Source organism: Rhinolophus sinicus, linkage group LG03 (genome assembly GCF_036562045.2).
Source record: "Rhinolophus sinicus isolate RSC01 linkage group LG03, ASM3656204v1, whole genome shotgun sequence".
Classification (NCBI taxonomy): Eukaryota; Metazoa; Chordata; class Mammalia; order Chiroptera; family Rhinolophidae; genus Rhinolophus; species Rhinolophus sinicus.
Window position 1 is genome coordinate 69,483,385 of NC_133753.1, and position 121,896 is coordinate 69,605,280.

A 121,896-nucleotide genomic window follows, 5' to 3' on the forward strand; every position below is an offset into this window, starting at 1 on the left:
AACAAAATAAGATGTGTTTTTTTTTTGAGGCTACAGTGTGAAGTACAAATAGAATGGACCAATGATCTTACAGTTTCACCCTTGCTTCCAGGATATTTGGAGGGAAAGAGCATCCACTGTGAACCCTTTGAGAAACTGGATCTGGTTTACTGTCATTATCCAGGTGCTTGCGTGTGAACTATGGACCATATGTCCCAGTTTTCACCTGTTGTAGATCAATTATGCCTATTAATTCTTTTTAGTGCCTACGTTGAATTTGAAATGGGTCCTGATTTATATGATAGGTTATACGGTCATCCTTACAGGTAAGGTGGGGTAATGTGCCTCTCTACAGCAAATCTCTTTCAGCTGGGATTAGAAAACCAAGCAAGTTTCACAGCATAATTTGCTGAAGGAGAAAAGGAGCCAAGTGTCAGTGGCCCTGTGGCAAGCTCATACCAAAACACACAAGTAAGCAAACAAAAAAGAGCAAGATTTAATACATTATTATTGGCCTTTGTCCCCCACACATATACACACACCATCATCCTAGAAACCCTCTGCCATCCCCAAGTCTAAGTGCATAGGGTTGCAGCCACGCCTGACCTCTCTTCTTCCATATTTCCTCATAGGGTTTCTAAAGGACCTTAGCTTTTGTGATCTCTCCCATTAAGCCTGCTTTTTACAGGAATTCGTTTTTAATTGGTTCCAACTGCATGAATACATGTGGGACTAGGGAGGAGATCCCACAATGTAGTGGACTTGCTTCCCTCCATTTCCTGCCTCTGCACAGAGAGGAGAAAGCTATTTCCCCCTCTCCCAAGTAAATTTGTTTATAGGCAGAACTGAATGCAAGTAAAAATTTAAAAGAGTAGCTATAAAGAGAGTAGATACTACATTTTCTCACCCCCAAAATAATAATAATAATAATAATAATAACTATTATTATTATTATGTGAGGTGATGGATGTGTTAACCTTAATGCGGTAATGACTTTGCAATATATACATGTAGCAAGTCATCACGCTGTACACCTTAAACTTACACACTATCATATGTCAGTTATAGTTCAGTAAAGCTGGAATCATAAAAGACAGCTAGAATAAGGAAGGTGGCCAGCAAGCAACAGAGGCTCAAGGAAAAAATAAAATCTTTATATGAAATAACAGGAATCTAGGGAAGTAGCCCCCTAGATGCTATTTTTATTTTCAGCATTTCAGGTTAACACAGATTGAGTTAATGATGTTTGCTTATAGCTCCCAGGCAACTCTGAAATGGCAGGGCTCAGACTAGCAGAGATGCACTTCCTGCAGATTTGGAAGGGATGCAGAGCCAGGCCTGGGGGCTGTGCTCAGTCCCCCAGCTGCAGATATAGAGGGAAGGGGTATTATGTCAGAGATTGTCTATTGCACCCTAGGCACGTGGCAATTTTCACAGGTCCTCTCCTTGTCAGTTTCACAGGTTTGCATCAACTGCTCAATTTCAGTGGCTAACAAGCTTTTTTATTGAACTAACCCCAGAGGTTCAATGATGGAAAATGAACTATATTAGAGTAGGAGATCATTTAAGAATCCTGAATTCCATTTCACCCCTGGTGTTTATGTTTTCCATGGGAGAGATGAAAATGTGTAGGTTCAGAAAAAGGAAATTTCTGAAACCCTGATGGGAAAGTTTGAGATATTTCCTGCTGCTTAACGTACTGTTAAAGACCAAAAAATCAGTTCAACCTGAGGTCCACTTTTTGGTTGACTGGTGATTGCTGTTTGGAGATTTTATGACAACCTTTTTAAGTCAATGAAGATAGAGACATTTTAAAGTTCCAGCTTCACTTTCGTCTTTAGAAACATTTTCTCAACATATGTCTTTTATGAAATTATTTAATTATTTTCTCAAAATTATTTAATTATTCAAAAACCTGACTCGTGAATATTTTATGAGCTTCAGTAAATCGTGTGTGTGCGCGCACGCGCGCGCGCATGCTCACGCACACGTGTGGATATTTTCATGTGTGCTCTTTGGATAACTCTCTCTCTGTATATATTATAGATTGTTGTCTGCATTGGGGTCACAGTCTTTGGACTGTAAGCTCCAAGAAGACTACTTTTAAGTCGGTTGATATTGAACTCTATTATTATGTGGTATTTGAAACATAAACATGATGGAGATGGTGAAAAGACAGCGAGCACATTTCCTGAAAAAGGAATTGGAATTTTTTGGTCATTCATATCATATTATAATTCCTATTATTAATTCACATTGTCATATTTTGACACTATATTGAAATATTATGTAATTTGTACTGTGGAATTTTTTACAACGAAAAGCATTCAAGGTAGACGATATAGACATTCAGGCTGATGTGACCCATACAAGCAAAGTCACGAATGTTGAGTCTTCCTGTCAAGTACTTGGCCTGCAGACAGCATCTATTATATATAAAATGCATTATCTATTGTGCTCTTATTGATTTTTTTTATTGTGGCAAAATCAGATAACATAAAATTTGCCAGGTTAAGTATACAGTTTTGTAGTGTTAAGTATATTTACATTATTATGCAATGGATTTCCAGGACTTTTTCATCTCAAAGAACTAACCCTCTGTACCCATAAATAACAACTCCCCTTTCCTCCTCTCCTTGGTCTCTGGAAACCACCACTTTACTCTCTGTTTCCAAGAATTTGACTACTTTAGATATCTTATATAAGTAGAGTCACACAATATTTGTTCTTTTGTGATTGGTTTAAAGTAGCATAATGTCTTCATGTTTCATCCATGTTGTAGCATCTGACTGTATGTATTACCGCATTTTGTTTATCCATTCATGCATCGGTAGACATTTTCGTTGCTTCCACCTCTTGGCTACTGTGAATGTGCTGCTATGAATATAGGCATGCAGATACCTCGTTGAGATCCTGCTTTCAATCTTTTGGATATATACTCAAAAGTGAAATTGCTGAATCAAACTTTATATTTTTTGAAGAAACACCCTACTGTTTTCCATAGTGGTTAAACCTTTTTACAGCCTGAGCAACAGTCTTCAAGGCCTCCAATTTCTCCCCATTCTCACCAATACTTGCTATTTTCTATTTTTCTGGTAGCAGCCATCCTAATGGGTGTAAGTCTTATTGATTTTTGACTAACAAGTTCCACAATTTCTATTAGGGTCTATTTCAGTGCCATATAATCTTTACTACTGAAATAACTTATCCTTGTTCATTCATTCACTCAGCCTTTGTTTAGCATCTACTTTGTGCTAGGAGTAAGGGGATATAAAGGCCCTTTAAAAAGACATCTTGCATGCCATCAGAGAGTTAATAGTCTCATCAGGGACAAACGAAATGACAGAGTTGATGCTAAAATGTAGGCAAGAGACAGATCTAAAGGGCCTTGTGTGTCATACTCTAGAAGAGGATGTCACCTCCATGATCTGGGAAGTGACATGAATGGAAAATGTAATGGGGTTGGGGAGAGGAGGAAAGGACAAGATTGAGGATAAGGAGGACAATTCAGGAATTTCAATTGTCTTTATATGGATTGAATTAAGTAGGGATGTTTGCATGGGGCCAAATTCAAGTGATAGGAGTTGAATATATGGACTCTGATGAGTAGTTTGATGTGGCGCCTAATGGAAGGTGAGGAATCCAGATGCCTCTCAAATTTCTGATTTGAGAAACTGGGTGGATGGTGATGGCATTAACTGAGATGAGAAAATGGCAAGAACAAGCAGGCTGTTGGTGGTGCTTGCTGGGGTGGGGACCACAGGAGGATGACAAGGAGATAGAAGAGGTATGAAGTACCCATCACATATAGAAAGAGAGATGTTTACAGCCGTAGTTGGAAAAATGAGCCTGGTGCCCCAGAATGTGGTCTGAGCCAGAGCAACATGGAGGATTTGGAAGTCACCACTAATAAATTAGCAAAGGCCGTGGGAGGGGGTGACATCACTCAGCAGACCACGCAGAAGAGGAGGAGAAGAATGAGGACAAAACTCCAGGGGAGCCCAGCACTTACAGGGTGAGAGAGGCAGGAAGAGGTTAGAAGAGCCAGGGGAAAAATTTCTCTGGTTGGCCAAAGAAGTGAGATAATGACTGAAAATTGTCCAATAAATTTAGCAACATGTTATTGTCACCTTGGCAAGAGTATTTTTAGTGGATTGATGGCCATAGGACACAGATTGCAGTGACCTTAGGGGTAGTGAAGAACTGAAAACCATACATGTGGCATACTTTTTCAGGGCTTTTGTAAAAAGAGGAGAGGGTAGGAGGTATAGTTGAAGAACTAAAAGGAAGTTATTAAAAATTATTTATTAATTTTTTGGAATAAGTTTTTAGGCTGGGAGAAAGGAACCAGTGGAGAAGAAAAAAATTGAAAATAGGAAACAATGGAAATGGGGGAAAATTGATGAAACAAGATCCTGAGATGAAAAGCTGGATAGGCTGAAAAGAGCAAGTGAAGGTATTGGCATTGGACAAGAGGAAGTAAGAACAGATAGAAGTTCCAGGGCCCATATCTCTCTTCTGTAAGTGAAATCATTCCTTGTTGCACTTTACAGCAAGTCTCGTCAAAGATGGAATATAGATCAACATCTTCTCCATTATTAAAACAACAAGAGAAATACAAATCCTATGGTCTAAATTTTTATTCCTCTCTTAGCCATTTAAACTCCAATGAAATCTTTTCTAAAAATCACCTTTAGTTTGAATGATCAGAAAACAATAGAAGGATTCTCCTTAGAATTTCCCAGCAAAACAGGAATCCCTAGTTCACCGATGGCAGGGTTGCTAAGCAACCATGTCACTATCTAACATTGTCTACCAAAATGGCCTGACATAGGAAATAGCCTTACTTTAAGTGCCAATGTAACTCCATACTTCATTTTGCTGTCTCCCCTAACCCCATAAATTTTGTAGTCTTTATGAAAGGGAATATTTGCCATAAAACACAAAGGATATTTGTTTCCTTAACCCTGAAATTTGTTATGTCACTTAGCAAATGATGCAAAAATAGTACCTATGTCCTTTCCAGAACAGGAAACAGAGAAATTCTTCAGAGTTGTTAGAGAGATTTAATTTAGAAACACCATTATACACTCACATCCATCATACAATTGCATCATGTTTGTTGCTAGAGAAAAACAGAAAAGATTTGCCATAGAGAATTACAGATAGGACTTAAGTATGAACATTTTTTTTTATGAGCTTCGAGGGACTATTTTCTTTCCTTTTTTTTGGTCAAAGTACTTTTTTTTAACATATATATTTAATTATAGTTGTCGTTCAATATTATTCTACTTCAGCTTTAGGTGTACATTGCATTGGTCATGCGAGACTATTTTCTTGACAATAGAGTACAAGAAGGTAATTGAGAAATACAATATTTATTATTCATGCTTATATTTATTTTTAAAAGTCTTGATGACACTGTATTTTGTATAACACTCTGAGATTTGTTAACATTGAATGCTTACCAACTGCCATATGTTTTTGGAGACTAATATTTCTAAGATGGATTATGATGAATGAAAAGAGAGCTAATACTGATTGGTTACCCACTGTAGTACGGAAATCTTGTATACATAATCTCATTTTTCTCCAAACCTGTGAAATAGTTACTTTCTTTGCTATTCAATGCATCTATATTAATTCAGGGAGAGAGAAACCTACTGAAGTGGCTCCCAGGTGTATGTTTTAGATCCAGGACAGTCTCCTCTGTTTTTTACCATGTTTTCTAGTAGGGCATCCCTTAAACTCTGAAAGACTAAGTGATCTTTACTACTTACCCCTCTCATTACTCATCATTCTTTAAATTCTGCAGGTGCTTTCTAGTATGTATACTTGTCAAATAACAAGACTAAAACAATTTAATAATGAACTTGATGTCCTTTATTCAAGGGAAAACAGTCCATGGATTGGAGGGGTACAGTGCCTCACAAGCAGGAATTTGGGGCAGCAGCGACTTTTACAGAGCGGTTGAAGAGGCAATGTGGAAACAGGGCATGATTGATTAGGAGGTCAGGGATTTCCTTACACACTGAGCAGGTCCTGTTTTCTAGGGTGAGGTAAGCAGCTAAACCTGAGTTGGAGGATTGTGATTGGTGTATGTTAGGTTTCCTCGACAGGTGTTTCCTAAAAGTGCAGGCTGACTTAGGTGTAGATTTGTGATGTGGGCCAGGCCACTGGGGCGGCCTCCATTTTGTGGTTTCCAGAGTACAAATTAACTTTATCAAACGCTTTCTCACTAAGCACTGTCTCCTACCTAGACTGCTTTTTACTCCCCTTTCATGCTCTTATTTTCCCCTTATCTTTGAAGCCCTCTACCACTCCTTTTTCTTATCAGGCCCTCCCCAATTGTCTCAGAATTCTTTGATTGCCTAGCCGTGCTGACCTATAAAGCTCTCACTAAGACCAGTAACAAATCCAGCATATCTTATCAACTGACAACACATTCTGGAATCCTCGTGAGTCAAAAGATACAATATCAAGTCCTTCTATCAAGACTTGAAGTTCTGGAACTAGAAAATATTGATATGAATAGAAGACCTTCAAAGCTGCTAAGCCAGGTAAGTCCCAATGTATACAGTACACTCATCAAAGCAAGGAGGATGGTATTATTACTACACCCTGTGGAAAAAGCCAATGACGACGAAATAGATAAGTGAACATTTCATGCAATGAAACCTAAAGCTCACATTTTACTTCTCTGGCCTACCAGATTGGAACTCTCCTATGAAAGTGCAAATCTCTGGTCACCATCGTTAGATTAACTAAGCAAGGAGGCAGTTGGACTGTGGCAGCTCTAATGCCTTGGCAACCTAAGTAAGCAAACCAAAATCTAAGCTTGCAAATGCCCCAAGATTATAAAATCAAACCCTAAGGACAGCCAGTCATAAACAGACAACTGGGCTCTAAGCTACAGTCAGTTACTAATTTCCTTGCTTTGCTTCTGCATTTTCTGTATAAAAATTTCCCAGCTCCTGTCAGTGGAGCGCTCCTAACCACTTCTGGTTTGATGCCGTGCCGTGGGAATCAATTTTTACTCAAATAAACTGAAAATGTGTAACATGCCTCAGTTTATCTTTTAACTCCACTCTGCATTTTAAACAGGCATCAGATTATGTTCCTACATACTCTCTTCAGCTAAATATGGGCGAAAAGGGGGTGTTGTAATAAATTATAAATTCCTAACTGGGCAGGTCATGGTGGGTAGTCATGCTCCAGACATACTTTAGTGAAAGGTTTTTAAGCAAGCCCTATCCGGTGTTTTTGTGCTTTTGGGTTAATACATTTGAGATGCCAGAAGTAATACCCTTCGAAGGCATAACCACCCTTAAGAAAGCACATCATCTTGTTAACTATCTTATTCCTGCCTTGCTTTCTCCCACCCTCATGTAATCTCCCTTAGTCCCCTCCTTAATTTCAAATACATAAAAGAAGGTGTAAAACTTACTCTCTGGAGCATTTGAGATCTTGCTCCCCACCATGTCATCAGTTTGGCTCAAATAAACTCACAAAAAGTCTCTACAGGTTTGGGCGTTTCTTACGTTGACATAAATAAAGACTCTGTATGTTTGGGATACAATTTGTGAAAATCAAATTTCCATCCAAAATGGCAGAGAGCTACCTGCCTTTAAAAATGCGTTTCACTGGAATTTCATTCTAAACACATATTCAAAGATAGCCATACAAAATTAAGAAATTTATTTTAGTATAGTAAAATGGATTTCACTATAGTTTCAACAAACGTGGACAATAAAACTTCACACTTGGCAAACTTGCAGAGGTAGCTCATCTCATCTCCTATAACTTCTGATCAAAAGTCAATGCCTCTGTGACCTACAGATGTATTTGTTTGCCTCAGTTACAGACTGAGCTGTTCATAAAATTTAACGTGCTCACCTGGACCCACTAGCAAAAAAAAAAAAAAAAATGCCCAAAACAAAAAAACAAACAAAAAAACCCCCCATAGATTTGAGGACTTGGCTGCCCTGTTTATTCACGAAAATTATCCTAAACTGAAAAATGTTTTGTGTTCCTTTACTCCCCTCTGCTGGTTAATTCTAAGATAGCGCTTAATTGTTTGTGAAAGTCAAATTGCTAAAAACATCACTTGTTTATAAAACAGTAAGAAACAATAATGTTGAGAATTGTGAAAAAGTATTCAATCTTTTCCTAAAATGCAATTCTTTCAGTTTGAAATATTAGACATTATTTTCTAGAACAAATCCTTGGTCTATATAATTTGTTTCTAATATCCAGTTATTTTCCCCCCACTTACATTTGATGCATGGTCAAGAGAATAGGAAGAGTGTATTTGACCACAAAAACTGAATTCATTTACAAACTGAAATAGTACCACACCACACCTTGTTTTATACCAATCCATTTACATTACAAAGCATTCTCAGGTATGTATGTCTTATTTCTTACAGTAATACCATGGTATAGGTGTGAACATTCTAAAATATAGAACTTATTCTTCCTAAAAAGCACAAAGAATCTCTGTGTTCAGCCTCAGTTAAATTGTGAAATAGGCTCACTAACTTGGCACCTCTGTTCTGTTTTTTGCCATTTTTTTTTCTATAAACCCCTGTTCCCCAGGTGACCAATGGTATAATGCTATCAAAGTCTCCCCATCAAAGTCTGCCTTTCGAAAATAAAGCATCTGCAACAATTATTCACAATGTTTCATCTCTCAGGAGAATTTGCATTTTAAAGGAAAACCAGAACTAAAGCCAAAGCAACCAACTTTTAACAGGAAATTACAGAGATTAGTGAGGGAGACATTTTTTATTTATTTATTTATTTATTTAATTTTTTATTTTTTAAATTTTTATTGGGCAATTTTTATTGGGGAATATTGGGGAACAGTGTGTTTCTCCAGGGCCCATCAGCTCCAAGTCAAGTCGTCCTTCAATCTAGTTGTGGAGGGCACAGCTCAGCTCCAAGTCCAGGCACCATTTTCAATCTTAGTTGCAGGGGGCGCAGCCCACTATCCCATGCGGGAATTGAACCAGCAACCTTGTTGTTAAGAGCTCAAGCTCTAACCAACTGAGCCATTTGGCTGTTCCGAGGGAGACATTTTTAGATAGAAAGGTTTTCAGTTACCACGCAAATCAAAAGGTAGTGGCCTTTCATAAAACTTTGACACACTATTCCCCCTCCTTTTTTATGCTGTAACAGGAATATAGAATAAAAAGTTCCTCCCTAAACTGTATGCTTCTAATTTGTAGCATAGCTTGATTGATTCAATAATAGTATCAAGTATAATAATAAAAGTAAATACTGCCTATCATAAAAAAAAAATAAAAGCAGTGGCTTTGAATCAAGGCTACTTTCAATCAAGTTCACTGGTGTCTCCCTACCGGAAAGATGTCACAATTAGTATTGTGTGTTTTAGATGGAGCATGTATTTTGGAGCCAGGCAGATCCAGCTTTGCCACTTAACAGCTTAGGACCTTGTACGAATTTCCCCATCACATCGAGTTCCTTAGAGACAGAATTCTGTGACACAGAAGATAGTCCAATGAATATAACATTGCTGTCGGGGGTTAAGTGAATCCACCCCTCTTTGAATTTTGGCCATAAAAATGCACTGAGGTAGTTCATTTTTCTCATCTCCTATAAATTCTCATCAATAGTCAAGGCATTAGGATTTTAATGCCTCATATATTCTGTGGATTATAGTGATGTACTTTACAGCCATGACCTTTTCAATATTCTGTAATTTGCTTGACTGAGCCTGGCCCTCTCCTGTTTACAGCATTATTGATGTCTGCAGGAGGCACACAGAATAAATAGATAAACACAGTAAACTCTTCAAGGGAAACAAGCCATGTCATATCTAGCAGGGAAATGGGGATGCTATCCTTTTCTCTTGTATTAAAAGTTTGGAAGTGAAAGTCTGAAGAGCATGCCTTTGTTCTGAGGAGCGGGGAGAAAGGATCTATGTGAAAGAATAGAGTTCTACACACACAGTATGGTACACAGCATAAAGACTTTCTCTCAACTTTCACAATTTCATCCAGCTGTCAGAATTCCCTGAGGACTGAGACTCCTGACTTTGTACCAGTTACAAGTGTCTGTCATAATTATAGTTAACATTTTTGAGATCTTTAAGGTACCAGGCAAAATGCTAAGAATTTCACACGAGTCACGTTATTCTCATAACAACTCTTTGAAGTGTGTATTTTAATAATTTCCATTTTACAGATGAGGAACGAGGGGCTCAGACAAGTTACACAAGTTTCCCATAACTAAGTGGTAGAGCTGGAATTCAAATCCTGGTTATCTGACTTCATTTCCCCGGTGGTCATAAAAATGTGCCATTCATATTTCTGTTGCAAGGAGCATACATAGCTGACTGAAAGCCCCAGTTGTTGGTCCGCTGGATCCACCAAGACATTTGCACCGGGGGCTGCTCCCAGCCAATGACTGAGGATGACTCGCACTGGCCCATTCCTATGGGATACAAGACTCCTCCCACATGTGATTTTAAGTGAGGAACTCTCCATCAGCCTCGCCAAATTTCTTAGAACTGTGCTGTAGTTGAGGTTTTTCCTATTCAGTCCTCCATCCCTCCCCCTCCCCATTCATAGGTGTCAGACCTGCATCCTGATCTAAAGGTTCTCCCTACCCACTCCTGCTCCCTCTGGTTTATCCTTCACAAACACTTCCCCCCCAAAATCTCTTGCACATCTAATCATGTCTTGGCGTCTGCTTGCTGAAGGACGCAAACAATACACTACCCCTGACTTATTCTGGAGAATGGCATAAACCTCCCCATCTTTGTCTGCTTATGTCAAAGGTCAAGCATGAATTGCTGATGACATTTTAGGTTGATGGGACAACAGCCTGTCTTCAAAAGGCCTTTGATGATTTCAAACCACTACTTTCCTCACACCCACTGTGAAAAAAAAACGCATAGGATCTACAACTGTGTCCAAATTCCTTAGATCTGAGGAACCACAGACACGTGCAACTAAACCTTGGAGACGGTGTGAGTGCAATGATAGGAAAGCCGACCAAGTGTGAGAAGAGCAGTCCTGAAGGGTGTTCTCCGTGGGTTTCCGTGAACATGGTGCAGAGCGCACCAAAGCTCATTCCTCAAACACCAACCACCCAAGTGCTCTGAAACAACGAGAAAAAGTAAGTCAGCAGTCAAACACTAGGACGTGCAGCCTAACTCCCGCCTCTTACTGGTAAGTCCCAGTGTACAATGGTGGATTAGAGGCCCTTGGAGATCCTGTGGCAAAGGAACTGGTTTCAATCCCCACATTTATTTGACAAGGGATCTGCTTTTTAACACTCCACAGAACTAGGGATCTGGAGTCTGTGCACATAGCCGTGTTGCTACACAGGTTTCCCTGCTTCCTGTCTTCCCAAATTTAGACCTTTAATTTTCACCCCCAAGGTGTTTTCTTGCTTGTTTGTTTACCCTACTGTATACGAGTGGCAGCTGAATCCGTCATTAATTCATTCAAAAAGCAGTCGATGAGAACTTTATTCAAAGTTCTGGGCTACACTTTGTGGGAAGTAAACATGAACCCGGCTCCTGTCATTCTCAAGGGTCTTAGCCTCAGAGGAGGAAAGATAAGGCGTGCAAACAGACCACTCAGCGGGAATCCTAAAATAATTACATCTCAGAGAACAGACAACACCCTGATGGGGTCACAGATGACTGAGCATGGAACAGCAGCGGGGAACAAGCAGCGTGTATGTGTAGCCCTGTTTGTCAACAAGATGACCGAGGTTTCAGAAACATGTGGGCCCCAAGCTGGGTTCCTCCCCGGTGTCCTAACTCCAAATCCCACCGAATAAAGCTTCTGCAGCTGCTGCCTCCCGCGGACTTCGCATGGCTCACGCACTCTACTCTCTCGACAGGATTTCTTTGTTATATTTAACTACCTATGTGCTAAAATTTGAGCGTCACAATCAGCCCCCAAATATGGACCAGCTCCCATAGCCGAAATTCCCACCAGAAGCCGGGAGTCCGGGTTACTAAAATCAGCGTTTGTGAATCCTGACTCAAGTTGTCGCACCTCGGGATCCGTAGAAGCCGTTTCTCCGTAAAAGGGCCTTCAGCCTCAGTCAAGTTCTGAAAAAATGGGAATGAGGTGTCTATCACATTTCCCCGAATATATTGCTTCAGGCGCAGGCCAGGTGTATTAAAAAACTCTTTATAAAGTATTTTCCTTCAAAAATGTGGCTACGAAAGAACAAGTGGGACTCATTTTTTTTTAATGTTTCTTAGTTTTGCCCGCCACACCCTTCGTTGTCGCCCTTCCGACCACATCTCATTAGACAGGCAGCATCTGGCCACCCTCCGAGGTCCTGATTTTGAAAAGAGGAGCCGGCCAATCAGAGTGCGCAGCGATGTTTGGCGCTGCCATTCGAGCCTGAGCTGTAACTGAGGGTGGGACGGCCGCCGTAGCTCCGGGTGTCTGCCCAGGAGGTGGGGGCGGAGGCATGAGGAGAGCTGCTTGGCTTCAGTGAGCGCACCGGGATGTGCGGGCCGGGGGCCTCGGGCGGGCTGATGGCGGAGGGCAGGAGCAGCCTGTGAAACGGGGTGACGGTGGCAACCAGCCCGGGCGGGGACCGGGACTGGGAGAGGCGCCTGAGCAGCCGGCTGGTCCGGCGGCTGGGCTAAGGCGGGGACGCGGGGGGTCAGAGAGACGAGCCCTCCACTGAGCCTGCCGGGGCAGGAAGGGCGAGAAGAGTCGTCTGAACAGTTCGCAGAGAGACGAGGGCTGAGTCAGGTTTGGAGGACGCGGGATCTCGGGAAGTGGCCGGAAGTGGCGAGAAGCTGGTAACAGGCGTTGGTACGAGGATCCGAAAGGAGCAGGAGGAAAAAGGGAGGTGTGTGTAAGTTGCGGAAAGGATCGGTGACAAGAAAGAAGGTCTGTGTAAGTGAAGGAAAGGTGAGGTGTGGCTAGATCAAAGGACTAAGAAGACGGTGGGTGGAAGTGGATAGAGGAACAAGGAAAACGCCGTGGACGTGTCTGGGGTCCGGGGTCGGAACAGCGCCAGCCTTGGCCGGAAGGCAGCGGAGCAGAGCGCAAACCTGAGCGTTTTCGGAAATTGGAAGACTTGGTGGCGAACGAGATTCCGGACTCAGATCCTGCCTCGGAGAGTCCCGGGCGGCGTGTCCGGGATGTGGGATCAGAGGCTGGTGAGGTTGGCCTTGTTGCAGCAGCTTCGGGCTGCCTATGGCATTAAGGTCAAAGGTAGCCGTGCGCAGTGCGATCGCAGGAGACATGAAACGACAGCCACGGAAGCAGTGGTAAGTTCTGAGGAAGTGGATTGAGGGTTTTGTTTTTAAAAAGCACACCCTGTATCATCACTTATTACCAGGTCATGCTAAAAGGTTCGTTCTGTATGGGTCCAAAAGAGAATGTGGTGGTGCGTCTAATTCAATACAGATGGTCAACTGCTGAAATTTAAAGAATGACGTTTTTTATTCTTTACTGGAAGTTTTGGTCTTTGAGAGAAGGTGGCAGGGTTTTTCAGCCTCCGCAGCGTGACATTTTGAACTATAACATTGAGGGGGAGGAGTGTCGCTGTCCTGCGCTTTGTAGGATGTTTAGCAGCGTCTTTGGCTTCTACCCATCAGATGCCAGTAGCGTCTCATTTGTGACAATTAAAAATATCTCCAGATATTGCCAATTTATTGTATTTTGAACAAGTAGCACATGGGAAGGGAGACGGACACTACCCCATTACCACAGTTATAAGAGTGAGATTTGGAGAGGAACAAGGGGGACCGATACATTTTCTAAATGAATCAGTAGGTGAGGCGGTGTGACAGAACATTAGAAATAGGTTTCGGATAATATCTCTATATTCACCAATTAAAAAAAAAAAAAGCTTGCTGCTTCACTATATCATATCTTGAGACATGAAGTTATTATTTTTTTAATGAGTAAGTGGAGAAGCCAGAGTGGAATGATTAAAAAGCTGTTGCTAATTTTGGGGTGGTCAAAGTAAGGGGATTTTGAAGGAGATTTTTATATCTCTACTGCATCATCCAGAACTTCATTGTGAAAAATAAATTGCATATAATGCATTTTATTTTAAATCTATTTGCCTATTAAATCTATTTGCCTATTACTACTTTCTAGGTGCTTAGAGAGGAAAACTAATAAAATTAAATTGCATAGCTCTTAATTTATAATTTCTGAAAGATAAGTATGTGGAGAAGAAAACTAACAAAAATTTGTATACCTCTTAAATTCTGGAAAAATTGTTTTTGTTGTTTGCAACTTAATGGCAACATATTTGTTTATATTTAAAAGCTACAGTGTTTTTTTTTTCTGGTTGTAAAACTGGCTTTCCAAGATCTCAAACGTAGTTGGTTTTGTAAGTATCTGAAAGAATTTGTATGTGCATTTTTTTTTTCACCGCTTAAGATAAACTGACACCTATCTTTAGAGTCAGATAGACCTGAGTTTGAATCCTGCTTGATCCCTACTAGGTGTGTGATTTTAGCCTGCTTGTTTAATTTTCCTCTGCTTCAGTTTCCTTCTCTGTAATAATGGTATCTCTCCTTGGTTGTTTAAGGGATTTAAAAAACTGTAGATTTAAAATCTGTAGATAGGATTAGCACAATGCCTTTCATGTGCCGCTTAATTAATGATGGTTATTAGGATAATAAAAGTATTGAGAATAATGAAACTTAAGAAAAAGAAACACCCTAAATTCTACTTATGTATAACATTTTTAGACTTACAATCAGCTTCAGCATCTGATTTATTTTAGCATTTTGTTTGGTTGCATAGTATCAAGAAAATTCTGGTTTACCGAACTAAGCGGTTGTCCATACTAACATTTTTTTTAGGTAGCTCACCTTGAAATGATGGTTGTAACAGTAGCAAATATTCTTTGAATGCTTACTCAGTGTCAGACACTGTTATAAATATTTTGCATCTTTTAGTTTATTTAATTCTTTCTACAACCATGACTTAGGACCTATGTGGGTACTGAGACATAAATAATATTAATTTGATCAAGGTCACTTGATAAGTAGAAGAGCCAGGATTTAAAATTTGGCAGTCCTGCCTCTAGGAGCTTGCCCTCTTAGGCACTGTACTGCACTATCTTTTCTATATTTGTCAATTAAATGGAACCAGATGCTTGGAAAAGGACTAGTGAGATTTTGTTACTCTTTTGAATCATTAACAATGCTGGATGATTTCCCATATATGGTAAATATAAGGTTAAATAATATGCTCTTAAAACATAAGTGCTTCAAGAGCGTTCATGGAGAGCGCATGCATCTAAGCTAAATTAACCTTTGTGAGATTAGGTATACCCACTTATTTAACTTTGTATAAAGCTTCAATTTATTTTTAAGTCCAGTGAATAGCTATAACCTTTTAAATCAGTGACACTTTTTAAAGAAGTTTGAATGCATGCACAAAGATGGTGAGGTATGTACAAACATGCAAGTTAACCAACATACAAGTTTACTCTTGGGGTCTTCAAGTATTAAAATTTGAATGTGAGTAATACATTTGAATATGACTTAAACAATGGTAGTTAAATGAAATTTGAATTAAGTAGTTGCAGAATCTCTACCTTGCATACCTCAGAACATAGTTTCAATAAGCACTTTTCCATGGACTGTGGAAAAGATAATCAAGTCTAAAAATAACCACTTCTAGTATAGTTTAGGAAGTACTCAATGAGTGACAGGAAGTACCACTGTAAATTGACTTAGCTTTTTGTTCAAATTAGTATTTAGAGGTGACAGAAGGAAGATATAAGGTCATTATTTATAAGGTTACTGAAGGAACCGGTAGTATTTTGGGGGTGAATGCAAGAGTTTTGGGCCAAATTCTGTTTAAGAGTTTTCTGTTTCAGTGCTAACTAGATTGATTTTCCTTTATGACATTAGAAACTGGTGGAAATTACCACATTGCTTGAGGGCAGTGACTTATCTTTACTATCTTTGTACTCCCAGCACCTAGCATAATGTCTGGTGTATAGTAGTTACTTTTTACCAAATGTACTCAAAATAATTGTTTTCATTGTCTTGACTGTTTATTTCTGCTATCTTTTTTTATCTCCTGATATTTTTAACTTGCCTAATGTTTATGAAAATTTATATTATGCCTAATATTTGTGTTAGAATAACTAAATTTGTCGTTTTAGGGTAAAATATTTGGAGTACCTTTTAATGCATTACCCCATTCTGTTGTACCAGAATATGGACACATTCCAAGGTAAGCAGAGTTTGAAATGAAGAATAAATATTTCAAACTGGTGTTTGAATGTTTAAAAATAGTCGATGGATGCACACATTTGTTTTTGAACTAGCAAATAATTTCATTTCTTAACAGTAATGTAAAAATTTTTTGAAACTTTTACATATTTTAACTTTTTGATTTGTACTCATTCCCAGGATTGAATTTTAAGGTTCAGCAGTGAATAAAAGTTAGAAAGAAAATTATTTTTGTTCTATTAAGTTAGAGTTTTCAGTTCTGTGCCAATTCTTTTGCTGCAATTCTGATTATATTCAGTAATATTTTGAATTACCAATTCAGTTGTAATTTTTGTATTTCTTGTTTTAGAAATGTTGGATAAAAGAATGTTTAAGCTAAGATATTGGAGTATTTGTGAATATAAATTATGTAACACTAACTTTTCTGTTCTGTGTCACTATTTATAAATAACCTATGGACTAACAGCATCAGAAATTACTAGAGAAGGTTACATCTGAAGAAAATATTTAAAAAATATATATAAGGAAACTGTCTTAGCTCTTACTAATTAATTTCCTCTCCGTCCAAAGTAGGGTTCATTCTGGCTACTCTAGTTCAGTAACCTGGGTTTTTAATCAATGCATTGTCCAAAAGCATTTATTGAACACCTTGCTGCTTAGAAAGGTTTTCCTTCAGCATATAGGTGTTGATTCACAATCTTTATAAGGTAACCACTTGCTGTTTTGCTTTTTATATGACCTATAAAAGGATTCTTTATAATGATTTTCAACATTTAGATTGCAAAGTCATATTCCCAGTAATAATGACTACATCTTTGTTGTAATTTCGTTGCCTGCTTTTTTTTTTTTAAAAAAAAACAAACTCTTCTGTCAGTTGCCCTCTGCAACGGTCAGCCACTGTGTACCACTATGATTCTATCAGTTGCTTGCAGCTGACATCCGTTCTAATTTCTTGGTACCAGCTAAGCATTTAAAGCCAACTCTGATTGTTCAGAATTGTTAATGTAAAGAAACTGAGCACATACCTTTAAATACGAGAAGGATTGTAAGGACTGGGATATATCCAACTTCTCTGAGAAGTAATGTTACGGTGAGAAAAAAACCTTGCCTTATTTTTGGGCTAATGTAGTAGATGGTAGATATTTTGATTGAGCTGTGTATGTTGTGTAAGGTCACACACGGAGAGAAAGAAAAGAAGGCTTTAGACAGTCCTGGGTCATCCTAGCATGTAGGTCTGGCAGAAAAAGGGGATCCGGAAAAGGAGTCTGAGAAGAAGCAGTCAGGGAGTCAGCAGAAAAACCAGAATAGTGATGAGGAGTATTTTCAAGATGATCAGGGGATGGTCAGTTGTGTTCAATGATGGTAGGAGAAGATGAAGACAATGAATTGACCGTGGGTTTGGCAAGGCAAAGGCCATTGGTAACCTTGACGAGAGCTGTTTTGTTGGAGTAATGGGGTAAAAGTCGGATTGGAGAGGGTGGAGTAGAGACTGGGCTATGAGGAAGTAGAGGCAATAAAAGTGACAAATCCCGTGCTCTGAGTGGAAGCGGAGAAATGGAGTAGGATGAGAAGGATGTAGGATTAAGCGGGCTCATTGAACTTGTTATGGATAAAAAGATGGGTGTTAGAGAAGAATTTAGGAGCTAGTAACCTTTTATCACAGGGATTAAAGGGATTTGTGGCATCGGAGCTTCTGAAGGGAGTGTAGTGCCTGGTCTGCTGATATACTTTGGCAGAATAATAGGATTTAGAAAGATGTGTATCTGGCCACCTGAAAAGATTTTTCTCTTTCAGTTTTCTTGTTGATGCTTGCACATCTTTAGAAGAACATATTCACACAGAAGGGCTTTTTAGGAAATCAGGATCTGTTGTTCGTCTAAAAGCACTGAAGGTAAGCATATTCTTGAACTGTACTTTTTCTTTTTTTCAACATTTTTAAAATTAGTTTCAGGTGCACAAAACAATGTAATAGTTAAACATTTATCATTTATATCCCTCACACAGTGACAACCCCCTCCCCTATCCACTACCCCTCTGACATCGCACACAGCCATTACATTTCCACTGTCTCTATTTCTTATGCTGTACTCCGCTTCTTGTAAATATATATATATTTATAAAATTGTAGTTAACATTCATTGTTGTTTAGCCTCAGGTGTACAGTGCAGTGATCAGGCATCTACATCATCCCTGAGGTGGTCTCTCTAACGAGACAAGTGTCCATTGGATACCCTACAAAATCTTTACAACATTATTGATTACATTCCCCAAATTGACTTTCATATCCCCGTGGCAATCTTGTGGTTACTGACTGTGCTTTCTAATCCCCTCACCTTCCCCCTTATCTCCACCCCACCCCCCCATCTAGCAACCCTCAGTTTTTCTTCTATGTCTCTGAGACTGTTTCTGATTAGTTCATTCATTTATTCTTTTCTTTAGATTCCACATAAAAGTGAGATCATATGGTATTTGTCTTTCTCTGACTGATTCATTTCACTTAGCAAAATGTTCTCTAGGTCCATCCATATTGTTGCAAATGGTAAGATTTCTTCTTTATGGCTGCGTAATACTCCATTGTATAAATGTACCACAGTTTCTTAATCCAGTCGTCTACCGATGGGCATTTCGGTTGTTTCCATGTCTTGGCTGTTGTGTATAGTGCTGCAATAAACATAGGGGTGCATACATTTTTTTGAATTAGAGTTTTGGATTTCTCCGGTTAGATACCTAGGAGTGGAATTGCTGGATCATAAGGCAGTTCCATTTTCAGATTTTTGAGATACCTCCATACTGTTTTCCATAGTGGCTGCACCAATCTGCAATCCCACCAACAGTGCACAAGGGTTCCCTTTTCTCCACATCCTTGCCAGCACTTGTTGTTTGTTGATTTATTGATGATAGCCATTTTGCCTGGGGTGAGGTGGTATCTCATTGTGGTTTTTATTTTCATTTCTCTGATGGTTAGTGAGGTTGAGCATTTTTTCATATGTCTGTTTGCCATCTGTATGTCCTTTTTAGAAAAATGTCTCTTCATGTTCTCTGCCCATTTTTTTCTTTTTTTAAAGATTTTTTTATTGGGGAAGGGCAGCAGGACTTTATTGGGGAATAGTGTGTACTTTCAGGACTTTTTTCCAAGTCAAGTTGTTGTCCTTTCAATCTTAGTTGTGGAGGGTGCGGTTCAGCTTCAAGTAGTTCTTTCAGTCTTAGTTGTGGAGGGTACGGCTCAGCTCCAGGTCCACTTGCCATTGCTAGTTGCAGGGGGCGCAGCTCACCATCCCTTGCGGGACTCGAGTTGAGCTGGCAACCTTGTGGTTGAAAGCCCAGTGGCCCTTGTGGGAATCGAACCGGCAGCCTTCGGAGTTAGGAGCACAGAGCTCCAATCGCCTGAGCCACTGGGTTGGCCCCTCTGCCTATTTTTTAATTGGATTGTTTGTTTTTTTGGAGTTGAGTTGAGTGCTGTTTTTATAAATTTGGGATATTAACCCCTTATCAGATATATCATTGGCAAATATCTTCTCCCATTCAGTAGGATCCCTTTTTATTTTATTGATGGTTTCCTTTGCTGTGAAAAAACTTTTTAGTTTGATGTAATCCCACATGTTTATTTTTTCTCTTACTTCCCTTGCCCGAGGGGCTATATCAATAAAAATCTTACTCTGGGTAATATCTGTAAAGTTTCTCCCTATATTTTCTTCTAGGAATTTTATGGTTTCAGATCTTACATTTAAGTCTTTCATCCATTTTGAATTCTTGTATATGGTGTAAGGAGGTGGTCCAGCTTCATTTTTTTGCATGTGTCTGTCCAGGTTTTCCAACACCATTTATTGAATAGACTGTCTTTACCCCACCGTAAATTCTTGCTTCCATTGTCGTAGATTAAATGACCATATAGGTATGGATTTGTTTCTGGGCTCTCTACTCTGTTCCAGTGATCTTTGTGTCTGTCTTTATGCCAGTACCATGCTGTTTTGATTACTGTAGCCTTGTAGTATAATTTGATGTCAGGTAGCATAATTCCTCCAACTTTGTTCTTATTTCTCAAGATTGCCGAGGCTATTGGGGTCTTTTATGGTTCCACATAAATTTTAGGATTATATGGTGAACTGTAATTTTTCTTTTGTACCACTTTTTGATTTGATTTTTACGACCGAAATATTTGTAGGTATCACGTGAATCATTGACAGAAATTGAATTTGCAAATAGCTTTTTTTATGACAGGAGAAAAAAAAACTTTTTTCCAAAAGAAAATGTATATCATTTGTGTAATGTTTCTTTTTTTTTTCGGTTTTATTGAAGTATAATTCACAAAACATTTAATAGGTACCACTTGATGTTTTGATTTACGTATATGTTGTGAAGTGGTCACCACAGTTAAGCTATTTATATGTTTTCAAAGTTTACAAAGTACTTTTAAATTCGTTACCCTGTTCCTATAAATGAAAACAAACACTTTTAACATTGATTTTAGTCTTCTGAAAGGGAGTGATATGTCTTAAGGCAAAAGTTAAGAGAAATTCATTAAAGAAAGCTCTTTAGAGTGTAAGAAAGGATACTTTATTTGCATTGTACTCTTAAGCCCATAAATACTCAAGATTATTTTATTTATTTCAGAATAAACTGGATCATGGTGAAAGTGGCCTGTCTTCTGCACCGCCTTGTGATGTTGCAGGGCTTCTTAAGCAGTTTTTTAGGGAACTGCCAGAGCCCATTCTCCCAGCTGATTTGCATGAAGCACTTTTCAAAGCTCAACAGTTAGGAACAGAGGAGAAGAACAAAGCTACACTGTTGCTCTCCTGTCTTATGCCTGACCACACAATTGATATATTAAGATACTTCTTTAACTTCCTCAGGAATGTTTCTCTTAGGTGAGTAGTAAGTCTTGGGAAATAATAGTTTAATTTCTCAACTAGCTAGATTTACCCCTCTAGATAATGAATTTCATTTGGAATGGAAAATTTTCTAAAAAATATTGTACATTTCCTTACTCTAAGATGTGTACACTGTATAATTTAAGAAACAATATACCAAATGATTTAATATTTCTTTGGTGTCTTAGAGTCATCATGAATGTCTTAAAAAATTTTTATTTTATTTTATTGGGGAACAGTATGTTTCTCCAGGGCCCATCAGTTCCAAGTCCTTGTCCTTCAGTCTAGCTGTGGAGGGCGCAGCTCAGCTCCAAGTCCAGTCATTGTTTTCAATCTTTAGTTTCAGGGGGCGCAGCCCACCATCCCATGCAGGAATTGAACAGGCAGCCTTGTTGTTGAGAGCTCACGCAGCCACCCCTCCAGAAGCTCAGCGGCAGCTCGTTGTCTTCAATCTAGTTGTGGAGGGCTCAGCTCACTGGCCCATGTGGAAAACAAACTGGCAACCCTGTGGTTCACAGCTTGCACTCCAACCAACTGAGCCATTCGGCCACCCTATGAATGTCTTAATGGCTTATTGATGCCTATAGGATCCTTTGTCCACTGAATGATTTCAGATTACAGTGTTTTTAAAATATTTGTTTTGCTTTTCAAATTTGTCCCCTCTCCCTGATATCACTGAGCCTGTTTGTTCTAGACATACTTCCTGCCTTCTAATTCAAATTTTCTGTGTGTGGGTTTGAAAATCAAATAAACATGTTCAATTTGTGTGGAAAAACAAAGTTTGCATGATTTTTATGATGTATATCTAAGCACACATAAGCTGTGTACTTCTGGTTCAGTCTTATTTCAAGCCAATCATGTAGATGGATAGATGAAGGGTAACATATTTTCCCTTGTGTTTGGTAAAGTAAGAGCTCTTCAAAATGTGTTTAATATGTTATTTTTACTCCATATTTTTTTATCTTTGGCTACATCTCATAAAACCATTTTTCATTTAAGGTCCAGTGAGAATAAGATGGATAGCAGGAATCTTGCAGTGATATTTGCACCAAACCTTCTACAGACAAGTGAAGGACACGAAAAAATGTCTGCTAACACAGAAAAAAAGCTACGATTGCAGGCTGCAGTAGTACAGACTCTTATTGATTGTGCATCAGATATTGGTAAGATGTAGCTGCATTATTAAATAATGGGATTTGTTTAAATGAGGGAGATCCCAGCTTCTTCCAAGTGAACTATAAAGACAACTGTGAGGAAGTTGGTATAGACTATTTAAATATTTCTAGGGGGAGTAGAGGAAAGATCTTAATTGCGAACATTTTCCTTTAGGGCATGTTCCAGATTTCATCATGGAGAAGATACCAGCTATGTTGGGTGTTGATGGTCTCTGTGCTACTCCATCACTGGAAGGTTTTGAAGAAGGTGAATATGAAACTCCTGGTGACCATAAGAGAAAGCGAAGACAAAGTGTAGGAGGTAAGTGTCAGTGACAGTCCGTTTTATGGGAGTACAACGATTTGCTTTTATCCGAAAGGCATTTGAACATAAAGAAGCAGAAGCTATAGTGTATTGGTGCTTACAGCATAGTTGGAAAGACATGGCATATGCATGTGAAAAGTGAAAATGACAGTACAGTCTAATATTAAGTGCTAGATCTTTAGCACAAATAAAATGTGTTCAAAGGAGAAAAGTTCCCGGGGTTGTAATGTCAGGGACTCTGCAAATAGGAGGTCAAACTGACCCTTCCTGAAGAATGGGTAGAGCTAGGGGAAGTGGGTGGAGGGTAAGAATACTTGCATCCTGTTCTAGATGAGAAGGCTGCTATGGAAAAAGATTTCTGTAAGGAAGAAGTGATTCTGTAAGGAAGAATTGCTGTCTATAAAAAGACGAGCATGACGTGATTGAAGCATTCATCCTAATCCTTAGGATGACACTGGGTTAGCTCAGTGTCAGGCTCAAGACTTAGAATATTAAGCTGGTATTGGAAAACCATTGAAGGTATGAGAAGAGGAATAACATGATTAAACTATTTTAAAAGTTATCTGGTTTGAAGAATTGAGACTTGAAGGAAAATTAGGAAGAAAAGTCAGAAATGTGTGGCATTTCAGATTATAGAGGTAACAGTTTGTCTTTCCATACTCCTGATTTCGCTGTGCTGTTCTAATTGTGTGTTACTGTCTGCTGGGGCTGAATCTGTTGCTCCATTGTCTCTTCTCTCTTCTGCTCTGGCTCTTGTTTCTCTTCTTTTTTCCTTTTTCTCCCGCATATTAACCTTGTTTGTCTGCCTAGGTGCCTTGAAGTTTGGCTTGATTAGCCACTGCCTACCAATTAGATAGAGCATTTCCTGTCTTTGGCTCTTCAGTGAGGCTTTCAGTGAGGTTTGTGCCTATTTCACTTGTGGGTGTGTAGTATATACACATAAGTGAGGTATAGCTGAGCTTAAATAATTATTTTGAGTGATATTTAATGAACATATTTAAAATACCTTTGTGTTTCATTGTGACTGAAAATTAGGAGCATATTTTTGCATGAAACTATTCCTGTTTAAGTCACAATTTCCTAATAGCTAAGTCCAGTACATATTTTTTTGGCCTGTATTATTCAGAATCTGTTTGACCACTTGACTATTTCCTTCCATATATTTTTTTTTCTTGATTTTTTCTTTTTTCTTCTTTTTAAAATTAATACTATGCTTCATTGTTTCCCCACCTCTAGCTATTTGTTCTGGCTCATTTCCTGGATTTTCTTTTTCTGACAATCTCTTAAATGTCCCATTCTTCCATACTTGATTCTTACACTTTTTCCTCTTCTTAAGTGATCTCATTCACTTTCATTTTTAAAAACTACCATTTCTGGGCTGATGACTCCCAAGTCTACTTCTCCAGCCCTGGTCTCACCACAAATGGATTTATATCCAGTTAGTGTCTCATAAACATGTCTAACTCTTTTTTGCATAATTTCCTTTTTCTTTTGGTGGCACCATTGTCTACTCAGTCATCAAAGTTAAAATTCTGTATGTCCTTATTTACTCTTTCCTCATCCCCACATCCCACTGCTCACCAGCGCTTATCCCTTTGATCTAACGACCTTCTTTCCTGCCTCCATTTTCCACTGATGCTTCCTCTGTTCTTCTCTGGCCTGGATAATTGCCACTCTTTCTTCAGGTCTCACCTTAAATATCACTTCCTCAAGGATACCTTTTTTGGCTCCCCAATCTAAATCTGTTACTGTATTTGTACTTCAGACTGTTTATCCCATTTGTCATTACGTATTTAGTATTTCCTTGGTGTATTTAATGTTTGTTTCCTCCAGGAGAATAAGTTCCATGAAGGCAAAGACCGTGTCTGTTTTGGTCACTCTTACATCTCCAGGGCTAGGCACAAAATAAATATTTGTTGAATGACTTAGTAACGTACTTAGAAGAACCTTCAGTTAGTTTGCCTGCCTCCAAGGAGGCTTGCTCCCTTAAGTGTATCTTTCACACCTGCTGCCAAAGTAATTTTTCTAAAATGCAGATCAGTCAATTTTGTTCCCCTTTGTCTTTGGAGAAGTTCAAGTTCTTGAAAATGACACACAGGCCCTGGTCTGCCTGATACACAAGGCTTATCCCTTATCATATCCACTGCTCCCTGTTTGCTCTAGCAATATCAAACTACTGGTTTCTAGTATACATAAATCCTGTTTTAATTACTTACATGCCTCCGCATGTGCTATTCACCTTGCTTCAAATGTTACCTTTCTACCTAATCAACACCTACTAATTCTTTAGAACACAGGCCAGGTTTTACTTCCCATGAAAAGCTTTCTCTCCTGCTGCCATTTCGTTCCTTTCTTTACAAGTAATGCTTTCCTCTTCCATACTCTTTCTGTACATTATACATACTTGTTTTACGTTGTCTTTTGTGTGTGTGTGTGTGTGTGTGTTTTTGAGTGGGAAATATGGGAGTATGGGAGTATAAGTGGAATGGAATAAAAATACATCCTTTAGTTTTTTGTTTTTTTTCTATTTTGAAACAATTCCTTTTAAATACCCTCACTTTAAATACCCTGACTTTAAAAATGTATAATCTGATACAAACTTAGACACTAGACCACAAATATCGATATAAATTATTGGTAAACAAAAGGTAAATGTTAAGTTACAATTGATTGTGTGATTATATATGCCTTGCATTTCAGATTTTGTTAGTGGAGCCCTAAATAAACTTAAATATAACAGAACACCCTCTATTACACCTCAACAGGAGAGAATCGGTAGGTATTATACATATTTATTTAAATGAAAATTTCTGACTTGTTTTGGTTTAATCAAATCCAATATTATTTTTAATGGAGATATTGTAGTATAATACTATGCTGTGACATTGCTAATTACATTGGATGTAATGAATCCAAAATTGTACGTAAGAATTTCTTTTAGGCTACTGTTGTATCTTTAATTTTCTAAATCATGCTTTTCTATTGCTTGTAAGTTGGGTGCTATTGAACATGTGAAAATAACTCAATCTTATTTTGTTTTAGAACCAGAAGTTTATTAGTGTATGTTCCATTTTTTATCTTGGCTGGCTTGTAGCTGAAATTCTGTAGCTCAGAAACAGACAATATAATAATTTGTTTTGTTTTCCAGATTAAATAAATTAACTGGTTAATACTCAGTTATAATGAAGAGCAAAAATAATATTTAGATCAGTTTTTGTTTCAACTCTTTGAAGATAATTTTCTTCCCTATGTTAATATTCTTTAATGTGAATTTTATGAATCTTAGTCTATTTGGTGTCAGTTTCTACTGTTTACTTTCTTTTTTAAGAATCTTGCCTATTTGCAACTTACCTATTTTTATTTTGTGGAATTGCATAGTGTTTATTAGATGTATAACATACATTTGATAATGTAAACATATTACCCTATTCTTTGGTTAGCCCTAAGTAATAACTTTATAAGAATAAATTAATAAAACTTCTGTATTTTATCCTGTGGGAGAAACAACAAATTGTGGTTTTTTTTTCAGCCCAACTATCTGAATCACCAGTGAATCTCACACCAAATGCTAAGCGTAAACTGCCAGTAGATTCTTCTCTTGGTTTCTCAAGTAAGAAAAGGAAGTCGATCAAGCACAATTTTAATGTTGAGCTGTTGCCAAGTAATCTCTTCAGTAGCAGTTCTACACCCGTGTCAGGTAGCAATTATAATTTATGTAATTGGGTTGTAAACATTACCATGAGTGCCTATTCTGGGCAAAGAGCTATTTCATAATAATAACACTTTTATTTTTTATTTTTATAAAAATTTATTTGAGCCAAACAGAGAATAAACCTGGAAGCAAGATCTCAACAGACTGAGAAAAATGTTTCCTGATACCATTCTTTAGGAGCCAGAGCTTTATTCTGTTTTTTTATCAATCTGAATTTTTATGAAGTCCCTAATTTTTAAAACAGACACTGGTCCGTATAACTAATGTATGTGTTTTATGGCTGTGCTCATTGAGCGTTATGATAAATAGCTCGGAGTGAGCGTTTGGGCTTCTGTGCATAGCACTGGTGCTCAGGTGTTATGTGATTGGACATCCTGAATTCTACTTTAGTTATTTCTGGATCTATAGCTATGGCTGTATAGCTGTCTTCTGTTGGGTAGCCAGAAGTTTGATCATCTCTGAATCTAGAGTGGGGTGGGGGTGTTACCATTGGAGTAACCATTATGAGTTGCATTTTCTTTGGGGGGAGGGGTGGTATTTTTAATGTTTTATATTCAGTTTTTATAAAAGCTTTAAAAACTTGGTTTGCACTGTTATAGCATGGTTTCCAGACCCCTTACCAGCCCAGCTATTTTCTTCCAAATGAACTGCACAAGTTACTAATTGTGGCCGACCAGAGCCTCCAGAGGATAATATCATATAATCATGCCAATTTGAAAACCACATTTTTGTTAGTGTGGTCTTAGGTTGAGCTGGCTTCTTGTGCATGTGTAGAATACAAGTTGGCTCATAGTAACTTGTGGTCAACCCAAAATGAAACTAATTAACCCAGGGTCCTCCTCATATTTGTCTCACATTTAGTCAAAAGGTGGGTGATCTCTGATTCTTTTAGATTTGTGTTGGTTTCAGACAGTGGTAAGAGTTCCATTTTGAATTCATTAGCTGGGTTATCAGATCTTCGCAAAAGCCTCTCTTTTGTTTCTAGTATCCAAAAGGTTTATATTTTCCTTGTTTGTTTTATTTAAAAAATTGAACAGAATAGCAACTTGTTCTCTGTGTTCCTTCACAGGTTTTTTTATGGTTCATTAAAGTGTAATAAGAACTCTGAGTCTACGTCTGTAGCTTTTTCAGTATTCAGAATTTGGAGGCTTAAAACTCTTTTAAAGTAACTTCATGTTTTCTTGATATTTAAAAGCTTTTCCACTTTGAAGGACTTTTTCCAAATGGCACATGTGAATTGTAGTTCTGCCTGCCTTATTTGCATTATAGCATCTCCCCCAAGGAAAGAGCTTGTTGATTCCTTCTCTCCAAACTACTCCCAAATAACATTCTTATGTTATTGTAACGTTAGTATGAGCCTGCTTAATCAGTGAAACATTTTTAATAAAAAATTTAACAAGTTCAACAACAGTAATCCTGTTATTTTAACTCACAATTTTTTTTAAACCCTACCTTCTTGGCAGAATTTGATAAATTCCATCTGCAAAATGCTTTTTTAAAAATGTATACAGGCAGCAATATTAATCTAAAATAGCATACCTATTTATAATTGCTTTCATACTACAGTCCTAGAGTAAAGCTACCTGTGTCACATTGGGTATATTATATTGGCCTCCAAAATTTTCTTTCGCCAAATGCATCCTAAAGTCACTATAATGGTTATAATAGTTTCTGTTTTAATTAAAAAACATAGATGTCTCTGGGGACCCGTGTGAATTCTTTATCAATACTGGTGTTGAGTTGAGAGGGTTCATGTTTGTACAGTGTATCCTGGGCATGACTCAAATATAAGTCAAATGTATATGGAGCTTCTGTTCATCACTATTTTATTTTTTTCCTAGTTTCTGTTATAGTCAGCTTCATGATGTAGTGTTAAATAACTTAATCAGAACGAGCTGTAGTAACTGCCAGTTCTTAGCATGGAACATGGCAGTAGTCAAGTGATTAGGGATGTGTTATAGACAATTTATTTGCCAAAAATATTGGACAGGTTGTACTCCAGAGTCAGGTGGACAGCAGTTGGCTAGCAGGTGCATACTGGATACTCAGACTCTAAATTGTTTTTCAATAATTAATATTTTATAATAGCATTAATTAATATTATGTATCAGGTAATGTGCTGGACTTTTAATGTACATTCCAGTAATATTTATATTCAACCATGGAAGTCCATTTTCAGAGCCTAAAGCCATTTAGTAAGTGGTGGGACCAATTCAAGTCGATCTCGAAGGCTTGCTCTTTCTCCAGTATGCAGCTGTGCCCACCCCTCCCTTGTATTTCTAAACAAGTTTAAAGCAAAACTCCAATGTGAAAGCAGTGTTTAATCTGACCTCTAACGGGCATCTAAAAATTAGAAAATTGATACTTTTTTTTTTTAGTTGAGTTGGGTTATTTGGCTCCTGAAATTTTTAACCAGAAATTATGTGATTTTGTTGTAGCTTAGGGGTAGAAATTAAGGTTTTTAATAGTTCATATTTTGAAAATAAGATATGTGGTACATTACATGTGTTTGTTTTTATAGTTCACTTTGATACAAGCCCAGAAGTGTCATCTCAGAGTTCACTCTCTCCTGTAGCCATCAGTGGAAATCATTTGATCGGTACAGATGTTCCAAGGCGAAGTAAAAGGATTGCAAGCAAAAAAGTTTGCAGGTAATTTATTCAGGACATTTTGTTTTCATTGGATAAATATTTTGTATATATAATATAGTTAATAAAATATTTTGTCTTTATACTGAGAATCATAATTTTTAAAAATTCCCTCTGCCTTTATAGTCTTATTAATCAACTGCCCCTTATGTATCCTCTAGAGAAAAATTCCTAATTTGAGGTCAGTTTGCTTGCTTAAAATCCTGCTTCATGTTGATGTGTGTAATTTTTAAATTTCTGATTAATTTAAAAAGCTAGTCTATTCTAATGATTCTGGTTTATAAGTGACTAATGTGTGATGGGCAGGAAAGATCAATTTTATTTGCAAATACAACATGTTCATATATGGTATCATAAAGCTTAATTGATTTTAGAAAATTACTACACTGTTCACTTACTAACAATATGACTTGCTCTGGACGTTCTCTAAAATTTCAGTTTGCAAGCATTTCTCTGGGTTTATGTATGCTACAAACTGACGTTTCTAATTCTGCTCTTTTAAGAGTGGAATCAGGAAAAGCAGGCTGCTTCTCTCCTAAAATCAGTCGTAAAGAAAAGATTCGAAGATCTCTTCGTGTGAAATTTAGTCTGGGGAAAAGTAGCAAAGATGTAGTAAGTATCTTTCACCATTTTTCATTGATGTTCGTGTTAGCATAAAACTGTAGATTCTATGCTAAAAAATCCTCTCGATGCCCCCGCTCCAGTTACTGTCCCATCCACTGCTCCTCGTTAGGCCAACCTCTTCCACGTGAATGTCTCCAGTTCCTCCTTACATCGATTCCAGTGGGGCTTTCCTCCCCAACACTCACTGCAGCTGCTCAAGGCCACCCATGAATAAGGTCATTGTTGCCCCAGCCAGCGGACAAATACCAGCCCTGGTTTGACCTGACCTGCCTGCTTCGTTTGACCTGGCCGATCACTTGCCCCTCTTCAGTGTTCTTTCTTTCCTTGCTTCAGGGACACTGCACTCATGATTTTCTTCCTTCTTCGCTGGTTACTTTTCTAACTCCCATGTATCAGAGGGCCCAAAGCTTTGTCGTTGGATTTATCTTTTCTTTTTCCACTCGTGGTGGTTGGTCATCAGCTTTAAACATCATATGTTTACTTGAGGCTTTCAAGTTTATATCAGAATGCTCTCCTGAACAACTTGGCTGTTTCTTAACATTCGTTTCCTTACCTCCTTACTTGGATGTTGATCCAATAGACATTCGGGTGTAACCTGTCCCAAATAGAGTTCTGATAATGCATTTCTTCACTGCCTCTATTTCCCCACTTCTCCCCCAACCACACTTCTATCTGCAGTCTCCGCCATCTCAGTTAATGGCAACTTGTTCTTCAGTCACTTAAGGCAAAAACCATGCAGGCATTCTCAACTCCACACTTTCTCTCACACGCCTTATCTAAACCCTCAGGGAATCCCATCTAACTTTTGCTTTCAGAGATATCCAGACTGACCAGTTCTCACCAGGACTATATTTCTAACCTTCTCTAAGTCCTGTTTTCTCGAACGTGGATTATTGCAGTAAGCTTCTACTGGTAGGTCTACTGCTTCTACCCTGCTGCACTACTACAGCCAAAATTATCCTTTTAAAACCCAAGTTAAGTCATGTCACTTTGCTCAAAAGCCTCCAGTGATTCCTCATTTCACTCAGGAAGAAAGGCGAAGTTCTTAGGTTGACTGCAGCCCTCCACATGAGCTGTTCCCAGCCAGGGATCCCTTTCCTAGCCTCTTCCTGCCATTGCCCCTTGTACACTCCGCTACATCCGCTCTTGCCTCCTTGCTGTTAGTCAAATGTGCCAGATCTGGCTTCAGCCTTAGAGACTGCACTGGCATTTTCCTCTCCCTGGAATGTTTGTTCTTCATCTAGAGCATAAATTTCAGAAGGTTTTGGTCTTGAGATTTATTTGTTTGTTTGCTTGCTTGCTTTTCTTTTCTTCTTTTCTTTCACTATTGTGAACAGTCCCTGGCACAGAATCCTCAAAAATAAATTTTTTTAGTTAATGAATACATGAGGCTGTTTTTATTTTAGATCATAACATATTAACTAATAGCCAAGTCAAATGAGTACAGTTTTCATCAGCATACATGCAAATATATTTGTGTTGGCTATAAAATTGTTATTCAATTACATATCCCTTTCAATTCACTATAGAGGATTTGGTAACTACAAAAAATTTAATTTGTCTTAATATTTTGAAAATTAACTGGTTCATTTCTTAACCAGAATTTTTTGAATTTTTCTTTTTTGTACAGAATGGGTGTTCTGGTGTCAATAGATTTGAAAATGTTGGTCGACGACTTGCAAATCAACAAAGTTTGAAAAATAGGATTGGATCTGTAAAAACAGGTCTGCTTTTTAGCCCAGATATTGATGAAAGATTAACAAAGAAAGGTAAAGCTACATCTCTATGATATTGTTAGGAGTTTTACCCAAAAAGCCTACTTTAGTTGATTTAAAAAAAATTCCCCCCCCCCAGCTTTATTGAGATATAATTGATGTATAACCTTTAGTTGTATTTTAATGACAAAATATATTAGGTAATTTACTGTTCTAAAAATTTAAAATTCATGTTTGAATAATGAAAATAGTAGAATTGGCAGTGTATTTTTCTGTGAACAACTGGAAGATGCTTATGAATGTAAATGTGAAATGTTTGACATTTAAAAATTACTTTTAATATAATTCTCTAATTTATTGGAATTAAATGCTTAATACTTTTATTTACCATGTATTTGTATAATATTTCAAAACCAGGTAAAATATAAATGACTAAAAACCCTGAACTGCTTTATTTTAGGTTCAAAAAAGATTAGTAAGTCTGAGGAAAACTTATTAACTCCAGAGCGACTAGATGGAACAAGTTACCGGATGTCTTGGACAGGACCTAGTAATTCATGTTTTCGAGGAATCGATACAAATGAAGCTTCTTCAATAGAAGGAAATCTTGAGGTGGAAAACTCTTGTTTGGAGCCTGATATTACGGTGGAAAAGTCATCTATTTATGAGCTCACCCCTTCTAATGTACATAGTAAACATAGTCACAACAAAACTGGAAGCTCTCTTAGTGATAATGAAAATACCTTGAGCACAGAGACTTTGTTGAAAATTCAGGAAGCATTTTCTGAATCTGGAAGTAATCTTTATGCATTGATAAATCACGGGCAGTCATCAGTAACTAATGTGGGGAAAGTAAAATTAAATGAAACATCTTTTTTAGCATGTAGCCCAGAGAAAAATCTATTTGAAACTAATGATTTGAATGTGATAGGATCAGAGGAATACCACACTAGTAAAGGTGAAAATCGTTTTTCAGAAAGAGACTTCTCACTACATCATACTCAAAAATTAGATAGAGAAGCAACTATAAAATGTTACTCAACTGAGATGAGGATGGTACATGAAGAAAGCATTCATTCAAATATACCAAACGATTATTTAAGCAAGCAGGAATTGCCCCTCGATGAACAAATAAAGAATCAACATTCCCCAAGGGATAAGCTAAATACTGAATTAAAGAAGGACAATGTGACTGAAGAAAACGTACCGAAATGCACAGCTACTACGGAGGATGTGGCTAGCACCTCTTCCTCAGAGCAGATTGCATGTAATGTAACCAACTTGTCAAAACCTAGGTCTGTGAGAATGGTTCAACAGCAGTCATTGGTAGAAACATGTGATACAACGGTTTCTGAAAGTTTACAAGTAACAGAGCATGGAAAGGTTTCAGACCACATACAGTGGTTTAATAAGCTTTCTTTAAATGAATCAAATAGGACAAAAGTTAAGTCACCTCTTCATTTTCAGCGTACACCTGTCCGTCAGTCTGTCAGAAGAATTAATTCTTTGTTGGAGTATAACAGACAACCTGTGAGGCATAAATTGGCACATGTTGGTGATACAGCTTCTCCTCTGGTTAAATCACTGAGCTGTGACAGTGCTCTTCCCTCTTGTGTAGAAAGTAGGTCAAAAGATTCCTCAGTTTCATGTACCCAGTCAGGTCCTAAAGAACAGAATTCTACACCATACAAACAGTCAAATGATGCAATTTTAGAATCAAGCATGGAATTAACTTCTAAGTCTTTCTCACGGATGAAGAGGCTCCCAGACTCCATGAATGCTTCTCTTAGGTCTACCAGAGTTTATAAACAGAAAGGGATATCCGATGACCAAATTAAGGTTCCCTTTGATGATCTGACAAATCATGCTATATTAAAATCTGTTGTAAATAATAATATGGGCTTTTCTTCTGAGATAAATAACAGGGTCCTTAGGAAACCATCAGAAAGGGAAAGGATCTGGTATAAAGGTTCTCCCAAAAATCCTATTGGAAAAGCTCAGCTACTACCAACAAGTAAACCTGTAGACTTGTAATTGGTAAATGTTACACTTTGTAGACTTGTAACTGGTAAATGTTATACTTTGTAGACTTGAAATTGGTAAATGTTATACTTATCCTTAATGTAAATAAAATTAGCAGTTGGTGATGTGACTTGAAAGGTAATCTACATGTTAATTTATAGCTCAGGATCATTGTTACATGATGGATTTTAATTTCACTGTACAAGCAACTTGAATTCTTATGCTTATATAAAAGCCTTTGTTTTTCTTAACTATGGCAATATTTAAAACTTTAATTTTATTGTGATCTTTTAAAGCAGAGGTTACACTTTACTTTTTAAAAGAAATTGTTGACTGGGTTTATGAGAAATTTTTGAAAATTGCATGAATTCTATTTTTTAAATGTGATAGGAAGAATGGAATGAGTTGTGTCAATTTCCTGTTATCATTCCTCCTAAGTCAATAAAAGTTTCTATAGGACATTTCTAACATGTAAAGGGAAGAGACAAGTCTTGGAAATCTTATTTCTTGAATTAATGTTTATTGTTTTTACCCAAATACCTAGACATTAGCTTGTTTCAATAGTATCTTAATCCCTTCTTCCTATTTGGGGCAAAGTAATTAGGTTTCTATTGCCTGTAGATGTGTAGAGTGTGTTCCCTTGAATTAAGAATAATAGCTAAAGCATAATAACGACCTGAGTGTCCTCATATAATATGATGCTGCAGGAGTAATTGATGACTTTTAAACCATACTGTTTTTTTAAATTTAATTTGCACAAATACATTTGTGTGTTTTATCTGACATAGAATTTAAAATTAAGGAGGAAGAATTAGCTTGAAAATTTTAATCAAGGTGATTTCTTATGTTGAGATGCTTGACTTTAGAATTTGAAGTAGTTGATGTACCTCCATATTTACCTTGGACTCTTCTTACATGTTAGATTCTTACAGAAGCCTATGATGGTTTTGTCTTGTATGTAAATGTTATTTATTTAGCATGGACATTAAAGATAACTTTCTGAAAATGACGCCTGAGACTAATGAAATTCAAAGTACCTTTTAGAATTTGACCCAAATTGTCAAGCAAATCTATTTAAGTTTATATTTTAAATTATTAGAAATTACAAGTCTTTAAGGAAGGAATAATAACAGTAGAGGTTCTTCTCTAAGTTTTAGAGGAAGGACTATGCAAGGCAGAACCAACCACTGGAGGAAGTCCTGCTGGTCAGTTGTTAGAACTCCACAGGGAGAAGTCCGGGCTGAATAGAGCAGCAGTGCTCCCCTACTCAGAGCAGCCGGATTTACAGTGTGTGTATATATGAGGAATTTAAAGTCATCAGATGTTTGCTTTACCAAGTTGGTAGCAGAGCATCTGTTTTATTTCAGAGCTGTTTTCCTCTCTCTAGGAATCCACCTTTTCTCAGAACTAGTAAGTATTTGACTTAAAGACTGTAAAAAATCTGGAGATACAAGCATCATGTTTATGTGACATCAAAACAGTTTTGTAATGTAGACTGGGTATGTGTTTCAGATGTTTATAGTATTTCTCTACTAGTAGAGATAGAAAATATTCATAAACTCTGAGATATGTGTTGTCCAGTTTGAAGAAATTTTTTGAACTTTTTAACATGCATTAATGTCCTTGTATATCCATGAGGATGGGTGAAAGGGTCAACTGGAACAGTGATGTCAGTAAAAAGGCATAGGAAATTAACTACATATCACCTGAATTAGTGGCTTTTCTGAGAGATGAATCAATAATCAATAATGAGAGATATTTATTTCTAAAAAAATATCACGTCACTCCAATTTTGTTAGCTGAAAGTGAATAGCTTGGAAGCATGGGAAGTGGAGAAAAAAGGAAAATTGATTTTAGACTTGATTTAATCTGTTTCCATTTTTTTTCTTGCACAAAATAGAGAATAATGTTGCTAATCTTGTGGGAATATTTGATCAAGTGATATGCAAATATGATTAACAAAGTTAAAAGTGGACATGTACAGTAACTTCAAAGATTATTTTCACTGTCCTTAAACAAGTAAAGACTTAATTTATGAGCGACAAATAATACAATTACATAGAACTTAAATTAGGCTGCTTAGCAGCACCCTATAGAAATACAGGATTTTGATCATCATTAAGCTCAGGGTATACATGATAGGTGTTTTTAAAATACCAAATTTCATATGAATCATACACAGTTTGGTATATTTCAGTCAAATTTACATTCACCACAAAAGCAGAATATTGCAATGACTTCTCCATTTTTCCCAGCACAAAATAACAGTGAACAATGTTAAAGTAACTTCAGAATTGAAAAATGTAGAAGCTCAGTGTGCATGAATAATAATATTAACCCCCAGCTTGGTCTTTGCGCCCAGAACTAATAGTGTTGATCCAGCACACACCGAAACAAAAAGCAGGAAGCCGAAGAGCATCCATGGAAGGTAAGGTGCTAGGAAGGAGGCTTGGCTTCTACCCAAAAGGCCATGTGTCTCATGGGTGAATTTCCTGTGCCTTCCATTGCATAAAATTGCTATAGGTGATCACGGATTTGCTGTATAGAACTAGGGCAAGAGAGCTGCATTTTAACCTCGGCAAGTTTGTTTACTTATTAGTAATTATTAGTTACTCTCAGGCCCCCAGGTACTTCAGTCTTCCCCAATCTGAAAGAAATTTGCAATACAATGTTTATTGTGTGGTTTTACATTTCATTTTTTGTCTTTGAACAAAATCCAAATGTTCAAGGTTGCTTTATAAATATTGAACAGTATTCTGGGCCCACCTGGATAAATGTCTGCTGTGTGTGGGGAGCATGGTTTCTTTGCAGGCCAAAGGGTTTTTACTTGGCAGTTGGTGTGGATGTTTAGAAATAACACTCAGAATTAATATTCCCAGAGGTTTTCAAGTGTTCTGGGTGTATCACTTTAACAGGAGTTTCTATCATTTTGTATTAAATATCCTCATAATTTCTCTGCTCAGTGAAAGGGCGCCTGAAAGCAGCCTTATGATACACCCTATCGTCGACATCATTAAAAGTTCTTAGGATGTCTTTATCTTTTGTTTCTTCTACCATTGCCCCGTTACCTCTTCGAGACTAAAAAATGCTGGAAGGGGGCAAAATTAAAGATGTGCTAATGGGGGCAAAGTACAAAGTGGCAATCAGGCGCCTTGTTAATTTGCTTGAGAAAAGGTGAGTCACTTCCATGGGGGTCGACAGATAGAGGATCCCTAGGAGATAGATATACCTGGAAAGCGAGGACTGAACGCTGTGCGGCTCGGGCAGGAGGCACCAGCATTGGGTTGTGTTCTGGGGAGCCCTAGCCCCGGTGGCCTCCACCTGCTGGAGGAGGAGCCGGGGCGGAGCTAAGATGCAGAGGGAGGTGACGCACCAGCGACCCAGACAGACTGCGCCGCTCCCGCCCGACCCCCAGCAAGGCCCAGCGCGCAGCAGGCTCCTCCGGCCCCGGGTGAGTCCTGCGCTGATGCCGGCTTGGCCTCCTCATGTCCAGCCGACCTGCGGGTTCTTGGGGATCGGGAGTCGGGGCGGGCGACCTCCTGAAATCCTTGAGTTGGGAGGCTGGGGGCAGACAAAGGATGTGTGTGGGGTTAGGAGGTGCAGCTATAAGCACGAGGGAAGGGGTACGGAGGGAGGTTTCGTAGCTCATCAAATGACAACGGTGTTGCCCAGGGTATAAATGAAACAGAAGGCATCCTGCATCGAGAGCGGACTAAGGGGAAGATGGAGATGTCTGGGGAGGCTGGTGGCTCCTCCGGCCTTTCCCGTCAGAATTGCAGGCTTTGCTCTTTGGAGAGCAAGGTCTTACATCCACGGGTGACTAGAAAAAGCCTTTTCTATGCAGGAAAAAAAGGGAGGTTATGAATATTTCGGTTTCAGGGAAGAAAATGCGTAGAAAAATGGTCGAAAGAAAGGGGTTGTGCTGCCACTGCCAGAAGTGTGGGTCTGCAGCTGCAGAGGGAAGCTGCATGGATGTTTGTCCCCTTGTTCTGCGGGCTTCTGATTCTACAGAAGCTGGCGTTTAGGACGGTGACTCCCCAGACTAGATTTCTCCTTCACCGGTCTGTCTTCCCTCTTATCACTCTGCTTCCCCAAAGTGTAACCCCCAGAACCCTAAGGCAATATTGCCAACATAATAATAGCAACGTAAGGGGCCCTGTGCTTAGCAGGGTTCTAATCTTGCTTACGTGTTTTCCCACACTTCGCAACAACCCTGTAAGACAAATGCTTTGCTCATCCACCTTTTTTGCAGAAGAAGAAGCTGAGGCATTTGCCCAAAATCACCCAGCTGGTATGTGAGTGAGCGCGCGGACCCACCTCCCCTTCAGATTGCAGGGCAGGCCTGAGCTGTGTGTACTTTCATCCCCCTCAGGAACTCAGATGTATTAGATGTCCGCTAAGCTGCAGTGTTCCTTCCACCACTCCTCACGTTTTTGGTTCTTTACCACTTGTGTCTTCCTCACTCCTTCCTGTGAGCCTTTTCTCCCCCAAGACTGGGAAAACTCAAGATGTTGCTTTCCCTCCCCTTTTCTCAAAATTGAAGCAAGAATTTTTGTTTGTTTTAATAAGAGAGGACGAGAATGGTGGGTTAGGGGTAATACAGAACTTCCAGGGAGCTGTAAGGTTAAAAAATGACTGAGAACTGCCGTTCCAGTCTAGTCTTCCCAAGAATTCAAGTACAAAGCGAATTGGCTATCTCAAACTGTTTTGTTTCTTTAACACCTCTTCACAGCCGATGTCCTGGCTAGAGTGGACACTTAAGGCAAAAGCAAACCCCTAGGATTTTCATTGCAGTCCCTTTCTGGGTGGTCCTTGAAATAGTCCCTTGAGTGATTATATCACCACAATTGCCAGTTGTGGCCATTCGCTGTAATTGGTCTTATTTCTGCAGGTTAAAAATGGTCTCCAGGATGGTCACCACCATACTATCTGGCCTAGTGTTTTGGTTGACGTTTGGATGGACTCCCACATCCGCTTATAGCCCGAGGACCCCTGACCGGGTCTCAGAAGCAGACATCCAGAGGCTGCTCCATGGCGTGATGGAGCAATTGGGCATTGCCAGACCACGAGTCGAGTATCCAGCTCACCAGGCCATGAATCTTGTGGGGCCACAGAACATCGAAGGTATGTACTGTGTTCTGCCACTTTGAAGTTTCCATTAGCATTTAACATAATTAATGCATATTGAAGAAACTCCCTCTCTCTGTTTTCCCTTTCTTCTTACCCTACGCAGTACATACGATCCAGAGGAGAATATACGTCCCATGAGAGCAGGGTCCTTATCTATCTAATTCACACCTGTAGCCCTAGCACCCAGCACAAAGTCTGGTCCATTCATATTTATTGAATGAATGAAGGAAGATCTAGTGTTATCACTAAAGAAAGATTAGAACCCAGCTCCCATGTCTTCTCCCAATACTGATCTTTGGGAAATTGTGTCCCACCCCCCACCCCCTAGCTGGCTGCCTCTGTGAGACACTGTTTGTAAAAGATCTTCAAAATGTAGGACCTATAGGATCTAATTTAATTCTTAGGGATGACATCATATAAACCCAAAAGGAGGCAAAAGAGGAGCTAACATTAAGAGTTTATCAGACTCACAGATACAGAGAACAAACTGATGGTTGCCAGATGGGAAAAGGATAGTGGGGCCGGTGGAAAAGGTGAAGGGATTGAGAAGTGTTATACAAATTGGTAGTTACAAAGTAGTCATGGAGATGTAAAGTAAAGCTTAGGGAATATAGTCAATAATGTGGTAATAACTGTGTATAGTATCAGGAGGTAGTAGACTAATCAGCGTATCACTTCGTAAGTTATATAAATGTCTAACCACTATGCTGTACAACTGAAATTAATGTAAAATAATATTGAATGTCAACTGTAATTTTTAAAAAAAGATTCTAAGAAAAAGAATTTGTCAGAAACTTAAAAAAAATAAATTAAATTGTTTTAGTGTGGCAAGACCATTTCCCCACAGAATTTTTCTGACTTCTGGCAATGTGGTTGTAATACTTTTATTAAAAAGCAGCAGTTTGTTGTTTAATGATTTATTTATAGAGAGAATCTGAAGCTAGCTCTTGTGGGCTGGTGAACAACAGCTCTATGAACAAGTGCCTTATTTCCATGCCTTGCTTTGTATCCTCTCTGATTCAGAATGATCTGTTTTTCCACTGAGGCGCAGCCCTAAAGCAGTAGCATGGTTAAAGTAGGTTAACTGCAGGGAGCATTTCAAGTATTTGCCCACAGGAGTGGGTCTTACGGAAAAAGGTGAATTCTTTGTCTGAGTTTTGTCAGAACACACACCCAGCAAATTCTCCTCCCTGTGGACTGATGACGCATAATGTTTCTGAGTTTTAAATTTTCTAAAAACACTTTCTACCTAGGAGTCTTGTGACTGGATATTGTTGATACGTGATTCTCGTATCTGACTTGCTACCCACAGTTTGAAGCCATTGAGTAGAACTAACCCTGTGGGATTATTGTCTATTTAGGCTGACATTTGATTTCAGCCTAAACGGATGCACATGGATGACTTGAATCAGCAAGCCTGCCGACCTCCCATAGGGCTTGAGTCAGAACAAATCACGGGGCTTCACGCCACCCCTTTTGGGGAGAATCTAAATCCTTCCCATTCCCTGCCACCTGTTGCTTCCAGCACACCTGTCCATTTCAAACCAGCTCTTTGGAGACAGTAAATATCTGCCCTTTTAATGCAGGAAGTGCTTGGTGAGTCACCCAGCTGTTGTCATGGAGAAAGCCTTTTGAGTTTCTGTTAATACCTTGATCATCTATGTGGAAAAGCAATAGCTCCCTGGCCTCAGAAGCCTGTGTTTATCCCGAGCCTCATTTTCTTTACTGGATAGCCCACTATTTAGCATCCAGTATGTGCCAGGCACCGTGCAGGAGGCTGGCAGCTCTGCCCTAAAGACTTACTGTCTGGGGGTGGGAGGGGGACAGGGGATCACAGATGTACAGACAAGCTGCTGCCATGGAAGCAGAGAATCGGAGTACTTATTCTGCTTGAGAGTGGATGGGATTGGCTGTAAGGAAACACTTCTTGGAAGAAGCAATATATATATATTTTTTAAATTAAAATTTATTGGGGTGACAATGGTTAGTAGAATTACACAGGTGTCAAGTGTGCAATTACGGGTTTTGAAATTGAACTAGGAATTCAAGGGAAAAGGCATGGAGGTTTGAAAGAGCCTGGACTGGGACAATTCAGAATTAAAAATCCTCTTCCCATTATTATTACCCTTGTAATGTGAGGTCATGACCATATTAGGTGTCCTCTAACAGTGTCTGTACAAACGATGAATATTTGTTTGTTTTTAGTTTTCTGTTACTGTGCAACAAATTGCCACAGATTTTGCAGCTTCACACGATAGCCATTTATTATCTCGGTTTCCATTCGTCAGGAGAAGGGCTGGGTTTGCTGGGCCAGGCTGAAATCAAGGTGTTGGCCAATGATGCCACCTCAGCTGGAGCTCAGGGTCCTCTTCCAAGCTCAATAAGATTGTCAGCAGAATTCAGTGTCGTGCTGTTGTGGGACCTAGGTCCCCTTTTTCTTACTGTTGGCTGGAGTCCCTCAGCTCTTAGGGGCCACCTTCAGGTTGTAAGTCATGTGGCAGCCCTTGCACAACATGGCAGCTTGCTTCCTCAAAGCCAGAGGGAGACTGTCCATCCCTTTAGTCTGCTAATTATAATATAATAGAATTATGGGAGTGACTAGACTCTGCCATTTAACAAGAAAGTGATATCCCATTTTGTTTACAGGTCCCACCCATAATCAAAGGTAGAGGATTATGCAGGACATGTACAGCCGTGGGGGATCTTGGGGGTCATTTTAATATTCGCCTATTACAGCTTGGGTAATAGCTTAACAAAGAGGAAATAGACCAAAAACTTTAAGGGGAAAAAGGAAATAAAATAAGAAGCCTGGATGTTTCCCAGTCTTGAACCTTGGCGCTAATTCGTGAGGTAGTCTAATACTTATTCAAGTGAGTGTAACATTGTTGCAACTCATGCATTTATTTGCTTTGTCTCTACTCAGACAAAGAAACTCTACTTCTTCTCATGCTAATTCCCAGGCTTCTGACGATGTATGGAGTATCTTCCATATCCCTTCCAACATTTATTTTATGATTTTATTATGAAGGACCAAGTTAGAAAAGTGTTTTCCCCTAATTTTTATAGAAAGAATACACATAATACATGTATTCCGGTGTGATTTTTTAACATTCCCAAAGATACTTGGATTTAAACACCAGCTCCATTATTTATTAGTGATGTGACCTTGAGCAAATTATTTAACTTCTCTAAGCTTCCGTTTAGCTTGGGGGTAGGACTTAAATGTACTCATCTGCAAGGTAGTATTCCAGATCAGATAAGCAAAAGTAAAGTCTTAGCATCCATGACTGCCCTACTGTGAAATCACTTCTAAATGAATCATCGTCATCACTTCAGATGACAATTACTGGATTCTGAGTGTCTTGCCGCAGGGTCGTTCATTGTCTAATCCATGGCACATGGAAGACAATTTTCTCGTTTTGACTACTCTGATTAAATTGTATGATCCTTAGATTAATCTCATTACTGAAGATGCATATTAGCTCTCAAACATAGTATTATAAGCTAACCTTTTAGTATAGGATAGTGTGAGCATAGGTTGCCATTAGGTCACTGAGGTTATATACTCCCTTAAAAACAATAATTTCCTCATTTCATCCCATACCCCTTCTAGTTATTGTAACATTTTTCTGCTCCCCGTCACAGCAACCTTTTGACACATACTGATTGTACTTCCTCACTTCCCCTTCTTTCCTAGTTCATTGCAGTCCGGTGTTCCCACCACGCCTTTGTCAAGTCAACAGATATTTCTCGAATGCCAGGCATGGTTTTAGGTACCGAGGAAATAAGCATGAACTGCAAAGATTGGCAGGGCAGGGGACATATAGTCTTTACATAAACAAATAAGTAAAATATATAATAAGTCAAATGGTTATAAGTGCTATAAAAATACAAAGCAGAGGAGGGGGATGGAGGAGACAATAGTAGGTAACTACATAATATCAGGGCAAAATAAGTGTTATGTTGTTGCTCACATATACTATGTAATTAGGCCTATGATGGTTGCGTTTCTACTGAATAGGTACAGACCTTTTTTCTTGTCGTTTGTCACTAAGCAATACAGCATAACAACTATTTATATAGCATTTGCATTGTATTAGGTGTTATAAGTAAACTAGAGATGATTTAAAACATACAGGACGATGTGCACAGGTTATATGCAAATGCTACACTGTTTTTACTTAAGGGACTTGAGCATCCGCAGATTTTTGGTATCCGTGGGGGTCCTGGAACCAATCCCCCACAGATACCCAGGGACTACTATATTGCTTATCACTTTGTGAGGCATGTACATGTCTATTACATTCTTTTATACAACTGAAACTAATTTAAAAATATATCAAAATTCTTTCTTATAAGACTGACTTTGGGGCTTCAGTGATCTCATGTCAAAACAAAGAGAACCAAGATTATTTTCTTAATAAATATCAAGCAGAAAAAGAGTCCTTTGTAAGAGAAAGCCTATTTGAAGGGGCAGATCCTAAGAAGTCTCTCCTTAACCAACCTTTGGCCTCGGTAAGGGGGCTGCTGTGCCTCTGCTTTGCCACCAGGTGGCAACAATTGCCTATTTTAAGGTTGGAGGGAAGTTAGACTTCATTGCAGAACAGGACAGGGCCTCTCTTGTTTCTGGCTAGCCACCCTCTGCAGTTGGAGGAAGAAGTGGGGCTGGCTCTCCATCCAGCTATCCTGACTCAAATCTGTTTCTAGGTTATCCCCATCCTGGGGAACCAACGAGAGCTGTGGGTTTAAGGGATGTCTTTGAGTGGGCCGGGGCCTCCAGTGGTGCGCGTGTCCTTTTGGGGTCCATCGAGCCCACCCTGAACTCAAATCCTTACAAAAGTCCCTGGATGATTTCCAGTTTTCTTTCTTGGGAAATTGCGTGGGTAGTGATGAGAAATTCAAAAGGAATACAGGGAGGTTTTTGGTGGTTTTTTTGAGGGGGAGGGCAGAATAGGGAGACGAAAATGATGACTTATTTTTATGTTGTGTTGAAGGTGCCCTGGGGAATCCAGGTGCAGGTGTCCAGGAAGCACGTAGGTGTACATAACACAGGAGAGGTGTCTGGGTGAAGGAAGCTATTTGGGAGTCAGCCCCGTGGTAGTGGTGGCTGATGCTGTGGGAAGGGATGAGATCACCCTGGGTGAGAATCAAAGAAGAGGAGCAGAGCACCTGATGAAAAGGCTGGGCAGACTCGGTCCATAGGCCAGGTAGCAGACGGAGAATCTGCAAAGGAAACCGAGAAAGACCGGGCATAAAGGGAAACCAGACATGTGAAATGCAAAGAAAACAAGGAAAGAGTGTTTCAGGAAGGAGCAGTGGTCACCACTGTCAAACTGGCAGAGAGCTCACGTGAAATAAGGACCATGGCGTGGAAAGCGTTCACTGGCTGTAGAAACACCAAAGTTATTGGGGGTTTTGGATGGATCCCAAAGCCCAGTGGAGTAGTGGGGGCAGAAACCACACTGCAGGAAAGAGAAGACAGTGTAAAAATCTGTTAACCTGAGTTTTCCAGGTAAGGGGGAAAAGACTGGGTAATGCTTGTGGAAGGATTTGGAGGGAGGGTGATATGGAGGCAAAGAAGGTTTTTGTTTAGGTTGTTGTTTTAAAGATTTAAAGTTGTTTAAGTGCTAATTGGCAAGAGCCAGTGGAGAGGGAGAGTTGAAGATGTGGGATGCAGAGCAGGTGACTGAGTGGTAAAAGTTCCTGAGGCGGGGGGAGGGGATGAGAACTGCAGCACAGGTGGAGGCCTGGGTCTTCCCTCCGATGGGAACAAGGGAAAATACATCAGGATGCAGTCAAGTTCAGAGGTTTTGACCTTAGTGTTGGCAGACACTCTACTCTTTTGAGCCACCTGCTCAGAATTAAGATAAGAATGAAAAACAATCAGCCTCCTACATCTGTTCCTTTTCGTCCATCTCATATACCTCACATCCATGTTTTCTAATATTTTAAAATTTCAGACAAGACTTGTTTTAACTTTTTATATATAATCTAATGGTTTTTTACTAATTATATTATAAACATTTTATATTTGCATTATGAAACTCCTAGATAGCTTCTAAAATGTAATTCAAGATCAAAAGATCTAAAGAGTGTCTTCATTTTCTTTTTTACTTAATAGTAATAAATGTTTTAATGAGGCATAAACCCAGAACAAAAATGGGAAATAATTTTCATAATCTTAGTGTACATTTTAAGTGAGTTTCACTGCATGCACAAAAGATGAAGTAATGTGAATCTTCAAAAAACAACAATTTGTCAAGAATCACAATTTCAAAGTAGTAGGCTTAGTTGGTAATTGTAAACAATGCTTATTGGCTTTTAGCTGATAAGCAGAAATACTCATCATCCTTGATTAGGATTATTTTAAATCCTGTGAATTTTGAATCATGTGAGATCTTCAGTTCATCTTGTAAATAAAATGTGACCATCAAAGAGGTACTTAGAACACCAGCAAAATTACTGGAATTAAGTTTACTGTATAACAACTGCCAATCATTGTGCCAGGTGTCTGACTCTAGGACAATCCTTGTGAAGTGCTCACTTCCATAAAGTTTTGAGCGCAGGTGAGTCTGAGCCTTGGTGTATTTTCATGGGAGTCAGTAGAACCCAAATGTATAACTCAGGGTTCTTCAGAGAAACAGAATAAACTATATATATCTATATTTGTAGATAAATCTCTCTCTCTCTCTCTCTCTCTCTCTCTCTCTCTCTCTCTCTATATATATATATATATATATATATATATATACATCTATATATCTATATATATCTATATGTATGTATGTATGTATGTATCTATCTATCTATATATAATTTGTGTGTATATGATGTCTGACAATTAAGTTCAAGAACTCATTCTAGAAAAAGTGCTACATGCCTCATTGCTGAATATCACTACGGTCACCTCTGAAGTGCTCCCCTTAGGAAGCTACACACTGACACCAGTGCCTAACCCACCCTTCAAAAAAATTTTGGAACTTTTTCTGGAATGGCCATCAGAGCTATTGTCATATTACACTTGATGTCCTGAATGCCATCCAAATGTCTTCGTTTCAATATTTCCTTTATCATCGGGTAAAGAAAGAAGTCACTGGGGGCCCAGATCAGGTGAGTAGGGCAGGTGTTTCAATACAGTTATTTGTTTACTGGCTAAAAACTCCCTCACAGACAGTGCTGTGTGAGCTGGTGCATTGTCATGATACAAGAGCCATGAATTGTTGGTGAAAAGTTCAGGTCGTTTTCGTCTAACTTTTTTACGCAGCATTTTCAGCACTTCCAAATAGTGAACTTGGTTAACTGTTTGCCTAGTTGGTACAAATTCATAATGAATAATGCCTCTGATATCAAAAAAGATTAGCAACATCATTGCAACAAGTTCACGAACTTAATTATCAGACCTAGTGTGTGTGTGTGTGTGTGTGTGTGTGTGTGTGTGTGTGTATGTGTACATACAATGTATAGGCTGACATGTATAAGACTGGATGTGAATATATTTATATATTTATTATGGTATCTAAAAATCATGAAGTCCATCACTTAGCAGGAGCAGAGACACAAACACTGGTAGTGCATTGGAGTTACTTTTCAGTGTATCGTGACATTGCTAAAATGAGGCGATAATGTTACAGGGCTTTCAGGTTTGTAAAAACAACCATAAATCATGCTGATGTCCAATATGAGCTGAGTATCTAGAAAATATCACATATACCTCAAAATACTGGACTGCTGTTTGAGGACTGGCTATTGCTGTGATATTTTCTTCTATTGTCCCATACCTGTTTGGAGAGAGAGATTTAATGGGATTTTAAATGTGCAAGCTGTCTAAATAAGATGCAGTCAAATGAAGTATGGTTAAGGTTTTACAAAAGAGAGACAGACAGACAGAGTTATTTTAAGGAACTGGCTCATGCACTTGGGGGGGCTGGAAAATCTGCCATCTGCAGGGCTGACTAGCTGGCCAAGACCCTTGAAAGGGTTGATGTTATCTTGAGTCTGGAGGCAGCATTCCTTCCTCCTTCAGGGACCTCAGTCTTTTACCTAATGGCCTCCAACTGATTGGATGAGGCTCAGTCACATTCTGGAAGATAATCTGCTTTACTCAAAGTCTACTGGTTTAAATGGTAATCACATCTAAAAAATATCTTCACAGGGGTTGGCCGGTTAGCTCAGCTGGTTAGAGCGTGGTGCTAATAACACCAAAGTTGCCGGTTCAATCCCTGCATGGGCCACTGTGAGCTGTGCCCTGCTTAATAAAATAAATTAAAAAATGAAAATCTTCACGGCAACATCTTGAATGGGGTTTGACCAAGCAACTGGGCACCATAGCCTAGCCAAACTGACAAATAATTAACCATCTCACAGGAGTGGATGACTAACTAACACAGTAGCACAGTTGCCACGTAGCTACACTTTTCTAAGCAAAATGATTCTAACTCACATAAAACTAGCCTAGTGCTTTTGGATGCCTCCTTATCGGTTCTGGATCTCAGGCGGTCATTGTGCCCAGTCGCATGCTTCCCCCTCACAAACACTTCCTTGAGACTGGCAAGGAGGGCAGACATTTCTTGTCACGTTTTGCAGGTGTGGAAAGAGAAGCTCAGAGAAGTGACCTATCTTGGGGTGCAGCTAGTCGCTATGAATGGGCTCAGAGCCCTGGTCATTTCTTCTGTTACGTCCCACACAGCTAGTTGATCACAGGTATAGACATAGATGGACAGGCTTGATCTGAGACCACACTGTGATGCAGGTTTAAAGGATGGTACTTACTCCTGGGCTCATTGTGGATCCTTCTTTGAACTGCTGCTTACAGAGGCGCTGCTTGCCTCCCTCACTGGACACGGTGTCTGCCTGGCTTTCTGTCAGCCATACCTAGACAGGGCCGGGCACGTAATAGACACTTACTAAATATTTGTCAAAATAACCTCTTTGAAACAACATCGATGTCTGAGACACCAGCAAGTGAGACTGGTGTTATTTCAGTCAAGATCATCAGGCCTGTGATACAACCGATAAGTACACCTGGAGCATGTTATGTATTTATTTAGGCTTATTTTTAAAAATTAAAATTCTTTTTTATTTTTCAATTACAGTTGATGTGCAGTATTCTGTGAGTTTCAGGTGTGCAACAGACTGATTAGACATTTATATACCTCACAAAGCGATCACCTCGATAAATCTAGGACCCACCTGACACCATACATAGTTGTTACAGTATTATTGACTATATTCCCTATGTTCTACTTTGCTGGAGCATTTTAACTTTAATAATCCAAAATTCACTGGGACTTCTCACAACTACCCACTCAGGACCTCAGCTCCCTGCAAAGTGCCCTAAATATTCTTGGAGATCCCAGAACATACCCCATGTATGATCCTGAACATAATGAATCGGTCCGCTATCAAGGGGCAGTTCCCCATCCCCCCCTTTTTCTTCTCCTGGTCCCTTTTACCTGGGTATCACCTGGTCCTCCAGCCACTGAGCAGGTGCAGCTGCAGGGAGTTCTGTTGTAAGGTGTTGGTGATGAGGGCAGAGGGAGATCCCTCAGTATACCGTGTGCCCCTAAATCCTGGAGAGCTTTTCGGGAAACAAAACTTGCCATTTTATTTCACAATGTTCCCAACAACCCCTCCATACCCCTGCCCTGTGGTTTCCATAGGATTCACGTGAGTGATTGGACAGGGAGACAAATCAAACTAAGCATCGGGCACCATAGGAGCTAAAACCCCTCCCTCCTCATTGACTGTGATTTGTCCCTGCCTCAGCCTCGGCGAGCCAGACTCCTCTTTCCATTAGTGTGCGTCTTTCCCAAGGAGGCATCTCAGTTCCTCCTGCAAATACGTGTCTGACAGGGGTCCTCCTGGACATGCTATCCTAGCCGAAGCCCAGAGTGGGTTCAAGCTGGGGCCTCGGTCCCCATTACCTGAGACAGGCCATCTGGGAAAAGGGTGAGGCAACAAGAAGCGTGCTGAGTTTCCAGGGGCCCCACAGTGAACACTTCCACAGATAATCGACAAAGTGGATCATGCACATGTAGGAAATGGAATAGTGGTAACTACATTTTATATAATATTTTATGGTTTGCAAAAATACTTTCCTGTACTCTGTCTGATTGGATACAATCTTTATAACAGTGGGGGGGAAAGTTGAAAGTTGCCCCCACGACACAGCTTGAGCTTCACAAGTTAGCTGGCAAGCCAGCTGTGTTAGGTTTGAATGCATCTCTCCAACCAGCTGGCTTCTGTCCCTGTCCCCTTGTAGATCCGTCTAATCCTGTGCAATTAGCTGAGAAGCTATTAGGTCGGTGCAAAAGTAACTGCAGTTTAAACAGTTTAAAAATAATTGCAAAAACCACAATTACTCTTGCACCAACCTAATACGACGCTGGGAGTCGTGGTAAACCACATGCGGACTTGGCCAGATGGTGTTTTGGGGACATGAAGCTTCAGGAAGCAAATTTGCTGACAAACTGCCCTCTCGGAACAAATGGGTGCAATACCTGGGGCACCACAGTTCGTAAAGAAAGCTATTGAAGCAGACCAGAAGGGTTTCACAGGCCACTGCTCGGCACCACCATGAAAACTAGGCGTGCGCTTTTGACCGTGGGGTGCTATGTGACTGGCGTAGCGGTCAGGGCATGTGGTATGGAAGGTGGGGGTGGGTGGGCACTGTATGGCGGCAGGAAGAGCACTGAGGCAGGCAACCAGCCGTGTGGCACGAGCAAGTCCCTTAAACTCTGTGAATTGTATTTTTCCAGTCTGCAAATGGAGGTAAGTTGTCTGGTGCATCCCCAGCATTGGTACCAAAGCGTTTGGGACCATCTGAAATGTCCCGCGCGAGAGAAGCATCCCTCTGTGGTCATTCCTCCTTCCATCCCACCAGGTGTGTTTCCAGGTGTAAATGACTTCAGGGATGGTAGATGGTCGTATCTACGGCCACGTCCTGTGTTCCCCATCCCTGCGTTCTTCTAGGCGTGGCCTCGGAAAACTGCCCTCAGGAGTTGCGTGTTCAGCTTCAGAGGGACCCGTTTCCCCCCCTGGGTCTTAAAACGACGCTCTCTGCTCCCTGTCGGTGTTGACGTCAGGCGTTAGGAAGATGTGACTGTAGTGAGCGCGGCTTCCTCCTGAACATTCTCGTAAATGGCAACTTTTCCATCCTCAACCTTGCTCTGTTCTACTATCTTGTCCTTATGTCTGTGTACGTGTTGTGTTTTGCTGTGAACTCGGTTATAGAGGCGTTTTAAAGTCAAGAAGACTCGTTGGTGAACTGCCAGGCCACGAGGGAAGCACGCGCCTGTGCACACAAGCGATGTCCGCGTCAGACACGTGTGCGGAGGCCCCGGCGACGTGCTGTCGGGGGCCTGACGGCAGACTGTCCCCGGGCTGGCCTGTCTGCGGGCCGTGACCGATATTCTTCCCTGGAACTGGGCGTCCTATCAAAATGCGGTCTACACGCTTTCATTTTTATTTACTCACTTGCAGTTTTTGAGTGTCTACTATACGCCAGGAACTGTGACCTTGATGCATTTTAAAATCAGTAAGCACGCATCTAGTTTATTTATATAGGATCTTAGTAAAATAGGTAAGTGTCAGGTATAACCTTCCTTTAACCCGTTAGTAAAGGTTAAACTCTCACCAGAGGAATTGAGTTGTTTTTATAGCAAATCAGGGATGGAGCAGGATTCGACTGTTTGCCTCCTTGCTTCTCCATTCTCTGGCTGTATTTTCCATTGGTGCTTCAGTCTAGACGCATCCGGAGGTGTGAGAATGACAAAACACAGAAGAGATCAGGGATAATGAACTGTTTTCATCCACCACCTCACTGCAGGGAGGTGGCCAGCTAGATCACTGTGTGTGATACAAACTGATAGCTTAGATTGCTGCACAGCAGAGTAGCAGGGCCCACTTTCCCTTCCTGTGACATGCAGCCCTTGTTTAAGGAACCTGAGCCTAGGGGAGGGGGAGGGCCATAAACATTGAAATGCGTATCTACAACACACTGGGATAGAAGCTGGGAGCCCAGGATGTGGGTCAGACAGTCACCGCTAAAGGAGTTCTGGACGGGGATAAAGTGTTGGCCTCCAGAAAAGGCATCATGGGTCAGTTGAACTTGAGCTGGACTTCCTTAAGGAGGGGTCGGATGTGGACCATGGGGTTCAGGCAGGAAGAAGGATGTTTTAGCAGCCCAGTATGTGCTGAGTGCAGGGTGATTATGGGGACGGACTGTGGCAGCAGGGAAGCCTGGACACTTTTAAGAGTATCACCATATTCTAGACTTAAAGCGTGTGGGGATGGGGGCATAGGGTGTGTGTTACTCAGTTCCCTAAGCTTCCCCAGGGAAGCTCCTGCCTCCCACAACCTGTCACCTTGCCTGCAGTGTCCTGCAACACATCTCTCCTTGCAGATAAAAAGGCTGCCCCAAACCTGGAGACGCCCTTGATGGTGACAGTGGTGGTGGTATTGGGTGGGAGGCTGCATTAGCTATTTGTTTTAGGGTTGGTCAAGTACATGCACATTTTGGCCCTCACACCGCTGGGGTCTCGGGAGATGGAGGTAGGGATTTCTTCAGTTACTCGGCCTGCATGGTTGACAGAGACGGAATGTGGTCGTTCACTTGGACACATTTGATTATAAGCTCCCCGAGGGCCAGACGCTGACCTCTCACAGTGCCGTAGAGTATACCTGGGTGTACAGTGGGTGGTGGCACACCTTGCAGTGGGAAGAGTTGTCCGCTGGCATTTGGCCTGAGCAAGGCAGAGCGACACTTACCCAGAGTCGGACATGCCCATGGTGACGGGCCCTTCCAGCGGAGATTTGTGGCGGGCGTCTGCACTCCTGGTCTGCTCCCCCAGTAACCTGTCAACGTGTTTCTTTGAGACAGAGATTGTGGCTGAGGTGACAGTCCAGTCTGTCCTTCCCTGCAGAGGCCCAGGGGACCTTCCTACTGCCATCTTTCTGGTACGACAGCCCAGCAGGCCTGTGTCAACAAAGCCTGCATAGTTTGGACAAGAGGTGGTGACTAACATTTTCCTCCCCAGCAGCAGGAATGGTTGGGCCTGCTGGGAAGAATTCCTTTGCTGTGAACTTCCAAAGACGCCTGTCTCCTAAGCTTACCAGTGGGTCTCCTCCTCTCCTGCTTTCTTTCCTTTTTTTTTTTTTTAATTCCTTCAGCAGATGATGGGAGGGACCATTTGTTCAGTTTGTTCAAACTGTGAATAGTCCTTGGTCACTGGAGTGTGCAAAAATATGGCAACCAGGCAGGTGCTATTGTCTGAAAGTGTTTTGAAAGGAAGGGGGGGGGAAAGAAGAGTTATTCCGACAGTCAATGATGCATTATACTAATTATCGAAAGGATTTTTTTTTTTTTTTTTTCAAATGTGTGGTCAGTGAAGAGAATTTTTGGCAGTCAGTTCTCATTTTACTAGGTCTGTATAAAGCACACTGGAGCCTCGTAAGCACCTCTAGTTATTTTACAGGCAGGGTTTTGGTGCCTATGGGTCTGGGCCGTGCACAGGCAACATGTACCTGCAGGCAGGGGCCAGTCAGCTCGCTCCCAGCTTGCTGGTTCCCTGGCTGTGACCAGAGTAAGTTATCAGCCCTCAGGCAGCCTTGTCCGTCCTCCCGACCCTGCTTCACTGTGTTCATCCATGCTCCAAGGCACGTCAGGGCACCTCCCTCACCCTCATCAGTTACAGCTCTGATGACAGTGCATGAGCGGCCGTCAGCCTCACCCCAGTTTAGGCAAAGGAGCTGAGCGGCAGCTGGTGGGATGTCCCCCGGCTCCAGATTGTACCAGTACTGTCTTGATGGAGAAGCAGTCAGCAATGAGGGTATCTTGGATGGAGAGTTTTGCTTTCTCCAGACCCTTTTTAATTTCTATGAGCAGATTTATAGGTAGAGCTTGAATCATTGGTGGAGGGAAAAAGTGCAAGAAATGCAAATTGATGAATGAGCCCCAAATCAATCACATGTAGCTTTGGTTGCTAGTGAGAGATGCATGCATGACACCTATGCTTGTGTCCTTTGGTTCCCCGCACCCCTCTCCAGACTCAGCCTTTTAACTGCAGGGTGGACCCAGTTGGGTAATGTCAGGACAGGCGATTAGCGTTTCATCTCTATCAGCTCCATACTCATGGAGACATTTGCCTCCATGAGTTTTTGGTAATCACTGTTATAGACCCAAGAATTCACTATTTCATCTGGGATATTAAAGCTCTAGAATCTGGGAAGAACACGTTAAAGCTTACTTAACTCCAAGACTATGTTTGAAATGAGTGTAATTGAGATGTAATTAAAAGGTTAGAAAGTACTATTTCATAATACCTAACAAACAAACAAAAACACACAAATTTGAATAATACTGTTCTTTCTTTAAACGTGGTTCTAGGGGAAGGGAACTAATATTTACTTTGCAAATACTATGTGCCTGACTCTCTCTGTATGTTGTTATTTTTGTCCTCGGAAACGCTATGTGATCACTCCGTTTTGCAAGGGGAAGTTGTGGTGTACAGTGAGTAATTGGCCCGGCACTGACCAGGTAAAGGGCATAGGATGTGAGTAATTGGCCCGGCACTGACCAGCTAAGGGGGATGGGATGTGGATTCAAATCGTGTATTTGGCTCTAGAGCAGGGTTTTCACTCTCAACACTCTTGACATTGAGCCACAGTCTTCTCCATTGTGGAGGCAGCATCCCTGACCTCTGCCCATCAGATGCCAGGAGAATCCCCCAACTTGTGACAACTAGAAATGTCTTCAGATACTGTCAGATGTCCTCTGTGGGTCAGCCTCACCCCCTTTGGAAAACCACTGCTCGGCAGGCTTTATTTTTCCTACCACTGCACCATCAGAAGGAAATTTGGGATTGCCTATAAAGACTCTAAGCAGTATGGGTTACTTATGACTATAGTAGTTTTTTGTATTATGGAGTAATAAAGCCCATTGTGGATGATTTAGAAAATAAATGGTTTCCAATCTTACCACCTAGAGATACCCATTTTTGACATTTGTCGTGTTTCCTTCCAGTCTCTTTTTTCTATGTATCTATGTAGCTTTTTAAAATCATCCTGTAAATATTTTTATCTGGATTTTTATACTGAATATTATATCAAGAGCCTTTTCATGTATCATGAAAAATCACTGTTGTTTTTAGTAACTACGTTATATCCTATTGTATGTTTATGCCACAGTTCCCTTAAGTAAGCTTGATGTGCTCTCCTCAGATTCCGCAGGTTGGCCATTTACAGCTTTTACAGTTTGTCCCCATCATATACATTGTTTCAGCGACCATATTTGCACCATAAAGCTTTGTGTAGGCTTCTGATAAGTTCTCTAGGGTATATATGTCTATGAAAAGAAAAACTGGGTCAAGCTCCTTGCAGCTCTTTAGGTGACATTTCTAACAGAGTGTCACATTGCTTTCTGTGTGTGTTGGACTAATATGGCTGCTTGCTCTCCATCTGTTCGTGGGAATTTGTCTCTCCTGCTAACTGTGAGTATCGCCTTTTTAAAGATGTCTTTTCACTTAACAGGCAAAAATGGCATCTCATTGTTTTAATTTGATTACCAACAAAACTGACTGTCTTTCCATCTATTATCTAGCTATTTGTTTGTTTTATCCTCTGAATTACTTGTTAGTGAGATGGGCTGCCTTTTTAGTAGCTCTGATTTTGTCTGGCCTTTTATGATTTGCTGCTTTCCCTTTTCACAGTGCAGACTTGTAACTGAAGTTCCTTAAGCTGTTTAGCAGCAATACAGGGAGACTCTGGGCAAGAGTTAGGTGAAGAGGTGGAAAGGAATGCTTGTGTATAGATTGGGGTTTACCTAACCTAGAATTAACTGAACCCTGAAGATGGAGGAAGAAAAGAGGGGAGAATGGCTTGTGCATGAGGTCCCAGGACCGTGAGAGAGGAGGTAGTGCAGAAATAGCTGGTCAGGGATTTCCTGGGATGGCCACCAGGTGGTGCCACCGGCCCATGATGAAGTGGTTTCTCTAGTCGCCAGGGCTGGGGAAGGGTATTAATAAGTGGTTATAAGGTGAGTGACGTGATAAGAATGCTGAGTGCCAGTCACACACACAGGACATTCACAATTTGGACGTTTATAATTGACCTATCAATGATTATGAGTTGGCATGGTGTGTGTGTGTGTGTAAGGGAAGGTTAGGTAGGGTTGGTTTTAAACATATACACAGAGGGTGACAAAAAGATGTATACACATTTTAAGAAACGAAAAAACTATTAAAATTGTGATGCAATGAATGAGGCTAATATTTATTTGATTAACGCCATCTTTTGAACCAAGGTCATACTACATATTGCTACTATAATTCAAGTCAACTTTGAAAAGTAATACACAGATAACATCTCTTAAAATGTGTACATTTTTTTGCATACCTATATATATATATATATACATATATATATACATATATATACACACACATATATATGTCTCCATTATATTGAGATATAATCCACATGCTATACATTTAGAATACACAATTTAATGGTTTTTAGTATATTCAGTTGGCAAATATCTGCCAACAGCAGAAAGAACACTGATTTAGAAGCTTGCCAGAATATTCCACTGAATACTCCCTAGGGTTAGTGTGCGAATCCAGAGAGAGAGGGTGCAAGATGTAGCACACTGTGCAAGTTAGGGTATTGGAATCACAGCCCGGATGGGACTTCAGCACATCTTATCCACCTGCCTCCTTTCATAGTGGAGAACATTGTGGTCCCACAAGGTGAAGTTCTCTGCTGAAGGTTATGTGCCAGCTGTTATAATAGCAGTGTAGCCAGGATGCTTTGCCTCCTGTTTCCCACTGTGCCTTACTTTTCCACATCTCCCGCTTTTGGGACCTGAGGAATCATAGCCAATTGCCTTTCATTTTCAGAAGTGAGGAAACCCGTGCCTAATATGTCCGTGGTTACTGACTTAATTGATTTATATTTGTTTTGGATGAGTAGGAGTCGAAATAATGACATGAAAAGTTCAAGATCGAATTCATGGATGGCTTTTCAGAACAGCCCAGGGCAGATCCAAGTTCTGTGAGGCCTGAAGCTTATGCAGTTTGGAAACCTTTAAGAAGAATATAAAATTGCAAATACAAAATCCGGTGCCGGGCCTTGTAATTGGCCTGCAAATAAATGGCCCTGAATCTTAAGCTTCATTTTCTTCACTGTAAATCCACCTCTAGAAATAGTAGTAGCAAGAACCCTAGTCATGTATGTTCTGTTAATTATTTTATGTATGTAAATAACGTGTTCTGTCTAGAACCATTCAGTCACCTCCAGTCGCACAGAATGGAGGCCGTCCTGTCAACAAATAAGTATGGAATATCTGCTTCATGTAAAGAACACTGGAGCAGGCAGAGAGAAGGAAGGAAGCTCTAGAATAGTAATGAACTGCTGCCAGTCGTGCCTCCCAACTCCAATCTGGAACAGCGATGCCTAAGGGAGCCCGGCCTCCATTTGTGTCTCCAATTCTCAGAGAATCTTCTTCCTCTCATAGTCATTCTTTTTCGTTTATCAAACAGGGAAATGTACGTCAGCATGAGTAAAACCCTTTGGGGTTTCTGGTGTAAAACTTCTCAAGGTTTAAGTATTATTTTTGTAGTTATACCCCCGCCCCCCCTCGCCAAAGTCCTTTAAGTCTCAAATCACTGCCTTGAAATGAATTATAAGTATGTTTATTCAACAGGGCCACTTTTCCCAAGCCTGTGCTTAATACCGCTGAAATAATTAGATTAACATGAGTATCCTGAATGGTCTGTATGTATATTCTTAAGAAATTAATTTTGTTTCTATTTAGGTAAGTCCGCATCTTTACCCAACTCTGTTTGTTTAAACAATCACATTAGTATTAGCTCCTGTATGTAGCAACATCAAAAAAGCAGGGTTTCTGCCACTTTCTGAACGATAACATAGAGATGGAAAGAAATCTAGGGTCAGGAGGGAAACTACTTTAGTGGAGGGTGTTTTGCTATGTTTGTTTTAGTTCCTTTTTTTTTTTTAATTTTATTGGAGAATATTTAGGAACAGTGTGTTTCTCCTGGGCCCATCAGCTCCAAGTCGTTGTCCTTCAGTCCAGTTGTGGAGGGCGCAGCTCAGCTCCAAGTCAAAGTCCAGTCACCGTTTTCAGTCTTAGTTGCAGGGGGCGCCGCCGGGAATCAAACCGGCAACACTGTGGTTCAGAGCTCACGCTCTAACCAACTGAGCCATCCGGCTGCCTCTTAGTGCCTTTTTTTATTGTTACATTTAGTTTTATTGAATTCCTGTGGAGAAGTGAGGAGTCAGAGTTGTGAGATCGTAAGTCCCTTCAGGTAAAACCAAGCACTGTTCAGTGTCTTATCAAAATTTTCCTTAGCACTGGTGGGAGAAATGGCTGAGCCCTCGGTGTCATCCAAATTCACTTTCTTCTTCATGGCAGTTTTACTGTCATTCGAAACGAGCCTTCTGGAACATTATAGCGCAAGGGAGCATTAAAACCTTTGGAGCGTTTACAACATCTCCTTAAAGTGCTCCGTGAAGGGTTCCGAGCTGGTGGTTTGAGGAATGGCCAGTGACGTCTGATGTCATGACCAATCCCATCACTCGGGTGTCCCTCCCTGCTTGAATCTTAGATTTCAAACACCCTCACAAGCTGTTCCCCCAAACGCTTAACAAATCAATCCTAAGAAAAAAATAAACAAATGCGCAGAGGAGCAGAAGGATATTTAGGATATGGTTTTAATTACAAATTTTTGAGTTTTCCTTCTCAACATCTTGTATAAGCCCTTAATGTGAAAACAACCAGTCTCTGAGTAGGAAAGCAGTCAAAGCCATTACCATTAGAGATTTTGAATTGCATAATAAACAAATAGTTTATTTGTTTTTCTTCTCATTAACACTAAGGGAGCTGAGTCATGGCTGTAGCTTTAAAGGACTGAATGGCTGTCTGTTGAATTCGGCATACATAGGGCTATAGCATATAAGGTGCAGATACCTCCTTCATCAGCCTGTGAAACACTGAGCCTGCTTGCTGTTATGTAGTTTCTAGTAAAGGGACTTCCAAAGAAACACACCTAGTGGGCACTCTCACACTTCTTGGGGTAGGTGGGAACCATCTGGATGCTTGCCTGTGGCGTAATTACCTTGGGACCATCCTGCTGGCCAACTACTCTCCAGGCCCCTTTACCTCTGTTCCCGCTCTGCTGGCCCTTGGGCTATTTCTCTGTTTATTGACACCTGAATCCAAGGAGAAAGAAATGAATATTTATTAAGTGCTATGTTTGTACCAGTTAATCTTTTCAATGAAGTATTATTATCACCCTGTTTTACAGAGAAGGAAACGAATATTCAAAGAGGTAAGAAAACTCATCCAGGATCACATAAGTATAGAGCTCGTGCATTGTAAAATAACAACCACTTAATATTTGCCAGAATCCATGCAAAAAGCTTTCCAAGGACGATTTTATTTGATTTTGTCCTTGTACCAACTCCTTAAGATTGGCATTACTTGTATCCTCATTTTTACTGGCAACGTCATACAGCTAGTATGAAGGAGCCAAGGTTAAAACCCCAGCAGTTGGACTGTAGAATCTTGCTCGCCGTGTCAAACCTCTGTTACGTACCTGAGCTGTCCAATATGACTGCCAGCCACATGGGGCTCCTGAACTCTTGAAGAAATATGGCTGGGGTGCTCTAAGTATAAACTACACACCAGGTTGTGTAGGCAGTGTGGAAAAAAGAATGCAAGATAGCTCATCAGTCATTTGTTTTATATTGGTTACATGTTGAAATGAGAATAATTTGGATATTATTGGGATAAATAAAATAAATTATTACATTTAATTTGACCTGTTTCTTTTTGTTTTTTTTGAAATGAGGCTACTAGGCAATTTAAAATGACCTGTGTGGGTTCACATTATCTTTCTTTTTTTGTTTGTTTTTATTTATTTAAAAAAATTTTTTTCAATTCTGGTATTCAGTAATCAATTCTGGTATTCAGTACAAAAATTATGTTAGTGTCAGGTGTGCAGCCTAGTGGTTAGACATTTATGTAACTTACCAAATGATCCCCATGTCTAGTACCCACCTGATATCGTACATCGTTATTACAATATTATTGACTATATTCCCTATGCTGTACTCGCATTACATTTCTGTAGGACAGTGCTGCTGTATGTTAGTTCAAGTAATGAGAGATGGTGAAATTTACTCAGGCCAAACATTGTTTTTCATCAGTAGCTCTTGTTAAAATTTTGGTTGTGAGTAGGTGGGAAGGTTGAAGCCATTTGAAGAAAAGAATTCCAGGCAGAGATTACATGGATATGAAAGGAAGAAGCTGGGAATATTTGTGTGAGATGGAAAAACTATAGGCCAGAAAAAAATATACCAAAAGTTTGCAGAAGATTTAGTCTGAGCCAACTCCCTCTCTCCAGACACGTACCAACTGCCCTTCCCTCCTGAGGCTGGAATTTTAAAAAAATAAAAAATAAAAAAATAAAAAAGGAAAGAAAAGGAAAAGGTAGTAACTGCCAGAAACTCAGAAACAGAAAAGAATGTTCTACAAGGAGATCACTGTTTGTCCAAAACAAATGTTTATGCTAGCTATTTATGAAAGACGTTTACTTATTTACAGCAGCTTTGGATGGAGAAAGAGAAGTAAGGACTCAATAATTAAGGCAGGTATGAATTTGTAAGGCCAAGTCTGAATGTTCCTGGTCATGGCCAAGAAGGCCTTCCCTGACCCAAATTGAGTTCCCCTTGTCTTAAGCTACAGACGAGTGGAGGGGACTGCCATTGGAAATCATCGCATTCCCGAGCCGTGTACCCCCAGTCTGGGCAAGGGTGCTGCTCCCCTGGCCAGTTCAGAACCTCAGAAAGGAGGCTCCTGACACCAAGCCAGTCAATAGAAGAGGGGTCTGGGCTGGTCCAGCACTGCCAGGCCTTCCCACCTCCCTCCTCCATTTTCCATAATGGGCCCATCCTGGCTCTGTTGCCCCTTCGTCACACCTTCTTCTCAGCTGTGTGTTCCCAGTGACCTACTTCCCCTGAAGCGCAGGCTGGCTGGAAAAGTTCAGCCTTAACAGAAACTACCAAAGAACTTTTGAGTCTGGGGCAGAGGACCACCTCCATTACCATGATGTCTTGGTGCCCATGCCATCTGTTGGCTTACCCATTCATTGCATCCCTGTTTCCTAGGTTTCTTCAGGTCTCTTTTATTCTTTTCATTTGTGTTGGAAGCTATCTCCTTGGACCCTTGAATACTAATTCTGAACCTCTTATCCATTTACATGGGTCTGGGTTAGCCTCGGATGTCCTACATATGTTCATTTCTGCCTGCCTGTCAGGGCCGTCCCTACCCCTGCCCCTTCTCCTGACCTGAGAACTTGACATTCCCTGCTTGTCTCTTTCACGGGTATACTAGGGGGCCTGGAATTCCAGTTAGTGAAGTCACTACTTTACGATACAATAATGATCCCAGAAATTCTCTAGAGTGCAAACGCATTATAAGGGAGCAGAGTCCCACATGTGAATTAGGACTCATTGTCATGTTAGTAGAGAAACGTACCCAGAGGAATGATGCATTGGATTTGTCATCATCTTTGAGGACGGAGATGTGGGGCGCAGGCGCTGCACAAAGGACGTCATCCATAAGAGAGGTTTCAGAAAGGAAGATGCAGTGAGAGGATTTAAATAATTGGAGACAGTAGGACGCTCGATGGGACTGGGCGTGAGAGGGCCCAAGTTCATGTCATGACTTTTTCGGTTCGTATTTGAGGTTTGTCCATGCCCTCGCCTAATGCCAATACCCACCACAGTTTTGTTTTATGTCCCATTAATTTTTCAAGAATACTTGGTACCTCAGCTTAAGCTCCACTCTGACTCCCAGTGAGGTCATATAATTTCAGCAAGAATCATAGAATAAATTTTTAAAGGACCCCAAGCGGTCCTTAACCTCAGTACAAAAACAGACTTGGCTTCCATACAAATCGCTGAGTAAAGGCTTCATTTCAGGCAGCAAATAAAGTTATATGAAAGGGCTGAAAGTGCTACTGAAAATTACCTATTGAAATGACTGTTTTTTCCAAAACCTACAAAATTCACAGCTATCCTAAAAAAATGCCTCCTTTTCGAATTAATGTCTTTTATGTTAATTGTAGGTTGTGTGTGTGTGTATGTGTTCAGAAGGGTGGGGCTTGTGGTGGCTGCAGGAAAATTAGTTTAATTCACAGAATAAAATTTGAACTTTTGTAAATGAGTAAACAACCAAAACAAACACCACTTTGGAAAAAAGTACACATTTTCTCCTTTTGAAAAGCAAGCAATGCCTAAGCAAAATACCTTAAAAGTGAACTAAAAAGCTTTTCTAAAATAAACAACTCTGCTTGTGATCCTAAATTGAGACCATATGTAGATGTGAAAGCTAGAAATGCAGTACGCTTGCTCGACTCTGAGTCTCTGCCTCTGCTGTTTGCGTGCCTCCAAGTAGATGATGATAATGCTGCCTCTGGTCCCGAAGGAGCCTGAGTGCTTCAGATCCTAGTATGAGAGGCGCAGCAGAAGAAAGAAAGAAAAGGAATGAAAACAAATGCCTTTCAAGACAAAATATCTGAACAATGAGTTTCACTTTGCTTCTCTGCCAGCAGACGCAATTCAGATCTCCTGCACGTATAGGAAGGAGCCAGCTAAGTGCGGTGTGTTTGCTGCTGATGCAGGCGGGTGTGTGGGGAGGTCCCGGTGCAGGACTCAGAGCGTTAGTTAGCGTTAGGATGGCTCTAGCAAAGTGCCTGGACCAGCCCCCTGTCCTGGGGCAAATCAATGAATAAGCCAATTCAGCATAGATAGAATCATTCCTTTGTTTTTCTCAATTACCAAATGCTCTGTGCTTTGGGGTCACTTGTCATGGGTTTAGAGAATGTGGATATTGCAACATAAGTCCTCACAATTCTAAACAGCTTCAACTAAATTCTGTTACTAGGGAGGAGAAGGGTTGAGGCCATAACATCCATCTCTGATTGTAAGTGACCATATACTCATTTTCTCATTCTAGGACACATATTTCTCTGTCTGTATAGTGCTAATGGTCTCTTCCACTGAACTGGCATGTACATCAGATATGTGTTGAGGTGGATATGTTTTGTACCCTGTAACTGGACAGTAAATCCTTGAGAGAGAGAGATTATGCTGCCTGGGTGGGGATAGGGGTTGCCTGTTCCTAAAACAAATGAGTCCCAGTATTAATTATTTCATTGAGAATAATTGAGGAGAAGTCAGACACCTCATCTGTCCCCTGTTAGTTTCCCCTCCTCTTAGTTTCGGCAGGGGATCTTTTCCATCTTCCCACTTTCTTTCCTTGTTTCCTCAGGTGCTCTCTCCTTTGCCCTTTCAGCTCTCTGTCAGGACTCTGAGGGGAAACACCAAAGGAGGGTAGCGTTCGTTGGAATAACCTATCTGATTACTTCAGTCTCCCAGACCATTAACAAAAGAAAAACTCGTCATTGGTGTATAAATGATGTATCGAGACGTGCTGGAGGAATGAAGGCCGGGACCACAGTGTATTTTTAGCATCTGCTGTTTGTGGTAACATAAGTGAAAACTGCTGGATCCATTCCCTTCAGCTGAATGGCTGGTATTCAGGAGAGTGTGCCCACTCCCTGCCAGACTCTCCTCATGGAACTCCGTTTTTATGAGCTGGGTGACTGGCTCCTTGGCACCAGGCTGCCCCGCCACAATTATCCTTTATTGCCCAGCACCGATGCCCAGTTACGTGGTTCCATGGGCAGCCCCAGCGTGGGGCTGGGCTGGGGGTGGGGGGATGGATGAGACTGCTGGCTGCGAGCTTGTCAGGGTGTTACCAAATTGTAAGGCAGAGACTGCTGGGCAGGGGCTGCGTCTGGATTCTCTAAACCTGGCACGAGGCTGGCACACAGACGCGAGGACCGCAGCTGGCTCCCCATCTCAGCGTCTTTCCCATCCCATGGGTGCCTGGCTAGACTGGGAAGTTGTCACCCTCCCACCCGCCCCAGTCACTGACATTTTGGATCCTCAGAGTGAGTGAGAAAATAGGAGAGGCCCCTATTATTCTGACAGGTCATTCTGCCCATTATGCTCTGGAGCTAGAATTAATCTGATCTTTGGAAGATTGAAATCCACTGTGAAGGATTTGAATAGGCTCCATACGGCCCCATGGGGGGCCCTTCTGGTGCCATCGTGGAGGGGAAGCAGTGCTGGGAGCCCCAGCCTCTAAGTAGCAAAAACTGGCTTTGTGGCTTTAAGCAAGGAACTCTCTCCCAAGACTCACTTTCTCACTTCTAATTGTGAGTAGTAATTCTTGTCCTACTGACCTGTTAAAATGTTTTAATAAGGATGTAAAAGGACATTGAAACCATAATGTTACAAAAGGGTGGCGGAGTGGTGCAGGTCCTCATTTATTTTCTTCATTTCCAACCAATCTTGACGTCTATCCAAACTGTCTCCACCAGCCCCAGCCAGGAGGGGCTCTTGCCTCATTCTAAAGAACATCACTGGTACTGTGAGACCTTACCTTCAAGAGGGAGGTATTTACCGCCGATTCCCACAGAATTCGTTTGAAGGAGAAAGGGTGCTGGGGAGTCCTTTTCTTTTGAAATGTGAGGCAGTGCCTCTTTAGTTAGAGTGAAACCTTAAGTAAAAGGACTTTAACTGTAGCTACAGCGCCCTTATCTGAACCCTCAAGTGACTTTTCAAAAGCCCTCTTAGCAGCCACACTGGATGTCACAAACTCCATGAACCGAGATAGTCACTGAGAGCTCTCTCAGAGCTAATGTAATCTTATTTTCTATATAATTTGAGTAAGTCTGGCTCTCTCATGTTCCAACCCCTTGCTACTGATAGTGTAATTCATGAGCCAACAGCATCAGCATTCCCTGGGAACTCGTTAGGAATGCAGAGTCTCAGGCCCCACCCTTCACCTCTTGACTCAGAATCTGCATTTTGAATCCCCACGTGATTTGTGTGTGTGTGTGTGTGTGAGTGTGTGTGTGTGTGTGTGTGGTAAAGCAAATTGGAAGAGCCTAGGCCCGCTCTCAGTTTATTTATTTATGTGCTATACTTCATTAAGAAAAAGATTTGGGACGACTAGGATTACTAGCTTACAAGGGAGGAGAAGACAAAGAACTGTAAAAGCCATAGCAGCTGGGACCATTTAATATAGTTATAGCTCTGTGAGAACACACTGCTACAACCCTGTCAAGAAGTAAAGTCATTTTTCCAAAGCTGCTGTTTACTTAAAATTCACAGTGAAAAATTTCCTTTAATGTGGTGAAATAAATGAATATTGATGTTTAAGGGGGTGCATCAGTAATCTGGATACTACTGTGTTTCCCCGAAAATAAGACCTAGCCGGACAATCAGCTCTAATGCGTCTTTTGGAGCAAAAATTAATATAAGAACCAGTCTTATTTTACTATAAGACTGGGTCTTATATAAATGTAAGATAATATAAGACTGAGTCTATAATATAATATAATGTAATACAATATAATATGATACTGGTATAATACCGGTATAATATAATATAATATAATATAATATAATATAATATAATATAGTATATAATACCCAGTCTACAATATAATATAATAATATGATATAATATAATATAATATAATATAATATAATATAATATAATATAATATAATATAATATCGGGTCTTATATTAATTTTTTCTCCAAAAGATGCATTAGACCTGATTGTCCAGCTAGGTCCTATTTTCAGAGAAACACAGTATATGGAAAACCACATTCTCCAGTAAAGAAATAAGTGAGATATTTCTATAATTGGAAAGCTCAGTTCACACAGATTTTGTTTTTTATGCAATACACTTAGGAGAGTCAAATGACATTGAGATAAGGTGTGATACCAGAGATTTATTCTACAACTAAACAACTAAAAAACCCAACCAATATAACAAAAGGCCCATGACTATTCAGAGTCAGGTAAAAATTGGGGGTCAGTATGTATTCAATTTTATATTTTCATTCACTGTATACTGGCAACTTATCTTCAAAGTCACCAAGGCAGGAAAATGGATTTGAAATGAAAAGGAGTTTTTAATTAACCAGAAAAGTTAGTGCCCTTTTCTGGATAAATGAGTATTGGACCCCAGCTGTTAATCCTCAGGAGTCTTGCTGGAAGCTGCCATGTTGAGACTAGACAAGTCCATGAGTGGGAAAGCCTGAATCTGAGGTTGACCAGATAGCCAACTGAAACCAAGATCAACTACCCAGCTGAATCGCCATTGAGAGGAGGGCGAATCCAGGCACAAAGCAGGGGATGGGAACATAGAAAAAAAACTGAAAGCTGTTGAAGAAATCCACCCCCCAAATGTGGAAAAGGCCTCAAAAGACTTTTAGGGAGTGTTCCTGTTCATGCCAAGAAGATTTTAGGGCCCTGGCCCAGATCACACCAACCCAGGTCTCCTATTTCTTCCTCACTCCCTGCCCTCTATTGCTTCTGATCATGACAACTTACTGCCAAGCAATGCACAGAAAACCTACAATAATTCCATATCTAGATATCGATATAATATAATATAATACCAGGTCTTATGTTAATTTTTGCTCTAGCTGCTTGGAAATACATAGCTGTAGGGTACCAATCTTATTATATAAAGCAAGTTTATATAAACAAAACTGGGCTTAAAACTTATTTGGCAAGAATTGGATATTATCTATTTATTCTAGAGACATTTGTGGAGTGATGTGGCTGTGATGGAAACAGATAAATAAAGCATCCTCACAGGGTAGCATTAATTAATTGCCTGAAATAATTTTAAAGCTGTAATGAAAGGTCCTGTCTTTACCCCGTGGCATTATTTCCCCAAATCAGTGAGCCTCTCGACGTTGGAAACCTCATGCACGCTTGACTTATTTCGCCCTGATGCATTATTTGAAATCTCTCATTTTTCTGCTCGTGTTCTGGCCAGTCTAAGCCCAATCCTGTCTCTTTACCCTTGAGTTTCAGCGATAGCCTTACAGCAGGGCTTCTTAACTCTCCTTCAATCTACCTTTGTATAGTGGTCTTCAGAAGAACACTTGGATAAGGGGATTTGGAGTAGAGTCATTGGGATTGAAAAAAACAAGCACGAATTCCACAAATGATTCTGCTGTGCACCCCTAGGTGGGAACAAGGACTTTAAACTGTTGCTAAATGAATGTTCTACGCAGCATCCGATTATTACATGGCTCTCCTGCCCAGAAAGATTTGGTTGCTGTTTATCATTATATAAATTCGTACTTTTTCTGCCCGGCATTGTTCTTCCCTCCCATTCAGCTCCTCCCTTCCCCAACAGTGCTCATCAGTGATGCTCAAATATCCCGTGCTCACACCGACCTCTGTACCCTGACTTGTGGTTTTTCCTTGGCCACCAGTAAGGATGGATTCTGTTTTTCATGATTCAATTCAAGTGTTACCTCTTCCAAGGAAGTTTCTCTGGCAAGTTCCTTGTTCCCTAAATTTCTACATCATTTTTGTCTAAACCATAATGACTTTTATTGGGAAATACATCTTATCACATACCACTGGCTTATAGCTTTAGCCTTAAATAACCGATGAGAACGAAGAACCAACTAGAGAGTAAGAACCACATCTTTCACAATTAGATCTTCTAAGCACTCAACATAATCATCAGTATGTTACTTCTTGCAGGAAGTCCTCCCTGTCCTAGATCTGGGTTAGATATATCTCCTCTACATACCAGTGATATCTTGCTGCATTCCCGTTACATTATAAGTGCATCACAACTCCCCGTTTTTATTTTTATTTTTGTATCTCTTATAGACTATAAACTCTATGAGAGCAAGGCTCATATTTATCTGGTCCATCATTGACCCTCTAGCACTTAGTACAGGTCTTGATATATGCACAATACATACTTTTTTTTAACTGACAGAATGATTGATGATTTAAAAATATGTGTTTGGTTGAGACTGGGACAAAAGAACTAAATAACATCCGCAGCATCTTAACATTTTGATTGACTTGGTTTCAGGTATAGATAAGTATAACCTAAACATTATACAGAATCAGATAAGTAGCATTTGGTTGTGTACTCAACTATGTCATGTTCTGATATATAATTGATAATGAAATTATCAATTCATTATAATTATCAAATTATTTTCTATACATGGTGTTTTCCTTGTCTAAAAAATGCAACCTCCTGGAGAGCCAAGGATAGTATTTGTTACTTCTACATGTCTCCCACAGTTCCTACCTCAGTGAGTGTTTCTTGATTTGATGTCATAAAATGTAGTTTTTAAAGAGCCTGTGTTATAATGTATCTGCCTGGTGCTAAACATCTGTTGCTTCCTCACAAGTGCTGCATTCATTTTAATGGCACTGGTGCATAGAGGTAAACAGAGCCTTGGCAGGCCTTCCATAAAGGAAACTGTGTTTGCTTCCTTCATTAATTACTAATGGAGCATTAAGACATGCATTCTCCTTTGAGCCAAGTTGGATAATTCCTGGCACTTAAGACTAGGGTGCTTTCAAAAGTTGAGGCATGTATTGACACACCAGAGAGCGTGCCCTATAGCAAGCACAGGGGTGATTATTTTGCCAAGACTGTACAAAGCTTCAAATATATCAATACCACACGTACTGATCTGTCTCTTTTACCTTTTGCAGGTCTTGGGTTAACGTGGGATAATAAATAGGAATCTCCAGAATGTCTCTGAAGGCAGCCACCACAGTACGAATTGGGCAAACCATCAGAAAGATACAGAAAGGTTAAAAATAAAATGGTGGTCAAAGATTTACCGGAACACAAAACATCAGAATGAGGGTGCAGTGCCAATAGAAGACATCTGGAACAAAATACGATTTATCAGTTTTTACTTAATGCATTAATAACACAATCAAAATGAAGCATTTATACTCTGGGGCATGCCAACTAGCATAGCATCAACATGCTAAAGTGAAAACAGTAAGAAATAAAAGAGATTGACAGACAGTTATTGGTAGATAAATGTATTTTGGTAGATACTTATTGATAGATGTTGGTATACTTTAACTATAGTCATCATATTATGATAATTTAAACAAGATAATATATGAATAAAGACATAAACTAATATAATTAAGAATGTTGAATAATTGGTTATATTTAAACATTTATGGACTATATACAAATGCATCCCGTTTTAAATATTCACTTGGAAAATTTACAAAAATACCTTTTTTTAAATGCAGAAATTTTGCAGGCTACTCACACCCATCACAAAGCAAGGAAGTATAACAATATAAATGTAAACAAAACAACCTAGCCACTTGGTACTGTCTATATTTGGGGGCTAGAAGAAATGGGAATTAAAGTAGGTAAGATTATCCTTTTAAGGATAAACTTCAACCATACATAATAAATTAAGATAGAGTGACACAAAGTCACTTTGAAGAGACAATATGATTCCAAGGACACTAAGATCTAGCCATGATCTTACTGACTATATTAACATGATCTTGCTGAATACATTAAAGGGAGTCTTATCTAGCTGCTGGGCTTGAATAATATGACTGATTGGCAAGACCATCCTTCTCGTGGAGGTGCAAGTATGGAGTTATTGTAGCCTGATTTTACTTCTAATTTCATGCACACCTTTTGATTTTGGTTTGGTCCTTTGTGTATAGTTTCATGTACAGGGTGATTGTGCGTTAAGGGAGCTGAGAGTGTGGAGCCTCTGTGACCCAGTAAAGTTAATGAACAGGAATTCATTCCACGAAATGGTCTGCTCTACTGCTGGAAAAGTAAGCTTCCTGTACCTTGTAGGATATTAAGGATACAAGAAAAGAAAGAGTGCAGAAATTGATGTGCATTTGTATATATAAGTAAAGCAATTACACAGTGTAAGTTGTGCTTACTACTATGCCTTGGTACTCAGAGCAGGTTTTGATATGTATGGGCCACTTAAATATTTGTTGAAGGAATGAAGTGGGGAAATATAGAACTACTTAACAAATTCTGGTGGGATAATTGGTTAACTATTTTTATATGCACTAAAACAGAGCATATGGATTAAAGGGTTAATTTTAAAAATAGAAAAACTAAAAGAAATATCCACATATTTGGTAGTACTTCTGAAGGGACAACAATTTTGTAAGCTTAAAAGGATGAGAAGAAATTACAAAGGCAAATAACAGCAATAAATCTGACTACATAAATATTAAAAACTTATGTTAACAAAATATAATAATATCCAGAAATCAGAGTCAGAAAACATGGGAAAATATTTGCAGGAAATATGACATCCAAAGGCCTGATATCTTTATTATGAAAATGTGCACACAAATTTATAATAGAAACATTAAAATTCCAAGAGCATAAACAGACAACTCACAAAAAAGAAATTAAAACTAGTAAGTAAATACATGGAAAAATATTTGACTGACCTGGTAATCAAGGACATTCAAAATAAAACAGTAATTTTTCTGAAAGCCTTTTAAATTATCAAGGAAAACAAAAATTATTTTTATAAAACCCAGTGCTGGTAAGGATGTTGTAAAAGTGGCATTCTCATCTTTTGTTGATGATACTTTATAAACTGGTAGCTCCTTTCTAGAGAACAATGTGGTGATATAATATAAAGGGCCATAAAAATATTTGTAGCCTTTGACCCAGGAATTTGACTTATGGGAATCTATCTGGAGGAAAATTAAACCAAAACATGGAAAAAATCAAATGCCTAAGAGTAAATTGGGAAACATTAAATGTCCCACATAGGGCAATGATTAATATGCCATGATAGAACCACTGAATAGAAAACTACATAGCCATTTGTAATTAAGGGAATAGAGACCATGCAGCCACATGGTGGCTTATGTTTTAAGTGAAAAATAAATGAACATTTATGTATAAAAAGATATGTAGGGGAGAGAAGATTGAAGTAAATATACCAAATTTTAAGTGATTGCTCTAGAATGGCAGGAAGATAGTGACTTTCACATACCTTTTTTTGGTTATATGTTGTCAGTCAGCCTGTTCTCATACCTGGATGCCAGTTGCCTCCCTTTCTCTTCCCCACCGCTCCCTCTCCCAGCCCCCAAGCTCCATGCCCCGCTTCCAAAGCCCTACCCATTTGTGTCAGTACCACTCAAGTACTCACTGGTCCAAGAAACCCTCCCCATCCTATATCAACCAAATGCAACTCTCCCTTTTCTGTGCTCCCATAATGCTGTATTGACATTTTAATGAGAGCATGTATATAATGTGCTTTGGATGGAAATGATACATGAGTAATTAATTTAAAGAACACAGGGAATTGTTTGATTCTTTTTCTTTCCCACAGCACAGAGCACAGAGCCGGAATAAATATTAGTTGACATGAGATGCACTGACATGAACTGCTTGTGATTCTCTGGCAGGTGGAGCTCATGAAGGGCTGCAGCACTTGGGTCCTTTTGGGAACATCCCCAACATCGTGGCAGAGCTGACTGGTGACAACATTCCCAAGGACTTCAGTGAGGATCAGGGTTACCCAGACCCTCCAAACCCTTGTCCAGTTGGGAAAACAGGTAACGCACTTGCCCTTGGGTTCTTGGGGATGGTAGAGGCTTTGGGAGGAAATTAAACATTTGAACATCAGCTACAAATATTTGGACTAGAAGTAGTATTTCTAGTCCGATGAGCCCCTATGTGTTTGTAGGTAGATTGGCAAGGGTAATTTATTCTAGAACCCTTGGTGAGTTCTGGTGTTCAGATGCACCCACTTCAGACTCCCTTGCCAAGGCTTGACCTTCTGTCTCTCTCCCTCTTTGGGAATTGATGGTCTTTTCTGCACTTGCTATTCTTTATATAAAAAGAGAGGGTTGTTTCGTTTTTGTTTTTTTTGGCCTCTTCTTTGCTACAACTGCTGCCTATTTTTAGAGTCTTTGGTACTGATTATTTGGCTTGTGGATTACCCATGCCCATTTGTTTTCCTTACTTCTCTTGACACTCAACATTTCAACTGTCTTAACCAGTTAACATCTACCTTGAAATATTTGTCTGGAGGCCGGGAGGTGGCATGAGAGTGAGGGTAAGAAGTTGGCTAAAGTAGAAGGTGGAAACTTACCTCGCTCCTTGTGTATGCTTTCCACTTTCCTGCTCCCTAATGCCAAAGAGAATGAATGGTGAGTGGGCTACACTTACGCTGGGCTTTGAGCTGCTTCCCTGGGGGGCTAAGAATAGTGGCCCTTGATTCGGACTACCTGAATTCAAACCAAGTTCAAGGTATGTGACCTTAAACACGTTAATTAACCACTTTGCACCTCAGTTTCCACATTTGCAAAGTGGTAATTGTGGGAAATAAATTAAATTACCCATGTCAAGGACTTAGCACAGTACCTAGCACAGAGTAAGGGTCATTACATGGCATCCTGATTATACTTAGCTTTGCCACCAGCAAATAATGCGTCTCTCTCCTTGGGCTCGTGCTAACTTTTAGCACCAGAGTAGTCTTTCCCCCTAGCATAATAATAATAATAATAATAATAATAATAGCTGGTACTTATGATCCTTACTTTACAGAGATGACAACTGGAGCTTAGACAGTGACATGCCTAAGGTTAGCTGTGTAGCAAGTAGCTGAGCCAAGATTCAAACTCAGGTCCATCTGACGGAGGGCTGCACTCAGCCGCCATGACAAATTGCCTTGCTCTGAAAATTGTGACAGCATTGGCCCCTCAGCTTTTCTTAAACATAGTGCAGGCTCTCTCTGGAAGTCACTGTCTCTGAGAGATACTTCTCATTTCATTTAGGGTGAGGTGTCTGTGTTTCCTGGGGCACAGAGCCTCCATCCTGAGATGGAACAAGCCAATGTGGGGATGCTGGCCCTGGGCTACAGGAAAGCCTAAATCACTGCACGGAGCCGGTCCCTTCAGCCACACTTTACTTGCTCGGAAAGCGTTGGGTGGGTAGGAATAAAGACCAATTCAGAGTCTGAAGACCAACAGCCTGCATGGGAATTTGGTTAAATGGATTAGATATAATATAGTGCAGTGGTTTCGAAAGTGTCATTTCAGGGACCAGCCGCATCAGCATGACCTAGAAACTTGTTGGGAATCGAAATTTGAGGCCCTACCCTAGACCTATTGAATCAGAAACTCTGAGAGTAGGACCCAGCAATCTGTATTTTAATCTGCCTTCCACATGGTTCTGGTGCATACTCACGTCTGAGAAGTAGTCACTTTACTTCCCTGGGACTCTGCCTCTTCATCTTTGAAATGAGGACATAGTCAGTGCCTGTAAAACACGTACAATGTAGCTCTGGGCTATCCCCCAAAAGACAGCTACCAAGCTATGTAATGCAGCACTTAGGAGCGCTGAGACAGGTGGGCTGATAGAGTTGGATAGAAACCCAACTCCCAGACCCTTTCTTGTCACAGAGGATCTGCCATTTCCTTTACTGTCTTTCCATTAAGCTAACATGTTTCTCAGTCTTTGTTAGACCATAATTTGCATTCTAAACAGGAAATCACTTGGTAGATGTGGCCATTATTTGTAAGACATTACTTCAGGTACCCTCACTGAGAATCGTGATACCACAGGGGAACAATCCAATAACAAAATCTTAATTTCCCCTCCTGTGCCGTGTTTTCCTCTGAATCATGGCCCACTCACCCTGGATAGAGCATCGGAACTCAGAGAGTCCCTCCTCGGAGAGAGGATGTGAATTCCAGGGCACGTTTTTCAAACCTAAGATACCTTTGATTCCCGGAGCAGGGCTTTATCTCTACCTCTCATAGAAGCAATTATGAAAAGGTTGTAAAGCTGCCCTATGGAGACTGCCAGAGCTCGCGTGATTTGCTCTCCCTTTCCTACATGTTAATTGCTGTGGGTGAAGAAGTTAGACAAATAGTTCAGTAAAAAGTGGGGAGCCACAGTAGAGCCACATTAGGGACTTGTTCAGAATGCCAGTGACTTCCCCACGAACTTCATGCTGCAAAGAGCCAAGAGGCTGAATGCCTAAGCAGCTGGAAGGCCTCAGAGCAGACCCAAGAGACTAGACTACTTGGCTGATTGTATTAGACCCCTTTTAGCATGGACTTTGATGCTTCCTTATCCCTTTGAAAAGAGATTCTTTCTTCCCCCTAGCCCTGCACAAAATTCTCAATTCCTTCTCTGATCTCCCCCGCCTTTTTTTTTTTTTTTTAATTTTTAATGGGGAATATTGGAGAACAGTGTGTTTTTCTAGGACCCATCAGCTCCAAGTCAAGTTGTTGTCCTTCAATCTAGTTGTGGAGGGTGCAGCTCAGCTCCAAGTCCAGTCACCATTTTCAATCTTTAGTTGCAGGGGGAGCAGCCCACCATCCCATGCGGGAATTGAACTGGCAACCTTGTTGTTAAAAGTTCGCGCTCTACCTGAGCCATCCATCTGCCCCTGACCTCCCCGCGTTTAAAGCTGTTGTCTAAAGCACATTAGAGACAGCAAAAAAATGACTCATTTTCAGAACATCATGTCTAGTAATGGCAGGGCATAGATAACAGCATCTGCCAAGAGGGATAGCCTTCCTTGGCTTTGAATGGAAGACATGCTTGATTTCAAAGAGCAGTAATAGGACAAACTGTCCTTTAAAACAGACAGTGGAAGAGAACTAAAACAAATAGCAAACATATTATGCACCAGATGCTCTGTATACGATCATGTCTGTTCCTCATAGCAGCTCTATAAGGTAGATATGTGATTATTCCCATCTCGTGGAGGAGTAAATGGACTTAGAGAGACTAAGTTAACCTTTGCAAGGCATGAAATGCATCTATCACTTATGAGCCAAGATTTGAACTGTGTGTTCTGGTCTACTTGCCTTCAAAGTTTACCCTGTTATCACTGTAACACACATCACGTATTGTCTAGTGATTGCTGTTGTTCTTGTATAATGTATTTTTTCCAAGAAGCTGAAATTATTTCTAAAGAGCTCACCCAAGAGAAAACAAAGTGAGTCATGTGGAATGTAGGTATATTAGTTAAGGAAATACTTGTTATAACAGATAAAAAATTATAATGTCTTAACACAGTAGGAGTTTCTCACTTGTGTGAAGTCCTGCCAGAGGTAGGTGAGGGTGTGGTGAGGAGGAAAGGTTCAGGAACTCTGGCTGCCATCTTTCATCTTTGCACTTGACATCCACAGTTGCCCTGGTGGCAAGAAGAACAATGAGGCTGGGGTGGTGGGGTGGGTGGGCAGGGAATGAGGATCATATAGGAGGTTTTTATGGGCCAGGCCTGGAAGTGGAATAAATACATCACTTCTGCCCACACCCCATTGGCCCAAACTCAGGCATATAACATCACCTGATTGCAAAGCAAGGCTGGGAAATTGGCTGTGTGCAGAGGGGGAAAGGGAAGTGGGTTTGGTAGGTAGCCAACCAGTCTCAGCCAACCAGTCACAGGTAGGAGAAAAAGTGAGTTTGAGATGAACAAATCCCATAGGGAAAGTGACTGATGCGAATAGAATCTGACCTTTGGGTGTCTAGTTGTCTTTAATAAATTAACTCTTAGAATAATGATAAGTGCCTTGGCTGTTCCTCAAAAACCTTTTGCTGTTTGCAGTAGATGATGGATGTCTCGAAAACACCCCTGACACAGCAGAGTTCAGTCGAGAATTCCAGCTGCACCAGCACCTTTATGATCCAGAACATGACTATCCAGGCTTGGGCAAGTGGGTAAGTCCAATCTTGGTTACCAGTAGATTTTACACTCTGGTGCTCTGAAGTGTACTGATGGCAGAGATGGCAGAGATGAGCAATATGGGTGGGGAGAGAGAATAAAGAATTATGTAGACTGATTTTTCAGAAATCTGCGGTTGAGAGGGACTTTGTGTAATTACCATTCCAGACCACGATCGTATGTCTAGGGTACAATATACCTGCCCATCTGAAGAGTCGATGACCTGAACCGATCTCATCAGTTATAGTCTCCAGAGACTTCTACTCCAATCTGGGTCGTAACACATCCTAAAGTCTTACTAGTGTTTCACACAGCTCTTATAGGAAGTATGTGACTTTTTTAAAATGAAAGGATACTGAGAAAATTTGCAAATGTTATCTCTACACTGAGGGAGATGACCTCTGCAGAACGAAGGAAAAACAATGCCAGAAGCTTAGAAACAGATGTATGTAATTCTGTGTTGTAGAAAGAGAAGACAAATTCCAAAATGTGTAGCAGTGAGCTTGCTGTCAATACCAGGCAAGAATCTATAATTGCCAGTTAAGGAAATTCTTTCTAAGCACTTGGAAAGAGAAAGCATGGCACAGGTTTGCTAAAAACACATTTTGTCAGACTAATTGTATTCCACTTGCCAGCATTATTCCCTTACTGGCTGGCTTGGGAGGGAAATGAAGTGAGCATGGTCCACTTGGACTTCAGCAAAGCATTTGATGAGATCTTTCATGATCTCCTATTGGAAAAAGTGGAGAGATAGAGCCCAGGCAAGAGCACAACACCAAAAGGGAGCTTATTAAAGAGTCTGTGTCAATAGGGAGACAGATTTCACATGGCGTCCTGCAGGTCCACGTTTTTATAAATGTTTGTAATAAAAAACTTAGGCCGTGTACTTAGCAGATTCTCAAAGGATGACACAAAGTTGGAAGGGATAGCACTGAATGACAGAGCTGGGATTCAAGATGATCTTAACAGGCCGGAACAGTGAGTCAAATAAGATCACATTTGAATGGGGATGTGTGTAGGTCCCTGTGGTTGGGCCTATGTAATCAAATGCTAAAGCCACGTGAGGAAAGTGGAAAAGTACACACTTGGAAAGAGAAATCTTTCTGAGCGTTCATTCACGTATCAGTAGGTAGTTAATATATCTGTGGAATGAGTGAATGAGCAGATATGCCTAACTGCCTAAGTCCGTCTAAAGCTATCGATCCCTTCCCAGCTCATTACTGGCAGCTGACCTTGCTTCCTACTTTACTGGGAATACTGTAGTCTCAGAGAACTGAGTTCTCTCCCTTCCTTTTACACTGTTGTGGAAAGAAAGCGCTGTCCTGCCTCACTAATGACCATTTTCAGTTTTTCATCATCTTGCTTTAACATTGCACCGAGTTGACTGACATGCAACCCTCAACGTGCAAACATTTCCTGTCTTGAAACGGCAAAGCAACGACACCCCCTAAGTGAATTTGCTTCCTCTACTATGCATTATTCTATTTCTCTTCTTTTTCATAAGCAGTTCTGTTCAGGAAAATTGGCTTGTGGAGCCGTTTTGAAGCCTACTAGTAGAGTTTGAACATGTTGAATTAAATAGGCAAACATCTGTAGGTGCTTGGATAAGAGTCTGAAATTATGAAAGGCTCCTATAAAAGAAGTTATTCTGGTGGTGTAATAGAGAAGGAACTAAAGGCAGGAAAAAATACGGGAAGTAATTCCAGTTATGAAGTCTGTGAATATAGTGAACTCAAGTGGATCTCACCAACATGATGAGAATCTAAGACACTCTGGAGGAGGCCGGAGAACCGACTAGAATTGGTATATGGCATAAATATAGCACGAGGAGGAAAGAAGAGATGTCAGGTTTATATGAAGTGGACGGTGTGAACTTTTCCTCTGAAGGAATCTTAAAAAGAAAGGCAGGAAGAGGAGAGGGAGGTGGGAGAGGAAGGAGGGAGTGGAGAGAGGGAGGGAGAGGGTAGGAGATCACGCAGGAGCACTGGGAAGGAATACACAGAGGCGGGCAAAGGTATTGCCTAACAGAAGCAAGGGGCAGGTTCAACAAACACCAAACAGAAGACATGGAGCTTGCTTCGTTTCAGGCACTGTGATAGGTACTCAACAGGCAATGGTCATCAAGACAGAGTACTGGTTCTCAAATCGCTTAGTCTTCTGGTTGAGAAGAACTGCAGGAAAAGAAAACCCGACTTAGCACTGTTCAGCTTCATGTTCTAGCGACACCATGGGCACCAGGTGCAAGTACTGCAGTAGGAAAGATGGAAGGTAAGTGTAGAGGAAGATCCAGGACTGAGGACTCACATGGCCAATTGCACAACAGCCACTGAGGCAGTCGAAGGTGCTAAAAAGGTCAGCATGCAGGTCTAAGGGGAGACGGTACCCGCGTAACTGGTTGGCTAGGCATGAACTAAAGAAAGCAAGAGGGAGGCTGAGAACAGTTTGAGTGAGGGCAGAGATCCCAACTGGGGAAGCGGGAGAGATGGAAACTTCTCTCTTGCCAACTTTCCTTGCCTCTTCTTGAAAAGCTTTAAAGATTCGTCTCACCAAGTTCTAGTCACTCTCAGCACTCCAGTAAGAGGCCAACCACCATCCTTCGTTCTCTGTGTATCCTTCTCTGAATACTGATTTGTTTTCCCAGTCTTTCCCCTTCTATATTTGTGTCAGAGCTCAAGAGTAGGACTGAATGTAAAAGGGGAGTACTATTACAGCGTCAGGGACCAAGAACCAATGTTTGCACACCTTTTACCATCTATATTTATGGGTTTGTTTAAACTTAAGTTTCCTTCATTTATTTTCTCATTACCACCTGGCAGTAAAACATGGTTTGCTTCATCTTCACATGGAAGTGTGAACTGAGTATGTCTTGCTTTTCTAAGCTGGGGTCCATAAGTCTTCCTCAGTATTTATATAGAATGATGGCCTCAAGCTTGTCTTAAGCTCAACCATCCTTTAGGTTAACAAAGTGATTATCTTTCACATGAAACTGCATATAAGACCCTGATTCCTTATTTGCTAATAATCTTTCCCTGTTTTTGACATTAGATGAAGCTGAGCTGGGTCTTTCTTTAGCAGATTCACAAAATATATCAGTGTCTGCCTTGTTTCCTACATTTGTATCTCTGTTAATGCATCAAGACACATTTATTAAATGCACATATCATATGTCTTCCAGGCCTGTGTTAGGTGAAGGCAATATGAAGATGAACAGTAATTGTATTTTATAATGCATTAATAGATAGTCATATTTATTGAGCACATACTATGTACCAGACATTATGCTAAATACTTTACATGAATTATCTCATTCAATCTGCCCATCCCTATCACTCTCCTTTTACAGATGAGACAATACAGGCTTAGAGAGTTGAATAGGCTGCCCAACACAACAGAGCTGATGATTGCCAGAGTTGGGATTTGAACCAGACCATCTGACTCCAGGAATTCTTTAAAACTTGGAGAAATTCCTTATCTCTTCATGGCTCATTGCTCAGAATGTGTCCTGTCCAGCAGTCCTATTGAGTCCGACCCCGGCCTGGTTACCTTTGAGACAATGTGTAACGCACAGCACTGAGTGGCTGTGACCAAAGGGTGGCTAGTAGATGTCAGTCACCTCCTCCCGTCACATTTTCCTCTCCGAGGGTTCCAGGAAAAAGTTGTCTTGAAAGCCAATATTTCTCCCTTCCAAGTGCGTATCACATCTTTTCGTCAGCAGCTTGGGCAGGTAGAGGCTCTTCCTTAAACGGAAGCCACGGGTCATGGTGAGAGCCGGAGCCAGGTGAAAAAGAAGAGCCAGGAACGCTGTCTCTGCCTTTCTTCGCGTTTCCTGACCTCAACATGTCTGAAGAGTCCAGTGCTCTGCAGTTGGCGCTTGTCTCATGTTTCTACGTGATCAGACTTAAGTGACACTTTTCTGATACGTTCTTCTTAGTGTTGCGTATCAGGAGGCACGCGGTCCCAGTTGGTCCCAGAATTGCTGGTGACCTGGTTAAAGTCGTGTCTGCCAGTTTTCTCCAAGGTAAAATTACCATTTTTGCTTTTGAAATGAATAATTGATCTGCAGGGAGATACTTTGAGACTGTCTAAATGCTCTGTCCGTGTTAAAATTTTAACCAACAGTTTTAGTATCCATTGATGATACTCGCCAGAATCAGTTATAACTATGGTCATTTTAATGGTGATTTTCTTACTCTAGTAGTCTTTATGCACTTATTCTGTCCTAAGCAAGAGTTTCCCCTGCTTGCTTTATGTATTTATTTAAATTGTGTTTATCGTGCTCGCTTCGGCAGCACATATCCTAAATTGGGTTTCTCTGTGTAACATCGGTATGGATTTGTTGATACCTGGTATTATTTATTTTGCTGTTCAAACTGTCCTAGGTTTAGCCAGTGGGAGTCTCTGCAAGCTGGCTTTTCTTTCTTTTTGACATGTCCCATCGCTTTCTGGGCGCTTCCTTAACTTTGTGGCTCAATTAGATATTCCAACTTCATTCATCCTTGAGCTTCCCCTGCCTTAGTCCTGCAAACAGACATTTCTCCAAGAAGCCTCCCTGGTTCCATTTAGGAATGGAATTTGAAACCAACATCTGGGCAGTTGTCCAAAATCTTGATGGCACAATGGAAAGCCCTTTTTATGAACTCGGACCTGCTACTCACATGGGAAACAGGCTCCACACGGCTCCCTCCTCACCCATCAACAAGGAGCGGGTGTCAGGAGAGGGGGCTGGCTTCTTCGCATTCGTTTTGTATCCTTCTTTTACCTCCACTGTGCCTGCCACTCCTTGCCTTTAAATCCATATAAAGTAGGGCTAATCTGGAATGCCCTGGCCACTGTCATGCAAGGGTGGGACAGCATCGTCCTGCTAATCCTAACCCTAGCTCTTAGGGAAACACAGGGACCATCCTTGACAGGAAGACTTGCCAGACCTTCTGCATTTCCTTTAGAATGAAGGCTCTTATAGACATAATTGGCCCCGCAGCCTTCAAAAGGAGAGTAATTAAAATGCTCCTGGTGGCACAGTGGAGCTCTGTCACGGCTGGTTGGCTGTCCTACACAACGGTCCCAACTCAGGTGCCTCCGCACACTCCCTCCTGCTCAAGCAGCTGAATGAGGGGTTGCACATGAAGAAACTTCTTTCTGCGCGCCCTTTCCCCAGCCCCCTGTCCCAGCTCTGCATGAACTCCCCGGACAGTCTCTGTGCATCAGGAATTGTTACATTCCAGAAAGGCATCTACAAACGGCAGGAATGAGCCTCACGGCGATATCCTCCTTCCTCAAGTGAATGATCTACACATCCCCCTTTTCTCTCTTCTGATATAGATGTACATGTTGCTAATTGAGGTAGCATTGGTTTAGAACATTATATAAGTTCCAGGTGAAGGACATTATGATTCGACATTGTATACACTATAGCGTATTCACCACCGAAAGTCTAATTTTCATCTATGACCAGCCAATTGACCCCCTTAACCCATTTTGCCCTCCATCCACCCGCCTTCCCCTCTGGTAACCACCAATCGGTTGTCTGCCTCTAGGGGTTTGTTTTGTTGTTTGTTAGTTTGTTTTGTTTTGTTTTATTCCACATGTGAATGAAATCATGCGGTATTTGTCTTCCTTCGTCTGACTTTATTTCACTTAGCATAATACCCTCAAGGTCCATCTATGTGGTCGCAAATGGCAAGATTTCAAGAGATATTAAATTGATCAGTTCCTCGAGTGAGCACGAGAGGGAAGCTGTGACCAGTACCGGCCCTTTGGCAGTGGAGGCTGCTTCCCTCCCTGGCACAGCCTTTCCACATACTTGAGGTTGGGCAAGAGATATGCACTGTAAATTGTGGGTGAGGTAGATTTTAATGAACATGAAAATGATGAAGCTCATTCTTGGCATTTGGCATTTGCATTTCTAAATCTACCATTAAAAAAAAAAAAATGGTTCTCTCCAGACAGCTCAGAGGATACCAGTGTTGTATAAACTTGTTCCTTACCAACACTCTGTCGTCTCCTTTTTTTTAATCAATGTCAAGGTATTTTTATTTAGAGTAAGATGAATCACCATTTTATACATTATTTCACTTCTGATTAAAAATCAAATAAAAAAACAACACAAGTAAAGCCCCCCCCCCCCCCCCCCCCCCAGTTCCCTTTCTCCCATTCTGCCTCCAGGTTAAGTGTCTGTCTTTTATAATCCCAATAGAAGGGAAATCTGTTGAGCATGTGTCTGATATTCTAGAGCTCATTTAAGTCCACGATGTGTTTGAAATACAGCAATATGTGGAAACACTTATACAAACTGTGGTAACAGATCCCGTTCTTTCCCCCAACATAACTTTCCTTCTGCCAAGAAGTTTTTTGGCAGTTTTTAAAAGGTTCACTCTATTAAAAATGTTATAGACCAAATGGTTTTCCGATTGTCTTGACTGGGTGCACTGACTTTAGCCACAGGAGGAAAGGTTGCAGAAGTCAGAGTGTTTCATTTATTTACCTAGAAGATTGTTATTAATAGTCAGACACGACTCTGGAGAACAGTTTCTGTGTGCAGCTCCTAAACAGGGAGTTAGATACAAAATTAATGCGAGATAAAATTGTTTGTTTTAAACAAAGGCTGTTCAAAGTGGGGAGATGGGTTTCCAACGCCTCTTGTGTTTCAGAATGTTGTATTTTCCTGTTTATATGATTGTCGATGACACTGATGTGCCTTAGGGCATTGCAGAGAACTTTATTAAAAGCTGCACAACCACCAGCTTTTCCCTTGTGGTCCATCTTTCTGACACGACATTCCTTTCATCTAGCTTTGTTTCCAAAATATGTGTATGTAAATATCCAGGGGACACACCAAGGGTTGCTTTTAAAATAGACGTTCACCAAATTTGATCCATACTTCTGCATTTGTTTTCTTTTCTCCCCGCTCTAGAACAAGAAACTCCTTTATGAGAAGATGAAGGGAGGACAGAGACGAAAGCGGAGGGTAATGTACGGCTGGCTGGGTTGTTGTTGGGATGCCTGAAGCTTCTGAGTGGGGTAGTTGACAAGCTGGAACTTTCAGTTGCTGGAACATAGAGAATCCTTTCACATGCAGTCCTGGGAGGGCAGAGCAGTGGTCCCATGTGACGAGCGCCATGCCCAGAAAGTCCGCCCTTGGTTTCTGGGATGCTTTCTCAAGCTCTCACATGTGATTTTTAGTGGGAAGCCAAGTTGTATGGTGATTCCATCACCTCCATTGCACACAGGAAATGTGCATTGTGTCTCTCGCATAGATGTGGGAAATGCGGGGAGTGCATTAGGACAGGTCTTTCTGCAAAGGGTGTGTAGGCCACTGGGGGTAACTGCTCACACATCTGCATCCATTATATAAACCCACAAGGTAGGAACAAGGAAGTGATGAGCAGCAGTCTCCAGGCAATAATTTTGAAGGAATATGAGGACAAAAGATGAAATGAACGAACCTCATTCCTCCTACGTACCATTTTTCTTGGCCTAGCCGGATTGATATAGAAACCCACTAGATAGATTATATCTGTTTGCTGACCTCTGAATTTACTGCAGGCTTCGTTACTAACCATTCCAGGGTGAGACCTTGGTCTGGGTGCTTTACTTTTAGCCACCATGGCGTTGCTTCATGTAAAGCCGATTGTCGCATATGCTTTGGGTTTCCAGTGCATTTGATGGCATCGGGACTTAATAAGGGATCATTGTCTGTCCTGTCAATCCACGGCTGCCTTCCCACACAGAAGCGCCTGGCCACCGGCCATCTTTTTTTCATCAGATGGAGAAAGAGTTAAGATCCTGCTATTACATAGCACAGTGCTGCCAGATAGTAACCATTTTGGTTAGAATATACAAACTAAACCTCATACCCATGGCCACCGACTGTTTATTAGCCTAGCAAGTGCCGGGATCCTGGCAAAATTTGGGACTCTGGACAGTGGTCATTGTGGCAATGCTGAATAGTTTTGCCAAATCCAGTCAGAGAGTGCTTTAAGAGGTGTGGATGTTCTGGACTCAGCATTCATTTTCAGACCCCAGCAACAGAGAGTTCCCAGCTTCTGTGCCACCTGACAAAATACAGAAGACCCACAGCCAATTTTCTATGTGAGATGCAGTTTTGACGCCTGGAAACAGATCTTCTTCGGGAGAGTAAACCGGGTTATTAGGGGTTTTTCTTGGGTGATTACAGTTTCCCGTGGCAGAGTATGGCAGGAAGAGGCCTTAAGGGTGTAATGTGGTTTTGAGAGAACATCAAGAAATTTTATTCCAGGAGCTCAGAATACACATAATTTACCAATAAGGTGGCTTGAATATCTCCCCATGGCACAACAAGGACATTTCCAAACAAGACCAATGATGGATCCAAAATGAATAACTTGGAATGAAGCTTTGTCTCTACTTCCTGGCTCACCCTTCCTTCTGCCCTGACTTGAGTCATGGCTGTGGGTCATGATTTAGGTTCAGTGATGAGACCCGGATGACCAAAACTCAGAATTCTGGCTAGGACACATGTTATAAAGGTTTTACTTTGGCCTCAACTTCTTCCGCATAGGAAAGGCTTAGAATCTGTGAAAATAAGGGTCACTTTGACCTAGAGGTATTAGGTTCTTTCTGTTCTCAGGCATCTACAAAGACCCATGCTCATGCCGTAAACCATGGGCCTCTCAGGACTTATGGGGAAACAGAACTTGCCTTTCCTGTCATCAGGCCTCAGATGGTGTTTCCATCTTAACTAAAGACATTGACCACTTGCATGAATCAATATAAAGAAATTATGGGCTTCCTTTTGGGAACAATCCAGGCTTTCTCCAATGAATCTCAGCATCTGCTGTCGGTTTCCAGAGAACATCAAAAACAAGGATCACATCACAGTGGTTCTTCCAGCTGTGAAATGGGACTAATGTTCGTTGTGTAACCTAGCCAGTCCCTCACCCAATGGAGAAGATAAATATATCAGTGCCTCAAGTTCTTCAGAGGATAATTAAAACCGAGTGCCATTATTATTATTACTTTTAAGTTAGGATTCAATACTAGTAAACATTTATCAAAAATGTTCAACTGATTGCCCCTTTTAGTTCTCATTAATTTACTTCCCCTCCCTTCCAATCGTTGTCATGTTCTGGGTCTGGGAAGAAGGACTATCTCCCATAAAAGTCCCTCACCAAGACAATTCTCCCCAAAGTTACAACTGAGCCCCAGGTGGTTTTATGTAACTTTCCGTACTGGCTCAAATCCAACTGAATTCCTAGTTGCTTCATGAGTAAAAGGTTAACTCACCTTTAAATGACCTTGCAAACTTTTGAACTCTTAAGAGATCTCTTGTTAATAGTTGAGATCTACTATTTATCTTGTTCAAAGAGTTTATAGACCGTTTATTCCATATTTCATAAACATGAACATCTCATGCCCTTTCTTAATATATGAGAATTTTCAGAATAGATATTATTATTAAACAACAAACAAAACATTTATGGTATCTATGATATTGAATATAATTTTTCAGTCCATACTTGCTCCACCTACCCAAAGATTCTGATGTGATTCCCTGGGGTAGGCCAGGCCATTCTAGTTGACAATCCTTGATATAAAAAGTATGTTAGCTATTTAAAATATTTTAAAGATTCCTTCCCAGCAAAGTGCCGTCTTTTGTGACATGTCATTGTTCAGATCTATGAGGACGTTGCATATGTTATAATTCTTCACTTGTTTGTGACACAGTATTGCAGGGTGAGTTGGACAGTTCATGATCCATTACCTGTCAGAATGTGGAAGGACATTTACGAATACTAAATTCAGGTTTCCATTTCTTCCTTTGGAGAATGTCTGCTCACCTTTCTAAAGGTCAGACCCTGTTCCATGGGCAAGAGAGACCCACCTGTGAACTGCCTCCATTCATTCCTGGGGGCTTAGTATCCAAGGGGATTGCTGATCATTTGTAACTACAGCTTCTTTTGTATATTTTCATTCAGGGACTAGAAGGCTATTTCAATAAACAAATATTTCAAAACGTTTTGAAATTTTTCTGCTTGCTAAATAAATCCTGTGTTGTAAAGCTGCAATTACTAGTTCAAATCCAAACCTCAAAAAAAAAAAAAAAAAAAAAGATATGTATTAGAGAAGGAATGGAAAAACCTTGACTCATTCAGAATACCAACAGATGAAAGAGATGTCAGACTATGGAGACTTGAGTCAAAAATAAAGGAGCCTTCCATCTAACTTCCTCCTTTTTCTTCAGCTTTTCAATCTGCTAGAGCTTCGATGAATCCTCTTTAGTAGAATACTGGCATGGAAGACTCAGTGCAACAATAGGGTGAACCTGTGACCAGTCTGCAGAGGCTAGTTTCCACTTGGCCCTGCTCTGTCATCTTAAGAACATTCTTCTTGTAAAATAATTTAATGCACTTCAGATTCTCTCTCCCACCGAAATAATGCCACCAAACAACAATTCTCTTTCATACAGGGCTTGCAAGTCTAAGTTAATAGTGAGAGTGTATTAGATGGTTCACATGAAATCTTTGTGCCAGAAAAGTGGGGGGCATATTGCATCTGATAAGAACTTTACAGCTGTGTGAAAGACATAAGTAGACACATTTGTCAGTCAGACAACGTTTCTCTGCCTATTGAGGTACTGGTTAGTGTCCTGGAGTAATCCTTTGTTAGGTGGTAGGTACCACTGTTACCTTGTAATGAACCCAATAGGCCAACAATGATTCTCTTTCATCTGTTTTGTGAGATGTCTGTATTCAATGTTCAGGTATAATATCAAACCATACATATTTTTTCAGAGTGTCAACCCATATCTAAAAGGACAAAGACTGGACAACGTTGTCGCGAAGAAGTCGGTGCCCCATTTTTCAGATGAGGATAAGGACCCAGAGTAAAGTGAAGATGCTGGGTGGACGCCACACTGCCCGTTAGGCCTCCATCTCGCTGATGTGCGCGTGTCATTAAAACCCCCATGAATGGCAGCATGTTTCTAATTTAGACAAATATGGATAAAAACCAGCTTTATGTTGTTAGTGCATTGTCCTTCACACTGATATCTCTGCTTTCTGCTAAATTATAATAGGAGCTTTTTTTTTTAATGCGAATCTGCAGTGAATATTAAAAAGAAAGTGTGTACTTCAACAACAGTAAAAAGCAAGACTAAGAATGACACGTCCTTAGATTTCTTGCAGTTTAGAATGGTGCTTTGGGCCGCACTGTTTGGGCCAAGTCTGTAAAAACTGGCATTTGATTTTGATGATGTTGTTCCCCCAGCCCTGGGCGTTGTCACACACCAATAAAGAAGACTGTGCTTCAGAGGAGGAGCTGACACATTTCCCTTGGCTGCGTCTTAATAAATGTGTATGCAAGCATTGGTGTGGGAAGTTTTATTTATTTAGGGCATGATAAAAACAATGTCTTTGCTTACTAGAACAAACTCACACATACGAGCTTATCTGTTCTTAATGATCCTGTGAAGTAAATGGGGTTGTATTATTATCCCCAATTTACAGATGGTGGGACTGAGACTCAGCTCTACAGAAAGCTGAAAGTGGCACATTCAGTAATCATGACTAAGGTCCTCTGAGTTTGAGTTACTTTGTTTATTCAGTAAATGTTGGGTTTCTGCCATGTGCCAGGCACAGGGCTGGGCTCTGGGGGGGTGCATCAGGGACCCAAACTGACCCCTAAGGCCTCAGGCAGCAGAGCATGCAATCCAGGTCTCGATCCAGGTCTTTCTTTCTGTGCGCAGAGAGTATACCAGTCAGCACCACTCTGCTTTGGAAGTTCGGAATGGCTGGTGTAGGAGCACTCTCTTGCCTGTTTTCTGAAGAAGTGTGCAATTTTCTTCCAGCAGAGTTCTCCCAAGTCAGAAAAACAATTCAGTGAAAGGCTGGCAGGAATCAGTTCACCGGTGAGATTATTTCCGTGCCCTTTATAACTCTTCGTGCTAAAGGAGACAACACTTTCAGGCTTTGATATCATTGGCCTCAATTTCCTTGGCTATAAAAGGGAGACAGCAGTGAAAAAGCACCCAGGGAGAATGATCATTCTTGAGTTTTCTTGTAATGAGTGCACATTAAGTCTAAATGTCAGTGACTTGTCTAATCGAAATAGCTTGACCCTATTTAGTGAAAATGCGAGTCTGTTGTTATCGCTTATAAAAATCAAGAAAGGTATTGGCACCTTTTTCGTGGAGGAGGCATTTTTCCAAGCGGGCTTCTGCAGGCAGTTTCTCCACATCCCACAGCATGATTTCAGAAGCATCTTTACCTCCTGATTTCAAAAAGTAGTTCCCTCACATTCTAGAGACGTATAGAGCTGGGAGGGTCTACCCTATGAATTCTGGATTTTGTAGGCATTTTAGTTACATTTTAGACCAGTTCTAACTCTCTTATGAAAATCAAAGACAGCGCTATCTCTAAGGTTGTTGGACAGAAAAAAAGAAAAATGGTTAAAGAAATAAGTGTTGAGGTCATGAGGAAGAAAGTGGTAGGTGAGGCAGGAGGAGGTGGGGTTACTGTGCCTGTGTTTGTCCTGTTTGCCCCCAGATGCATTCTTGCCCTCCCCTGTTGTTCTCAGAATGGCAGGTGGGGTTTCCCAGGCTCCCCTGTCTGCTAACTTCTGGCTGGGTTTAACGTGAGGGGAGAGGAGATGGTGAGAGAACGGGAGAAAACAGGGTAGTTTGTTCTCTCTCTCTGTAGCTGCCTCTTCTCAGAGGCTCCAGGCTCTGCCAGGTGAACCTGACCGCCAAGCTCCAGTCACGTGTCTTCCTCCCCTAGTCCCTGCAGCCAAAGGAAACCATAGCTGCTTCTATATTGTTATTCTCTGGGTTATTGCACTAATACCCGTAGCTTCCTGGCTCTTCTGTCACTTGTTAACCATGTTTCGGTATTAAATCCTTTCTATTTGAAATCCTCTGTGTGCCACAGAATCACGTGGTGATCATACGGTGCCATTGCCTTGGCACAGACACATGGGGCTCAGATAAGCCCACAACCACATTTCAGAGGTGACATTACAGAGTCAAATGGAATGACGGAGGCTTAGGATGCCGACCTGGGGTCACATTGGGCAGGATGTACTAGCAGCGGCAGTTCAGAGCCTCACTGATTCTGTATTTGTGAAAGCTCCCATTTCTAGACTCTAGTAACCTCATTATGGCAAAATTAAAGGAAAGCAAAACAAAATAGATACTGCCGTTTCTCTGACACCTAAGAACTGCATCCTGTTTAGCCAAACCTGAACTCGAGCCCTTTCCTAGTGATGGTGCTGGGAGCCAGTGAACATTTAAGGGGGAAGGACTACCCATCAGAGCATCAAACTACAAGGCGCCCCTGGTGGGATCTTGGGTTCCTGACCACTGTACAATCAACACGACCACTCAATAAAATTTGATGTTTTCAATAATCATAATCATTCAAGCACATACCTGGCAGGTGGTCCAGAGTCTCCTTTCTTAGGGCCTCCCCCAACAATTGTCTAAGACACCCAGGGTATTTCACCAGTCTGAAGTGGGGGTGGAGGGATGGGCTCATTGGGCATGATCAGGCACCACAGCTATTTTTTGCTACTACACAGCCTTGTTGGCGAAGCTTGGTCTTGCCTAATGCCTTGTCCCTTAACTAGCAGAATGCCAGGCCAAGGCCCCAGGAGAGCTGACGTGAGCTCCAGGATTGGGCTATGAAGTTAACACCTGCTTAGTTCCGAGTCACAGCTGCTATCAGCTATGTACAACACAACTCCATGTGGAGCTGCTCCAACATATGCCGCCTCACACCCTCTCCCCTGTCCTCTTTCCAAGGACCACTCGAGAACGGACCAGCTCTAGTTAGACCCTTTTGCCAAGACATCATGAGAATTGACAAGAGGAAGTGGCCCTTCTTGCAGGAATAGCACTCATTTTTTGTCTCTGCTTTGGCTTCCCCTCCGCCAACACACTGATGAGGCTGGCATTTGTGTAGCCCTTTCACTGAGCAACTGGTTCAATTTCTGCAGAAGGCATTCATGCCCCTCCAAGTAGGAGGATAGCTGAGATTCTCTCTAAGGTTCTGTGATTCATTCACAGACATTTCATGAGTCATGACTGAGCCAGGTGGGGAGATACAAATGATTTATGAGTCCAAGAAACCTGCAAAGTAGAGACGATGATAGGGTGACAGGAATCAGTAAAATCTGTGCAGGTGTAATGAGGACTCAGAAGAGGGACAGCTAACTTAGAGTGGGTGGGCCAGGAAAGGAAACCAGAAGGTCACTCCTGAGCTGAGTCTTAACGAGGTTTTCAAAGCCTCTTTAGGAGGCTTTCCATTCTCCCTCAAAAAAGGGAGAATGGAAAGCAGAATGTTTCAAGCAAAAGAATGCATGTGCAAAACTATAGAGAGTGAGGCAATAGTGCACAAATGAGTCTAATGTGGTGATAGTTTTAAGGGCAACATGCAGTTGGAGGCTAAGAGGTAAGGATGGTGACGGGGGAAGAGACTATGTCATGAAGAGCCAAATGGACCACACTTTAAAGTGTGTGCGTTTTATCCTGAAGGATAAGTCCCAAGAGGATTTCATAAGGGGAAGGGGCATTATCAAGTTCATATTTTAGAAAGCTCACTGGTGACAGTGTGTAGACCAGGCCAAAGGCTGCTCAAGTTTACAATCTAGTGAAGAAGGAATAGGAGGCGGGACTAGGGAACTAGAAATGCTGAAATTTTAGGGCACGTAGAAATTCCAGGTCCTGCGAGCTCTGGAAGCTATTTGTAAAGCAAGGTGGTTTCAGTGCTGGGTGTGAATACCACCTCCATCTCATTATGTCAGAGTATTTGTGGGGACAGAGTCCCAGAGAGCCGTTTCCACGCTCTTAGCCTCACGTGGAAAGGTGCTGGCTCGGGTAGTAGATGGCCATCAGCTGTGACTAGTTGGCCATCAGCTGTTACCAGTTAGCCATTAGCCACTAATATAACTGCCATGGCTGCGTTGGAGGGTTGGTTGGTCAGTTGTCAGAGAGGTAGACGGCGGATTGCAGCTAGCTAGTGAGTTGGTTGGTTGGTTGACAGAGAAGTGGAAGAAAGGTGGTGGATTGTGCGGCTCCTGCTTCCTGGGTCTCCAAGCCGCCAGCGAGAATATAGTGGTATGACTTCCCTATCTATGGCTCCGTGGGTGTTCCTTTTTGACCTCACCATATCCTGCATTCTTGTGTGGGGAGTGAGAGCTGAGACCCTGCATGACAATATTTAAGTTTAATTTCAGGACAAAAGGAATTCCACCATGTTGGGTAGATTCTCTTCTCAGCAACTTTCACCCAGAAATACAGTCAGGTCAGAAGTCACTCTTTCCCCCAAATCGGTTATCCCTGATTCTCTTACCACACACTTCCGTGTTCCTGTGGGATCTCACACATATTTCAGTACAGTCCCTGCAACAAAGCATAACAATAAGAGCTACTATATATACAGACCAGATTCTATGTATGTGGTTCATTTAATCCTCCCTCCCTACTACATGGAGCTATTGAGGCTGAGAAGTTACATTGCTTAAGGAAGACTCCACAACTAGTAAATGGTAGAGATGGAACTTGAACTCCACAGTTGAGAGTCAACCCTGCACCACACTGCTACCCAATGCTAATTTGCTTATTATGTGTTTGTGTGGCTCTACTGTGTTATAAGTTCCTTAAGGCCATGGACTGTGTCTCATTTTTCTTTCTATTCTGGCACCTTGCATAGGGCCTGACAAAGGCAATAGCTGCTTGCTGAATGAATGAACATTATGGGACGTTTTAAGCCATAAAAGGTTGATCATCTTAGATTATGTGTAAAGAAGGAAAAGTGGGTGGGTGGCCGGATGGCTCAGTTGGTTAGAGCATGAGCTCTTAACAATAAGGTTGCTGGGGCCAGTGAGCTGCAACCTCCACAACTTGATTGAAAACAACGGCTTGAGCTTGGAGCTAAGCCACCAGTGGGTGACTGGTTGGCTCAGTGGTTGGAGTGCGGTGCTCATAACTCCAAGGTCGCCAGTTCGAGTCCCACATGGGCCAGTGAGCTGCACCCTCCAAACTAGATTGAAAAAAACAACAACTTGACTTGGAGCTGAGCTGCACCACCCCACAACTAGATTGAAAAAACAATGACTTGGCATCCTGGAAAAACGCACCGTTCTTCAATATTCCCAAATTTAAAAAAAGGAAAGGTGGGATTACTTCTTACTTTGGTGGGGTTGACAGATTGACTTAACGTTGGGTCATTGATTATCAGGTCATTTTAAACCTAGCCTATAAAACTTCTCTCTTCTTTTCTTTTCCTCCCAGTCACTGTCCAAGTGTTGGCAGTTCAGGAAATGGCAAGGCACAGAGTTCCAGCCAAGTCCCTCAATGTGCTGCACTCCAAGGACAGCTGTGCATGACCTATTTATAAGAGAAATAGACCAGCCCCGTGCAGAGGTCCTATTCTCCGTGAGGGCAGATCTGTGGGCAGCCTCAGCTTTGGGTTATGCATGGGCTTTCATCGGCCAGTGCTACTCTGAGCATGGGAATATTCAGTAGGCATGTGGGAGCCACATAGGGCATATGCCGGCCTTTAACTACCGCATTTCCCTGAAAATATGACCTAGCTGGACCATCAGCTCTAATGTGTCTTTTGGAGCAAAAATTAATATAAAACCTGGTCTTATTTTGCTATAAGACTGGGTCTATAATTTATAATATAATATAATATAATATAATATAATATAATATAATATAATATAATATAATATAATATAATATAATATAATATACCGGGTCTAATATAGTATATTATAATACACGGTCTTATAATAAAATATAAGACCGGGTCTTATATTAAGTTTTGCTCCAAAAGATGCGTTAGAGCTGATGGTCTGGCCAGGTCTTATTTTCAGGGAAACAGGGTATATCAAGTGCTGTGGAGACAGCCTTGGGAATTAGAACAGAGAAACCTTGGGAAACGTTGGCCAAACAGTGGGGAGTTTGCTTAGAGCACAGGAAGAGAGCCTAAAGGAGGAGTCAACAGAGCAGGTCAGTTCCACCACCTCACATAAGGGATCTCCAGGATATTATTCACAAGATCCCTCAAAAGGCAGATCTACATAAGGAGGCTAACATCTTGAAAAAGTAACATTTCCTGAAGACTTCTGAGGCCTGGGTTTTGCCAGCAGCCTGAGCACGGCAGGATTTGGGGTACTACCTCTTCATATACCTGATTTCCTGTTTCAAAGGAAAAAAAGAGACTCTCCCAAGACTTTGCGGCTGTCAGGCTGCTCTCCCCTGTTTGATGACTTCATTGTAGATGAATCAGAAACATATGGATCAAATTTCCTCCTAAAATACACATGGATTTGGCAATTAAAAGAAAATATGTACAATATAGCAGATTTGGTGGCCACCAGCCGTGTGAGAAGGCAGGGGCCAGTAAAATGATCCTAACTATTTAGTGAAAGGAAACTTGATTTCTAATGGACACAGAGGAAACCATACAGAAAACTAACAAGAGATTCATGAATGTCATACCTTAGCTTCTGAAGTTCATAAGCAAAGGCAAGGTGTTTGCAAAGATTCTAGTAGAAATGTGTCTTTGAATTTGGGTTTAGAAGCATTAACTTATAAGTTATAAAGAAAGAACCATTTAGAAAAAAAGCTGCTACAAGATGGGATGAAAGAGAACAAAAAAGTCCATCCTAATAGGTGAATGTTCTGTTGTTTGATGAATTTAATATGGCAGTAGAGCTTATTGATAAGTTATTCCTTCCAGCAAAAACCAAAAACATATACACAGGAAACAGAAAAAATATTTGTAATAGCTCTTAGCAGAGGCAATTGAAAACATGAAGAGTAAGAAACATCTTAATAAAACCAATTTGGCCACAGTAGTAAATTATCTCCAAGCAGGCCATCATATGAATTTTCATCTTCTCGTGTCACTTTCCTTGATAGGATTCATTACAATACCATTCACTCATTCATTCATTCTTTCAGCAGTAACTTATCAAGGACTTATTTTAGGTGCCAAATACTGAGCCTTGCTATGGGGGTCTTATACACAGGTGTAGAAGATAATCTACTTCCCTCCTGTAGTTTCTAGCAAATACATAAATGAATCTTTAGCACTTTGTATATGATTATTATGGATTTGATCCCATACCGTCACAATTCACAAAACCTGTATAATTGGATTTCTATTTGATATTGGGTTCTGCTACTTACAAGTTGTGTGACCTTGAGCAGGTTATTTCAACTCATTGAATTGGAGTTCTTTCGTTTGACAAATGGGAAAGGCAATATCTCCTTCATCAAATTGATCTGAGAATAAATTCCCTGCAATACAGCATGTGTATTAAACCTTGATTTGGATGACAAGTTCAGAGTTAGTTGGATTATAGTGTAAGAAACAAATTCTTTACTCTGGGTTTTTCCAGATGAAAGTGATTTAATGCAAGGAATTGGGTGCCTACAAAATTATTTGAAGATGTGGAGGAGCAGGAGGCAAGGAGTCATGCTGGACATAACCAGTTTAAGGTCACCATCATAGCTGGGATCCAGAGGTTGGGAAGTGTATGCCACTGCCATCATCACACTTCTCTGACTGATGCATGACACTCCCGAAGCTGCTGTCTTGACACAGAAATGCTGCGTTTGCCTCACCTACTGTCTCTCGTAGGAGAAACAGCAAAAGTAAATCATTTTTCTCTTTCCTCTTCCACCTTTAAAATCTTGTGGGAGTGCATCGATTTGCTGTTCTATTTTGTTTCCAGAATCCTAGCTGCCAGGGAGTCAGCTAATGGAATTTTTATCTTTCTAGCCCCTGCAATACAAGAACACACATAGTAGGAGATGGGAGTAGATATTGTGTGCCAGTTGACTATATCCAACATTTAAAGTATCACAGTGTTTATACATAATAAGATCATAAATTTAACCATTATTATTAATAGATATGCTAATTTAAGCCAGCATTCATGAACTATTATTCTTAGAAGTGAAACTAGTCCACATCATATGTTCCTCCTCCACTTTATCAGAAGTATATAATTAGGAAATCAATGTATTTTCATATAGGAGTAGACAAAGCATGAGTAACTGGAGCCCAGTTGCTCTGATCTCAGGTTAGTCAGCAACTCATTATTTTATAATCGCTCTGCAGAAGAAAGTGTGGCCAAATGGTAGATTGTGGAATTTTAGAGATGACTTTTCTTTAACATCCTTCCTGGTTGATAAAATAAGAAACTGTGTTCTAAAAAAAAAATGAGTAATTGCTGCAAAGATTTACATTAAATTCAAGCTTTATCATTAGTAATGACATGGAAACAATTTGTCCCCCTAGATGCATGATGGCATGAGTGAAAAAGGTGAAGATGGAGGTGTTTTCTTTTTCATTTTTCACTATACTTTGGCTCTTTGTTGTTGTTTTTGATTTTTGGATTGGGCTCACAGATTTTTTTTATCCCCCATAGCTTTGGGCAGGTTTCAGTTTGGATGATGCTATTTTAGAGTGTCTGATGTGAAATAATGCATTATATTTAGATGGTACCAATTATCCAAAAACATCAGATTACTTTGTAATTAAGCCGTCATACCTCAGAAAACTCTGAGACAGGTTGGCATAGGAAAGAGGGAGTTATTTTTATTGCAACAGCCGATGAACTTAGAAAGTGAAAGGGGTCAATGGAAGAGCCAGAAAGAGAATGAAGAGATGCCCAATAGTCTATCCCCCACCCCACCCCCAAACAACAACCCTTGAGAAAATTTCAAAATCACTTTTTACATATGCCTTGACCATTGGTTCATCAAACATGTCCTCAATAATTCACAACTGAAACCACACTGCAGTATTTTTGTTTAAATAAAGAGGATTGAGAATGTGAATATAGTATTTCTTTTAGTTTTCCAAATGGGTGTGTTTCATACAAAACACTGCCAGCAGCTAATACTGTTTGTTAATATGCTCAGATCAAGTGGGTATACAACAAGCAAAACTGTAACATTTCTCAATGAAGTATGATCAGATGCTCTCACATGCAGTTTGCCTCCTTGTCTCACATCATAAGAAAAAGGGCTTTTTTGGGATGTATTTTGTCAACACTGAACAGTGTAAACAGCTTTTTCAAGAGGTCAGAGTGTTTTCCTCCTGACTCACTGTGAATGACTACAAGATCGTTTCCTTTTAAGTTAAAGCACTCTACAAATTGTTCTAGTGAGCCAATTTACATATTTTTTTATCACACCTATTTTTAATAAGAAGTTTTTCTTTCTAAACATTTATTTCACTTTGCCCCAACCTTTCTGTGATGCTTGGGAGAAAAGAAACAGAGTTCATTTAAAACACTCTTGTTTATGATGGATGAAACCACAAACTTTTTGTGATGTTAACCCACTCACAGAAAGCAAATATGAACTTCAGAGTATTTTGTGTTTGGAGAGAAGACACACCACGGAGAATGGGCTCATTTCAATTCAATATATTATAGGAAGGAAAAGATCAAGGAAGAGCTGGTCTTAAAACTGTCAAAATATGAGAATTTGATGGGAAGAAAGAAGGAAAACAGAGCAGTTGGAAATGTAAAGATAAAAGAGTTGGATCCAGACATGTCTATGTAATTTCCCAGAAATGGAAACTGCACTGGCAATTTGGAAAGAGATATCGAGAAACAATATGCATTAAATGTTGAACGTTTCTTGCTGCAATGAACTTGGAAGGCTCTTAGAACACATGGCATAATGGTCTTATGATTCATCTACATATGGTCTTATCCTTGGTGACTGACAAAGGGAGAAATAAAGTTTCATAAGGAATTAAACACAGAAGAGGAAGCTAAACACTATTTCAGAAAAAGACTCTGGGGAGCTTCTCAGTTACCAGCAGAGTATTAACTAATTCAGTCTACTAAATACACATAGGGATAGATCACGTTCAAGATTTCCTCTAATTCTGCAATAACTCTGTTTTCCTTTATTTATTTATTTATTTATTTATTTATTTATTTATTTATTTATCTCCCTCTCCTTCTTTCACCTCTCCCCCGCCCCACACTCGGGTTCAAGCCATTGTTTCTCAGTCTAGTTGTGTAGGACACAGCTCCCCGGCCCATGCTGGTATTATGAGCCTTGTGCTCCCCCCTTCTGAGGCAGTCAGTTGTCAGTCAGCCGCTCACAGCAGCTCACGGCAGCTCTCGCTGGCTGCCGGCCGTTCACAACGGCTGCTGGCCACTCATGCTGGCCACCAGCCACTCACGCTGGCTACCGGCTACTCAACGCTGGCTACCAGCTGCTCATGGAGGCACACAGCAGCCTGCCACAGCTCACGCCAACCTTCCGCTGATCACTGCAGCCCAGCTCCAGGGAGAGCCGTTGTTCACAATCTTAGCTGTAGAGGGCGCAGCTCACTGGCCCATGTGGGAATCGAACCAGTGACCTCTGCATTAGGAGCGTGGCGCTCCAACCACCTGAGCCACCGGGTCAGCCCTTTCTGTTTTCCTGATAGTCCAAGAGTTGATTTGTCTGAAGTTGCTTAGGTAGTTTGGTGGTTGGGCTTCCATACACATAGAATTCATTCTGCTACACCAGCAAGTCCCAAACCTGGCTGCTGGTCAGAATAATCTGGAGAGCTTTGTAAAAATACAGATTCTTGGGCCCCAGTTTAGGAAATTCTAGTTCAGTAGTCCAGAGCAAGCTCTGAGAGTCAACTTTTTTTTAAAGTTCTTCCAGTGACTCAGATGCATGGTCATTTTGGGGAAATGATGTCCACAACTGCAACCAGAGATAGCATGAGAATCGGTGAAGGTAAGAGACCAGGAGAGAAGGGGGTAGAATAAAAGATCTCCACTGCTGTGTGAGTAGCCTGCAAAACTACACTCGTAGTCTCACAAAATTCTACCAGATCTGAAAAACATATGTCACGTCACCTGAATTTATTTCTAAGACCCCAGACCTTGCTAACTAGCCCATCTCCTCCCAGAAGTATTATGTATTCCTGAGGTTTGGAATTGTGCTTTCAGAAGCCACAAAAACCATGATAAAATGCTGTTTGCTATCCCCTGTTTCCTCAGGATGGATTAGGATGAGATACTTGGGATTCCATCAATAAATAGTGAAGGAAGAGGCATTTGGAACTATGGATGCCTTGAAAATGGATTTGGCTAGCTACTTGACCCTTATTCAAAAACGAGTAAAAAATTAAATCCGTGGTAAAACGTGTATCATTCCTGGCCACATGTGCTAACATACCTTCTCTTAATCAGTATGGCTTTCCTATTTTGTGCCCTCTTTTACCAGGCTAAGAAAATGAAAATATCTGCCAACAACAAATCTTGACAGTCTCCCAGAAACACAAGGGGAAGAGTGCATTATCATTTTCTCATGAAACGCTACCGTGATATTTTTAGCGGAGTGGCTGCTATCCTTCCTGGCAGACCATGATGCTTACTTCTCTGGGGTCTTTGGGATGTTGTCTCATGATTACTTTTATAAAGGGAAGTTATTAGGATGCATAGAAGTTCCCAGAATGAGGCTGCACCATCATATTGGCTATCCCTCAATGTGAGGGGTGCACACAGAACACACGGGTGTGCTCACTGATCCCACAACAAAGCTGTGGAGATAGAGTCCCAGAGAGCTGTTTCTAGGCTCTCAGCCTCACATGGAAACATGCTGGCTCGGGTAATAGATGACCATCAGCTGTGACTAGTTGGCCATCAGCTATAACTGGTTAGCCATTAGCTACTGATATAACTGCCATAGCTGCGTTGGTTGGTTGGTTGGTTGGTTGGTTGGTTGGTTGGTTGGTTGGCAGACAGAGAAGAGGACGGCAGGTTGAAGATTGTGTGGCTCCTGCTTCCTGTGTCTCCAACCCAGCCTCCAGTGAGAATATAGTGATATGACTCCCCTGTCTATGGCTCCATTGGTGTTCCATTTTGGCCTCACCATATCCTGCGTTCTTGTGTGGAGAACGGGACTAGAGACCCTGAATGACAAAAGCTATGGACTGAAGTTACCCCAGAGGGCTTGGATCCAGAGCCACACCACATTCCTTTCTCCAGTGAGGTCCAGTCAAAGCACAGAAACCAGAACCTGGGGCAAGAACAATGGGAAGTGGAGGGAGGCTTACAATGTGAAGGAGAATGATAACAACTCTGCACTTTTTATCTGTTCATTTAACTCGTGTGTGAGCACCTACTATGTTCCAGGCACCATGTTAGAAATGGAGGAGACAGTGAAGCAGACAGAGATGGTTGCTGCCCCACAGGATTTACAGGTATGTGGAGGAGACAGACAAATGAAGCAAATTAACAAACTGAATAATTTGAAAGTCTGGTAAGAGCTAGGAAGAAAGGGTTTTAGGCAAGGGAAGGACATGATCTGGTATGCAGTTTTAAAAGTTGACTCCAGCGGCTGTGTGTCAGCTTTGGTGGAAGTGAGGAGAGCCTTAAAGAGGCAACAACAGCTGTCCAGATGAGAAATGACCTTGATCTTGACCTGGACTAGGGTGGTGGCAGTGAAGAGATGGGATTGACAGGAGCTCAATACCCGAATGGCCATTATCAGCAACCAAGGTTGGGATGAGCTCTGGCTCTTAGTAGTGTGGACAAAAAAGGGACCACATACTAAACCTGACAAGCTCAAGGGAGGCCTGCATGGTGGGCCTTACAAACTCAGAGACTGAAAGTAACCACATAGGATGGTCTGAGCATAAAAATTCCTAACTACAAGTGAGTCATGACAAGTAGTCACATCCTAGGCCTGTAGCTTCCTTTACAAAGGTCAATTATTAAGAGTGAGCCTATTATCTTTTTGCATCTAAGATAACTGTGGGGACAGACTCCCAGAGAGCACTTTCTAGACTCTCAGCCTCACATGGAACGGTGCTGGCTCGGGTAGTAGATGGCCATCAGCTGTGACTGGTTGGTTATCAGCTGTAACCAGTTAGCCAATTAGCCACTGATATAACTGCCGTGGCTGCGTTGGTTGGTTGGCACGCGGAGCAGTGGTTGGCGGATTGCACATTGTGTGGATCCTGCTTCCTGTGTCTCCAACCCACCTGCCAGTGAGAATATAGTGGTATGTATGACTCCCCTATCTACGGCTCCATGGGTGTTCCTTTTTGGCTTCAGCATATCCTGTGTTCTTATGCGGGGAGCAGGGCCAGAGATCAAGCATGACACCCTGCATGACAACAACATACCTTTGAAATGTCAGAGTAATCCCCTTTTTCTGTACTCCTCAGGGCACAACTTCCCACCAGAGCCTGAGACCACAGAACCCCTCACTGTTATCTTGTTCTCTGAATACCATCTTTGTATGCTGTAAATGTTAATTATTAACCAACCTGTACCAGACAATGTAGAAGAAGTATGTATCTCTTCATTTTTCTTATCCAATCCCAGAGATTTCCCCACTTTGCTTTCTCCCACCCCCTTAACTTACCACCAATGCATTTCATGTAACCCTCCTTATGTTTCTTCCTTTGATTCTAATGTATAAAGTAAACTGTGAAAGTGCCATTTTTCAGAGCATTTTTTCAATCCATTGAGATTTTGCTTCCGGGCAATTGTCATCTGTTTGGCTCAAATAAACTCATAAAAATTCTCTTCAGGTTTGGACATTTCTTACGTCAACAATACTTCTGACACAACTCCTGCAAGTGATGGGATAAAACAGAAGATGGAACTGGACATAATGAGGAGATTTGGAGCACTTTTGTTACGATTCAACTCAGCCTCCTTTATTTTAAGTGAAATCCTTGCTTTCAGTTCAACAATGACTGAGCATCTTCTTTTTTTCAGGGCACTGAGCTGGACCTACAGGGAACTCCAGGAAGAGGAAAGAAATGGTGCCAGTACTCAAACAGGCTACAGTCCATGGAAGAAGATAGGCCAAGTGTACATGTAACCAAAATAAAAGAAAATGCTAAAGGGTCTAAGACGGAGCCTTGAAGTAAGAGGATGACTTCCACAGGAAGAGGTGAGGATGGGAAATTCTAAGTGGAGGGAGCGGCGGGAGCAAAGGCGTGGGAGTGGGACCGGTGTGATGTGTTGGATTTGCAGAAAGTTTGACTGAGACAGGCAAGCAGTGAACTCCAGGGGTAGGAGTAGACATCCTGGGCCTTATTTGTGTAATTCTCTATCTGTACTAAATGTTTGTATCAAAAGCAAACACTCACTTTGAAATTCTTCTTCTTGATAAGATTCTTTCCCCCAGACTGACAGCACAGAGCTCATATAGCAGTAATTGCTATTGAAACAGACACTTAGAACTACAGCGCTAAAGCTTAGGTACCAATGAAGGGAAGGTGTTGTTTTTTTAACTACCTTGTCTTTCTTATTTAAAGGAAATGATCCCTTTCCTTCCCTTCCCTTCCTCTCTCCCTTTCTTCCTTCCATTCAGGGAAGATTGGAAACATAACCAGGGGTTCAGTAGTGTCCTGAGCCTTTGGCTAGGCAGGCTTTTGGAGGTTGCTGGCGCTGAGAGGTGGTCACAGAGATTTGTCTATGGGGTAGGTTGTACATCCTAATGTGTTCACAGACATTCATGGATTGCTCTGGCTAGCAGAGTAGCTGCTGCAGGAATCATTATGATTTTCCGACAGGTTTTCTTCTTTGGCTTTATGTCCCTGTGGCCAAGAACCACACTTTCCAGTCTTTAGCCTGCCCTGCGCTCAGCCCTGCATTTCCCTACAACATGGTGGCCATGTGGGCAGGTGGACATATGCGTTTGGGAGATGCTGAGCCCCTCACGACTCAGGCTGATGGGGTGACCAGTCACCAGGAAACCCCCGATGCCTCAGTGAGACCCATGGGACATTATCTCAAAGCCAGTATTTGGGGACACGCTGCCACAGTGTCCAGTCCAAAGTATGTCCTCTTTATTTTCTCTTTCTTGTCACACAGACAGGTAACATACAGAAACAAACATTAAAGACAAGGCTGCCAAGTCTCCTTGAAAATGTTTCTCTCCTCCTGCCCTAGCCTTCAACACAGGGGAAAAATGCAGCTCAGTGCTCATCTTAGAGATTTCTTTTCACGTTCTCTTACCAGTCCCATGGATTTCTTCCTTCTCTGATCCTCTTTCCAAAAGCATCATATTACTGTAGAGACTGTGCCCCAAATGCCTTATATCTACGAAGCTCTTTACAAACATTAATAGACAAATGGTTAGTTTACATAAAGCACACATGTATTGCTCTGACATAGCAGAGAGGAGCCCACAGTTTACATTTTTGCCTTTCTTTTAAAAAGAAATGAGAAATCATATTCCAGATGATTTATTCTTTAAGCTAGGGAGGGAAAAGTGAAGAAGGAACTAAAGTGTAAATTTGGACCCTTTGTGAGCCAAGCGCACGTTGGTACACAGCTCACATGGGTTTTTAGAGGAGAAAGCAGGTCTTGAATTTACTTTGTCACCTTCAGCTCCATGATTCTCTGCCCTGAGCAGATCCCAAAACACTGAATTTATAAGCGCTCCCAGTTTTAAAAAATTGGATTAATACTGTCGCTAACAACAATTATAATGACAGTAAGGCAGTATTTACTTGAAACTCTAAGAAGGCCAGATTTATCTGAGTTTTCAATGGCCTTGTGTTCAGAATTCTTTGTAAGTAAAGTCATGTAGGATCCAAACTCATATTTCTCATATATATATATATATATATATATATATATATATATATATACACACATATACATGTATACATGTTTTATATAACCAAATGTCTTGATAATACCAGCTATTGAATCATTTACATCACCTGGCATTTAGGTTGCTTTTTTTGTGGAGTGATTATGGTGTTTGACTATCAATTCAAACACCAGTACATAGTGTAGACTGTAACTACACAGTGTTTGGTGCAGAAAGTAAGTGGAGGGGGCACAGATATCAGCAGGCCATAAGTTCCTTCTCTGCCTCATACAGCTGTGAACCCTTGAGATAGTTATACAACCTCTCAGGACACCAGTTTCCTCACTTTTAAAAAGAGTGACTAATAATAACATCATAAGATTGTTTTGAAAATTAAATTAGGTAATGTACGTGAAGCCTCGTGTTAGTACTTTTTAAGTAGTTAGTAAAAACTGATGGTAAGACACACACACACACTATACACACACACACACACACACACATAATGGGAAGGCAATCCATGTACGAGTGTACATTTGTGTGATATGTGTGTAAACAGTGGTTATTTGGGTTTTGGGGATTATGGGACATTTTTATTTTCTTTGTATTTTCTCTATTTTCCAAGTTTTCTACGATGAGTTTATCATATTTTTATAATGTTATAAAATATTTTAAAAAATGGTATACATCCATACAGTGACTTTTTAGGACAGAAATCACGTGGTTGCTTCCATGCATTAAAAAAGGACAAAAAAGTGGAAAGATCAATCTTAAAACATGGCTCCTAGTAAACAGCAGAGATCTCAAGGGAACAAAGGCTGGAAATAAATTTAATAAGGCAAAAGTAAAAGAAGAAGGAGCAGGGCAGCCAAAGACAATGGCGTACAACTCAGAAACCTTCAGTTTAATGAGCACTTTCAGCAGATCTTCTCCAAGGCACTGGCATTTTACAATTGCAGTAGAATGAGCTTTTCTTGGAAAATGCACCTTAAAAAGATTGAGAAAATTAAGAAACACAGCAGTTCAAGCCCTAAGGGGAAGCAGAAAATCAATAACTGATTAAAGTCCCATCCAATTTTTTCTAAGAGTGAGGTCACGTCCAAGAGCTCAAAACAAATAGAAACTTTTCAGACGAGTCACTCAGTCTGCAGACGAAGACGAGAGTCTCATTTGCAGCAGGTTCCTTTATATTCTGGCACTGGGTGTGTGAATGTTGAGAAATACATTTCTGTCTCTGCCTTTCTGTCTTGTTTCACTCCCACGGCTCTGCCAGCAGTCCTCGGTATGGGAGTTTCAGCCTCTTGCTGCGTGGCCAGGCAGCTTCTGCTCTTTTTCTCAGGTTCTGTTACTGCAGTGAAAACACAGTGAGAACTATAACTTTTAGTTAAAATGATTCTTATGATGCAGGCAAAAGAGAGCTAGAAGGGTTTGCTGTTCTGCCTTTGCCACTCTGTGGGTATTTATAACATTGATTGGCTTTACCAAAAATAGAAGTTGCTGTGCCACTTACTGGAATGGCATCACTCCTTTCTTCCCTTCTCTTCTCCCCTCCCCCTCTTCTCCCCTCCCCCTCTTCTCCCCTCCCCTCCCCTCCTGTCTCCTCCCCTCCCCTCCCCTCCCCTCCCCTCCCCTCCCTTCCCCTCCCTTTCCCTCCCCTCCTCTCCTCTCCTCTACTTTCTTCTTCTCTGCTCTCCTCTCCTCTGTCTCCTCCCCCCCCCTTTCCCCTATGCAAGTACTCATTAGTAACTTACCAACCAACTACTATGTGGCATTCACCGCGTTATGCACTGTAAACATAAAGATACATAAGACATGACCCATACTGATCATATACCTTCCTTGTCTTTGTTTTAGCTCCCAACTGAGCTCTACAATCTAAGCAGTCACTGCTGTTTACTATCTGGAGCTTTCACAAAGCTTATTTTGCTTACATCCATCATCCACTCATCCACGCAGAGGTAGTATCATTACCATTCCTATAACATGACGATTGAATTTGGGCTCTGATGATTTAAATATCTAACCCAGGGGCACTCAGTTCTTAAGAGGAGGAGTCAGGAATTTATTTTGATTTTTCAGACTCCACGTTCAGTGCATTTTCCACTGTGCCTACATGTTGATGGTGAAGGACCATGTCTGTACTTTTATGGTTTCACCATCTGCATACTACACTGCACATGTAGTGCACACAATAAATACTTGTACGGAATTAGATTGGAATTGTATTAAAATAGTCTGCTTGAGTCATCCTTTCATATACTTGTATTTGGCAGCATTGTTTAGACTTATCACACCCATGTGCCTTCTTCATATACAGGAAACCGGTAGCTGTTTTCCTGCTTCTGTGTAGAGAACAAGGTGGGTAGCCAGGAGCCAATCCTCTCCAGGAGGAGACAGATCAGCAGACATACAAACACCAGTATGGGTTTATATATGTTTAGAAAACATGCCTACCTTGATTGGAGCTGGTTACAGAGGACACACAGGAAGGAAAAAAATTTCAGTGTCCAAATGATGATCAAAATCACTCTTGAAATCATGATAAAAGATCATATAGTTTTGTAATTTTTAGAAATCAAACAATTAAATATAAATAGAATAACAAATACCCATGTACTCAGAAATTAAAATTGTCATCATTTTGTCATACTTGTTTCAAGATTTTTAAAGATAAAAATTTAGAAAACATTATATCACCTTCTTACTCAATATACAAGAATAAACTCAAAATAAAGACTTAAATGTAAAACCTGGAACCATAAAACTCCTAGAAGAAAACATAGGCAGTAAACTCTGACACTGCTCTTAGTAATATTTTTTTCTGATATATCGCCTTGGGCAAAGGAAATAAAAGAAAAAATAAACAAATTGAACTACATCAAACTAAAAAGTTTTTGCACAGCAAAGGAAACCATCAACAAAATGAAAAGACAACCTACTGAATGGGAGAAGATATTCACCAATGGATCTGATAAGAGGTTAACATCTAACATTTATAAAGAACTCATACAACTCACACCCAAAAAACAAACAATCCAATTAAAAAATGGGCAGAGGACCTGAATAGACATTTCTCCAAAAAGGACATACACATGGACAATACACATATGAAACGATGCTCAACGTCACTAATCATCAAGGAAATGCAAATTAAAACCACAATGAGATATCACCTCACACCTGTCAGAATGGCTACCATCAATAAATCAAAAAACAAGAAGTGTCGGTGAGGATGTGGAGAAAAGGGAACCCTCGTGCAGTCTTGGTGGGATTGCAAATTGGTACAGCCACAATGGAAAACAGTTTGGAGTTTCCAGCAATTCCACTTCTGGGTACTTATCTGAAGAACTCCAAAACACTAATTTGAAAAGATATGTGCATCTCTACGTTCAGCGCTATTTACCATAGCCAAGATATGGAAGCAACCTAAGTGCTCATAAATATAAGACTTGGTAAAGAAGAAGTGGTACATACATACAATGGAATATTACTCTGCAATAAAAAAATGAAATCTTACCGTTTGCAACAACAGGGATGGACCTAAAGAGTATTATGCTAAGCAAAATAAGTCAGGCAGAGAAAGACAAGTACCATCTGATCTCACTTGTGGAATCTAAAGAACAAAATAAACAAAGAAAACAGAAACACACTCATAGATACAGAGAACAAACTGATGGTTGCCAGTTGGGTGAGGGTTGGGGGTTGGGTGAAAAAGGTAAAGGGATTAGGAAGTACAAATTGGTAGTTACAAAATAGTCATGGGGATGTATGCTAATAGTCAATAGCATAGGGAATACGGTCAGTAATACTGTAATAACTTGTGCCAGGTGGGTACTAGACTAGTCAGGGGGATCACTTCATAAATTATATCAATGTCTAACCACTATGCTGTACACCTGAAACTAATATAAAATCATATTGGATGTCAACTGTAATTGAAAAATAAAAAAAATAAGAAAAAATTCAAAATAGAATAAAGAGCATTATAAAGGTGAAACCTCTTTGTCTTCTATCCCCCATCCACTCCCTCCCCCACACCTTTCTGGTGGGCACTATCAGAGGGTTGGTTTCCAATCCATTATTTATACATTTACATGAACACATATGTTTTCATACACAATTTATACTATTGTGTTATATGTTTATGTAAAATATACATAATAGTGTCATACTGCTTGTATCATTTTGCAACTTATTGCTTGTTTTAAACACTGCTATGGTTTGGAGGTCTATGTTGAAATCTTGACATCTTAAAGTCCATTCCTTTTAATAGCTATCAGCATTTTGTTATATGAATAATTTTTTATGCCTTCTCCTTCTCCTGTTGATGGACACTAAGATTGCCCAAAACAATACTGCAATAGAAGTGCTCACACAAGTTTCTAGTCCTCACACACGCACGTAAGTTCCTCTGAGGTGTTTACCTAGAAGTGGAATGGCTGGGTGGCATACTAGGGGCATGTTTAATTTTATCATATATTGACACATTATTCTCTGAAATGGTTGTACCAATCTACACTCTCACTGGCATTGTATTTAAGTGCGTGCTTTTCTGTACCTTTTCAACAATGGATATTGGCAGACTTAAGTCTTTGCTAACCTGCTATGTAAGCAATGGTATCTTCTTATTTCAGTTTATGTTCCCTCAATTTACTAGTGTCACGTAGCATCTTCTTATGTTTATTAGCTGTTTGGATTTCTTCTCTTGTGAAGTGCCTGGTCATGAGCTTTGCAAACCATTTTTTCCTATTATTAGGTTATTTGTAGAGTTTTTTTTCTTATTAATTTGAAAGAGAAATCCATTCTGCATCTGAATCTTTTGACTGTTATTTGACCATTGCAAATATCTTTTTCTTTAAGTACTGTCAAGTTCATTATCACATTTTATAAGGAAGGGCATACAACATCAGTTCCAAATGGGTAAAGGGCTTTATTCTTTTTTAATCCAATGCAAGACAGTACATATAGTCTCATATTTAGGTGAACAGCCATAGCTTTTGCAGCTATAAGCAAAAACTTCCCTACAAAGCCTTTAAGGATCTTCTCTAAATCTGGAAAGTAGCTTCCGCTTAGCATCTTGGGAGTTAGATGGAGATAAATTCTATAGATAGGTGTACAAAACAAGAAAAATGGACTTTCTTTTTACAAATCAGGAGCTGAGCAGTTTCTACACTTCTCTCAACAGCCTCAAAGTAATTTGAAATTAGTTTCTGTAAGTGCAACGTATCATTTGTTGATCATTGTTTAGGCATATGATTTAAAATTTTACCTTTGACTACATGGAGTCATTCTACTTCTTTTCTCTCTTACTGAGAGCAGGTTTCAATTATGTAATTATGGTGAAAGAGGGCTGAAGGGGTTTTACTCTTATGCCTTCATTCTGATTGGATAATGGTTTACAATGACTGGTTGAGAGCTGTGGAAACACAAATATGAGGCAAAAAGCTTGGATATCCATATAAATATTTACAAACATACTGCACTATAAACTGGGAGGTGAGGGCCCGTATTTCCCATATTTGTGATGGTAATATCCTCAGCATGCCACTCAGTTGATAATCCCACTTAGTAGGTATGTGCTGAACTTTCCTAATCCACAACAATTGATTGAATCTCAATTCTGTGTTAGACACTTTGTATTCTAAGTGCTTGGTGTGGTTAAAGTCCCCCCCACCCCGTGAAGCTTACATTCTAGTGGCAGTGAGAGATAAGTGGCAATGAAGAAAAATGATGCAATGAAATGGGATAGAGTTGTAGGGTAGTGAAATGGGTGTGGTCTGAGAAGCCCTGGTAGGAGAGGTCATAGTGATTATCAGCAACATTTACTAGATAGAGGTAGAGTGATAGAGACAGATTGAGATACAGAAAACCAGTGTCAGGGCTCCAAAACAATTATTTCCAATGCAGTAGGTAAGTTCTGCTTCTTTGCATATTTATTTGGGACAGTTTGTGCATCTTGAAAAAAATGAATAAAGCATTGATTTTAGGTTAGAAGGTGTGCCATGAATTTGCAAACTATGTTCCCTTTCTTTGGGGGAATAGTTTACACAGTGAGAGAACAGCTGTCTCCTACAGCTTGGTGTTGGGCTTTGGCTGGTCTGTTAATTGCCTTAGTATGTGTATTTCTGACTATGTGTATCCTCCTGCAGCCCCGTCCACCAGAATAAGTCTTTAAAGTCCTGTTGAATGTTCACACCCAGCAGGCAACTACAAACTATGGCTCACGAGATGATTTAACAGAAAAGTATTGAAAACATTTAAAGTACAGCACTGAGTTGTTCATAAGGAGAAATTGCTGTTTGCACAAACAAAACATTCAAACAATGAAGATCCTCTAGGTCTTGATTTAATGCAGACTTCCTTCTTGTTCCCTTTATTTTGAAAAATCGATTTCAAGTTTTGAATAGCACCTAGTAGGTGTTCCCTGTGTCTTGTCCCCTCCCCCTAACGCCTGCCTAACCGGGGAAAAATCGTGTTGTTTGGTGGTTTGGTTCTATTTTCTTAGCCAAGTGCTTAAAACACGAATGTTTCTTAAGTACCTTTTGATGGGTTTCACTGTTTTGTTTATTTTGCTTTAGTCGGTGCAGAAACCTTCAAATTTCCTTCTATAACAAACTCCCCCCACCCCCACCCCCGAAGTCATCATCTGACCTGGCTGATGGAGGCGGTCTGCAGACCTTGCAGCCAGGTTGATTTTCGCATGGGCTATAACTTCCACACACAACTTACGGCCTCTTTGAGGAACCAATTTTCAAGCTAAGAGAACAAACGAAAGTGCTCGCTCATCTTTTGAAAAATATGCGCTTGGTATGTTCGCCACTATTCATTGGGTTCTCAGTAATGAATACAGAATGTGACATCGGTTTTTCACATACAGAGCTTTTTGTCTTCAATTTCTGGGATGTTATTTCCTCGTTTGACGTTTCGTTTTCCTGATTTATTCATCTTTAACATGCTACAGAAAACCTCTTCCCCTAGCGATTGTTCTCTCCCTTTTTAAGACGGTTTAGGAATGGAAACCTTGACTTTTGAGGACCCTTTTAGGTTTATTCTCCCCCCTCCCCCGTTATTCCTTTCTGCACACTCTCAGCCGTGGCTGCCAGCATCCGAGCTGAAAGAACCCGTGGCGGGAGAGGAGAGGAGGGTGTCATGTTGGCGACAGGCTCCTGCTGGCGGCCAGCGAGCCTGCCGGGGTTAACGGGGGCACAGGGGTCAGCACCCTCGAAGTTGGGGGCCTTGGGCGGAGACGAGACATAGCCACGGCGACCACTCAACCTGAGCATCTCACAGTCCTGCTCCCCCCACGGGGAGAGAATCGCCTAATCTGTCACGATCCCACCGAGATTTTGCTCTTCCCAGCACGGTCTCCGCGACCAAGCGCGTCGCGGGGCGGACGCAGGAGAGGAAAAGCCCAGGCCTGGGGCAGAGGAGGAATGAGGGGCCGGGAGCCGGGGGGGATTTCCTCCTGCGCTTCCCCCTTCAACGGGAGCGGAAAATGTGATTTGCTGTGCATTCCAGGCTCGGTTCCCTGGGGTGACCTCTCCCAGCCGGCCTGGGCGGGGGGAGCAGACAAAGAGGCGAGGCAGGCGGAGAGGACCCCGCGGGGAGGCAGGAGGGGTGCGGGGGGCGGGGGCAGTACCGGGAAAGGGGGTGGATAGCGGGTCCCGCGGCAGCGACGGCGCCTGGCCAATGGAGAGGCGCGGCCCCGGGCGCCGCGCACGGCCGCCGGCATTTAAACCAGAGACTGAGCGATGCCCCGCACTCGGTGCGCCCTCCGCGGACCGGGCGACCCAGCGTGCGGCGAGAGCGTTTCTCTCCGTCCGGCTGACCCCGCGCGGAGCCCGGGAGGCTCGGGCCGCGGCCTCACACCGCGCCACGCGTCGAGAGCGCAGGCCCCGACGACCCGCCGCACTGACAGGTGAGCGTGGAGGCGCGGGTCAGAGTGTGTGTGTGTGTGTGTGTGTGTGTGTGGTGTGCGCGCGCGCAGAGGTTTGCAAAACGACTCCCGTGTTCAGCTCGGTGTAGAGATGCGTGGCAGCTCTCTGTGAGCGCGGTCCCTTGGGGTGAACCATGAAGAACCATCGCGGGGTCCTTTCTGCCAAAGTCGGGGCTGTGGTAACCTCGCCTTGCGCGGTCTGCAGGGAAAGACTGGGAAAGAGGATGTCAAGAACTAGAGAGATGGCCCCGCATCCCATTTTCTCCTCCCGGAGCCCCAATAATCGCGGTTCTGGTGCGCGTGGCAGCCGTGAGCGCCAGCGGCACCCGCACAGGGAGGGCGTGCAGTCCTGGCTGCAGGAGCGCCGGGGCAGAAGACTAGTGAGCCGAAGCAATGGGGAGCAGCGGGGACCTGCATCTCAGCAGTAGACGGCGGGGCAAGTTATGCTGCAGGGGTCCCATGTATTTGAGGCAGGGCGCTGGGACAGGGGACGCCTGTCGCAGCGCTGTGAGTGATCCTGGCGCGGGGTGGAGGATCCGGAGAATCAGCGATTGCGCCCATTTGCTCATCCTCAAGGTGAGATGGAGACTCTCACAAGAGCGAAGCCGCGGGATTCGGCCACAGTGGAAGCCCGAGGGTCGGGTGACAGGACACTCGGTCCTGGACGCGGAGTTCAGCGAGCCCTTCGTGCTCACATTGAACACACCACGAGCTGGCTGCGCACTCGTGGGCGCTAGGTTCCTTGTTCTAGGCTTCTCCCGGTACCCCGCGTGCTTCTGCTGAACCGCGGACGTCCAGGCGCAGGGCTGCGACAATCTGCCTGGTTCCACTTCCGCGGGTACCCCTTAGTTTGTGTCCCAGAGGTCCCCGCGTCGCCTCACTGCGCCTCCCTAGCGACGGACCACGCGAGACTGGCGGCAGGAGGCTGGTCTCCGGCTCGGACATCCAGGTCATCTCTTGTCCTCCTCCGACACCTTGTTCAGCCCGGTGACCTCGCTGCAGCTCGCGGAGCAAGGCCAGCGATGCAGGGGTATCGGGCTGTCACTTCGTCAGCCAGTTATTTGTAGACTTTAGGCTTGGGAAGAATAGGCGCGCCACCGCTTCGGCATTATCTTCGGATCCCAGCTCCGCCTTGGGGACACCCCAGCCTGGTGTTTCCCCATGCCGCGCTCCGGCGACAGTTCCCGGGAGAGGTGGGGGGCACATGAGCGGTGACCAAGGCTCTGCGGGCCGAATGGGCTCCCGGGTCTAACCCGGCTGCCTCCTTCCCCTCCCTTGTTGACTCTGAACCCCGGCTCTTTCAGACAGAAATATGGCCTCGAAGTTAGGGGTTAAAAATCTCTTCTTAAAAATAGTACAAGGGCAGAGAGGAGACCATCAATAGGTAATTGGATATCCCGCTGGAAAGAGCAGATCCGAGCGGTGTGCGTGTCTGTTTATGTTCCTTTTCGAGATGGTGCCAGGACACGAGTTGATTAAAACAATCTATTGTGTTAAGTGGGTCACCAGGGATTTAAACTGTCCCAGGGACCCCAGAGTAGTGGTTTTCTTCTGGCTGTACACACAAGTTAAATAAATATCGGAGAAGAGGTTAAGATAACCCTCCTCCCAGGGTGAGGAGTCTTCTTTCACCCCAGGGCTTTCCATCCTTTTCCTTTTCCCTTCCCTTCCCTTCCCTTCCCCTTCCTTTTTCTGTTCTCTCCTCTCCTTTTCTTCTCTCTTTCTCCCTCTCTCCCTCCTCTCCTCTTCCCTCCCTTCCCTTCCCCTTCCTTCCTTCCTTCCTTCCTTCCTTCCTTCCTTCCCCTTCTTTTTGCTAGGTGGGGCATGGGGACTTGAAGGGACAGATTTTTCAAAGCAACCAGGGGAAGATCTTCAGAAAACTATGGATTCTCATCTTCCTGGCACACCCAAGTCTACAACACTAGGTGATTTGAGTACTATCACTGGATAAATTATACTCCCCAATGGTTAGTATTAATTAATGATTTAAGTGTTCTTTAGAACTGTAGTTGCTGTTTGTGTGTGTGGTGTATGTGTGTTTAAACCCTAGGTCATTGTAGAAATTAAAGTCTTTTGTAAACTTGGTAATTTCACAGATTTCCTATTTTCTTAAAAGTTCATTTTGAGTGAAATGTTTTAGTAATTCACGATCTATAGGAAATCCAAGTTGGCAAACAGTCTTTAGGTGAGTGGTTACACAGGGAGGAGTAGAAACCTACTAACTCCCCACATCTCTGAATGAGAGCTGCCTGCCTTGTCTTCTCAACTGAAGCCCTTGGTCTAAGCGTTTAAGTATTGAAAGTGATATAATGCCAAGAAATTTTATGCCACAGATCCCTCTTCCAAGAAAAGCTTGTCAACAGCAAAGCTGTGGAGCATGTTCTAGAACAGAGAATAAAGGACAGACGGGAAAACCTAAGGCTTTTATGGAAAGGAAAGTGGGAGGAGGTAGGGGAGGTGTCTGCAGCATCCACTGAAAGGCACAGATCAGGCAAGTGTTACCAGCCCACGTCATACATCTGCAAGGAATTTGCTTTCATTTTAACATATGCGCTTAGAAATGCAAAGTACAACATTAATTCCTGGGACAAGAGAAGTTTTTTTTCTTCACATGTGAACATGAAGATACAAAATAGATAATTATTTGAGTTACGATAGTCTTCCAACTTTATTGCATTAGAAACACGTCCATGTGTCCCTTGTTAAATACTGTGCTGGGTGTCCAAAGAATAGTGGTTAAGGACATGTGTTTGGGGGCTAGATAGAACGAGGCTCAAACCCTAATACTTCCACTTGATGGCTGTGTGACCTTGGACAGATACCCAACTTTTCTGAGTCTGGATTCCCTGATTGGTCAAAGGAAAACAATGTTATCTACCTCATATTTTGTTGTGAATTTAGCATAATGCTTAGCATAGTAAGGGCTCAAAAATATAGATAATTCTTATTTTTAGTGGTGGTATTGGGAGAGGCAGTCACATAATATAGCACCCGGATATATTACAAAGTGGTCTGAACTTAAATCCCAAATCTCACTGACGCAGAGACTAACACACATCTTTTGCTCCAAGACAGAACCTATAACTAGGATGCCCGTCCATTAGTACTGCTCAGTGAACATTTAAAATTTATTACTTTCTAATGTATTTCCTGTTGACTGAAGTTTGTTGGTGAAGTTTCACTAACTTCACCAAAAAAATCTTCCAATGAGGATGGAGTTCCTGAGATACTTAACTACACGGTGATCTCCTTCCGGCCCTGTGCCATGTTGGGCCCCAGCGTGTTTTAGCCTAACTGGTGTTCAAAATATGGAGGTTGTGATTCCAGTACTTGCAACATGTACAGGATGAGACTTTATGCTCTACTGGTTCTCTTTTTATCTTCTTGGTGCAACTTGTCTCAAAAAAAAAAAAAATCAACCCAATGTATTCTTAAGAAATCACCTACTTAATTTTTAAAAGTTGACTATCTTTTTAAAAAGTAAAGATCAAAATCAAAATAAACTTTCACCTTCCCAAAGATTTAGTCCTGAGAAAAAGATAGCAGATTATTCTAAAACCTGGCCTGCACTTAAGAGTATTTGCTGTCTCTTCCATTATTATTTTTTTTTAATGCTGGGAGAAAGATTTGATGCTTTACCTGTTGAATGTCTTTCTAAAACTTAATTCATCAGGAGGAATTGATGAGATGTTGAAGCACAGACAGACATCTGGCTTGCTGACCATTGTCTCTTCACTGTAATTTCCACCCAACACTCCACTTAACTGATTATAAGCAGGTTAGTTAGCTAAAATGACAAATATGGCAAGAAGAGTGTGGAAAGAAGCTGGCCTAAACTTTCCCAAAGACATCAAGAACATTGGAAATGGGTCACACACAGCATTTTTATTTCTGATTCCCCAGAATTAGATGATGTGTTCTTAGAGCCTTGTGAAGATTGGAATATGTCACCATGACCTGCATAGGACAGAGGTGGCTAATCTGGTTTATCCTGCATGCAGATGTTTGCCCTTGATCGCTAAGGGAAACGTGAAGGAAAGCATCAGGTAGAGAAGACCTGCTTTGAGAGTGTCTATATCCTCTGGGACAAGTGGATTAGAGGGGACGACAGTGGTAAAGAAGGGGGAAAGGTGGAGGTGGGATGGGTCTTGCTGGTTGCAGAGTAAACTCACCATGAAAATATGATCATTATTACTTGGAGGAGAAATGCATTAAGGGGAAGTTGAGGCAGGTTTGAAAAGAAGATTATCGGTAAAGGAGAACAAAGGGAGGTCTGCGTGGCTGTCACGAGGCACCCGGGATCCACGAGATGCAGCTTTAACTTAATGATGTGAGTGGATCATTTCATGAATGCAAATTACCAAAAATGTTTGCAGCTCCTGGTTGGACATGAGTGATAATTCCTAGGAACCTAAATCTGGATTAGCATTTTGACTGAGTTTTGATAATGGGGACACTCTGCTAGGTGTTGATGTGGAAAAGAATTGTCCCCAAGGAATTTACATCTTCTTGATTTCCTCCATGTCTATGATATTTACAAAGTGCAGATTATTTAGTGGTCACATAAATGGGATTTCAGGAGCAAAACCGTCCTATTTCCTTCACTGAGTAATTAAGACCAGTTTGGTGTGGGGGGACGTGGGGTGACTGACCACAGTGACTTCACGGAGCCCTGGTTCTAGTACTAGTTACCGTCCTCCTCCCACTCACTCTGAATCATGTGAAACACGCAGAGTGCTTCAGAGCACTGCTGTTCTCTAAGAAGCTGAGGGCTCTGTGGATTGAGATTCCTGAAGCTGGTTTTCACTTCTCTCCAAATAACTAGTTAATAAGGTTGAAGAACTCAAAAACCTCACAATAAACATTGAAGATCTTTGAAGAGTAGGCTTTTTAAATATGGAAAAAAAAACAAAACACATTTCATAATATTTTCCACATCTAATAAATCTTATTTTGTGAAAAATTTACTTTGGCTTACAAAAAAATACAAAGCAGCCTGTCACTTGAGACCCCTTTGGCTTATGGGGTATGCATACTCCCATAGGAACGGGAAGTCTGTCCAAACTAAAACTGAAAATCACAGCTGACTAATTTTGGATTTACTGCTTTTTTGTTGGTTTCTGCCATAGTGAATACAATGGCTTCAATTGGAAAATAAAACCCACAGCATTCCGCATGGGACCAGGTAAAAATTAGTGGGTATTTGGAGTTTTCCTAGAAAAAAGAGGGCAAATGTTAAGACGCTTCCGGGACTATAAGGAGGTTGCTATACTGAGGGTCAGAACAAAAGGATTCCAATTGGCTGTGTTACTAATTGGTATGTGGGAAGGTGTTTTAAAACGCAAAGAATGGAAACTCTAAATCAATGAGGTCTGTAGCAATCATTCAGAGCACCTACTGTGTGCCAGGCACTGAGGGTAAGATGATGAATGAGCCCTCATGACTCTCAGACTAGGTATTTATTTCATTACAGATGTGAACATGCCCAAAAGGAAAATCTGAGTATAATGGAGGTCCTAAGTTGGTCTTGGAGAAAGAAAAAAAAAAAAAAAAGCATTTTTGCACAGATGTTTGTGGGAGGGGATGGCCTCATGATGTGAACCTGTCATATGCAGTCAATGTACGTTTCCGGTCAGTCTCAGTTGGCCTCTGTGATGTGGGCTCTGGGGTCTTGCTCTGGGAGGGCTGAGTTGTCCTGGAGGCCATTTTTAGTAGGGATTGGGGAAGATCATGGGTGTAGGCCTAGGGCTGTCTTATATGCTCCTCTTTCAAATGGGCAGAGATTGCATTTTAGTTTAGATCCTGGCCCTGAATTGAATAAATAGCAGACACTTGGGAAAGCTTCTCAAATTCACTCTGTATTTGCCGAGGAGACGAAACTGTCATGGCTCAAGTTATCCTGGTCTCTGGAGAAAATCAGCACTGTTTTATAGCTGGACTTTTCTCATGAGTGATTTTTTTAAAAAGACAAAACAAGGAAATTAATTTTTTTTGTTGTTGAGGCAAAAAAGGCTCTGTTTAAAGAACAGGGATGTTGTAACATAAACTGACAAAAGCCAGGGAGTCTGCAGTCAGAGCAGAGAGCTAAATGTCACATTATCAGCTCCAAACTTGAACTTGCCCAAAAGTATTAGGTTGATGCTGGGAAGATGGTGCCATTTAAGGATATTTTAAATTTAATATTTAATTATCTTAATTTGACATTATCCTTAGGGTTGCATGGTCTTTACTTGCAGGCCCTATCCCTTAGAGAGTCTGGATTTCATACTGCAGTTGTCTTTGAAAGGTAATTGCTCTAGCTAATAATACCTGCTGGTACAGTTCCTCGGGGAGGAGGGGGGGGGCATGAGAAGATTACTATTAAGTTGCACTTCCCAGTTATCTTGTGTAAGTAACACCAGTGTTCAGAAGAGAGCAGGGAAATGGGTACTTCACAGCAGTGTTTTCAGGATCAGAAAACTGTGGTGGGAATGGGGTGGGGGTATGGAGGGACAGGGCGAGCCTCAGGATTCAAGTCTGATTTGGTGTGATGGTCTGAAGAGGGAGGCTGTGAATTTGAAACTGCACTCATGGAAAAGAAAAGCCTTCCACATTTTAATAAGCCCTTTGTGTCCCATGGCTGCAAGTGCTACAGGCTTTGCTACTCAAAACTTGTTAGAAAGGAAGACAGACTGAATCAGAATCTGCATTTTTACAATGTCAGGGGACTGCTTGCACGTTCAGGTTAGAGAAGCACTGTCCCAGGAGAATTTTCATAGTCTGATGCTTCTCTGTTGCACTCTGCTTTTTAAAAATACGCTGCTTCTGCTCCTCCTTCTCCGTCTGCCCCATCTTCCCTGAATACCCTGCCTCTAGAGTCGTCCTCCTTTGTCTGATTTATATTCCTCACTCCATTCATTTTTTTTCTCTTCCCATCCTTGCTTTACTGTTTTTCTTGTCAGTTTTCCCTCTGCCTCCCCCTTCTTTAATTTTTTTGTCATTATTTATTTATATGCCACCTCCTTTTCTGATCCATAGCTAACTCCAGATCCATCCACAGTAATTCACTGTCATTAATATATCCAACATGTCTATGGTATTTATTAATGTAAATATTTGCACATACCTGTTCTCGTCCCATTGTCTACCTTCTAAATTTTACACACACACACAGACACACATGTGAATGACCTATTTTACTATTTAAAGTAGAAAAAAATGTACATCATGGTATAAAGAATGATAGAATGAATATCTGTTCTCAGTTTAAAAATGAGAAAAGGTGAAGGGTCCAGGAGTCTTTATGAGTTATGAGATCTTTCTGGTAAAGTAATTCATTCTGTCTGCAGCATAGCCATACATTTGGTCAGTTCTCAAATTGCTTTCACTTTTACATCAAATTTGATCTGAACAACCTATCTGGGAAGATGAGGTATTTGCTGAAATGAAGTCATTTATTGAGAAGTTAAGTGAGTTTCCTCAGGTCTGATAGCAAGTTGCTGCCCCAGGATTTCAAATAGAAACTCAGCCTTGACTTTTCATCTAGTACTCTTCCTGTGAAGCATTCTCCCTCTGTCAAGTGCTTTCTGGTCTCCCCCACTGATCTCCTTCTAATGCCTGATAACAGTGACCATCTCACAAGCATCCACATAACTGAACAAGGCACAACTCAGGAAACACTCAGGCTGGTGAGAGAGAAAAGACTCGGATACTTTCCTGGCAGATGAAACCCTTTGGACAATAAGGCTAATTCATCTTTGCTAGAAAACAAGATAAAAAATAAGTTCCCCCAAAGAGGAGCAAGATAACCTGGCATTGAGATAGTAGCAATTTCCTATATATCTTCTAGCACAAGAATGAGTACAGCTAAGTGATCGTAATACAAAATCAAATGCAGTTGGTGTCAGAAGCCAGGAAGAAATTCCTGCGGGAGTACATATGTTGAAGAGATGGGTCCTGGCTGAGTTCAAATCTTAGCTTATATGCTGTGTGACCCTGGGTGAGCTACCTCATGGCCTGATGGCCCAGAGGGTAATGAGAAAAACACCTCCTAATTCACAGAGATATGTGAGAAGTAAAATAAATGTTTTACAGAAAATGTTTACCAAGTGCCTGATAAAAGGTTAGCTGTTATTACAAACACTGCTTAACATTGCAGTATATTAGGCGACTTTGTCATTGTTCAAGCACTGTAGAGTACACAAACCTAGGTGGTGTAACCCACTCACACCCGGGCTGTGTGGTACAGGCTATCTATCGCTCCTAGGCTACAAGCCTGTACAGCAGGTTACTGTACAAAGCAACATGAGATTAAATCAAGCACAAGAGAAAACTGTTCGACCAAGAGACGTGCTAAACATGAGATGGATGAGGTTGCTGCCTGTGTAACACAGCATACTGTTGTACATTAAACCTTTTTCATACGTAGAAAGTATGCATTCTAAAATAAGGATAAAAAGTAGACTACAGTAAATACACAAACCAGTACATAGTCATTTGATATCATTGTCAACTACTGTGTACTATACGGAATTGTATGTGCGACATTTTTATATGACAGGCAGTACAGTAGGTTTGCTAATATCATACCAGCCTCACCACAAACACGTGAGTAATGTGTGGGGCTACATTACAACAGCTACTATGTCACTAGGCAATAGGAATTTTTCAACTCCATTGTAATCTTATGGGACCACTATCATATATGTGGTCCATCATCTACCCAAACGTTGATATGCAGTACATGGCTGTATTAACGTTTTCATTAATCAACTTTTCTATTTTTCATGTTTCCCCTCTGTGTTTCCTTCCTTCAGCATGAGCCGCACCGCCTATACTGTAGGAGCCCTGTTTCTCCTCTTGGGGACCCTGCTGCCAGCTGCTGAAGGGAAAAAGAAGGGGTCCCAAGGTGCCATTCCCCCGCCAGACAAGGCCCAGCACAATGACTCCGAGCAGACTCAGTCTCCCCAGCAGCCAGGCTCCAGGAACCGGGGGCGGGGCCAAGGGCGTGGCACCGTCATGCCCGGGGAGGAGGTGCTGGAGTCCAGCCAGGAGGCCTTGCATGTGACCGAGCGCAAATACCTGAAGCGAGACTGGTGCAAAACCCAGCCGCTCAAGCAGACCATCCACGAGGAGGGCTGCAACAGCCGCACCATCATCAACCGCTTCTGCTACGGCCAGTGCAACTCGTTCTACATCCCCAGGCACATCCGGAAGGAGGAAGGCTCCTTTCAGTCCTGCTCCTTCTGCAAGCCCAAGAAGTTCACCACCATGATGGTTACACTCAACTGCCCGGAACTACAGCCACCCACCAAGAAGAAGAGGGTCACGCGCGTGAAGCAGTGTCGTTGCATCTCCATCGATTTGGATTAAGCTGGGACACCCCGCTTGTCCTAGGGATGCAGCCCCACGCGGGCCCAGAGCCAGACCTAAAACAACCTGATTCTAACTTGGCTTAAACCTAGAGGCAAGAAGAACCACCGGCTGCCTCCTGACAGGCGCCTGCTAGTGTGTAGTTTGTGTGCATGAGTGTGCATGGGTGCCTTTGGGTGTCTGCAGACACCAGAGGAAACACAGTCTCTGCTAGAGGGCACTTCCTATTACCTAAACAAATCCGCTTCCATAAGGGATGGCACAGAAAGCCCACACCACCCAAGGTACATTCAAAGGGGGAGGGCTGTGGTCTGGTTTTGCCTTTGTCTTCCGTGTGCCCTCCTGGGACCAGAATCTCCCTTCAGAACGAGCGGTCATGGAAGAGGCTACTCTGAGGGCAAGGGACCTGTTTTAGTGCTGTATTAGACTTGGGAAAGGTATTTCAACCTGTGCTTGCTTCCTCCCTCCCTCCCTCCTCACATCCGCGGTGCATCCCTGCTTAGGATCTCAGTGACTATTATTATATTTCAGTCTAATCCCCTATTGCCAAGGGACTGAGCGTGAGGACCAGTTGAGCCTGGCAGAATTCAGCGGGGCGTTGTGCAGTCTTGGAAGGCCAACCCCAAAACACACTGAGACCCATGTTTTAGCAAATGTTTCCTGGTATTTAACAGAACCCAAGTGAACAGAGGAGAAATTAAATTGTAAAAAAAAATAAATAAAAATAATTTTGGCTGTCATTGTGATCTGCTGAAAAGTAGTCGTAACCCAATGCTAAAATTTAAAACATAAATATTGACCAAATATTTTCAGAACCAAATGAGTGAGCTAAACCAAAACAGCCCCTTTCTGCTTTGCCCCACAGGTGGACAATAGATGTAGTTCAGAAACCCCTATGCAGGGATAGGAAGAAAAACCCCAAAAACCTCATAATCAGAAGGTTCTAGTGTCTTTCCTTTTACTTGGTTATAATCACCTCTTTCCCAGTTCATTATTTCTGTGGAATGCTTCTGAGAGCCATACCCTGTATTATAAAGATTCTGCCTCTGCTGAATGTACCTGACAGTGGAGAACCAGGCTCAGATGAGAGAGTTTAGGTCCTGCTCCATTTTAGCCAGAAGTATAGTTTGGGTCTTTTTGTTTTAGACATTGATAGGAGTTTGAGCTGGAGAGCAGAGGAGAGTAAGGAAGTAAAGGAGATTGCCTCCAGCTAAGGAGTAGTTTAATGCCTAGGAGGAGATGTGAGAGATATGACCACCCCTTTTTCCTTTGCCCTCTGAGGGTCTAGTGGGAAATTACACCAGAAATCAGAGCATTTGGGTTCCTTAGCTGCCCCCGTCTACTGCTGGTGGGATTCATGTAACTTTGTAACTGCTCAGAACCTACTTGCAAAGGCTGTCCTTTGGCTACTGGCAATACCTACTTAGGGTTTATCTAATGGCCAAAGTGCAGTGTAGGTGGACCTTACTGTATTTTGGGTTTGGCTAACCTATTCTCTTCAAGCCTAAGGTTTTATATATGCACCCCCCCAACACTCTTTTTGCTGTGTATCTTCTCAGCCTCACTAGCAAAGTCACGTGTAACATGGGAAACAAACACCATAGACTTGTGTTTCAGTTGCCCATCAAGGCTCCAGCATTCAAAGAACCATTGCAATGAAAGAGGACATTTAATTTTTGTTGTGGTTCAGTGCTCTCCCATCTAACTAAACAGGAACCGTACTTTGAGGCAGAAGTTATTTTGAACACCCAAAATATTGGGTCTAATTTTAAAACTTTTAAACTCACTACTGATGATCCTACACTAGGTAAATTTGTGCGGACACAGTCTGTGCATTTCGTATACACTGTATGCCCCTGCCCTAAATCTTTCTATCATCCACATCCTCTAACAATAAAGCACAGAATGGATCTAATTAAGCACGCAAATGCTAAGCCAGAATTTTGAGGGTGGGGGAGAGGAAGAGAAAGGGGAAGGAGCTGAAAATGTAAAACCACACTAGAGAGGAAAAATGACATTCAGAACCAGCAGACACTGAGTTTCTCTTGTTTTAACTCTGCCACAAGCATGCAATTGTGTTAAAAAGAGATGATTACATTGGCAGCAGTGATATTCTTTCAGTAGCTTCCACAGTCTTGCATGGAAGTCGAATTTGACTTAGGTAAAGAGAATTTCCTCAAAATTAACTTCACTCGGATAATCAGCATAACTGCCCTAAAAACACAGCACTAGCCAAAGAGGGAAACATCTGCTTTTCTCAGTGTACCTATATCAAGACCAGCACAAGTATGTTGTGTCTTCCAACATTTATTGAAAGTGCCATATCTGTTACATATTGTATTCAAGTCACTGATGATGTAATGATATGTTTTTTCATTACTATAGTAGAATTTTTTTTTAATGGCAAGATATTTTCAATCTCAATCTTTCGTATTAAAATAATGCCAAACACCAAATACGAATATTACGATATACACTTTGTACTTGGCATTAAATAAGAAAAACACACATCCTGCAAGTCTGTAAGTTGTTGTTTTGTTATTGTAGTTCTTCAAAGTTCAAAATGTAAGTGAAAAATCCGGAGGAAAGGATAATTTCCACTGTGTGGAATGTGAATAGTTAAACAAAAAGTTATGGTTATTTAATGTAATTATTAATTCAATTCCTTTGGTCACTGTGATTTCAGGCATTTTTTTTTTTTTCTCCTTTATTTGACTTCCTTTGAGTTGAGCAAAGAAGAGGCTGGCACATTGTATTCTGTTGGAGGCTTTTATCAGGTCAGAAGGAAACAATAAAATCTTGACACATCTGAACATGCATTACAGAGTTAAGACCTGAGCTTTTATTATTTTTTTAAATTGAATGTTCCTTAAAGGTTAACATTTCTGAGGCAATATTAAGAATAATTTTAAATGTAATTTGGGAGACTTAATGATATGTGTATACAAACAAATAGCAGATAATAATGAATAGTTCTCAAGTCCTTTTAAGGAGAAAGTCTAAAATGAAAAATGTATGTGCAAAACATTTATAAATGACTAGTTAACGCTTAAGAGTGAAAGTAGTTCTATTGATTTGTCATTCTCAAGATATTTAATATCAACTGCATTATGTATTATATCTGCTTTAATCATTTAAAAACAACAGAGGATTATATAGACTATGGTTGAGGTACTTTGCTGTGTATAAGGATAAGAGGGGATTTGATAGTCTCATAAAAGCTAATTTGGTTTAAAGCAAAGTTTTATGAATCTGTTACTAGAATTTAATTTCATCCAAATTATGTTCTATATAACCTTCCCCAAAGAGCAACCAATAAATTGAACCTCTTCTCTGTTTGTGTGTGTGTATGGGTGTGTTTTTAACTGGTAGTATTCACAGGGTAGGGGGGTGGGGCGGGATTCACTTATCATAGGACCAGAGGTAGAAAAAACATAATTAGATCTCATGTAATCTCAAAGGGAATTTATTTCTTCCATCTGGACCTTCCAGATCCTGCTTGATTTCAATGGGACACCTCAGGCCGTGGCAGTTAGAGGCAGGTGTGCAATAGAAAGTACCAACTTCTTCCCCAGAGATAGAACGAAGAGTTAGAAAGGGTTATGGAAAGACTTCAGATAGTGGAAGAACTGGCACACAGAAATGATGATGGCTGTATTTTGAAGTGTTCAAGGGGAAAATGGGAGAAAGATTTGGGGCTCAGTAGAAGGAAAAACTTTCTAATGATGTGAGTGATTCAGCAATGCAGTGATCTGCCATGAGATGGTGAGATTCCTGTCTTTGGAAATATTAAACCATATGCTACTATCATTAGTGCAGAAAAGTCACTAAGCAAAGAAACAACAAACAGCAGCAAGAGCAAATCCCGAGCAGGGGAAGAGAGACTGATTTCAAGAGTTACCACACTACATTACTTAAAATAACAAATGAAAATTTTACCAGAGGAGCTGAAAAGCAAAGAGAGAAAT

The 121,896-nt window shown here is 41.1% G+C and overlaps 3 protein-coding genes across 7 annotated transcripts; all 3 read left to right on the forward strand.

The window, feature by feature from the left end:
• The first annotated feature begins 12,366 nt into the window (after positions 1 to 12,366).
• On the forward strand, positions 12,367 to 34,275 carry ARHGAP11A (Rho GTPase activating protein 11A). Its single transcript, XM_019725552.2, has 12 exons — positions 12,367 to 13,258; positions 16,129 to 16,199; positions 17,993 to 18,089; positions 20,810 to 21,063; positions 22,066 to 22,229; positions 22,396 to 22,542; positions 25,246 to 25,320; positions 26,075 to 26,242; positions 28,779 to 28,908; positions 29,409 to 29,517; positions 31,160 to 31,298; positions 31,705 to 34,275. Exons 1-12 carry the CDS (start codon positions 13,130 to 13,132, stop codon positions 33,276 to 33,278), a joined length of 3,057 nt encoding a protein of 1,018 aa, XP_019581111.2. The 5' UTR covers positions 12,367 to 13,129; the 3' UTR covers positions 33,279 to 34,275.
• A 2,305-nt stretch (positions 34,276 to 36,580) lies between these two features.
• Positions 36,581 to 85,405, forward strand: SCG5 (secretogranin V). 2 transcript variants are annotated; one of them, XM_019725553.2, is made up of 6 exons: positions 36,581 to 36,717; positions 38,158 to 38,390; positions 69,784 to 69,933; positions 73,947 to 74,059; positions 80,974 to 81,027; positions 84,833 to 85,405. In XM_019725553.2, exons 2-6 carry the CDS (start codon positions 38,165 to 38,167, stop codon positions 84,926 to 84,928), a joined length of 639 nt encoding a protein of 212 aa, XP_019581112.2. In that variant the 5' UTR covers positions 36,581 to 36,717; positions 38,158 to 38,164; the 3' UTR covers positions 84,929 to 85,405. The 2 variants fall into 2 exon arrangements, with proteins under 2 accessions (XP_019581112.2, XP_019581113.2); XM_019725554.2 differs by having other exon boundaries at positions 73,950 to 74,059.
• A 13,323-nt stretch (positions 85,406 to 98,728) lies between these two features.
• On the forward strand, positions 98,729 to 121,266 carry GREM1 (gremlin 1, DAN family BMP antagonist). Of its 4 annotated transcripts, XM_019725557.2 has the most exons (3): positions 109,170 to 109,607; positions 110,395 to 110,544; positions 117,373 to 121,266. In XM_019725557.2, the coding sequence occupies exon 3, from the start codon at positions 117,374 to 117,376 to the stop codon at positions 117,926 to 117,928; it is 555 nt and encodes a 184-aa protein (XP_019581116.1). In that variant the 5' UTR covers positions 109,170 to 109,607; positions 110,395 to 110,544; position 117,373; the 3' UTR covers positions 117,929 to 121,266. The 4 variants fall into 4 exon arrangements, with proteins under 4 accessions (XP_074184033.1, XP_019581115.2, XP_074184032.1 ...); XM_074327932.1 differs by lacking the exons at positions 109,170 to 109,607; positions 110,395 to 110,544 and adding an exon at positions 98,729 to 98,988; XM_019725556.2 differs by lacking the exons at positions 109,170 to 109,607; positions 110,395 to 110,544 and adding an exon at positions 107,710 to 108,559.
• Positions 121,267 to 121,896: the final 630 nt, after the last annotated feature.

What these genes read in the sequence shown, in the direction of transcription:
- ARHGAP11A (XM_019725552.2), top strand. Translation starts at nt 13,130, where the DNA reads ATGTGGGATCAGAGGCTGGTGAGGTTGGCCTTGTTGCAGCAGCTTCGG. An exon ending in ACCTCAACAGGAGAGAATCG is followed by an intron (nt 25,321 to 26,074) that starts GTAGGTATTATA and finishes TTTTTTTTTCAG; the next exon opens with CCCAACTATCTGAATCACCA. An exon ending in TGAAAGATTAACAAAGAAAG is followed by an intron (nt 31,299 to 31,704) that starts GTAAAGCTACAT and finishes GCTTTATTTTAG; the next exon opens with GTTCAAAAAAGATTAGTAAG.
- SCG5 (XM_019725553.2), top strand. Translation starts at nt 38,165, where the DNA reads ATGGTCTCCAGGATGGTCACCACCATACTATCTGGCCTAGTGTTTTGG. An exon ending in GGGGCCACAGAACATCGAAG is followed by an intron (nt 38,391 to 69,783) that starts GTATGTACTGTG and finishes ATTCTCTGGCAG; the next exon opens with GTGGAGCTCATGAAGGGCTG. An exon ending in GACAGAGACGAAAGCGGAGG is followed by an intron (nt 81,028 to 84,832) that starts GTAATGTACGGC and finishes ATATTTTTTCAG; the next exon opens with AGTGTCAACCCATATCTAAA.
- GREM1 (XM_019725556.2), top strand. Translation starts at nt 108,393, where the DNA reads ATGCCCCGCACTCGGTGCGCCCTCCGCGGACCGGGCGACCCAGCGTGC. An exon ending in ACGACCCGCCGCACTGACAG is followed by an intron (nt 108,560 to 117,372) that starts GTGAGCGTGGAG and finishes TCCTTCCTTCAG; the next exon opens with CATGAGCCGCACCGCCTATA.